The sequence below is a fragment of the Rattus norvegicus genome, chromosome X (genome assembly GCF_021556685.1).
Source record: "Rattus norvegicus strain SHRSP/BbbUtx chromosome X, alternate assembly SHRSP_T2T, whole genome shotgun sequence".
Classification (NCBI taxonomy): Eukaryota; Metazoa; Chordata; class Mammalia; order Rodentia; family Muridae; genus Rattus; species Rattus norvegicus.
The window spans coordinates 153,288,324-153,432,502 of record NC_141554.1 but is presented as its reverse complement, the minus strand read 5'-3'; positions in this window follow the sequence as shown (position 1 = coordinate 153,432,502).

Here is a 144,179-nt window from a genome sequence, read left to right as displayed (position 1 = left end):
AAAATAACTTAATAGTCATACGTAGACATACAAGAATTTATATCTTTCAATAAATTTAGGCATTTTAATTGTGATACATACTGTTAGGCAGTGACTTTGCTCTTTAGTTGTATCCCTAGCTTTGTAATGTGTACTGTTACATAGTTAATGAAACTGTTGACTCAAAGTAAAACCCTGATGTCACTGCCAGTTGTCCAAAGAAGTATGAAATTTGCTGTTTAGATTTTTACTAAAAGCTTGTATAAAGCCACTTGGAAAACTATGTCTCAAGTTATTATATCTTATTAGAAATCAAAATGTTTGCAAATTTCACTTTTATTTAAGTAATCTCAATGAACTTTTAGGTTTTAATTATAACCTATTTCCTGATCATACAATAAAACTTTTATTGGACCATAGAATATGTTGAGTTACTGTTTTATTTTATAAAAACATGAATGAATGATTCACAAGCTTCATAGAGATTTGAGGAGTAAAGTTTTCTGGTTTTATGAGCAGTAGCTTCCTCACAGAAGTAATTTATATTCTCCCATGTGCATTACTTAGCAGAGGGTGGTACTTTGTGGATGGATGTGTTCATCTGCACATAATAAAATCAATCATATTATTTTTGTCACACATTATATATCCATACAGAATTTGAATTTATTCAGACTTATTTTAAACTCAATAAGGCAATTCAGAATCTATTCACTGCCTCATAAATAATGCATAGGTAGTACAAATAGATTATTGTAGTATTAATTTGAACTATTACAATGTTTTTTGATTCTTTTTTTTGGAGCTGACAATTTTTTAAGAAATGTGTTTGTATAAAATGTGTGTGTGTGTATGTGTGTGTGTGTGAGAGAGAGAGAGAGAGAGAGAGAGAGAGAGAGAGAGAGAGAGAATGAGCACATGGAAACAACAGCCTTCATAATATCCTCAAATTATAAAATATTTTGGAGTAACAGTAACCAAGCAAATGAAAGACTTGTATGATTAAAAATCATTCAATCATTGAAGAAAAAAATCAAAGACAATTATCAGAAGATGGAATGACTTTTCATACTCATGGATTAGTATTAATATAGTGAAAGTGACATTCTTTCTGATAGAAATTAATAAATTCAATACAGTCCATGTAAAATTCCAAAACAAATTTTCACAGAACTTGAAAATACAATTTTCAATTTCATATGGAAACACAAAAAATTGGGAAAATATACAATAGTGAGTAGTAAAAGAATGGCTGGAGGCACCACCATCAAACATCTTAAATTCTACATTGATCAATGGAATAAAATCAAAGACCCAGATGTAAATCCAAACATGAATGAACCCCAGATTTTTTTATGAAGAAGCTAGAATTATACAATAGAGAAAAGAAAGCATATTTAACAAATTGTTCTGGTCTAACTGAATGTTTGCATGTAAAAGAATTCAAATAGCTTTGTGTTTATCACCCTTTAAAAACTAATCTCCAAAATGAAGTACTAGCTTCAATATAAAACCAGGTATACTAAACCTGATAGAAGAGAAGGTGGGAAATAACCTTGAACTCATCGACAGAGGAAAGTAGTTTCTGAACTATTAACACTGTTAGCATAAGCCCTAAGAGCATCAACTAATAAATGGTACGTCATGAAACTGAAAAAAAAAAAAAAAACTTCTGTATGGTAAAGGACAATGTCATTAGGATAAAGCACCAAGTTACAGAATGGGAATTTTTTAAACTATATATCAGACAGAGGGCTAATATTCAAAACCTATAAAGAACTCAAAATACTTTTATAAAGAAAAATCTAACCCAATTAAAGTGAGATAAATGTGGGGTGGTGGTGGGGACATCCTCTTGGAGACTGTGGGGGCTATATGGAACAGTCAGAGGGTAGACTAGGAGAGCAATAAAATCTGGGCTGTAAAAAAATGATTAAAGAATAAAAAATAAAGTGGGATAAAGTTCCAAACTGAAAATTTTCAGAAGAGGAAATTTAAATAATTCAGAAATGAAGAAATGTTCAGCACTCTTAGTCAACTAGAAAATGGAATTCAAAACCACATTTAGAGTTCATCTAATGTCCATCAGACTGTCTAAGATCATTAAGGCAAATGCCCACTCAATCTGAGGAGGATATGGAATGAGGGGAACACTACACCATTGCTGATGGGAGTGCATGTTTGTAGAGCCACTGTGGGCATCAATATAGTGTTTCCTCAGGAATATGGGAATCAACCTACCTCAATATTCACCTATACTGCTGTTGGGTATATGCCCGAAGGAAGCTTCATTTATCACAAGAACAGTTGCTCAACAATGTTCATTGATACTCTATTTATAATAACTAGAAATTGTAAACAACCAAGCAATTACTCAATGGGTAAATAGATAAAGAATAGGTGGCATATTTACACAATAAATAGTACTTCACTATTAAGAAAATGAAATGATGATATTGATGGAACAAGAAAAATACCTGAATTAGGTAAAGACAGAAAGACAGAGAGAGAGAGAGAGAGAGAGAGAGAGAGAGAGAGAGAGAGAGAGAGAGAGAGAGAAACAGAGAAACAGAGAAACTGAGAAACAGAGAAACAGAGAAACAGAGAAACAGAGAAACAGAGAAACAGAGAAACAGAGAAACAGAGAAACAGAGAGAGACAGATAGACATTGGAATTCTCAACCCTAAATAGACCATCTTTATAAAATTCTGCCCCCATCAGGGTTTAGGAAACCCTGTGGAAGGGGAGACAGAAAGAGTGTAAGAACCAGAGGGAATGGTAGTTTTCTCCAGTGGAGTTTCACTGGAGAAACAAAACCAGTCTTAACCAGAGGCTGTATGCTTTTCTCTAGATGGTCATCAGAAAACGAACATCAAGAAAACAATGTTGTTGAAAGAAAACAGGTCTGATGAATACATGATCTCATAGAAACTGAGGCAGTTAAGGTCTGCACTAGATTGGATTCTAGAGCTGAAGGAATTAATGGATGCACTGTCCTGACCCCATCCCTAATCCGGAAGCTCTCTCCAATTGATAATCACTCAAAGGTAGTTTTCTCCAATGAAGTCTCACTGGGGAAACAAAACCAATCTTTTTTTTTCAAAGATTTATTTATTCATTTATTATATATAAGTACACTGTAGCTATCTTCAGATACACCAGAAGAGGGAATCGGATCTGTTTACAGATGGTTGTGAGCCACCATGTGGTCGCTGGAAATTGAACTCAGGACCTCTGGAAGAGCAGTCGGGTGCTCTTAACCGCTGAGCCATCTCTCCAGCCCCACAAAACCAATCTTAACCATAGGCTGTATGCTTTTCTGTAGATGGTCATCAGAAAATAAACATATTTCAAGAATATTTTTGCCATATTGTTTCTTGTGCCATAATATCTTTTCAGAGCACCATGCTTTATTTTGTATTTTATTCTTTTACCTTACAGATACTTTTTGTATATATTATGACTTTCAGTTTTGTGTTTTTATGGGATTCCTGAGTGTTTGAACAAGTAGGTCTATATCCATATCTGTTGGTTGTGCCTTGTTTTTAGGCTTTTTTCTTCTGTTAGTTTGTTTGTAGATGTGTTTGTTTTATCTTATTTTATTACTATGCCTTAGATGCTTGCTTACTTTCTAATGATAAACAGAAAAGAGGTAGATGTAGATGTGGAGATAGGGCAGGAGGAGCTTGGAAAGGTAGAAGAAATGGAAATCAGGATATATTATATGAGAACACAATTATTTTTAATAAAAGGAAAAAATAAGTTCAAGGTAAAGGAGAGAGACAGAGAGAAGGACAGAGACAGAGAGACACTAGGGTTTCCACTAACATGAATACAATATAATAGATATTTTTGCAATATAATGGATATTTTTTGCTCAAGGGAATTTTAAAGTTGGCTGCAAATTCTATGTTTTATTTTAAAAATAAAATATAATTATTACTTCTATAGTTGAAGAATACACAGATGGTAAAGCAGGAAATATTAAGTTGCCACAAGTTCAATAAAGAAATTAAATGGTGATGAACATGCCTAACAAAATAGCCTTCTAAATTCTAAGTAGATTGAATTAAAAGCAGGGTGCTGGAAAACATGAGTCCTATTTTTTTTCCTGCAAGGCAGAAGAATCACATCAGAAAGGACAGAGAAAAATTTCACTAAGATAGTAAATTATTAAAGATATCTTAGATGAAATATCACCCAAACTCTTGCTTTGAATTTGATAGTAGATTTTAAAAACTGTTAGGAAGGCTGGCTCACGCATCCCCTTATATTCATCATTATAGTCTCTTCTTGCTGTCTTTTAAGTCACCTAAGGTTTCATCATTCTTCCTTGAGCATTAAAAGATTAGATGAATTAATATATGTAAAATGCTTAGTATAGTGTCTGGCACATCGTAACTCAACTGAGTGAAGATTCACTATGTGCATTACAGGAACATAAGAGATAAATAAAAGAAAATGTCCCAGTCTTTCAATTACCCAGAAGCAAGGGAAAAGACAGAATCATAAATATATGTATTGTGTGGCAGATTACAGCAAGTGAAATAATAAAGGCACAAATGAGGATGAGAAGAAAAGAAATGGTTTCCCTCTTTATAGTTGACTCATTCATTAATTCATTACTTCAGTGCCATAAATTTTAAATATCTTGTCAAGTAAGCTAAGTAAAATTTCCTTTTAGCATTCAAATGGTGATTTATAGTTTAGAACACTCTAGTTATCATAACCATTGCAGGAGCTTAATTATAGAGAAGGTTGCACTATTTATTTACATTTAATTTTATTTTTATTTTTGGCTTCATCTGGTAAATAACCTTACATATTTTTCCTTTTAATGTGAAATGTGATAGTTTAATCACATGTATAATATATATATATATATATATATGGTTTGTAACATTGTAAAATATCTCCATCCTTATGAGTGAGTATGTCTATATGAGTATGTGTGTGTGTGTGTGTTTGTGAGTGTGTGTGTGTGTAAGAGAGAGAGAGAGAGACAGACAGACAGACAGATAGAGAGAGAGAAGAGTGAGAGAGCTCTTTTTCCATTTTTTTTATTAACTTGAGTATTTCTTATATACATTTCGAGTGTTATTCCCTTTCCCGGTTTCCGGGCAAACATCCCCCTCCCCCCTCCCCTTCCTTATGGGTGTTCCTCTCCCCACCTTCCCCCCAGAAAATGATAGTAACATCAGTATTCTGAAGACTTCTGTATACTCTATGTTCTTGACCTTGTTATTCACAATAACCATGGAAAAGAAACAGTATTGTAAGTGTTCATATCATTTTCTGGTAATGTACAGAAGAGTGAACATGTAGCAACTCTTTTGTCTATATTTTCCTTAACGTCTCTAGTCATTTATTTTCTTCAGAAAAATGAGTTCCCCTTGGCATATTCTTACCTATTAGCACTTATACTTTGAATAAGTCATTCTTACTATAGTAAGACAAGATTTTAATGTGGTTTTCAAGTTTAATTTCTTTTTTTTTTATTAATAGTTTTTTTTTTATTAACTTGAGTATTTCTTATATACATTTCAAGTGTTATTCCCTTTCCCGGTTTCCGGGCAAAATCCCCCTCCCCCCTCCCCTTCCTTATGGGTGTTCCCCTCCCAACCCTCCCCCCATTGCCGCCCTCCCCCCATAGACTAGTTCACTGGGGGTTCAGTCTTAGCAGGACCCAGGGCTTCCCCTTCCACTGGTGCTCTTACTAGGATATTCATTGCTACCTATGGGGTCAGAGTCCAGGGTCAGTCCATGTATAGTCTTTAGGTAGTGGCTTAGTCCCTGGAAGCTCTGGTTGCTTGACATTGTTGTACTTTTGGGGTCTCGAGCCCCTTCAAGCTCTTCCAGTTCTTTCTCTGCTTCCTTCAACGGGGGACCTATTCTCAGTTCAGTGGTTTGCTGCTGGCATTCGCCTCTGTATTTGCTGTATTCTGGCTGTGTCTCTCAGGAGCGATCTACATCCGGCTCCTGTCGGTCTGCACTTCTTTGCTTCATCCATCTTGTCTAATTGGGTGGCTGTATATGTATGGGCCACATGTGGGGCAGGCTCTGAATGGGTGTTCCTTCAGTCTCTGTTTTAATCTTTGCCTCTCCCTTCCCTGCCAAGGGTATTCTTTTTCCTCATTTAAAGAAGGAGTGAAGCATTCACATTTTGATCATCCGTCTTGAGTTTCGTTTGTTCTAGGGATCTAGGGTAATTCAAGCATTTGGGCTAATAGCCACTTATCAATGAGTGCATACCATGTATGTCTTTCTGTGATTGGGTTAGCTCACTCAGGATGATATTTTCCAGTTCCAACCATTTGCCTACGAATTTCATAAACTCGTTGTTTTTGATAGCTGAGTAATATTCCATTGTGTAGATGTACCACATTTTCTGTATCCATTCCTCTGTTGAAGGGCATCTGGGTTCTTTCCATTTTCTGGCTATTATAAATAAGGCTGCGATGAACATAGTGGAGCACGTGTCTCTTTTATATGTTGAGGCATCTTTTGGGTATATGCCCAAGAGAGGTATAGCTGGATCCTCAGGCAGTTCAATGTCCAATTTTCTGAGGAACCTCCAGACTGATTTCCAGAATGGTTGTACCAGTCTGCAATCCCACCAACAATGGAGGAGTGTTCCTCTTTCTCCACATCCTCGCCAGCATCTGCTGTCACCTGAGTTTTTGATCTTAGCCATTCTCACTGGTGTGAGGTGAAATCTCAGGGTTGTTTTGATTTGCATTTCCCTTATGACTAAAGATGTTGAACATTTCTTTAGGTGTTTCTCAGCCATTCGGCATTCCTCAGCTGTGAATTCTTTGTTTAGCTCTGAACCCCATTTTTTAATAGGGTTATTTGTTTCCCTGCGGTCTAACTTCTTGAGTTCTTTGTATATTTTGGATATAAGGCCTCTATCTGTTGTAGGATTGGTAAAGATCTTTTCCCAATCTGTTGGTTGCCGTTTTGTCCTAACCACCGTGTCCTTTGCCTTACAGAAGCTTTGCAGTTTTATGAGATCCCATTTGTCGATTCTTGATCTTAGAGCATAAGCCATTGGTGTTTTGTTCAGGAAATTTTTTCCAGTGCCCATGTGTTCCAGATGCTTCCCTAGTTTTTCTTCTATTAGTTTGAGTGTGTCTGGTTTGATGTGGAGGTCCTTGATCCACTTGGACTTAAGCTTTGTACAGGGTGATAAGCATGGATCGATCTGCATTCTTCTACATGTTGCCCTCCAGTTGAACCAGCACCATTTGCTGAAAATGCTATCTTTTTTCCATTGGATGGTTTTGGCTCCTTTGTCAAAAATCAAGTGACCATAGGTGTGTGGGTTCATTTCTGGGTCTTCAATTCTATTCCATTGGTCTATCTGTCTGTCTCTGTACCAATACCATGCAGTTTTTATCACTATTGCTCTGTAATACTGCTTGAGTTCAGGGATAGTGATTCCCCCTGAAGTCCTTTTATTGTTGAGGATAGCTTTAGCTATGCTGGGTTTTTTGTTATTCCAGATGAATTTGCAAATTGTTCTGTCTACCTCTTTGAAGAATTGGATTGGTATTTTGATGGGGATTGCATTGAATCTGTAGATTGCTTTTGGTAAAATGGCCATTTTTACTAAATTAATCCTGCCAATCCATGAGCATGGGAGATCTTTCCATCTTCTGAGGTCTTCTTCAATTTCTTTCCTCAGTGTCTTGAAGTTCTTATTGTACAGATCTTTTACTTGCTTGGTTAAAGTCACACCGAGGTACTTTATATTATTTGGGTCTATTATGAAGGGTGTCGTTTCCCTAATTTCTTTCTCGGCTTGTTTCTCTTTTGTATAGAGGAAGGCAACTGATTTATTTGAGTTAATTTTATACCCAGCCACTTTGCTGAAGTTGTTTATCAGCTTTAGTAGTTCTCTGGTGGAACTTTTGGGATCACTTAAATATACTATCATGTCATCTGCAAATAGTGATATTTTGACTTCTTCTTTTCCGATCTGTATCCCCTTGATCTCCTTTTGTTGTCTGATTGCTCTGGCTAGAACTTCAAGAACTATATTGAATAAGTAGGGAGAGAGTGGGCAGCCTTGTCTAGTCCCTGATTTTAGTGGGATTGCTTCAAGTTTCTCTCCATTTAGTTTAATGTTAGCAACTGGTTTGCTGTATATGGCTTTTACTATGTTTAGGTATGGGCCTTGAATTCCTATTCTTTCCAGGACTTTTATCATGAAGGGGTGTTGAATTTTGTCAAATGCTTTCTCAGCATCTAATGAAATGATCATGTGGTTTTGTTCTTTCAGTTTGTTTATATGATGGATCACGTTGATGGTTTTCCGTATATTAAACCATCCCTGCATGCCTGGGATGAAGCCTACTTGATCATGGTGGATGATTGTTTTGATGTGCTCTTGAATTCGGTTTGCCAGAATTTTATTGAGTATTTTTGCGTCGATATTCATAAGGGAAATTGGTCTGAAGTTCTCTTTCTTTGTTGTGTCTTTGTGTGGTTTAGGTATAAGAGTAATTGTGGCTTCGTAGAAGGAATTCGGTAGTGCTCCATCTGTTTCAATTTTGTGGAATAGTTTGGATAATATTGGTATGAGGTCTTCTATGAAGGTTTGATAGAATTCTGCACTAAACCCGTCTGGACCTGGGCTCTTTTTGGTTGGGAGACCTTTAATGACTGCTTCTATTTCCTTAGGAGTTATGGGGTTGTTTAACTGGTTTATCTGTTCCTGATTTAACTTCGATACCTGGTATCTGTCTAGGAAATTGTCCATTTCCTGAAGATTTTCAAATTTTGTTGAATATAGGTTTTTATAGTAAGATCTGATGATTTTTTGAATTTCCTCTGAATCTGTAGTTATGTCTCCCTTTTCATTTCTGATTTTGTTAATTTGGACGCACTCTCTGTGTCCTCTCGTTAGTCTGGCTAAGGGTTTATCTATCTTGTTGATTTTCTCAAAGAACCAACTTTTGGTTCTGTTGATTCTTCCTATGGTCCTTTTTGTTTCTACTTGGTTGATTTCAGCTCTGAGTTTGATTATTTCCTGCCTTCTACTCCTCCTGGGTGTATTTGCTTCTTTTTGTTCTAGAGCTTTTAGGTGTGCTGTCAAGCTGCTGACATATGCTCTTTCCTGTTTCTTTCTGCAGGCACTCAGCGCTATGAGTTTTCCTCTTAGCACAGCTTTCATTGTGTCCCATAAGTTTGGGTATGTTGTATCTTCATTTTCATTAAATTCTAAAAAGTTTTTAATTTCTTTCTTTATTTCTTCCTTGACCAGGTTATCATTGAGTAGAGCATTGTTCAATTTCCACGTATATGTGGGCATTCTTCCCTTATTGTTATTGAAGACCAGTTTTAGGCCGTGGTGGTCCGATAGCACACATGGGATTATCTCTATCTTTCTGTACCTGTTGAGGCCCGTTTTTTGACCAATTATATGGTCAATTTTGGAGAAAGTACCATGAGGAGCTGAGAAGAAGGTATATCCTTTTGCTTTAGGATAGAATGTTCTATAAATATCCGTTAAGTCCATTTGGCTCATGACTTCTCTTAGTCTGTCGACATCACTGTTTAATTTCTGTTTCCATGATCTGTCCATTGATGAGAGTGGGGTGTTGAAGTCTCCCACTATTATTGTGTGAGGTGCAATGTGTGTTTTGAGCTTTAGTAAGGTTTCTTTTACGTATGTAGGTGCCCTTGTATTTGGGGCATAGATATTTAGGATTGAGAGTTCATCTTGGTGGATTTTTCCTTTGATGAATATGAAGTGTCCTTCCTTATCTTTTTTGATGACTTTTAGTTGGAAATTGATTTTATTTGATATTAGAATGGCTACTCCAGCTTGCTTCTTCTGACCATTTGCTTGGAAAGTTGTTTTCCAACCTTTCACTCTGAGGTAGTGTCTGTCTTTGTCTCTGAGGTGTGTTTCCTGTAGGCAGCAGAATGCAGGGTCCTCATTGCGTATCCAGTTTGTTAATCTATGTCTTTTTATTGGGGAGTTGAGGCCATTGATATTGAGAGATATTAAGGAATAGTGATTATTGCTTCCCTTTATATTCATATTTGGATGTGAGGTTATGTTTGTGTGCTTTCATTCTCTTTGTTTTGTTGCCAAGACGATTAGTTTCTTGCTTCTTCTAGGGTATAGCTTGCCTCCTTATGTTGGGCTTTACCATTTATTATCCTTTGTAGTGCTGGATTTGTAGAAAGATATTGTGTAAATTTGGTTTTGTCATGGAATATCTTGGTTTCTCCATCAATGTTAATTGAGAGTTTTGCTGGATACAGTAACCTGGGCTGGCATTTGTGTTCTCTTAGGGTCTGTATGACATCAGTCCAGGATCTTCTGGCCTTCATAGTTTCTGGTGAGAAGTCTGGTGTGATTCTGATAGGTCTCCCTTTATATGTTACTTGACCTTTTTCCCTTACTGCTTTTAATATTCTTTCTTTATTTTGTGCGTTTGGTGTTTTGACAATTATGTGACGGGAGGTGTTTCTTTTCTGGTCCAATCTATTTGGACTTCTGTAGGCTTCTTGTATGTGTATGGGTATCTCTTTTTTTAGGTTAGGGAAGTTTTCTTCTATGATTTTGTTGAAGATATTTACTGGTCCTTTGAGCTGGGAGTCTTCACTCTCTTCTATACCTATTGTCCTTAGGTTTGATCTTCTCATTGAGTCCTGGATTTCCTGTATGTTTTGGACCAGTAGCTTTTTCCACTTTACATTATCTTTGACAGTTGAGTCAATGATTTCTATGGAATCTTCTGCTCCTGAGATTCTCTCTTCCATCTCTTGAATTCTGTTGGTGAGGCTTGTATCTACAGCTCCTTGTCTCTTCTTTTGGTTTTCTATATCCAGGGTTGTTTCCATGTGTTCTTTCTTGATTGTTTTTATTTCCATTTTTAATTCCTTCAACTGTTTGATTGTGTTTTCCTGGAATTCTTTCAGGGATTTTTGCGATTCCTCTCTGTAGGCTTCTACTTGTTCTCTAAGGGAGTTCTTCATGTCTTTCTTGAAGTCCTCCAGCATCATGATCAAATATGATTTTGAAAATAGATCTTGCTTTTCTGGTGTGTTTGGATATTCCATGTTTGTTTTGATGGGAGAATTGGGCTCCAATGGTGCCATGTAGTCTTGGTTTCTGTTGCTTGGGTTCCTGCGCTTGCCTCTCGCCATCAGATTATCTCTAGTGTTACTTTGTTCTGCTATTTCTGACAGTGGCTAGACTGTCCTATAAGCCTGTGTGACAGGAGTGCTGTAGACCTGTTTTCCTCTCTTTCAGTCAGTTATGGGGACAGAGTGTTCTGCTTTCTGGCGTGTAGTTTTTCCTCTCTACAGGTCTTCAGCTGTTCCTGTGGGCCTGTGTCTTGAGTTCACCAGGCAGCTTTCTTGCAGCAGAAAATTTGGTCTTACCTGTGGTCCCGAGGCTCAGGTTCGCTCGTGGGATGCTGACCACGGGCTCTCTGCAGGGGCAGCAACCAGGAAGACCTGTGCTGCCCCTTCCGGGAACTTCAGTGCACCAGGGTTCCAGATGGTCTTTGGCTTTTTCCTCTGGCGTCCGAGATGTGTGTGCAGGGAGCAGTCACTTCTGGTTTCCCAGGCTTGTCTGCCTCTCTGAAGGTTTAGCTCTCCCTCCCACGGGATTTGGGTGCAGAGAACTGTTTATCCGGTCTGTTTCTTTCAGGTTCCGGAGGTGTCTCAGGCACAGGGGTCCTGCCGCTCCTGGGCCCTCCCCCACGGGAGCCCAGAGGCCTTATACAGTTTCCTCTTGGGCCAGGGATGTGGGCAGGGGTGAGCAGAGTTGGTGGTCTCTTCCGCTCTGCAGCCTCTGGAGTGCCCACCTGACCAGGCGGTCAAGTTTAATTTCTTTAAGGGTTAATATTATTGATGTTCCTGTACCTAACTGTGGATATTAAGATAGTATAATTTTTGAGAAATGTTAATTAATTCTTTAACATTTTTAATTGGGTTATTTGGGGTTTGGGGCTGATAACATTTTTTAAAAATATTCTTTATATATTATGGATGTTACATGTATACTTTGCACACGTAAAATCTGGCACCAAAAATTGGAAATCTGCTTTACAAAAGCTGAAAGTCCTTGTCTGCAATTGTTTTTTATTTGTTTATTTATTTACATTTGCATTTCAAATGCTGTCCACCTTCCTGGTCTCTCCTCTGCAACACAATTAGTTTGTGAGACAACTGAAAATAATGAGGCAATGGCCAATGGTTGGACAGACAGACTTAGGTCATACCTTCAGATTTGTGTGGATTAGGAAGTAGGAGAAAGGAAGATGGGAAAGCACCATTATTGTGGAAGATGATGGGACATACGAGTTGCAATAGAGAAAGCCAATGAGTGATATAAGAATTTGGGCAAGATCCTACTACAAAAACCTATATTCAAAAAATCTGGAGGAAATGGACAATTTCCTAGACAGATACCAGGTACCAAATTTAAATCAGGAACAGATAAACCATTCAAACAACTCTATAAATCCTAAAGAAATGGAAGCAGTCATTAAAAGTCTCCCAACCAAAAAGAGCCCAGGTCCAGATGGGTTCAGTGCAGAATTCTATCAGACCTTCGTAGAAGACCTCATACCAATACTATCCAAACTATTTCACAAAATTGAAACAGAGGGAGTGTTAGAAATTCCTTCTATGAAGCCACAATTATTCTTATACCTAAACCACACAAATACCCAACAAAGAAAGACAATTTCAGACCAATATCCCTTAAGAATATCGATGCAAAAATACTCAATAAAATTCTGGCAAACCGAATCCAAGAGCACATCAAATCAATCATCTATCATGATCAAGTAGGCTTCATCCCAGGCATGCAGGGATGGTGTAATATACGGAAAACCATCAACATAATCCACTATATAAATAAACTGGAAGATAAAAACCAAATGCTCATTTCATTAGATTCTGAGAAAGCATTTGACAAAATCTAATACCCCATCATGATAAAAGTCCTGGAAAGAACAGGAATTCAAGGTTCACACATAAACATAGTAAAAGCCATATACAGCAAACCAGTAGCTAACATTAAACTAAATGGAGAGAAATGTGAAGCAGTCCCACTAAAAAGAGGGACTAGACAAGTCTGCCCATTCTCTTCTTACTTATTCAATATAGTTCTCAAAGTCCTAGCCAGAGCAATCAGACAACAAAAGGAGATCAAAGGGATACAGATTGGAAAGGAAGATGTCAAAATATCACTATTTGCAGATGATAGGATTGTGGATTTAAGTGATCTCAAAAGTTTCATCAGAGAACTACTAAACCTGATAAACACATTCACCAAAGTGACTGGGTATAAAATTAATTCAAATAAATCAGTAGTCTTCCTCTACACAAAAGAGAAACAAGACGAGAAAGAAATTAGGGAAACGACACCCTTCATAATAGTCACAAATAATATAAAATACCTCAGTGTGACTTTAACCAAGCAAGTGAAAGATATGTATGATAAGAACTTCAGGGGTTGGGGATTTGGCTCAGTGGTAGAGCGCTTGCCTAGCAAGCACAAGGCCCTGGGTTTGGTCCCCAGCTCCAAAAAAAAAAAAAAAAAAAAAAAGAACTTCAAGCCTTTGAAGAAAGAAATTGAAGATCTCAGAAGATGGAAAGATCTCCCATGCTCATGGATTGGCAGGATTAATATAGTAAAAATGGCCATTTTTCCAAAAGCGATCTACAGATTCAATGCAATCCCCATCAAAATTCCAATCCAATTCTTCAGAGAGTTAGAACAATTTGCAAATTCATCTGGAATAAAAAAAAAGAACCTAGGATAACTAAAACTATTCTCAACAATAAAAGGACTTCCGGGGGAATCACTATTCCTGAATTCAAGCAGTATAACAGAGAAATAGTGGTTAAAAACTGTAGGGTATTGGTACAGTGACAGGCAGATACAGCACTGGAATAGAATTGAAGACTCAGACATGAACACACACACCTATGGTCACTTGAGTTTTTACAAAGGAGCCAAAACCATACAATGGAAAAAAGACTGCATTTTCAGCAAATGGTGCTGATTCAACTGGAGGTCAGCATGTAGAAGAATGCTGATCAATCCATTCTTATCACCCTGTACAAGCTTAAATCCAAGTGGATCAAATGCTTGAATTGCCCTACATGCATAGAACACATGAAACTCAAGATGGATGATCAAAATGCGAATGCTTCACTCCTTCTTTAAAAGGGGAACAAGAATACCCTTGGCAGTGAATAGGGAGGCAAATTTTAAACCATAGGCAGAAGGAACACCCATTCAGAGCCTGCCGCACATGTGACCCATACATATACAGTCACCCAGTTAGACAAGGTGGATGAAGAAAAGAAGTGCAGGCCGACAGGAACCGGATGTAAATCTCTCCTGAGAGACACAGCCAGAATTCAACAAATACATAGGCGAATGCCAGCAGCAAATCACTGAACTGAGAATGGGACCCCCATTGAAGGAATCAGAGAAAGACCTGGAAGGAAGAGCTTGAAGGGGCTCGAGACCCCATATGAACAACAATGCCAAGCAACCAGAGCTTCCAGGGACTAAGCCACTACCCAAAGACTATACATGGACTGACCCTGGGCTCCAACTTCATAGGTAGCAATAAATCACCTTGTAAGGGCACCAGTGGAAGGGTAAGCCCTTGGTCTTGCCATGGCTGGACCCCCAGTGAATGTGATTGTTGGGGGAGGGCGGTAATGGGGGGAGGATGGTGAGGGGAACACCCATATAGAAGGGAAGGGGGAGGGGTTAGGGGATGTTGGCCTGGAAAGAGGGAAAGGGAATAACAATCGAAATGTAATAAGAAATACTCAAGTTAATAAAGAAAAAAAACAAAAAGTGGTAATTCATTTGAGCATGTCATTCCATGTAATACTCTTGGCAGTAGCAGTGCTGTCTTGTATTTGTAGCTGTGCTTAAGGGTAACATTAACCTCTTTATCAATTACATTGGCGGTGAAGTGATTTTTAATTTTATTTTTCATGGATATTCTATGTATTAACTTTGCAAGTGTTTTCCACTTTCACTATTCTCCCATATCACCCTCTCCTCCCCACACTTCTGTGAGGATGCTCCCCCTCTTAAACACCCACTCCCACCCCAATGCCCTGACATTTCCCTACCTTCACAGGACCAAGAGTTTTTCCTCCTATTGATTCAAGACTATGCCACCCTAGGCTACATATGTGTCTGGAGCCATGGGTCCCTCCATGTGTACTTAATGGTTGGTGGCTTATTTCCTGAGAGTTCTGGTGGGTCTGGTTGGTTGATATTTTTGTTCTTCTTATGGACTTGCAACCCCCTCAGCTGCCTCAGTCTTTTCTATAACTGCTCCATTCGAGTTTCCTTGATCAGTCCAATGGTTAGCTGCAATCATCCTCATCTGTATGAGTAGGGCTCTAGCAGAGCATCTCAGGAGACACCCATGTCTGGTTCCTGTCAGCAGCCAATTCGTGGCATCAGGCATAGTGACTGGGTTTGGTGCCCTGCATGTTGAATGGATCCCCAGGCAGGGAAGGCTCTGAATGACCTCTTCTTCAGTTCCTGCTCTACTCTTTGTCCTTGTCTTTCTTCCTGCGAGTGTGAATATTTTGTTCTCACTTCTAAAAAGGACTGAGTCATACACAATTTGAACTTTTGTCTTCTCTAGCTTCATTTGGTAACGAAGATTTAGGGCTAATATCCACTTATGAGTGAGTGCATACCATGTGAGTTCTTTTGTGACTGAGTTTCCTCACTAATGATGATATTTTCTAGTTCCATACATTTGCATAAGATTTCATGAAGTCATTGTTTTCAATAACTGAGTAGTACACCATTGTGTAAATATACCACATTTTCTGTATCAATTCCTCTGCTGAAGAATATCTGGGTTCTTTCCAGCTTCTAGCTACTATAAATGAGGCTGCTATGAACATAATGGAGCATGTATATTTGTTATACTTTGGAGCATCTTTTGGGTGTATGCCCAGGACTGCTGTAGCTGTGTCCTCAGGTAGGGCAATTTTCTGAGTGACTGCCAGACTGCTTTCCAAAGTGGTTGTAACACCTTTCAATCCCACCAGCAATGGAAGAGTGTTCCTATTTTTCTACATCTTTGACAATGTCTGCTGTCACCTGAATTTTTGATCTTTGCCATTCTGACTGGTGTGAGGTAGAAGCTTAGGGTTGTTTTGATTTGCATTTTCCTGATGACTAAGGATGTTGATCATTTCTTTAGGTGTTTCTCAGCAATTCTGTAGTCCTCAGTTGAGAATTCTTTTTTTTAGCTCTGTATCACATTTTTATTAGGATTAGTTGATTCTCCGGTGTCTACCTTCTTAAGTTGCTTATATATATTGGATATTAGCCCTCTATCAGATGCAGGCATGGTAAAGATCTTTTCCAAATGTGTTGGTTGTCATTTTGTCCTCATGAAAGTGCCCTATGCCTTACAGAAGCTTTGCAATTTTTGGAGATCCAATTTGACGATTTTTGATCTTAGAGCATAAGCCATTCGTGTTCTGCTCAGGACATTTTCCCTTGTGCCTATGTGTTCCAGACATTTCCCAATTTTCTCTTCTATTAGTTTGAGTGTATTTTTTTATTTTGATGTCTTTGATTCACTTAGACTTGAGATTTGTACAAGAGATAAGAATGGGTCAATTTGCCTTCTTGTACATGCTGACCTCCATTTGAACCAGCACCATTTGTTGAAAAGGCTGTCTTTTTTTCCAATTGGATAGTTTTAGCTCCTTTGTCAATGATCAAGTGACCATAGGTTTGTGGATTAATTTCTGGGTCTTCAATTCTATTCCAATGATCTACCTGCCTGTCTCTGTACCAATACCATACAGTTTTTACCACTATTGCTCTGTAATAGAGCTTGAGGTCAGAGGTGGTGATTCTCTCAGAAATTCTTTCAGTTTTGAGAATAGTTTTTGCTGTCTTGGCTTTTATGTTATTCCAAATAAATTTGCAAATTGCTTTTTCTTACTCTATGAGGAATTGAGATGGAATTTTGATGGTTATTGCATTGAATCTGTAGATTGCCTTTGTCAAGATGGTCATTTTTACTATATAGTCCTGCCAGTCCATGAGCATGTAAGTTCTTTCCATCTTCTGAGAACTTCTTTGATGTTTTTCTAAAGAGACATGAAGTTCTTGTCATACAGATATTTCACTTGCTTGGTTAGAGCCACACCAAGTTATTTGTTATTTGTGGCTATTGTGATGTATGTCATTTCCATAATTTCTTTCTCAGCCTGTTTAACCTTTGAGTGGAGAAAGGCTACTGATTTGTTTGAGTTAATTTTATATTCAGCCACTTTGCAGAAGTTGTTTATCATCTATAGGAGTTCTGTGGTGGAATTTGGGGGTCATGTCAGTATACTATCATATCATCTGCAAATAGTGATATTTTGATTTCTACCTTTCCAATTTCTATCCCTTATACCTCTTTTTGTTTTCTAATTGCTCTAAGACTTCATTCATGTATTATAGGAAGGGAAAGAGTAGGCAACCTTGTCTAGTTTCTGATTTTAGTGGGATTACTTCAATTTTCTATGTCATAGGATATTGGCTACTGATTTGCTGTATATTGCTTTTATTATATTTATATATGGGCTTTGAATTTCTGATCTTTCCAAGACTTTTACCATGACCATGTGTTGAATTTTGTCAAATACTTTCTCAACATCTAGCAAGATAATCAGGTGGTTTTTAATCCTTTAGTTTCTTAATATAATGTGTTACATTGATAAATTTCTATATACTGAACCATCCCTGCATCCCTGGGATGAAGTCTACTTGATCATGGTGAATGATTGTTTTGATGAGTTCTTGGATTTTGAGGGAACTGTATTAAGTATTTTTCACTGTTATTCATGGGAGGAATTGGTCGAAAGCTCTCTTTCTTTATAGGGTCTTTGTGTATTTAGGTATATGTGTAATTGTGGCTTGAAGGTATGAATTGGGTAGTGTTCCTTCTGTTTCTATTTTGTGGAATAGTTTGAATAGTATTGTTATTAAGTCTTTTGTGAATGTCTGATAGAATTCTGCACTAAACCCATCTGGTCCTGGGCTTTGTTGTTGTTGTTGTTGTTGTTGTTGTTGGGATTTTAATGACTGTTTCTATTTCCTTAACAGTTCTGGGACTGTTTAGATGGCTTATCTGATCCTGATTTAACTTTGGTACCTAGTATCTGTCTGAAAAATTGTCCATTTCCTCCAGATTTTCCAGTGTTGTTGAGTATAGGCTTCTGTAGTAGGATCTGATAATTTTTTTAATTTCTTCATTTTCTGTTATGTTTCCCTCTTCATTTCTAATTTTGTTAATTTGGATACTATCTCTGTGTGCCCAGTGTAGTCGTGCTAAGGATTTATTTATCTTGTTGATTTTTTTGAGGAACCATCTCCTGGTTTTCTTGATTGTCTTTATAGTTCATTTTTTTCTACTTTGTTGATTCCAGCTCCAAATTTGATTATTTCCCATTGTCTACTCCTCTTGTTTGAATATGCTTCTTTCTGTTCTCGAGTTTTCAGGTGTGCTGTCAAACTGTTAGTGTATGCTTTCTCCATTTTCTTTTTGCAGGCACTCAGAGCTGTGAATTTTCATGTTAGCACTGCTTTCTTTGTATCCAATAAGTTTGTGTATGTCGTTCCTTCCTTTTCATTAAATTCTAAAAAGTCTTGAATTTCTTTCTTTATTTCTTCCTTGCCCAAGGTTTCATTGAGCAGATCGTTGTTCAGTTTCCATATGTATGTTGTGTTTCTTTCTTCTTCTTCTTCTTCTTCTTCTTCTTCTTCTTCTTCTTCTTCTTCTTCTTCTTCTTCTTCTTCTTCTTCTTCTTCTTTTTTTTTGTTATTGAAATCCAAATCTTAGTTCATGGTCATATGATAGGATGCATGGGATTATTTCAATTCCCTTGTAGCTATTGAGGCCTGTTTTGTGACCAAATTTATGGTCATATTTAAAAAATGTATCATGAGGTGCTGAGAAGGGATATTCTTTTGTTTTAGGATGAAATGTTCTATAGGTGTCTTTTAAATCTATTTGGAACATAACTTCCGTTAGTTTTACTGTTTCTCCATTTAATTCCTGCTTCCATGCCCTGACTCTTGATGAGTGTGTACTGTTGAAATATCCCACTATTATTGTGTGTAGTGCGATGTGTACTTTCATTTTTATTAAGTTTCTTTTATGAGTGTTTGTGCCCTTGCATTTGGAGCATAGATGTTCAGAACTGAGAGTTCATCTTGGTAGATTTTTCCTTTGATGATGTATGAAGTGTCCTTCCTTGTTATTTTTCGATAACTTTTGGTTGAAGATCGATTTTATTCGATATTAGAATGGCTACTCCAGATTGTGTTTTGAACCATTTGGTATGTTTCTTGTATGCAGCAAAATGTTGGGTCTGTTTATGTACTCAGTCTGTTAATCTATGTCTTTTTATTGGGGAATTGAGTGCATTGATGTTAAGAGATGTTAAGAAATAGTGATTGTTGTTTCCTGTTATTTTCATTGTTAGAGGTGTAATTATATTTGTGTGACTATCTTTTACTGGGTTTGTTGCAAGAAGATTCCTTTCTTGCTTTTTTATAGTGTAGTTTCCTTCTTTATGTTGGAGTTTTCCATCTATTATCCTTTCTAGAGCTGGGTTTGTGGAAAGATATTATTTAAATTTGATTTTGTCATGGAAAATCCATCTACGGTAATTGAGAATTTTCCTGGGTATAGTAGTCTAGGCTGGCTTTGGGAGGAGCTTGGGTCTGTATGACATCTGCCCAGGATCTTCTGGTCTTCATTGTCTCTGTTGAGAAGTTTGGTGTAATTCTGATAGGTCTGCCTTTATATGTTACTTGACCTTTTTCCCTTACTGCTTTTAATAGTCTTTCTTTGTTTTTTTTTTTTTGTCTTTGTGTATTTGTTGTTTTGACTATTATGTGATGGGAGGAATTTATTTTCTGGTTGAGTATGCTTCTGTATGCTTCTTGTATGTTCAGGAGAATCTATTTCTTTAGGTTAGGGAAGTTTATTTCTATAATTTTGTGAAGATATTGTTGGTCCTTTAAGTTGGGAAGCTTCATTATCTTCTATACCTATTATCTTTAGGTTTGATCTTCTCATTGTGTCCTGGAATCCCTAGATGTTTTGAGTTAGGAGCTTTTTACCCATTGCATTTTCTTTGACTTTTGTTATTGTTTTCTATGGTATCTTCTGCTCCTGAGATTTTCTCTTCTATCTTTTGTATTGTGTTGGTGATACTTTTGTCTATGACTCCTGATCTCTTTCCTAGGATTTCTATCTCCCAGGGTGCCTCTCTTTGTGATTTCTTTATTGTTTCTATTTTAATTTTTAAATCCTGGATTTTTTTTCAATTCCTTTACCTGTTTGGCTGTGCTTTTCTATAATTCTTTAGGGCATTTTTGTGTTCCTCTTAAAAGCTTCTACTTGTTTACCTGTGTTCTCCTGTATTTCATTAAGGAGCTTATTAATTTCCCTCTTAAAGTCCTCTATCATTATCATGAGATGTGATTTTAAATCCAAATCTTACTTTTCTTGTGTGTTGGGATATGCAGTATTTGCTGCGGTGGGAGAACTGGGTTCTGATGATCCCAAGTAGTCTTAGTTTCTGTTGCTTAGGTTCTTGTGCTTACCTTTTGTCATCTAGTTATCTCTGATGTTATTTGGTCTTGTTGTCTGTGACTGGATCTTTTACCCCTTGTGCACCTGTGAGCCTATGATTTTAGGAGTGAGAGCAGTCCTGGGAGATCACCTCTCTCAGGGCAGTTTTTGGGTCTGGAGAGCAGTAGGAAAGCCTTAGCTCTGGGCACAGATGCAAATTGGAAGTGTCTGGTTGCAGGCCGCCCTGGCCTTGTGACTCTTGTGCTCTTTGTGCTCCCAGCGAGTTTCTCTTTGGACAGTTAGTTGAGTGAAAGTGGAGTCCCACATGTGGGCTGTGATCTTAGGTGTGAGAATGCTCCTGGCATACCAGAGCTCTTTAGGCAGGTTTTGGATCTGAGATTGATGGGACAGCCCCAGGTCTGGGCACAGAAGTAGATTGGAAGGGGAAGTTTGTATTTTTTCAAATAGTCAAATAAATTAAGATTAAAGAAAAGATTACTGAGAATATAGAATATCTTAAAATTGTCTCTAATTTATGATATTCCATATCATTTGCGTTGTATATAAATTTGTGGATAAAAATAATGTTTTTAATAAAACTGGAGACTTAGTTTTTGAACTGAGGTGAATTCATATGAATTTGAAGTAGAGAGATGGGACTTATACCATTCTTCAAAATACATTTTGAGGGCCAGAAAAAAAATGAATTAGCAGTTAATCATACATACTGAGTTTACAGAAGGCATCAGTTCATTTCCCTCATGCTTCTCACAACTATCTGTCATTGTGGCATCTAATGATCCTTTTGGGGTCTGAGGGCAAAAGGTACACACATATTTCACATCCATGTATAAACACAAAATACTGATATATATAAAATAAAATTAAATATATTTTCAAGTCTGTAATTCAAATATAAAATTGAATAAAGGTTATATGTAAAAAACCCTCAGTGTAGGGGAATGTCATCGGGCAGTAGGGGGTGGTGGATGGAGAGGGGAACACCCTTATAGAAGAAGGGGAAGGGGATGGGATAGTGGGCTTATCTCCAGGAAACCTGGAAATGTAAATAAAAAAAATCCAATAAAATAAAAGACAAAGGCAAAAAATTTTATAAATTTTAAATCTATTTTTGTTTGTGTGTGTATGTGTTTACTGAATATGTCTGTGCAGCATTTATGTACTTGAAGCCTATGAAGACCAAATAGCATTGGATCTCTGAAATCAGAGTTACAGACAGTTATGGCCCACCATATAAATGCAGGGAATGGAAGAGAAGCCTGTGCTCTTAAACCCTGAACTATCTCTCCAGCCTCACAAAATAGTTATATTTTAAGATTTCCTTAAGAGAACTATATCTCTACTTAAAATTATTTATTCCCTTCCCAACATAACAAGAGCTTCCTTATAACTGAAATATGTTCCTCTACCTCACTACTTTTGGTCTTAAACCTGAGATTTTTGAAAACCATGGAATTAGTGTAGTGATTTTAGTATAATAATTCAAAATAAGGGCTGTGAGAGTCACATCTTTTTGGTCACCAGTCTCAATATAACAATATTCAAAAGGTGATTTAAAATGTCATCAAAAGGTGATTTAAAATATCATCAGAATCATATAGCTGAGGAGACAAAATAAGAGGGATCAAAGTAGCACTTTTTATATATAATTATCCTGGTGTCTCATAATTGTGTGTGAATACAATCTGCTGCTGAAGCACAAATATGTCAAATAAAATGGGGTTTTCATATATCTTTGTATATAAACACTATTTTTGCCATACAATTACTTTTAGGAAACATGCAAAGTAAATAAGATTAGAAAGTAGTGTGAACTTTGGTCCTTTGATCAATGTATTTCCCTGGTCATTTGTCAAATATATACCTCTCTTTTCTATCTCTACTTTGGTCTGTTTCTTTTTTATAATTCTAAAATAATAAGTTCAGAATTTTTACCACTGCTCATGGCTTCCATGTTTGCCTCAGATTATCCTTAAGGTAACTGAAGGAAATTTCTTAAATTATCTATGTTGGATAAAATTATTTCCGTGAAAAGTCAACTTGATGGTTTTCATTTATAAACTAGTTTGCCTTTGAATGTAGAATTTCTTTATGTTATATCAACTTTTATCCCCTAAATTATATCTACAGGGAGTTACCATTTTAAATAGTTTATCTGGGAATTACTTATTATTGAAAAATATGAATAGAGAACAAAAACTTGCACAGCTCTTGATATTGTTATGAGCTGTCTAAAACAATTGGGTGGAGTAGTTGCACAAAAACTATTTCATAAAAAAACTATTCTTGATATGGCAACTGTGACAAGAATAAGACATGATTTTGTCATTGTAATAGTGTCTGCCTCATCTGAAAAAACAATGATTCTATGATGAAAAGGCAGCAAGTAAAAGTGGGCATTTATTTACTTTACACTTTGCACATTTGCTAAATTCAGACAATGCTGAGCCCAACCTCGACCAGCAAGGAAGACACGACCAGCGAAGATCTTCTTCAAGCAGTTTTACTCAGGAACCTTGATACAATCTTCTGACCCCGGGGAGCCCCCGCACCACACTAAAATAGCTAGTGCTGGCCAATCCTAGCAAGCCACGTGGGTCATGCAGATAGGCTGTCACTATGCAGAAGCTAGCAGGCCAGGCAGGCATAGCCAAATAAGGACTTGTTTACTACAAGGAGTGCTCACCTTGGGAGGGTGGAAAGCAGAAACCAGCGCCATCTTTGAGGCGTGGCATGTCGCAGCTCCCTACAAGACAACTCACATCATCATCATGTAAGGATAGAGATTACAATTAAAAGTTGTGTTTGTAAGGACATGACAACACACACCATAATTCTACCTCTCTGTAGGCTGATGCAGGAAGTTTATGAGTTTGATTGCAGCCTAATCTATACTAGAAAGACCTTCACACAAAACAAAACAGAATAAAACAAAAAATTTAAATATGACACAAAAACATCACAAGCCTGTCCTGCTTCAACAGACTTTATTTTAATTATCTTTTTGACATGGTAAAATGGTATCTTTAAACATTTTATCATTATTACCAGCATTCATCTTTAAACTGGACACATTTAGGTTTTGATCCTATTTGTAACTATGAAATCTGAGACAACCAACTTAATTCTCTGCTCTACAATGATTAATTTTATCTTCTATTCTGAATTTGTATGAATAAGTATAATCAGCAATGCAATACTATTTGGAGGTTAGTCTTTGAAAGGAAGCTAGATGACAAGGAGTCAATTTCATGAATAGAAATTAACTCCCTTATAAAAACAATGCCAGATTTCTCCCTTACCCACTTTTATGCATGAGACCATAATCAGAGGAGAGCCACCTTTGAACCAAGACTAGTCATGTTCATATTTAAGATTTGTAAACAATAAATGTATGGTTTTGCTATTGTAGTTCAAACAGAATAAAATGCTTTCTAAGCATAACTTTTCATATATGTGAATCATGAATATTTTGTATTTTTTGAATCTGAGCAAATTCATGCTGCTATCTGTATTTCTATTTATTTGCAACATTTATTCTTATGCAATATGATATATAGTACATGATCTTCAATTCCAAATATTTATCAACAAACCATCATATCACTAGTCGACAACATGCTCATTGACCTTGAAAACTGTACAGCTTAGTTGGTTAGATAAAACATAAAATAAGAATGCCTGTAAGGAAATAGAAGGAAGATTTAGATTATTTTGATTTTTTGGCTAAGGATAGAGAAAAGATGATATATCAAAGCAACATGACCTCATTATCTTGGCACAAAACTAACTATAAAACTGAGAGATTTAAGCAATTATGAATTTACTGTCTTCATTATAGCAATTCTATATAACAGGGAAAATGCTCATTAAGGGCAAATAAATAGAAATGATGCCATGTAAAGAACAAATAATAAAAATATGTTTTCATTCAACACACATTATCTACTTCATTTTCCACTTATTTTAAAATCCAGACTTATTAAAAACAAGAAAATAAATACTTGTAATCATTACAATTATTACAATTACAATCACAAAATATTGGCAATGTTGAAAAGAGAAAGAAGTATGACACCACTACCCATGATGTTTTTTGTTTTTTGTTTTTTGGTTAGTTCTCATAAATCTACATGACTTGGTCACTCTATACTGGCTCTCTAGACGTGGTAGAAGGATAATATACTGTACATCATTGGGGGGTGGTGGTGGTAATTTTATCCATCCAAATCCTAAAACCTCACTTAAAGTGACACACACAGATTATTTCTCTCTCACATTTAGATTAATAACATTATTGTTATATTTTACATTGGGCTTCTTTAGGGCATAAAATGATAAATAAGACAAAGCAATTGCTCCTTAGCATAATAGAACATTTGTGAGCCTTTCTTTTACCATCCCCACATTATCCTCATGAAGCCCCCTCTGCCACCCACCTGAGAAGCTAATCTCTTTTCCCTTCTCACTGAGATTCAAGCACCTTTCCTTGTTACTTAGTTTCTTTGAGTCTATGGATTTTAACACAGTTATCCTGTACTTAGTAACATGTTTATGTGAGTGCCCCAGCCAGCAAGGCAGTTAACAGAGGTTGGAGACTACCTAGGAGAGAATGGGGGAAAAGAGATATGAAAAAGGATACCAAAACAAGAGTATGATCAAGGCAAAAATTTTATTTTTTCTCAAGGATGAATTTATAACATAGCATGGGTAACAGAGGGAGGGGGGATTTGGAAACATTTATGCAGGCCAAAGGACACAGTTCTCTTGAGGTCAGTTGATGTCAACAGGATGTTGGTTTCTCAGAAAAGTCACAAGTTTGTTATATCTTCAGGTAACCTGACCACCAGATGTATTTTTCTTAAAGGTCACAAGTTTGTCATATCACTAGTTATCTTTACCACCAGATTTGTATTAGTCTTCTGCAGCTAGCTGGGGATTTTCCATGAACCCAATCACAGTTAACTTTAACTATAATATTAACATCAATAATGGAGGGTTTCAAGGGCATTGCTCCCAACATCTTCCCCTTCCTTATAATCAAATGAAAGGATGACCAATGGTCATGCTGTCCTGGAATGAGCCCCTTGGGAAGTGTGTCTGTTTTAGGTTCGAGCAATATTTGTCACATGGCCAAGAGAATCTCATGGCCAGGGTCTGTCATGGGATAAGGCAGCAGCTAATGGCAGCCCTCCTGTCTTAGGTCCTTTATTCATGCATATATCGCTCTCTTACCCATCATTGACTGTCCAGCTCAGCACGCAGGAGTGACGATTCATTGATGTTTCAGCAAAGGCATCAGGACAGCAGGCAAGAAAAAGAATATTAGCCTCATTTGGCCCAAGGACAAAAGGTCCTTTCCTGGACTGGAAGGAGATGTGTAGGCGAGCTCGGCCCGCATCAAAGGCAACCTCCATAGCAAGCCTACGATAATATACCTGAATAGGTTTTGCTGCCATATTATCTACCTGATGTTTAACAAAGCTGATTAAATGATTAAATGCCCAAGGGCCAAAAGATATAAGCAAAAGAATGTCTAGTAGGGGGGCCCAATAGGGAGGGAAGCAGGGTGGACAACCAAGGAGACATGGAAAATATGTTTTTCTGTTTCTTTTTCTCTTTTCTCTCTTTTCAGCCTTTTCTCTTTCTCTTTTTCTCTTTTCTAAGCATTCTCTGACCTTTTCATGCTGTCTTTAATCCTATTCTAATACACAGGAAGTATCCAAGCACTGCCTTTCTCTCACAAACCGGAATTCATTGTGAGGGCTCAAAGTTAGGAAACTAAAGGTAAAAAGCCATTCAGGAGTAAGTACACTTATTAGCATGTATAGTTTATGTAAAAGGGGACAGACAATTGTGCCCCGACAGTGGGGACTCAGTTATTCGTGGGGGTTGAGGGGGACCCATACCTGCGGGAGAATGGGTGAGAAAGAGGAGTGAGACCAAGCAGTGTCCTTGTCAAGGTCTGTTTATTGAGAGGAGTATACAGCATTTAAAGCTCTGAAGCAGGAATTGAAGCAGGAACTGAAGCTTAGGGCAGGGGGAGTACTGGGAAGTGCCCAAGGACATAAAGTGAATCATTAAACTGCAAGATGTTCTCCTTAGACAATGAGGTAACAGTCTTCTGGGGACATGTTCTTTCTTTGAAAAGGTCAAGCCCTTCCCAGGAATCTGCTCAGGGCAGGGCTCTAGCTTTGCCTAGTCCTGCAGTGCAGTCCGGTCCCGACACAATTGTTCTTTCTAATTAACCTCTGACTCTTAAAGACAGTGTGGATCAAAATTAAAATAGTCAGATATACTTAAAATACTGCTCCATTTTGGATCGATGTGGAAGTTTAAAAATTGAATGAATTTATATGATTGTAAATGTTTACTGTGAAATATCACAGAAGGAATGCCACCAGGCAGGGAGTTACAATTTTAACTGACATTAAACATCTTAAATAATTTGGAGAAACCTCAGCATTGAATTATAACCATCAGAAAAAAATAAAGATATAAATAGGTATCCTGTGCATGTTATATAAGAATTCAATACAGTACAGTATCGATGACTGAAAGTTTAATATGTTCATACACAGAAGGAAAAGATAACATGGTGACTGCCATTGTTGAAACTCCCAAAATAATTCCAATAGACAATCCAATTTGGGTTCCTGCAACAGTCATATTTGTGTTTCCCCAAAATCCAAACCTTACGAAAATATCACATTGTGGAAAAATACATATCTCAGCTGTTCTAGAGTGGGTGGTAGAGCTTCCAATTTTTCTTTTGCAATAGCAATGGACTTGAAGTGGTGCAGTTTTTTGAGCAAGCAGCTCCTTTCAGTGGAATGTAGTCTGTAGATGAAGTTGTGTGTGCCCTGCGCTGTGTTCAGCACCTCCATGGGCTCCTTCTTGAAGTGAGTGTCCAGAAGATGGGGAGTAGGAATGCACAGGCTCTTTCAACAATTTTATGGTAAATATAATCCCTATATTGGCACCTGACTGAAACATACTAAGGCCCAGAGTATATCCGCGTGTCCAACTGGTTTCAACCCGCGGAGGTAAATTTAATATTTAGTGGGATGCACCATCCCCTTGTTTTAGAATTAGAACCTTCACAACGCGAATCTGGAACATGCATATTAGTAGGACAGGAGGTATTATAAGTCAAACAATGCATTGAATTATATTGTCAATAATTGAATTATATAAGTCAAACAATGCAGTATACTAGGTGATAAAATTCTTAAGAACAAGGGAAAGGAGCCAGGCAAGAAAGCTAGGGGGTGGCCTGATGAGAACTGGTGGAACAACCAGAACAGGTGACAAATAGTATTCAGTCACACAGCTAAACAAGGACGCTTTCTTGGGATGAAAAGGCCAGGCAAAAAACGAATGCAAGCTTTGTGCCTGTGAAACAGAAAAGCAACCAGAGGGGCAGCTGGAGTCTGTTACCAGCTGTTTCTCTGGACTTAGATTCCCCCTTAAGGAGCACCTCCCCTCAGGGTCAGCTCCGTGGCTCCTCTCAAGAGATCCTGCCTCTGAAGGACACTAGGCTTCCAGTAAGAACTAATAACAAAAGGATGGAGAGATGGTTAGGACCTGGGTGCTAGATGCTAAGTAGCTGACAAAAGAATTGTATGGTTCATCACCTCCCTGGAGCACCTTGATGAGCGTGGAAGAAAAACCAGCTTTAAGAGGCAGTCTCTTCCAGGCTAGCAGGCCTGCCTGATGGACCTGAGCCAAGAGACCAGGAGAAAATAGCATCTTAGCCTCTAGAGAATTGAAGGGAGTCTCACCCAGGGTGAGGGGGTGAGCTGATTGAAGCCTTGGGTATCAGAGAGTAAGTTATAGTCAGAGATAACTGGCTCACCTGGGACTATAAGGACTCTTTCGCCTGCCATTCCTGAGGCAGGAGTCACAGTTGAGCTGGGCTTCCTGCCTCCTACATCCAATGAAGAGATTACTGAAACTGGATTACTGACGTCTAATAGAACTGCAGTCCTCCCCATTTGCCATGGACCACTCAGACGGAGGACACCGTGGGAGAAGCAGTGCTCTGGTATTCAGGAAAGCACAGGTTCGGTGAAATTACAGACAGACACAACACACTCAGGGTGGTTTGACTCTGCTACAATTTTACTTAAATCTGCTTTGTGGTTATATACAATATTGAACAGAAGCTAATTTTTTGGCCCCTTGCTAGGGTACACTCAAACAATAACCAAGAAAATGTTTAACAGTTTACATGAAGTTCAGAACAGAAAGCAAGACAGAAAATAAATTTTCCTGAGAATCGGACTGGTGCCAGATAGTGATCATATACCTCATTTACCTCAATCTCTAAATATCATCTCTCGGATAACAACCGGACAGCCAGCTATAAGGAATCTTTAGTCTTTTACTCTCTGTTACCCAAAATTCATGTAATTGTCTTTTTAAAGATAGTCTAGTTCCTTTTGATAATAGGCAAGCATGGGGACGTGATCTGGCCAAGCATTCTATAAAATTTAAAGAATAATATAATACTCTCTTTCCATCAATATTAACTCACCTATCGCCTTCTTTATTATATGTCCCTATGTAGGGCAATGGCTCCACAGTGGTCCTGTATCTACTCATGCAGTTTTTACCTAAAGGAGGGGCCCACCACCTTCCTCTAATTAAATAATGTTTTCTTCCATGTAACTACTTGATAGGAATTCCTAAATGTTTGGATTTTTATAATTGACCGGACTTTCCCCTCTAACAGCTAGCACCTTAATTCTTATACTATCTAGGAGGTCTGGATTTTCCACAGTTAATTTTTCCTGTTATAAGTTATTAATCACAACTCTTAGAGTTTCATTCTGATTCTACTTATTTTTTTGTTAGTGCTTTCAAAAGAGGCATGGTCCATAAAGACCAAATCAGGTCTTGATGTTCCTGTTAGTAGAAAAAAGAAACAAAAGAACCAGTATGTAGCTCCCAATCTTACCTATTCTAATCAGCTAGGCAGAAAGTCTATTCCAGTCAGCTAGGCAGAAATTTGAGGAGGAAGTGGACAAGTGTCTGCAGGAGACCAAGTTCTGAGGAACACATATCTCTGGCCTGCTGACCACCATTGTTTCATGTCAGACAGGCTCCACTGGAGCTGGCACAGCACCCTTGCCTCTGAATTCCAGGACTCCAGTAGTAGTACCATCCCTTCACCAAGCTGTCTCACTGGGTTAGAGGCCCATGGAAAAGAAAACACTGATCCTGACCTTGGCCACAGCCTCCAGTTGGAGTAGGCTGAAAAGCCCATTCCAAGACTTCCTTCTGATATCATCCTAGGGTTAACATAGCCAAAACCAGTTCCAAATTCTGTCTGGCAAAACAAAGTTCCTTTCAGTCTGCTGCAGACTCTTTCTAGAACTACTTTAGGGGCTCCCCTGCCCCCCAACCTGGGGCATTTGACCACGAGGGCAGGAACTGGCTGCTGTGGGATAGTCCTAAGGTTAGCATTAATAAGAAACCAGTAACTGAAGGCAGTGACTGGAACTTTTACAGGACCAAAAGTCTCCTAATAGTCTTTAAAACAATCACTAACTCTGCCCTATCTTTTTGCATCAGTTGTTCCGTCATGGGGGAATCATGGACAAATATTTCTCACAAAGTCTAAGGATTTCTTTATATCTTTTTTTTAACCTTAAATACTCACATCTTGAGTTATTCCTTGAGTCCTGTCACAAAAGGTGACTGTAGAATGCTTGTCCCATCACTTAAACTTACCTTCAAGTCTTACCTTCTCTATAATCTTCCAGACTGTTTCACAGTGTGTACCATGGCATCATATCATGCTGAAGTCACACTCTGGTGCTTCTGTGATAAACAGATAGGCCTATCCTTCCGTGTTGAGTGGCGTTCTCTCCTTTGTGACCTCCAAAAGCCTCATATCTGGGTGCCAGTTTGCCCCGGTAGGGCAGTCAGTAGAGGATGGGGACCACCTAGGAGAGAATGGGGGACAAGAAAAATGAGAGGATGCCAAGACAAGAGTCTGATCAAGTCAAAAAATTTTATTTTTCCCAAGGATGAATTTATAACATAGCAGAAGTAACAGAGGGAGGGGGAAAGTGGGAAACATTTATACAGGCCAAGGACACAGTACTCTTATGGTCAGCTGATGTCAACAGGATGTTGGTTTCTCAGAAAGGTCACAAGTTTGTCATATCATTAGGCAACCTGCCCAACAGAAGTTTGTCATATCATCAGGCAACCTGACCACCAGAAGTATTTCTCTGAAAGGTCACACATTTGTCATATCAGTAGTCATACTGACCATCAGATTTGTATTAGTCTTCTGCAGGTGGTTGGGGATTTTCCATGAACCCAGTCAGACTTAACTCTAACTATACATATTAACATCAATAATGGAGGGTTTTAAGGGCATCGTTCCCAACAAGTGAGTACCTACCAAGTGTGTCCTTCTTGGTCTCTGTTACCTCACTCAGCATGATTCTTCTACTTTCATCCATTTTCCTGCAAATTTCATGATGTCAGTGTTTTTAATAGCTGAGTAGTATTCCATTATGTAAGTGTACCTCATTTTCTTGTGTAGCTTGCTGTGCATGTGTTACCCCTAACAGCAGGATGAGGGGCTTTCTCTGATTCTGTAGCATGCCTTTCCCCTACAAGGCCACCTAATCTAACATCAGTAAGAGCCGATGCATCTACTGTTACTGAAACTTGATATGCCAAGGCTAGTTTATATCCATGGGAAGCCTCCCCTTTTCTGAAGAGAAAGAGAGGAAGGTTGCATTGGAGGAAAGGGGAGGTGTGAGTGTATAGGGGTAGAAGAGTAGGAGAGGAAGGAGGGCAAAATGATATTAGGATGTAAATTAAAAATAAGCTAAAATTCCTTATTAGGCTAACCATAGTCATGAGCCCACCAATGGCATAACCAAGTCCTCTAGTATCTCCAACATCCCCAAAATTTCTTCTACAGCTTCTTCAGCTACCTCCTTCCTCTCTTCCTCCCTTTTCATAATGTCCTCTGTACTCTGTCCTCCCATCTGAACCTCCACAGGCACAGGCATCTCTCTCACCTGCAGTGCTTTGACCTGTCTAATCACCCCCCACCTCCCTCACCTACTGCCCACAACCTTCTCCACCTCTCCAAGTGGCATCATCTCTCATTCCCACAAGTGACTCCCACCAAGACTTACACTGATGGAATTCACCCCCTCTGCAGTGACAAGTTTTTAAGGACCTCTCTTTGTATTTGATTCTTTCTCTTTCTCTTTCACAATAGAGAAATGTCTGGGCTTTCTCAAACAACTCTCCTAATTTAAATAAGGAATTTAGATACTTTACCTTATCTGTTAGTATGCATGTAACCTTATCTGTTAGTATTCTCTCTCTCTCTCTCTCTCTCTCTCTCTCTCTCTCTCTCTCTCTCTCTTCTCTCTCATATGCATGTGCCACTTAGCTTAATATTCCTACAAAAATGGTTTCCAAGTCCTTTCTTACTATTCAGGACAATGGTAGTTTTGCTTTATTATTTTTGTTAGGATGTTTACTTATTTATTATTGTGTTTGAGTGTATTTTGTGCATCTTTGCATTCATATGTGTCTTTATATGTATGAGTGTGTATGTGCACATAGAGATCAAAAGACAATTTGTGGGAGTTGGTTCTCTCTTTCCAGCATGTGGACAGTAGAGATCGAACTCTGGTCTTGAGACTACAGCATTGTCAGAGCCTCTTGGATCCCCTGCAGTGTTTCACCCCCCTTGTCTACCCTTCTGGGTTCCTTGCAGGGTTTGACCCTTGCTGAGCCCTGCTGATGCATGTGGAAGCCTTTTGTTCCTAACAAAGGAGCACCTGGGCAATGGTCAATTCGTTCCTGTCTTTTGTCTACCCAGTCTTTTGTTTTTGATATTTAGGCTGGTCTTCCTGGATTTCTCCCTAGTAAATTCAGGGCACATATTCGGTCTTTTGTTACTGAAGCCTTGAGCTGGGGTTTCCCACTGTGCTTCCCAGATTTTTCCACCTGGTCAACTTGGGGTATATATTCAGTGAATAAAGCTACAGGAGCCCCCTTCCTTTTCTTGCTTAACACGAATAACCTGTGTGTGTGTGTGTGTGTGTGTGTGTGTGTGTGTGTGTGTGTGTGTGTGTGTGTTCTTTTAATCCCGCAGGTTTATGCCTGATTCTCGGTGCCTTGTAGGTGCGGGCATCGACAAAGCATGTGTTTTACCTGCTCAGTCATCTCACCAGCATGATGATGGCAAATGTGATAACTATGCGTTAGATATTTTATAGGCTATTCTTTAATTTAATTTTATTTGATACTTTCTCTCCTCCAATAAAGCAAAAGCCTTTAACAAGTACCCCATAAATAATATCAACCTGGGCCCAAATATTCACATGCCCAAGTTATGGGGGAATCTCATTCAAACTACAACACAATATGTCAGCAGCTATTCTGGAACTACTGATCTTCCCTTTCTACCTTAACTTTTTACTGTTAGGACATGACTACCATGTCAAATCATTCAAAAATGACTATGATCGCTTTGGTGTTTTAATAGCATGCTCACTACAAACTTACAAGTCATACAGATTTTGTTTTATTATTTCTTGATGTTTCAGTTTTTTCATATATTCTAATATTATAAAAATAAATTTTATATCTGGGAGTATATTTAGATAGCAAAATTCATTTATTCTAAGAATATTTGATTGAATTGTCTTTTGCCTTTTCCAAAGAACAGTTGATTGTGTTTATATACAGTTGTTTATGAGCAGTTCATTACTTTTAAAAGAATGCTCCAAGTAGAAGGTTTCACTTTAGGCCCATTATAAATTTTAAATTGAGTTCAGTCTAGGGTACAAGTTATGAATTGGTTTTTCTGATTCAGTTGTCCTAGATTTATTTAAAGTTTATTTTTTTAAGATTGAATAGATCATACTTCTTTTTTTAGATCATACTTCTACAAAAAAAGTCAATTTACTATATGTCTGGTCCTGGGCATTCAATTATGTATCATTTATTCTGAATGTTTCTCCTTTTCACAATACTAGATTTATCTCTCCATATAGTATTTAAATCAAGTAGTGTGATTATTCCAGTTTTGTTCCTTTCATTTATTATTAAGATATTCTAATTTCCTTAGTTTTGAAAAAATTAGACTAAGCTTATTGCTTTAAAAATGAAATTCTACTGGGATTTTGGATTTTTTGCTCAATCGAACTATCAGATTGGTGACAGTCTAGGAACTTGATATAATCACTTTTTAGTTTTAACTTTTTATAATTTTATTTTTCTTGGATATTTTATGTATTTACATTTCAAATGTTATCCCCTTTACTTCCTCTCCCATACAACTTCCCCCTTCTGTGGAATGCTCTCACTCTCACCCACCTACTCCAACCACAATGCCCTGTCGTATATTGGGGAAACAAACCCACACAGGACCAAGGGCTTTTCCTCCTTTTGATGCTGGACAAGGCCATCTTCTGCTATATATGTGGCTAGAGTGGTTTAGTTCCTGAGAGCTCTGGTGGGTACTGATTGGTTGATATTTTTGTTCTTCTTCCTATGGAATTGCAAACCCCTTCAGCTTCTTCAGTCTTTTCTCTAACTCCTCCATTGGAGTCCCCTTGTGCAATCCAATGTTTAGTTGCAAGCATCCTTATCTATACGAGTAGGGCTCTGGCAGAGCCTCTCAGGAGGCACCGATATCTTGCTCCTGTCAACAAGAAATTCTTGGTATCAACAATAGTGACTGGGTTTGATGGTTGCATATGAGATGAATCCCCTATTTGGGCAGTTTCTGGATGACCTTTTCTTCAGTCACTGCTTCATTCTTTGTCCCTGTATTTCCTCCCATGAGTATTTTGTTCTACCTTCTAAGAATGAATGAAGCATCCACATTCTGGTCTTCCTTCTTCTTGGGCTTCATATAATCTGTGATATTTTTCTTAGGTATTCCAAGATTTTAATTTAATATCTTTTTTTGTGATTGGGTCACCTCACTCAGGATTGATATATTCTAGTTCAAAATAATTTCTTGTAGTCATTGTTTTTGATAGCTGAGTAGTACTCACTTGTACAAATATATCACATTTTTGGTGTCCATTTCTTTGTTAAAGAACATCTGGGTTCTTTCCAACTTCTGGCTGTTATAAATAAGGCTGCTATGAACATAGTGGAGTATGTGTCCTTGTGATATACTAGGAGCATTTTTTGGGTGTATGCACAGGACTGGTATAGCTGGGTCCTGAGGTAATACTATATCCAATTTTCTAAAGATCTGCCAGACTGATTTCTAGGTTGGTTGTAATCAGCTTGCAATCCAACCAAAAAATGGAGGAGTGTTCCTCTTTCTCCACATCCTCCCCAGCATCTGTTTTCACCTGACTTTTTGAACACAGCCATTCTAACTGGTATGAGGTGGAATCTCAGGGTTGTTTTGATTTGCATTTTCCTGATGACTAAGGATGTTGAACATTTATTTATTTAGGTGCTTCTCAGCGATTCCGTATTTCTCAGTTGAGAATTCTTTGTTTAGCTCTATACCCCATTTTTTAATAGGATTATTTGATTCTCTGCAGTCTAACTTCTTGATCCCTTTGTATATTTTTGGCACTACCTCTGAGTGGCAAGGAATTGAGAGCTAAGTTATGGGATCATGTTAAGGAAGGCTACTATCCTGGGATATGGGAAATGACAACTCCAGCTTAGCTCATTGTGCAAGGTAGCAGAGGTTGTCTGGGGGTGCAGAGAGTCCTTCTACAGGAGACTTAAGTTGCAGCTTTGTAAGGTCTTTTCCAGGCTCCCCATGGCAGTTCTCGATGAAAGAGTCAGTATTTGTTTCCAAATTGTTTATTGATTGTTCATTGTAGAAGGTAGATGTGTACCAACCTCTCACAGTGAACCAGAGATTTGCTGGAAGGAATGTCTGGGAAGGGAAACTTATTGTCTAAACCCTCAAGGCCTTTTGGCACCTTATCAACATGGAGAACTCTGTTTTGTGTTACATGATCCACCTGGGGAGTGTGGCATGTGTTCCAGGCCAGGAATCTGTCAGAGAGCAGGGAGGCCCCTTCTCAGGTGTGAGTATCTGGGGTCTCACACCTGATCTACTTTACCACTGCCACACACATCTAATATCACTCTTTCATTGTCTCAGACTTTGATTTCGTTACTTGTAAATTAAAACATGATGCTATGTATTGAATTATAATCTCTATGGTCTCAATTTGCATTTACCTAAAGACAAAAGAGTTACAATTTTTTTCATGTTCTTATTTGCTCCCCCTCCATAATGTCTCTGCTCAGTTTATTTCAAGTGTCTGATTATTTTCCTAATTGTTCTTTTTACTTTATTTCTGAATTTAGATAGTCTTATTAGTTTTATACTTTACATTTATATATAATATATAATACATAATATACAATATACAATATATATATTGCACAGGTGGTTTGGACATTCAGAAAAATTTAGTTCAACTGCAGCACCCTAAATACATAGTTTTATGACTTATAGATATATTTAGGTTTCCATAAATAGTCCTATATAAATATATAAGCATGCATGTAAGTTACAATTATAATTTTGCATATAAAATAGTGTTTGGTTTGTTCTTTCTATAGCACACTGTCAATTATAACTGATTATATTCATATACTACAAGAAAACTGACTATTAATTTATGCACTACAGATGGTTTATTGGTTAAACAAACAATAGAAAATTCTGTCATTATTGGCATGGTTTTGTAGCTGAATCTATACAGTCCAAGATTTTGCTAATGTTTAATTATGAAATGCATAGGAACAATAAGATAACTGTTTTATATTACAAGGTTACAAGTGCATTTAGAAAATCACACAATATACTGATGATAAAGCTGTAATTGCATATTTTAGCAAACATCAAAAATACATGGCACCACTGTGTCAAAAATGTTTGGAGATAAGATTATGAAGAAAATTGATCTCATTCTTACTATTTGCCTACATAGAGCAAATTATGCAGTGTTTTGTGCATCTCTGTAATTAATCAATGACTGAAGTCTGTAGAAAAATAATATTGATGTCTATATTATATATTTCAAACTTAAAATCTGTCTTCCAGTTCAGTTATATTAGATCTTCAGAACTTAACAACATTTCCATGACAAAGTAGAATTAATAACTAGTTAAATGATTGAATGTTTTCCTTTACCTTGGCTAAAGTCAATTCCTGAACTCTAATGTAAGAATAAGACACAACAAATCCAGTATTTATAAAATGTTAAATCAGAATTTCAGGTTATATGACTGGGCATTTTAATGTGTTAACTTCAGTTCACTCACAAGATTCCTGGAAAAATATTGAAATATGATTGAGACATTAATGTTTTGTGCACGTTTATTTTTATTTTATTTATTTATTTATTTATTTATTTAATTTTCCTCCATCTTTATTAAATTGGGTATTTCTTATTTACATTACAATTGTTATTCCCTGTCCCCATTTCCAGGTCAACATCCCCCCAACCCCTCCCCCTCCCTTTCTATATGGGTGTTCCCCTCCCCATCCTCCCCCCATTACTGCCCTCCCCCCAGCAATCCCATTCACTGGGGGTTTAGTCTTGGCAGGACAAAATATGTTGTAAGTCTAGTTATTTCTTAACTATTATGCAATATATTCATGTTAAGAAAAATTCAATGTTCTTACCTATTCTTGTGTTGATAGTCATTTAACTGAATTGGGCAGGTAAGATGAGTTTGTTTAAAACTTCATTTCATAACAATATTCGAAAATATGCAAAAAATGTTATAGTGATTTTTATATTAATTCTTGTTAGCTTTTAACTTTTAGGAATTTCCCATTAGTACTTTTTGTATACCTTTTCATTCTAATTCTTAACAACATTTGTCATATATATACATATATATATGTATATATATACACATATATTATTGTTTGCTGATAATTTTGAGCATCTTTTATATATGTATACTTGGTAGCTTTTGCCAAATATACATATATAAAATTTCATGTTTCCTGGTTGTTTAACTACAATACTGCCTTCCTAGCTACACTTTTGTCATATGTACAAATACTACACGTCTAGATGTATATGTGTGTCTATGGACACATACTTCTTACACATTTATCAGATGCAGTGTGACATTTTGTTACTTGGACATGATATATAAGGATCAGATCAGGGTAACAGTGTATTTGTCATGTGAAAAACCTACTTGTTTTCGTTATGAACATTCAAAATTCACTCTGCTATTTGAAAATGTACATTCAATTATTGTTAGTTATAGTAATCCTACAGTATACCCAAATATTGTATCAGCACCAACTTGTATCTTGTTACATTCAATGACCCTTTTCTCTGTCACTTTTCCAGCTGTTGTAATTACTATTTCATCATCTACTCCATTTTTGCACCTCACATATATAAGAGAACATGTGACACCTCTTTCTCTAAGAGCTTAGACTTAGAGTGCTGTTTTCTTTTTCAACAAAAATGTTATTCAGATTTATATATTGCAAACTATATGGTGTGTGACTTATAACATCTGCTTCTATTGAATCTTTTAATACATGGCAAATGTGTCTGTGTATTTTATAGTTCATTTTGTAATGATCTCTTTTTCCAATACCTTGTCTCTAATCAGTGAGAAAATTCAATTGGTTTTAGTTTAAATATAATTCACAGTTTTATACAATTTTGACTTTGTATTTTTATCATTCTAGTCCACATCTCAATCTTCTCTAAGATGAATCACTGGGAGAATTTTTTATTTAGCTAATTTTTTCTATTGTCAATTTTATTCTGTTAAGCAAATAGCAAGTAGCTTTTCACTATTTAACTGAAATATTTCATATTTGTATTTTATCAATTTTTAGAATTCATTTGTCAATACTTGACTATAGATTATTTTAGTTAACCCATATCAATATCCCATAATCAATAGTCACAAAATTTTCAGTATTATAAAATGATTTAATTCCAATACAACATACAAATGATAATTGCATATAGAGGAAAAATTTCATCCGTAAATGTAAAGGTACAAAAATCACACATATCAATAATTTATCTTTTATAATATTAGAAAAATTGCTGATGGTTTATAGGAGTTAACAATGATCATTCTTCTGTTCTTCATCAAAGTAAACCAAGATACTGAATGGTAATGCCATAGAAGGACTTTTTTCTTTTTACAAATTAATATCTAATAATGTAGCATGGCTACCATTTTTTAATATAAATCTACATTGTTGTATATAATAATATGTTTTCCTTCTAATGTTACATTGTATGATATTACAATATTATATTTGTATTTTTTCACTATATTCATATTACTGTGTATGAGTCATTTATACATTTCAATGCTTATACATTCTTGAACAAAAGATACATATGTATCTTTTGTGTTACTGCACTTTTACTTTATATATGCACATATTGACTCAATTGTATTGTGTCAGATATCTGCATATTCTTCAAGGTAATGCCAGGGTTTGAGGTGGGACTGGGTAGGAGAAGAAGAGGGAGAATCTTCACAGAAGTGGGAGAGGGGATGGAAGAGGGAGGAAACAGGAAAGGGGATATCATGTGAAATATTAATACATAAAATATCCAATAAAAAGAAAGAAAGGAAGGAAGAAAGAAAAGAAAGAAAGAGAGAAAGAAGCTTAAAATGTAAATATTCTCAAACGGTGAATAAGAGAATAAAGCTCTTTATGGAGCTACAAGTGAAATCAAGGATCATGTTTGACAGTTTCATTCTGTGTTTAGTGCAGTAACTCCTAACAAAGACCATGGTTTACTATGCCACATTGATTCTGAATGTCTTACAAAGGAAATCATTATACAAACAAAATGGGAAAAACATGATAGTATTAAGTTTATCACAAACACATAAAGATAAGTTTTTGTTTAGTGACTGGTGCCTTATCTTTTTGCTGTCAACACTGAATTTAACCTTCTAGACTTGTTAATTTCTTTTCTTTTTACTTACTTCATTTAGCTTATGTGTTTTTATTTTAATTGTTTAAAATTTTATTTTTCTTGGATGCTTTATGTATTTACACTTCATATGTTATCCCCTTTCTCTCCTCTCTCAAACCACCTCTGCCATCCCCCTGCTTCTATGAGGATGCTGCCACTCCCACCCACCCACTCCAACCTCAATGTTATACATGTTGGCTTTATGAAAAGAATATGAATTAGAGGGAAGAGTCAATGAAACAAAGAATAGAGTTTTTAACTATAATATATTTTCTAAGGTCTTGGAATAGAAACAAAGTACTTCCAACAATTACCTTTCTGAATTTCATGTGAAGAGATACAAGGCTGTGCTTCCTAAATGACTGCCATTTTCCACTTTTAAACTAGAATATCTACAGATGTCTTATAGATATTTCAAAATTGGATGTGTTTAAGACAGATAATTTGTCTCTTTAATTTTTCAGTGTCATAAGAAAAAACTATGCCTTAATTAGTTTCTCCCAGTTTCTCCATACCTGTTACTCTCTCTGGCTCCATTATCTTTCTGTCTCTCACTAGAAAAGAAAAGGCTTGGTCTGGAGAGATGGCTTAGAAGTTAAGAATACTGACTGCTCCTCCAGAGGTCCTGAGTTCAATTCCCAGTAACCTCATGGTGGCTCACAACCATCTATAATGGGATCCGATGCTCTCTCCTTGTTTGAAGACAACAACAGTGTACTCATATACATAAAATGAAAAAAAATCTTAAAAAAGAAAAGAAGAGATGTATAAAAGATAAGGACTTAATAGCATACCTTGACAGCTCCAGAACAAAAAAAAAAAAAAAAAAAAAAAAAAAAAGCAAATATATCCATCCAATGGGAATAGATGACTGAAAACAATCAAATGCACATCTGAAATCTATCAATTAGAAACTAAGAGAATAATAAAAGAATCAATGAAACCATGACTTGGTTTTTTGAGAAACTCAACAAGATAGAGAAACCATTAGACAAACAACCCAAAAGGCAGAGAAACAGAAGGAACATTGCCAAATTCATTCTATGATGTTACTAGGCCACAGTCATTCTGATACTAAAACACATATAGATAACAACAATAGTGATAATAGTAAAGAAAGAGAATTTCAGATGAACTTTTCTTGTGAACATTGATACAAAAATAAATTACTTACAAACTAAATCCAAGAACACATCAAAAACATCATTCACCATAATCAACTGGGCTTCATCCTAGGATCACAGGCATGGTTCAACATATGAAAATCCATCAATATAGTCTACCCCAACAAACAGAAGACAAAATCCACATGATAATGTCATTATATGCTGACAAAATAATGCCAACCCTTTGATAAAATTCAGTATTTCTTACTGATAAAATTCTTGAAAAAAAAAAAAAACAGGAATACGAATTGCATACCTAAACACAATCAAGGCAATGTACAGAAGCCAATAGCCAACATCAAATTAAATGGAGGGAAACTCAAAGAAATTCCATTAAATCAGGGACTAGACAAGGCTGCTTACACTTTCCATATCTATTCAATATAGTACTTAAAGTTTTAGGTAGAGACGACTAAAAGGATAAAATTGGAAATGAAGGAGTCAAATTATCACTATTTGCAGATGGTATGCCAGTATAATTAACACAGTAGTTTTCCCATAGAACTGCTACAAATTATAATAAACACCTTCATGAAAATGGTGGATACAAAACTAATTCAAAAATATCAGTAAAAAAAAATCAGTAGCCCTCATTTATACAAACAATAAAGGGGATGAGAAAGGAATTAAGGAAACAATACCCTTCACAATAGCCACAAATAATATAAAATATCTCTGTATAACTCTGATCAAGTAAGTGGAAGACCTGTATGACAAGTATTTAAAGCCTTAAGAAATAAATTGAAGAAGATATCAGAAGATTGAAGAGTACACATGCTAATGAATAGGTAAGATAAATATAGTAAAAATGGCCATCTTACCAAAAGCAATCTACAGATTCAATAAAATACCTCTCAAAGTTCCAACTCCTTTCTTTACAGAACTTGAATGAACAATACCAAAGCTCATATAGTAAAACAAAAAACTCAGGATAATTAAAACAATCTTGTACAATAAAAGAACTTCTAGTGGTATTGCTATCCCAAATTTCAATCTGTGTTGCAGAATTAGGGTAATAAAAAATACACGGTATTGACATAAACACAGGCAGGTTGATCAATGGAATCCAATCAAAGGTCTAGAAGTAAACCCACACACTTGCAGACACTTGATGTTTGATGAAGACACCAAAACTATACAATATAAAAAGAAATATCGTCTTCAAATGGTGCTGGATGGATAGCTGGATGTCTGCATGTAGAAGAATACAATAGATCCATAGCTATCACCCTGCATAAAACTCAAGATCACGTGGATCAAAGCCCTCAACATAAAACCAGATACACTAAATCTTATAGAATAGAATGTGAGGAATAGCTTTGAACACATTTGCACAGGAGACAACTTCCTGAACATAACATCAACAGCTTGAGCGCCAAGATCAACAATTAATAAATGGGACTTCATAAAACTGAAAAGCTTCTATAAGACAAAGAAAACTATTAACGGGAAAAATGATAGCCTACAGAATGGGAAAAGATCTTTATCAACTCTACATCTGACAGTGAGCTAACATCTAAAATATATAAAGAGCTCAAGAAGTTAGACGACAACATCCCAAATAGAGAACACAACTAAACAGAGAATTCTTGAGTGAGGAATCTCTCATAGCTGAGAAGCACTTAAAGAAACATTAAACACAATGCAACACACAGACACACACACACACACACACACACACACACACACACACACACAGAGAGAGAGAGAGAGAGAGAGAGAGAGAGAGAGAGAGAGAGAGCGAGAGAGAGAAACATTAAACATTCTGAGTCATCAGGGAAATGCAGCTCAAAATGACCCTGAGATTCCATCTTTCACCAATCAGAATGGCTAAGATAAAAAAACTCAAGGGACAGCTCATGTTGATCAGGATGTGGAGTAAGGGAACACTCATCCAACTGCTTGTAAGAGTGTAAATTATATAGCCGTTTTGGAATCAATTTGTTGGTTTCCCAGAAAATTGGAAAGAGTTTGCTCTACCTCAAGATCCAGATTGTGGGCATACACCCAAAGCATACTCCTCCCTTTATAGCATCTTTACTCATAATAGCCATAAAATAGAAGCAATCAAGATGTTCCTCAACAAAAGAATGGATATAGAAAATGTGCATTTACACAATGGAATATTACTCAGCTACTAAAAATGATGACATTGTGAAGTTTGTAGGCCAATGGATGGAGATAGATTATATCATCCTGAATGAGATAACCTTTTGTAAGACTCTGCTATTAAGTAGCAGTCTACCAGGTCAGGATAACTCTCTGAGATCATTGCAAAATGGAAGAATCTCTTTCTCAGCATGGCTTCACTTTCTCCACTGACCTTATTTGAAAGTGTCTCTAAGCACAGGTACCTGACCTTATCTGGAGGTTGAACCTGCACAGAACTTTCTGCAAGTTGTGCATGATTCAGCATTAAGTCCAGGTCAGTACTTCCTGCTATATGATTAGGTACTGTGTTATGACCAGTCAACCCCCCCTTGTACCCTACTTTTGGAGCAATAAATCAGAGCTATCTCACTGAAACTGTCTTCCCAGAAGTCCTTTCATCAGACTGAAGGCTGTCTGAACCTCACTCTCCAATTCTGATCCTTCTGCTCTCCATTCCCCAGAAAAGGGAGACCCATATAGATCCAGAAAGACAAACACGTTATGTAGTTATTTTAGAAAACAGTCATCTCCTGTAACCATGCAAGACTTCCGATGGAGGAATGAGGGACTAGCCACAAAACCTTTGATCCACAATTTGTCCTGACTACAAGACATTCAAGGATAAAGATGAAGCATACATTGAAGAATGGCTAACCAGTGACTGGCTCAACTTGAGACCCATGCTATGAAAGAGATGCCTGACATTATTAATTATATTCTGCTGTACTTGCAGACAAGAGCCTAGCATAACTCCCATATGAGAGGCTTTACCCAGCAGCTGATAAATACAGATGCTGAGAACCGCAGCCAAATACAAGGATGAGCTTCAAGAATCCTGTGGAAGAGTGAGAGGAGACATTGAAAGACCCAGAAAATTCAAGGATACCACAAAATAAACTTTTAGAATCAACTAATCTACATCCATAAGTGCTCACAGAGACTGAAACAGAGAGCATCCATAGGACATACTTAGTTCCATACATATATGTAACAGACATGCAGCTTGGTCTTCATGTGGGATCCCAGCAGCAGAATCAGGTGCTACCTGCCTCTGAATCCCATTAACTCAACTAGGCTGCCTTGTCTAGCCACAATAGGAAAGATGCACTTGCCCCTAATGCAACTTGATATGCCAAGGTAGGAATATATACATGGGAGGCTCTCCTTCTCTGAGTAGAAAGGGAGGAGGGATGGGAGGAGCAGAGGTCAAAGGGTGGAACTGGGAGAAGCTATGATCAGGATATAAAATAAGTAAATCAATTAATGTAAACAAAACCAAAACCTCTAATTAAGATAAATGCAAACAAATTTCAGAAACCGTTTAAGAAGATAGTAAAAACAATTTTGGTTCAACATATGCAAATAAATAAGTGTATATAACCTGTAGATATAAGGACAGATATCATAGGAACATCACTAGGACAAATAAATAAATAAAGGAATAAATAAATAAATGGAATTTGGCTAACCATCATCCTTTCATGATTAAAGGCCAGGAATATAAGGAACATATAAATATAATAAAACTACCTACACATGATCACATTAAGAAAAAAAAAGATGCAGAGTAAATGTATAAATTTAGTAGCATTTCCACAAACCAATAATAAATTTACCAAGAAAGAAATCAGATAAAATATCTCATATGTAGTAACTTCCACAAGTAACTTGCCTACTAATCAATGTAACCAAGGAAATGGAAGGTCTTTCACAACGTGAAATTCCATAATGTTGGAGGAAGCATGACAGCAGGCTTCTAGAACAGGAAGATAAGAGACCATAGCCCTATACATGTACAGAAAACAGAGAGCAAGAACTGGAAGTGAATAAGCTATAAATTCTGTAAGCCTACCAAATAAGAATATATATATACTTCTCAGAAAAGCTCCTATCATAAAAGTTCTGTAACCTCCTCTAACAGCACCACAAACTGCAGATCAACTATTTGCTTGAGCCTGTGAGGGAGAAACCACATTCAAACAACTACATTTTACTTCCCAATTACCGTAGATTCATGTCCATCTTGTGACATAAAATGGAATTAAGCTAGCTTTAAATTTTCCATAGCCTTGAACAATTTTAAGACTGCTTAAAAGTTTGAATTATCTATTGAAACTCAAAGCAGTAACTGTGATGCCCTTGCAAAATAAAAATTATATTACATTTTGCTACTAAATAATAATCCATTTTTCTAATATACAATGGAAAAGAATATATATTATGTTCTACCTTAGTTTGCCTTTTTGCATTAAAAATGACCTAAAATTAGGGAAGTTAGAGAAGGAGATCAAGGGCAGAAACTGGGAGGCATGAAATGAAGTAGAGATCATGGAAAAGTGCTGCGTATTGACTAGTTTCCAGGTTTACAACAACTGATACACACCAAGGATGACCCTACCTTCAGTGGGCTGGACCATCCTATATCAATTAACAATCAATTAGTGAAAATTGCCTCACAGACATGCCAATAAGTCACTGGATTGAAGAACTTCTTCAATTTGCTTCCCTCCCTCTGGATATTTCTAGATCATGTCAAGTTAATAAGAAAACTAACCAGTATACATTATGATTTCAAATGAAGAAATGGCTGAATGGGAAAGAAAGAGTGCACAAAAGGAATACAAACGCAAAGTCCTTTAGCTCTAGTAATGTTATCTAGGACTTTAGTTTCAAAAGCCTTATATGTCTCAGCCCCTCCAGATTTACTACCTGCAACATACATCTTTCACTTGAGCTGGTTCCACTCCTGTATGCAGCTTTCCTTATCATATCTCTTATATTTATGGCATATACAACATCTTGGGACCTTTCCCTGCAACCCACACTTTCATAATTTCATGCAATTTCCTCTTATAGACTTTTCACTGTAACTGCCTTGAAACACATTTCTTGGTCTTTGCAACCATAGAGAAAGAATCCAGGAGCCCCTCAGGGATTCTAGGGGAGCCTAGGTCGAGTCCATGTATGGTTTTTGGTTGGTGGTTCAGTCTCTGTGAGTCCCCATGGGCCCAAGTTAGTTTATTCTGTAGGTCTTCTTGTGGTGACCTTGACCCTTCTGGCTTGCCCAATACATATCCCTTGAGTCTTCCACAAGATTCCCTGAGATTCACCTAATGTTTGGCTGTGGGTCTCTGCATCTGTTTCTATTACTGCTGGATAAAGTCTCTTAGATGACAGTTGTGCTAGGCTCCAGTCTGCAAGTATATCAGAGTATCATTAATAATGTCAGGGGTTTTGTCTCCCCTAATCTCAAGATGGTCTAGTTATTGGTTAGCCATTTTCAGTCTCTGCTTTATCTTTGTCCTTGTACATCTTGGAGAAAGGGCAATTTTGGGTTGAAGATTTTGTGGGTGGGTTGGTGCCCCCTTTCTCTACTGGAAATCCTTCCTGGGTACAGGAGGTGGCAACTTCAGGCTCCATATCCTCCACTGCTAGGAGTCTCAGCTAGGGTGGGCCCATATCCTCCCAGGAGCATCCCTTAACTAATCCCCTGCTTGCTGGGTCTGCTTGGGACACAGCAGAGGTGAGGTGCTAGCTGTCATCTCATCAGCTTCATCACCTTCCCTCCTGAGGATATCTGCCATGCCCCAGGAAAATTCAGGCTTCCAGGGCCTGAGGAACACACAGACTAGACCCTGCCTACCTGTCACCTTCCCTCTGGGTACACCCTGGGTCACAGCCACAGAGGTGAATGATGCTCTGTCCCTGAAGCTCCATCAGCAAGCCTAGAACTATGCGTCCCATTTCAAGGAGGCCTGCAGGACCCCAGGGACATTTAGTTTCACCCGTGGGCACATCCAGCTTTCTGTTCCCTGAGCTCCATTGTCAGGCCCAAGGTTTGCCTTGCCTCTCCTAGGAGTCCTATGGGTCTCAGGAATATCCAGACAACACAAGAGGTCAACCAGCTGATGTCTGGAAAACTTTGTTTTCATAAGACTGAACAGGATGAGGTAATGATGGGGATTATTTATATTTGTTTAGGGAATTGAATATTTATTAATAAGCTGGTCTGATACTAGACCTCCAAGAAATATCAGTCATAAACCCTTGATGAATTATATTAAAAGCATCATATTTAATTCCTCAAGGCTTTAACATTGGCAGTGAAATTTAGAGGCAGAAAGCAAGTAGTTGACATGGGATAGATTCCTTAGTATATATTTTAGCAAACATATACATTTCTCTAAGGCAAGTACAAATAATAAAACTAAAAAAAAATTAAAAAGATATAGTTTGTCTAGAGAAAAAAAATAGAGGAAGGAACCTGGGACAAGCAGAGTAAGAATACTTGAAAGTAACACCTACAGAGTTAACTAACCTGTATCCTTGGGGATCTCAATGTGTGAACCAAAGAACATAACCATTCTGGACATAAGCTTCCTCACACATATGTAGCAGGTATGCAACTTGGTCTGCATGTGGGTCCCAAACAACTGGAGCTAGGGTTATCCTGTATGTGAGATATGTTCTAGCTAGGCTGCCTTGTCTGGAAGAGAAGCATCTAGCGTCTCAGACATTTGAAGTGCCAAGGTGGGAGAACACCTGGCAGGGCACCTTTTCAGAGGAGAAGGTATAGGGGATGGGAGAAGGATTTTGGGAGTGGTGATGAAGAGGGAGGCATCAGAGTAGGATGCAAATTGAATAAGTGAAATATCATAAATAAATAAATTTGTAAAAAGGTATATGCTGAAATGATCATTTCAATCTATATAACAGTAGGCTTAAGTTTCCACAGTAATTATCAGAGTAAACACTGCATAATGGAGTGCAGTATTTTATGAATCAGGAGGAATTTACGTTAGACTATGTGCAAATACATATATAATCACTGGAGATATAAAATATGTTTCCTACTACCAATCAGGGTTATGGAAAGTAGAAACAGTACAGCTAGATAAACTCAAAGAAATATCATACCCCAAAATTCATGTTGCTCACCTGTTTCTGTGTAGAAAATAAAGCTCTTATAAGAAATATTTCTGAGTTCTGAATCTGGCTGGTGAGAAAACCCCTTGGGAAAACATACTTCCCCAAATCGATCAATACATATCTTATACTCACCTGTCCCCCCTTCTCTCCCTCCCTCCCTCCTTCTCTCCCTCTCCCTCTCCCTCTCCTCTCCTCTCTGCCTTCCTCCCTTTCTTTATCTTATTCTTATTCCTTCCTTTAAAAGGTTCTTGCTGTGTACTGTGTGCATTAATAGGCTTGTCTAATACTATGTAGCCAGGTCTGTTCTCCTGTCTCAATCTTCCCAGTAGCTTATCTGATTTTATTCAATTTGTATCTTATTTAACATCTAGCTCAAGAACTCAAACCTCTTTCTCTACAAGTGTTGCAATTTTGTGTATGTTCTGAGTCAGCAGAAAGTAGGTGATTTATCAGCGAACCGTTGAAGGACTCAACCAGTGAAATGAAGATCTAACTACCTCAAACCATTGTGGCAACCACATAATCAAAGCCCACCTGTTATTTCAGCATAGAAAACTCCCTGAAGGGGTGTCAGTATCTCCATTACATATATTTATACTTCCTGAAACTCAGTGGGGCCTGGATCAGATTTGACTCAGTTCTTCAGTGAAAGAACTTGGTCAGTTTCAGGAGGCAAAGTGATGATTCTGAGGGAGACATTTCCCAATTAAAAAAAAAAAGGAAGAACCTCTGATTAGTTTAAACCCTATTTCATCCCTGGGAGATATAGACAGGCACTTTGGGTATAGTGATTTAAAACATTTCCTTTGTAATATGCAGCAGCTGAGGTTGAATTTCAGTTAATCATATTCAAATTTGTAGGCTCATCCAGTAGGCACAGTAAGGACCTCTAACGCACAGACACATGCTTTTCATTTCCCTCCTGGGAAATTCCAGGCATAGTTGTCAAAGTACTCCCATCCTCAGGTATGCATGCCATTTCATGGAAATCATGGCTTTGGCTTTCAGGACATAAATGTGCAGTGCTGTCCTTCAAGCTTGATAAAAGTTACTATCTTGAAATCAGAGTAGTTGTGTTTACTAGCAAGACAACCCCCATCAGATAATGACTATTGACAGTCCCTTGTGGTTCAAGTAAGGGGTTGTCATTAAATTTGAAATTAAAACCTTAGTGTGTCATGTCTTTTATCTCAGATATTCATAATTATTACCTGTATTCATATAATCTCAGGAGGAACTATAGTATGTATAGGTGACAAAGGTAAACTGGCAGAGCTGGTGATGTCTCTGTCTATGATCCTTTCAGGAGTTTGTTACCCATGTGTGGTGTTTTTATAGGAATGGCTCCCAGATTTTCATGTGTGCTAATGGTTGATCCATAGGCAGTGGCACTATTTGTAGGTATGGCCTTGTTGTAGTAGGTGTGACCTTGTAAAAAGAAGTGTGTCACTGTGGGGACAGACTTGGAGTTCTCAAAAGCTAAAGCTAGGCTTTGTGTAGCATTCATATCTGTTGCCTTGATATCAAGATTTAGAACTCTCAGCTCCTTCTCTAGAACCATGTGTGCCTGCATGCCACCAGACTTCATGCTATGATAGTTGACTAAACCTCTGGAATGTAAACCAGCCCCAATTGTTTTCTTTTATAAGAGTTGGCATGGCTATGGTGTCTCTTTAAAGAAATAGAACATTGACTAAGACACCATTCTATCATGGCAGAAGTTTAGGGCACAGATAAAAATATATTGAGATTACTCATGCACACACACACATATACACACACACATACACACACACATGTACACACACACACATACACACATGCGTGCACATGCTCACACACGCACATGCACAGGCACATGCAGGCACACACGTTACAGGTAGTATAAGACTGGAACCTCCACACCATCAGGACTACCAGCAAGGATACATAGTATGGTGTTGAAATTGAGACATGCAAACTCTCTAGCCCACCATAATTAATTCTGAGAGTGCATCTATCCTTCTTACTAATCTATTATGGTCCAGGTATTTCTGTTCTGACTATTTTTCTAGGTCACAAGTACCAGAAATATCAGTAGATGTCATATGGATACAGATGCCTATAACACTAGAGTAGGATGCATAATGATGAAGATGTTGGATGTTATTAACATTCTTGTAAGTAACATCCTATCTACACCCATGCAAGTAAGCCCAGTAAACTTATTTAGGTCATAAAGATGGACTTAGATGGAATCATTATTTTATTTTTATAACTGCTTAGGCATTGCTAGGCTTAAACACACACACACACACACACACACACACACACACACACACACACCACCACCACCACCACCACCACCAACAACAACAACAACAACAATAACAAAAGAATCAACTAAGCAACTAAGAACTCAAAGCTGAAATAGGTAGCCTCTTGTCAGCTATGTAAAATCCATAAGCTATGCCCGGGAAAGAGTGTCCTATTACACTGTAATTTAACTCAGTATCCACTGAGCACACCAAAGGTTCATTATCTGTTTAATGAGGGCATTGGAGATTCTACATAGTGCAGAGACAGTGTAGAGTTGGAGTGAAGACATACATGGAGGATGCCCATGCTCTTCATGAATGAATGAGATCTATTTAAAAAACATATTTCAAGTGTTTTTATAATAGAAACATTAATTTCAAAGTCTAAGTTTTTAATGAGAAAGTATAATAAATGTGCCTCTTACTATATCTAAGTATAGGGATGTTGGAGTTCTTTCCTCCAACAACTACTGCAGGCCCTGGCTCAACTAAGTTGCTTATGTGTTCTCTTAAGACCCTTACCCTATAATATCATACCTATCCACTCTGGCCCACCAGAACCAGATGCATATGTGAGCTGTATTTTTATAATCTATAGGCCAATTTGACCTAAAACCCTCAACAAGCTCCTACTGACACTCCTTGACATGCCTCTAGAATCACATGGATAGGCACTGCTATGAGCTACTAGGGAAGAATGACTTAGTTTACTCTTCTCAATCTTTGCCCCAGGGCAAAACCCAGGCAGACACTGCACCTGTACAATTCTTACTCAGGATGATTATACTACTCTGTCTCTCCATTCCACTCCTTTAGGCCAAGATAGGAGCCACTTATTTGTGGTCTCTTGGCTCAAGTCCATGTGGAATGTGTGAACTCACTTGCTTTGTGTGGTACAGGCATTTCAACCTGTGATAAAAGCCAGGCTGGCACCTAAACTACAGCCATGTTTATATTTTTTTCAGATAATGTGACTATTCTATTATCATCTTCTAAATGTCCATGCCAAAAGTCATATGGAAGCTGCACCAGGGAACTTTTTCTTATTTTGCCCAAACAACTTCACACCACCCTTAAGAACTCTCCATCATACCAGTTAACCATATATTGGAACTTCCCTTGTCTTTCCAAACCAATAAGCAGCATTAAGTATCTAAAGGACTGATCTACTCACTCCTCATATCTGGACTAAAATTAGCAAAGTGGGAAGAACAGCAAAAATACAGCCAAATGTACACTGGACACAGACAATGTTAGATCTCAAATAATACACAAAAACAATGATGAAATGAATTTTTATGCCCAGGTTCTTCTGTAAAAACACAAACAACATTGAAGACCAAGATAATAGTCTGACCCTGAATGAGCACTAGCCTGATAGAAATGTTCTCTAGTGATGATTACATACATAACCACTAGACACAGTTTTTTTTTACAAAACAATTACACAATTAAAATATAGATAATTTAAATAGATTACGTAATAAGAATATTTACTGTCAAGTGCCATCTGGGCCCCCTGTATGTAGGGAACCAGGAGATGGAGGGGCAGGCCCTTCTGCTTGCTGCCCTCATGGAGAGCTGAAACATAGACCCGAGGAGTGACTTCAGGCCCGAGACCAGAGGTAAGACCAACTTTTCTGCTCCAAGTGACCTGCCTGGTGGACTCAGGACACACAAAGACAAAATTCCTCTGGGACCTCTAGACACGTCCAGTTTCTAGCTGGCGCCCGAACCTCACTGATCCCGGCCCACAACTCCCTCCTGCCTAACACCCTGGGAGAGAGAGAGAGCTCATCGCCCAGAAGTGTGGGCAATCCTGAGACTGCAGGGCAGGAGAGACTGCCATTTCTGCCCCCCTTTGCCCACATCCCTGGCCCAAGAGGAAACTGTATAGGGCCGCCGGGAACAGGAAGATAGGGGCAGACAAGCTGCAGGAGCCCTGCAGTCCAGACTGCCCCTGGATCTGAACAGACCCAGTCAAACAACTTCCTGTACCTAAATCCTGTGGGAGGGAGAGCTAGAACTTCAGAGGGACAGGCATGCCTGGGAAACCAGAAAAGATTACACTCTGCCTACATTTCTGACTTTAGAGGAAAACACCTAGTGCCACCAGGGCCACCTGCACACAGGAAGCCAGAAATAGGGGCAGACCCTTCTGGTTGCTGCACTCATGGAGAGCTAAAACTCAGCCCTGAGGAGCAACTTCAGGACCAAGGCCAGAGGTAAGACCAACTTTTCTGCTCCAAATAACGTGCCTGTTGTATTCAGGACACACGCCCACAGGAATAGCTGAAAGCCAGTGGACAGGAATTACTACACGCCTGAAAGCAGAACATTATGTCCCCATAACTGGCTGAAAGAAATCAGGAAAACAGGTCTATAGCACTTCTGACACACAGGCCTATAGGACGGTCAAGCCACAGTCAGAAACAGCAGAATGAGGTAACACCAGATACAGCCTGACGGCAAGAGGCAAGTACAGGAACCCAAGAAACAGAAACCAAGACTAGATGGCATTTTCAGAGCCCAATTCTCCCACCAAAGCAAACACTGAATATCCAAACACCCAGAAAATCAAAATCAAAATTTCAAATCACATTTGATCATGATGATGGAGGACTTCAAAAAAAACATAAAGAACTCCCTTAGAGAAATGCAGGAAAGCACAAAAAACAAGTAGAAGCCCTTAGAGAACAAATCCAAAAGTCCCTAAAAGAATTACAGGTAAATGCAATCAAACAGGTGAAGAAATTGAAAATGGAAAAAGAAGAAATAAAGAAAGCACAAAGGGAGAGGACCCTGGATATAGAAAACCAAAGGAAGAGCAAAGGAGCTGTAGATACAAGCATCACCAACAGAATACAACAGATAGAAGAGAGAATCTCAGAAGCAGAAGATTCCATAAAAATCATTGAAACAATGGTCAAAGATAAAGTAAAACAAAAAAAGCTACTGGACCTAAACATACAGGAAATCCAAGACAAAATGAGAAGATCAAATCTAAGGATAATAGGTAAAGAAGAGAGTGAAGACTCCCAACTCAAAGGACCAGTAAATATCTTCAAGAAAATCATAGAAGAAAACTTCTCTAACCTAAAGAAAAAGATTTCCATAAACATACAAAAAACCAACAGAACTCCAAATATATTGGACCAGAAAAGAAACTCCTTCCGTAACATAATAATCAAAACACCAAATGCACAAAACAGAGAAAGAATATTAAGAACAGTAAGGGAAAAAGTCAAGTAACATATAAAGGCAGAACTATCAGAATTATACCAGATTTCTCACCAGAGACTATGAACGTCAGAAGATCCTGGACAGATGTCATACAGACCCTAAGAGAACACAAATGCCTGCCCAGGTTACTATATACAGCAGAACTCTCAATTAACATAGATGGAGAAACCAAGATATTCCATGACAAAACCAAATTTACACAATATGTTTCTACAAATCCAGTCCTACAAAGGATAATAAATGGTAAAGCCCAACACATGGGGGCAAGCTACACCCTAGAAAAAGCAAGAAACTAATCGTTTTGCAACAAAAGAAAGAGAAGACAAGCACACAAACATAATCTCACCTCCAAATAGGAAGATAATAGGAAGCAACAACCACTAATCCTTAATATCTCTCAACATCAATGGACTCAATTCCCCCAACAAAAAGACTTATATTAACAAACTGGATAAGCAATGAGGACCCAGCATTTTACTGAGTATAGGAAACATGCCTCAGAGACAAAGACAGACTACCTCAGAGTAAAAGACTGGAAAACAACTTTCCAAGAAAATGGTCTGAAGAAGCAAGCTAGAGTAGCTCTCTCAATATCGAATAAAATTGATTTTCAACTAAAAGTCATCAAAAAAAGATAAGGAAGGACACTTCCTATTCTCATCAAAGGAAAAATCCACCAAGATGAACTCTCAATCCTAAATATCTATGCTCCAAATACAAGGGCACCTATATACATAATAGAAACCTTACTAAAGCTCAAAGAATACATTGCACCTCACACAATAAGAGTAGGAGATTTCAACACCCCACTCTCATCAATGGACAGATCATGGCACATGATATTAAAGAGAGACATAGAAAGACTAACAGAAATTATAAACCAAATGAACATAACAGATATTTATAGAACATTGTATCCTAAAACAAAAGGGTATATATACCTTCTTCTCACCACCTCATGTTACTTTCTCCAAAATTGACCATATACTTTGTCATAAAGCAGGCCTCAACAGATACAGAAAGATAGAAATAATCTCATGCTCCCTATCAGACTAGCACAGACTAAAACTGGTCTTCAATAACAATAAGGAAATAATGCACACATATACATGGAAGTTGAACAATGCTCTGCTCAATGATATCCTGGTAAAGGAAGAAATAAAGAAAGAAATAAAAGACTTCTTAGAATTTAATGAAACAAAGTTACAACACACCCACACTTATGGGACACAATGAAAGCTGTGCTGAGAGGAAAACTCATAGCTCTGAGGGCCTGCAGAAAAAAACAGGAGAGAGCCTATATCAGCAGCTTGACAGCACACCTAAAAGCTCTAGAACAAAAAGAAGCAAATACACCCAGGAGGAGTAGAAGGCAGGAAATAATCAAATTCAGGGATGAAATCAACCAAGTAGAAAGAAAAAGGACTACACAAAGAATCAGCAGAACCAAAAGTTGGTTCTTTGAGAAAATCAACAAGATTCGGAGGGCTACCAAATTACTTCTGTGAAGCCACAATTCCTCTTATACCTAAACCACACAAAGACCCAACAAAGAAAGAGAACATCAGACCAATTTCCCTTAATAAGATCGATGCAAAAATAATCAATAAAATTCTTGCAAACCAAATCCAAGAACACATAAAAACAATCATCCATCATGATCAAGTAGGCTTCATCCCAGGTATGCAGGATGGTTTAATATATGAAAAACCATCAACACAACCTACTGTATAACCAAACTGAATTTCAAAAAACACATGATTGTTTCATTAGATGCTGAGAAAGTATTTGACAAAATTCAACACCCCTTCATGATAAAATCCCGGAACAAACAGGAATTCAAGGCCCATACTTAAGCATAGTAAAAGCCATATACAGCAAACCAGTTGCTAACATTAAACTAAATGGAGAGAAACTTGAAGCAATCCCACTAAAATCAGGGACTAGACAAGGCTGCCCACTCTCTCCCTACTTATTCAATATAGTTCTTGAAGTCCTAGCCAGAGCAATGAGACAACAAAAGGAGATCAAAGGTATACAGATTGGAAAGGAAGAAGTCAAAGTATCACCATTTGCAGATGATGAGATAGTATATTTAAGTGATCCCAAAAGTTCCAACAGAGAACTACTAAACCTGATAAACCCCTTCAACAAAGTGGCTGAGTATAAAATTAACTCAAATAAATCAGTAACCTTCCTCTACACAAAAGAGAAACAAGCTGAGAAAGAAATTAGGGAAATGACTCCCTTCATAATAGTCCTAAATAATATAAAATACCTCAGTGTGACTTTAACCAAGAAGTGAAAGATCTGTATGATAAGAACTTCAAGCCTCTGAAGAAAGAAATTGAAGATCTCAGAAGATGGAAAGATCTCCCATGCTCATGGGTTGGTAGAATTATAATATTAAAAATGGCCATTTTACCAAAAGCGATCTAAAGATTCAGTGCAATCCCCATCAAAATTCCAATCCAATTCTTCATAGGGTTAGACAGAACAATTTGCAAATTAATCTGGAATAACAAAAAACCCAGGATAGCTAAAACTGTCCTCAAAAATAAAAGGACTTCTGGGGGGAATCACTATCCCTGGACTCAAGCAGTATTACAGAGCAATAGTGATTTAAACTGTATGGTATTGGCACAGAGACAGGCACTTAGACCAATGGAATAGAATGAAGATCCAGAAGTGAACCCACATACCTATATTCACTTGATTTTTGACAAAGGAGGCAAAACCATCCAATGGAAAAAAGATTACATTTTCAGCAAATGGTGCTGGTTCAAGTGGAGGTCAGCATGTAGAAGAATGCAGATCAATCCATTCTTATCACCCTGCACAAAGCTTAAGTCCAAGTTGATCAAGGACCTCTACATCAAACCAGATACACTCAAACTAATAGAAGAAAAAGTGGGAAAGAATCTTAAACACATGGGCACTGGAGAAAATTTCCTGAACAAAACACCAATGGCTTATGCTCTAACATCAGGAATTGACAAATGAGATCTCATAATATTACAATGCTTCTGTAAGGCAGAGGACACTGTTGTTAGGACAAAACAGCAACCAACAGATTGGGAAAAGATCTTTACCAATTGTACAACTGATAGAGGGCTTATATAGAAAATCTACAAAGAACTCACACAGTTAGACTGCAGGGAGACAAAGAACCCTATTTAAAATGTGGTTCAGAGCTGAACAAAGAATTCTCTGCTGAGGAATGCCAAATGGCCTAGAAGTACCTGAAGGAATGTTCAACATCTACCATCATAAGGGAAATGCAAATCAAAACAACCCTGAGATTCCACCTTATACCAGTCAGAATGGACAATATTAAAAACTTTGGGGACAGCAGATGCTGTAGAGGATGTAGAGAAAGAAGAACGCTCCTCCATTTTTGTTGGGATTGCCATCTGGTACAACCATTCTGGAAATAAGTCTGGAGGTTGCTAAGAAAATTGGACATTGCACTACCTGAGGACCCAGCTATACCTCACCTGGGCTTATACCCAAAATATGTTCCAACATATAAGAAAAACACAAGCTCCACTATTTTCATAGCAGCCTTATTTATAATAGCCAGAAACTGGAAAGAACCCAGATGCCCTTCAACAGAGGAATGGATACAGAAATTGTGGTACATCTATACAATGGAATACTACTCAGCTATCAAAAACAATGAGTTTTTGAAATTCATAGGCAAATGGATGGAACTGGAAAATATTCTGAGTGAAGTATCTCAATCACAGAAAAACACACATGGTATGCACTCATTGATAAGTGGATATTAGCCCAAATGCTCGAATTACCCTAGATGCACAGAACACATGAAACTCAAGAAGGATGACCAAAATGCAGATACTACACTCCTTCTTTAAAAGGAGGACAAGAATACCCTTGGGAGGGAATAGGGAGGCAAAGTTTAGAACAGAGACTGAAGCAAAGCCCATTCAGAGCCTGCCCCACATGTGGCCCATACATATACAGCCACCAAACTAGATAAGATAGATGAATCAAAGAAGTGCAGGTTGACAGGAACCTGATGTAGATCTCTCCTGAGACAAACAGCCAAAATACGGCAGATACATAGGGGAACACTGTTATGAAGGGGAGTGGGAGGGGTTGGGGGATGTTGGCCTGGAAACTGGGAAAGGGAATAACATTTGAAATGTAAATAAGTAATACCCAATTTAGTAAAGATGGAAAAAAAGAATATTTATTGTCTACAAGAGATATAACTTTTCTCCAAGAATAGGTATCACCCTTGAGTGAAAGGTTGAAAAATAGAACTGTTCTCAGCAAGTGGAAAAAAAGACACAAAGTGTTATTGAGGAACAAACATGTGATAAACTGAAAACCAAGGTTCATCAGAGATAAAGAAGTGTAGTTCATTCTTATCAAGAAAGTAATTACCCAAGATGATTTTAAAATCATAAACATATACATCAAATTCTTGTTCATCTAATTTCATAAAACTCATTATGAATTTCTATAATCAATAAAAATACAAATAGGAATGTTGTTACTTTGAAACAATATTGAAAAGGCTTTTGAGCAGTTTTGGCCATCTGGAAAAAACAAGATGAATTTTGAATAGTAATTTCATTGGAATATTGACAAACATTAACCAATAAAATAGAATAGTGGTTTTATTCTATAAATAAGATCATAGAATTATGAAGTATAGGGTGATAATGAGGATTGTGAAAAGACATCTAAAAAAGGGAAAAGTTACAAGAAAGCCTGCAGAGATGGAAGTCTAGATTTGAAGATTTGCAAAGGTGTGACTCTTCACATTATTTTTTTTCACTTTATTTTAAGTTGTGCTTCACAGTGGCTAGGACCAGACTCTTTCTAGATTTTATAGTTGTGAGAAAATCATAGCAGGGCAAATTGCTCTTAACAATTCTTTTTTGGTTAGGACCAAAGTAGAAAGGAATAATCAGCTTGAAAATTTGGGGACGGTATCCTGCTTTCTTTCACCACCTAGTGCAGTTAAATTCAGTGAAGAACTAAATGTTTTTGATAGACATCAGTAACAAAGAATAATACTGTGGCAGACAAGATGAGACTTGAAATGATGCTCAGAAATCCCTATGATAATACTTCTTTCTCTGGTCTTTAATAGCAACAGAGCACTCTATGAGTACATTATAATGTAGGTTGCATTGAGTGCAATTGGGCGGACCTTAAACAGGAACAAATGTTTTGATGGAGTGAAAGGAATTGAAATAGTGTTTCCATTGGAAGAGCAGCATAATAAGCAGGAAAAGCCCATCTTTGACTTGAATATATGAGTTTTGTCTTGACTCCACCAGAGGAAAAATATCCACAGTTTAGAAAAAGTATCCTTTTGCATAACAATTGAATTACTTTTACTTACAAAGCATCATTTTCTGCTCTGATTTGGTATTGTAGCACCATATATTTTCTGAGATGTCCTAGGTTACAAAACAAATTCTGTGAAGTGAGTAATATGTTACATGATTTAAATAACACTCAGAGCAGCTTATATTATTACAATCTGCATTCATCTGGAGCAAGAAGAGGTGCAGCAATCAAAAAAATTATTCAAGCCTTTCAAAAATGAGTGTCAAGTGTTTCAATAATGAAGTAGCAGCAAACCCCAACTCCAAGGATAGTAGAAATACTAATTTCCCACTCATTCCAATTCCCTGAATAAACAGTACACAGATGAAGAGTCAGAGACAGTAGCACAGAAGGCACATTTTTCCTCACTAAAGGAGACCAAAGAAAAGGTTGAACAAAAGCAGGGGTTTTCTTATGGATAGAGTGAGATATTAAAAATAACTGGAAAAGTTAGTGGAAATGCTCAGATAATGTATATAAAGACAGCCCCAGTCTCAGACAGATCCACTTAGGGTTTGTATACTGAGGTTAGGAATGAAAATACAAGAAGTGAAATGCCTGTTTGCTGTCCCTGAGTCTTGGACTACAACTCTCTCCAAAAGCTATAACTATGTTGGTTCTAACCCAATTCATCATGATGTCAGCTAAGTTCTGCCTTATGTAATGGCCTGGAAAATAATTTGTGGTGTTATCTAGTAGCCAGACCTTTCAATATTTACTAGGGATCCAGTGTAAGCTCAACACTGGATCACATGCTTGTTATATAGGACACAGATCCCTGTGGTTCTGCAGCAGAGATTGCCAGAGCTGCTACACTGATTAAGAACCTAAACTACAGAGCATTTGGCTATTTGCCTAAGATCACATAGCTATTACATGACAGAGCTGAACATAGATTACACTTTTGAACTCACTGAGAGTCCAGACATCACACACCCCCTAATTTCAGGCCAGTATTGTTATTAATTTCTATTGAGTAGTTCAAAATGTTTATTCCATAACAAACAGATGGATCATGCATCAGAATACTGAAAGGCCTAAAGAAGGGGGTTTATTATGTGAAGGATATATTTGGGGAAGATACAATGTGGACTTCCTGAATGTAAGTCCACTTATTTCAGTTCCAGTGCTCATTGAAAGCTGTATCTCCCCAGCAACTGGAAATTTTCTCCAGCCTTCCACTTTCCGGCATTGTAACAAGCATCTGTGTTTTTACTCCTTATATCTGGGAAACATGTTCAGAGGTATAGCTTGTCACTAAGGCCTTTTCTATAAACTGCTTTTTGGTCCTATAAGAACATCCCATAATTATTGGGAAAGGCATCTGAGCATGTCTCTTCCCTGAGGATGACTCTAGTAGCACCATGGTTCACCCTGAAGTTTCTTTAGTAGCAGAAAAACTGCTCAGTTAAAGTTCACTTTGGATACTAGCAGTGAGTTTTTTGTTTGTCCTACCTTGTTCTCCTTAATACATTCTCAGCGTGTACTAGATGGGATATTAATAGACTCTTGATCTGTACATAATCTTCTGCTATCTATGCTGGAGACTATAACCTTGAAGATAAAGAGAAAATTATTAAGTCACCTTCATGGTTTTAACATAATCTTAATATGATATCTGTTTGATAATGGGCTAGTGAATACATATACAGTCAAATGAGCATTTTTTTGCAGTTAACAAAACAAAACAAAACAAAAAACAATGCCTCCCCTAACAAACAAAACAAAACAAAACACCCTTTAAAAGTAAGTGGTAGTTAAGGAAAGACCATAGAACTCCTTATACAATCTACCTCTAAGCCTGAATTCCATAAAATCCTAGACTTCCTCTCAGAGATAAAAAATAGTTCTTTTATATAAAGTCTAGCTCTAATTCAGAAAGAAAAACACATTTAATCATTCCTCCATTGCATCTGCTCTACATGCACAACTAGAAAATTAGCATTTTATTTAATGGTACCTGCACAGTTGTTCACGCAAACTCAAACATGGAAAATGTAGCACATTTTCAATTTAAAACTGTAAACAAATATAAAAGGAAAGGGAAAATTATCAGCTCACGAGACTGTTCAGATTATTGCAAAGATTGGTGAACAAAAGTGGTCCATGTAAAAGGGAATGCATGATCTGCTAACACTTAATGGGAATCTTTGATAATTAGTGCACAGGTTATAGATGCTATTTGTTAGTTATTGGGAATAATGATGAAATTTTACTTCAAAACCCCTGTTATATCTTATATATAATTTGACCTTTAGAGGTCAAATTTCAAAGACAAGCTATCCATTTCTGAAAGTTTTATAAGAAATCAAAAATTTATTATAAAAATTATGCAACTTGCTTTATATTGAGCATCTACTATATGATAGCTTATGACAAAGACTATGGCCTTTTCTCCACAGCCTGAAACTCTCAGCTTCCTAGGTGGTACAGTTGAAACTATGAGTTTGCATTTCTTTCTTATGTTTGACCTCATATAACTCTGGAGACTCTACAGAGTAGAGTCATCCTGCATTCCCCAGTCTTCTGAAAGTTAAGTCTGTATCCATCAAAATGTATGTGCCGAAAACAACTTTTGGTCTGCTATCCAGTCAATTTCACATTTGCCTGCTAATCAGTTAGCTGTTACTTTAATTGAATAATACATAATTGCTTCTTCAGTTATAAAGGAATATTAAAATATTTTAATTGAAAATTCAGTAGTGCATTTATTCTTATTGCAAAATGCTCTAAAATATGAATAAATCATACAGCTCTTCCCTTTCTGAAGTTCTTCCAACATCTATCCCCCAACGTACATAAGTAACTATAACCACCAATTTGGTACATGTTGTTCTAGGACTTATTCTGTCCTTTCCAGAGACAGATGTAGCACAAAATACATTGGAATATACATGAGTAATTATGAACATATTGATCTACAACTTGCCTTTACCAAGTACTAAGATGGATGCTTGCCCTTTGTAGGCCAGCACATAATAGGCAAGCTTACTTTTGTAAGTACACACTAGAATTTTAACTGTGGATTTACTTTATCAATTAAATTAATCTCTTTGATAGTTATAACATTGTCTTCCATTTGCTGTTATGAGTAATAAAAATGAAGAAAATATAAGTAATTTAAGTCATAATTTTATCTATAAAAGGCATATTAATAAGAAAAGTGTCTCAAGTGGATATAATATACAAATATTAAGTTTATATATATTACTTAATTTTTATTTTTAAAACCTTGTATGAATTCATTGTTCCATAATAATAGCAAAATATTGGTGAATGTTTTATACTTTTACAATCATTTTATTAACCTTTTAAATTTTTTTCACAATACCTCCTCCCCTATCTTACCCACTCTTAACCTCTGAGAAGGGGAAGGTCACCCCTAAGTACCAACCCATCCTGGCACCTCAAGACGTTGCAGGACGAGGTATATCTTCTCTCACTGAGGCCAGTAAATACAATCCAGTTAGGAAAGCAGGATCCACAGGCAGGCAACAAAATCAGGACAAGTCACCTCATGAAGACTAAGCTTTATATCTGCTACATATGTACACGAGACCTAGGTTCAGCCCTTGTCTGTTCTTTGAATATTGGTTTAGTCTCTTGGAGCCACAAAGGATTCATGTTAGTTGCCTCTGTTGGTCTTCCTGTGAAATTCCTATCCCTTCTGGGTTCCTCAATCCCCCCATCAACTCTTCTATGAGATTCCAGAGCTCCATCTCATGTTTGGTTATGTCTCTGCATATGTTTCAGTCAGCTGCTAGGTGAAGCCTCTCAGAGGACACCTATCCTAGGCTCCAATTTGTGAATCTAGTCAGACAGATATACACATAGCCTGAGGCTACAAGGAAGTTGAATGAGGAAGGAAGGGCAACAATGCATTCATATAGATCTTCTGAAGACAGATTGTCACTTTCTCCTCCTCTCCCACTCAGTTTACTCCCTTCATCCACCTCCAAAGTCAAGTGAGGATGTTTGAGTACCATTTAAAAGGGGAAATAAGACAACTTTTAAATATTTAATCAAGATTATAGGTGAAAATTATTGTTTCTGTTGTTTTAATTAAGAATAAAATTAGCTTACTATTTCACTTATATTAGGCTGGATTTATGCAGCAGTATTATTCAGAGTGGGACTCGTAATAGCATGATTTAAATTCTGACACATGAGCATGACTCCACATATGTACTGAAAAGTAAGGATATAATCAATTGAGAAATGTGAGAATTATCCAGGGAAAGATGTTGTCCAGTATTCATGAAATAGTTTACAAGAGAAAAAACAAACAAAGCAAGCCAGAGATCCCCAGAGTGGCACACAAACCTTTGATTCTAGAACTCAGTGTAGCAGGAAGGAAGGAGAAGTTTAGATGGTAGAAATTCTGAGAGGTGATGGGATTGATAAGAGCAAATTACAAAAATGGGTTTAAGAAACCTTTGAATCATCATTACCAGGTGGCAGCTATATGATGTGTTGAGTGGGCATGGCTACTGAAATGAAGTGGTAGCTAGACATTCCACCTTCACTTAGAATTACTCTAACAGGGAAATAACAGGGTACCCATATCATTCTGATTGAGTTTTGTCTCTTGACTAATTTAGTAGTGCAGTATGACCTTGCCAGTGCCCCAGAAATGAAAGATGGCTTTACTTAGCATTTGCTCTCTTTTGCACAAAGGAAACCAACAATAGAGAATGGAGTTGTAAGAATGAAAAGGGTTGGTAAGCCAGGAGAGATCTGGTCTCCCAGGAGTGCTTTCACTCCTATGTCCACAGGTGAGTCTAACACTTTTGCTCCAACAATGGTCCAAAGAGGGTCCTGACAGGAGCATACACGGAACAGAAACTGTAGAGCAGCCTGAGACAGGATCATTCTGCTTTCAATCTGAACCTGAAGCTAAGGTTGTCCCATAACCCTTCATATACAAATCCCTCACAGAGAGAGCTGGTATTCCAGGAGTGCTCTCAATCCTAAACCCATAGGTGAGACCACCATTTTTACTCAATAAATGTCCAAAGAGGGTCTTGCCAGTAGTACAAGGGAACAGGAACTGCAGAGCAGCCAGGGACAAGATCCTTCCAGTCTCCATCTGTGCCCTAGAACTAAGGCTATCCCATGGACCTTCCATATATAAATCCTGCCCAGAGAGAGCTGGTCTCCCAGGAGTGCTTTCATTCTTAAGATCATAGGCTCACAGGACCACAGGAGGGACAAGCTCCAGTTAGAGATGGCAAGACCAACTAACAGCAGAGAGAAGGCAAGAGGCAAGCACAAGAAACCAAGACTACTTGGCATTATCAGAACCCAGTTCTCCCATAACAGTAAGCCCTGGATACATAAACACACCAAAAAAGCGAGATTCAGATTTAAAATCACATCTCATGATGATGACAGAGGACATTAAGATGGACATAAGTTACTCCCTTAAAGAAATAAAGAACACAGGTAAACAACTAGAAGCCCTTAAAGAGGAAGCACAAAAATCCCTTAAAGAATTACAGGAAAAAAAAACAACCAAACAGGTGAAGGAATTGAACAAAAACATCCAGGATCTAAAAATGAAAATAAAAACAATAAAGAAATCACAAAGGGAGAAAGCCTGGAGATAGAAACCATAGGAAAGAGATCAGGAGTCATAGATACAAGCATCACTAACAGAATAGAAGACATTGAAGAGAGAATCTCAGGGATAGATGATATCATAGAAAACATAGACACAATAGTCAATGAAAATGCCAAATGCAAAAAGCTCCTAACCCAAAGTATCCAGGAAATTTAGGACACAATTAGAAGACAGTATGTAAATTAACAAAATCAGAAAGGAAAAGGGAGACATAACAACAGAAACAGGAAATTCAAAGAATTATCAGATCCTACTTCAAAATCATATACTCAAAAAACTGGAAAATCTGGAGGAAATGGATAATTTTCTAGACAGATAATAGGTACCAAGGTTAAATCTGGATCAGATAAACCATCTAAACAATCCCATAACCCCTAAAGAAAGAAGTAGTCATAAAAGTCTCTCAACCAAAAAAAACCCCAGGACCAGATGGGTTTAGTGCAGAATTCTATTAGAACTTCAAAGACGTAATACCAATATTCTTCAAACTGTTCTACAAAATAGAAACATAAGAAACACTACCCAATTTGTTCTTTGAAGCCACAATTATGCTTACACCTAAAAAATACAAAGACCTTACAAAGAAATCGAAATTCCCACCAATTTCTCTGATGAATATCGATGCAAAAGTACTCAATAAAATTCTCCCAAACAGAATCCAAGAACCCTTCAAAACAATCATTTACCATGATCCAGGAAGCTTCATCCCAGGAATACAGTGATGGGGTGGTAAAATATATGGAAATACATCAATGTAAAACACTAAATAAACAAACTTGAAGGGAAAAAAACGATGATCATCACATGAGATGCTGAGTAATCATTTGAGAAAATTCAACAATCCTTCATGTTAAAAGACTTGGAAAGATCAGGAACTCGAGGCCCATAGAGAAACATAGTAAATACAATATACAGCAAACCTGTAGCCAATATCAAACTAAATGAAGAGAAACTTGAAGCAATCCCACTTAAATCAGGGATTGGTCCAGGCTGCCCACTCTCTCCCTAACTATTCAATACAGTACTTGAAGTCCTAACCAGAGCAATTAGACAACAAAAGGAGGTTAGAGGGATATAAATGGGAGAGGAAGAAGTCAAAATATCACTATTTGCAGATGATATATACTTAAGTAAACCCAAAAATTCCACCAGAGAACACATCCATCTGATAAACAACTTCAGCAAAATGGTAGGGTATAAAATTAACTAAACAAATCAGTAGCCTTCCTCTACTCGAAGAATAAACAGACTGAGAAAGAAATTAGGGAAATGACACCATTCATAATAGTCACAAATTATATGAAATATCTTGGTGTGAGGCTAACAAAGCAAGTGAAATATCTGTATGAGGAGAACTTCAAGTCCCTGAAGAAAGAAATCAAAGGAGATCCCAGAAGTTGGAAAAAAATCCCCATGTCCATGGATTGGCAGGATTAATATATTAAAAATGGCCATCTTGCTGAAAACAATCTATTCAGTGCAATCCCAGTCAAAAAACACCCCCAACTCTTCATAGAGTTTGAAAGAGCAATTTGCAAATTCATTTGGAATAACAAAATCCCAGGAGAGCAAAACCTATTTTCAACAATAAAAGAACTTCTGGGAGAATCACCATCCCTGCATCAAGATGTATTACAGAGCCAAAAGTGATAAAAACTGTCTGGTCTTAATACATTGACAGGCAGGTAGATAAATGGGATTGAATTCAAGACTCAGAAATGAACCCACACACGTATGGTCTCTTGATCTTTGACAAAGGTGCTAAAGCCATCCAGTGGAAAAAAGATAGCATTTTCAAATAATTGTGCTGGATCAACTGGCACTCAGTATGTAGAATATACATAGATATGTTCTTATCTCCACGTAGAAAGCTCAAGTCCAAGTAGATCAAAGACCTCCACTTCAAAGAAGATACACTAAAACTAATAGAAGACAAAGTGGGGAAGAGCCTCTAATACATGGGCAGAGGAGAAAATTCTCCTGAACTTAACACCAATGGCTTGTGCTCTAAGTTCACGAATCAACAAATGGGACCACATAAAATTGCAGTTTTTGTAAGACAAAAGACACTGCCAATATGACAAAACAGCAACCAACAGACTGTGAAAAGATCTTTACCAATCCTACTTCTAATAGAGGGCTACTATCTAATATATAAAAAGAAGTTAGATTCCAGAAAACCAAATAAACCTATTAAAAATGGGGTATAGGGTGTTTACCAGGAGTCCCACACCCGCGGATCCTGGCCCGCAGCAGCTCTCTGCTCCCAGACCCCGTGAGAGAGAGACCTCACCGCCTGGTCAGGTGGGCACTCCTGAGGCTGCAGAGCGGAGGAGACCACCAACACTGCCCACCCCTGCCCACATCCCTGGCCCAAGAGGAAGATGTATAAGGCCTCTGGGTTCCCGTGGGGGAGGGCCCAGGTGCGGCAGGACCCCTGCGCCTGAGACACCGCCAGAACCTGAAGGAACAGACTGGATAAACAGTTCTCTGCACCCAAATCCCGTGGGAGGGAGAGCTAAACCTTCAGAGAGGCAGACACGCCTGGGAAACAAGAAGAGACTACGCTCTGCATACATTACTGATTCCAGAGGAAAACACCAAACTCCATCTGGAACCCTGGTGCACTGAAGCTCCCGGAAACGGCGGCACAGATCTTCCTGGTTGCTGCCGCCACAGAGAGCTCGTGGGCAGCACCCCGCGAGCAAACTTGAGCCTTGGGACCACAGGTAAGACCAACTTTTCTGATGCAAGTGACCTGCCTGGTGAACTCAAGACACAGGCCCACAGGAACAGCTGAAGACCTGTAGAGAGGAAAAACTACATGCCCGAAAGCAGAACACTCTGTCCCCATAACAGGCTGAAAGAAAACAGGAAAACAGGTCTACAGCACTCCTGACACACAGGCTTATAGGACATTCTAGCCACAGTCAGAAATAGCAGAACAAAGTAACACTGGAGATAATCTGATGGCGAGAGGCAAGCGCAGGAACCCAAGCAACAGAAACCAAGACTACATGCCATCATCGGAGCCCAATTCTCCCACCAAAACAAACATGGAATATCCAAACACACCAGAAAAGCAAGATCTAGTTTCAAAATCATATTTGATCATGATGCTGGAGGACTTCAAGTAGGACGTGAAGAACTCCCTTAGAGAACAAGTAGAAGCCTACAGAGAGGAATCGCAAAAATCCCTGAAAGAATTCCAGGAAATCATAAATAAACAAGTAGAAGCCCATAGAGAGGAAACACAAAAATTCCTAAAAGAATTACAGGAAAACACAATCAAACAGTTGAAGGATTTAAAAATGGAAATAGAAGCAATCAAGAAAGCACAAAGGGAGACAACCTTGGACATAGAAAACCAAAGGAAGAGACAAGGAGCCTTAGATTCAAGCATCACCAACAAAATATAAGAGATAGAAGAGAGAAACTCAGGAGCAGAAGATTCCATAGAAATCATCGACACGACTGTCAAAGATAATGTAAAATGGAAAAAGGTACTGGTCCAAAACATACAGGAAATCCAGGACTCAATGAGAAGATCAAACCTAAGGATAATAGGTATAGAAGAGAGGGAAGACTCCCAGCTCAAAGGACCAGTAAATATCTTCAACAAAATCATAGAAGAAAACTTCCCTAACTTAAAGAAAGAGATGCCCATAAACATACAAGAAGCCAACAGAACTCGAAATAGATTGGACCAGAAGAGAAACTCCTCCCATCACATAATAGTCAAAACAACAAATGCACAAAACAAAGAATATTAAGAGCAGTAAGGGAAAAATGTCAAGTAACGTAAAAAGGCAGACCTATCAGAATCACACCAGACTTCTCACCACAGTCTGTGAAAGCCAGAATATCCTGGACAGAGGTCATACAGACCCTAAGAGAACACAAATACCAGCCCAGGTTACTGTATCCTGCAAAACTCTCAATTAACATAGATGGAGAAACCAAGACATTCCATGACAAAACCAAATTTTCACAATATCTTTCTACAAATCCAGTGCTACAAAGAATAATAAATGTAAAGCCCAACATAAGGAGGCAAGCTACACCCTAGAAAAAGCAAGAAACTAATCGTCTTGGCAACAAAACAAAGAGAAGAAAAGCATACAAACATAACCTCACATCCAAATATGAATGTACCAGGAAGCAATAATCTTAATATCTCTCAACATCAATGGACTCAACTACCCTATAAAAAGACATAGATTAACAAATTGGATACACAATAAGGACCCTGTATTCTGCTGCCTACAGGAAACACACCTCAGAGACAAAGACAGACACTACCTCAGAGTGAAAGGCTGGAAAACAACACGGCCCTTACATAAACAGAGTAAAAGCCATATACAGCAACCAATAGCTAACATTAAACTAAATGGAGAGAAACTTGAAGCAATCCCACTAAAATCAGGGACTACACAAGGCTGCCCACTCCCTACTTATTCAATATAGTTCTCAACGTCCTAGCCAGAGCAATCAGACAACAAAAGGAGACCAAAGGGATACAGATTGGAAAAGAAGAAGTCAAAATATCACTATTTGCAGATGATATGATAGTATATTTAAGTGATCCCAAAAGTTCCAACAGACAACTACTAAACACTTTCAGCAAAGTGGCTGGGTATAAAATTAGCTCAAATAAATGAGTAGCCTTCCTCTACACAAAAGAGAAACAAGCTGAGAAAGAAATTAGGGAAACGACACCCTTCATAATAGTCCCAAATAATATAAAACACCTCGCTGTGACTTTAACCAAGCAAGTGAAAGATCTGTATGATAAGAACTTCAAACCTCTGAAGAAAGAAATGGAAGAAGATCTCAGAAGATAGAAACATCTCCCGTGCTCATGGATTGGGAGGATTAATATAGTAAAAATGTCCATTATACCGAAAGTGATCTACAGATTCAATGCACTCCCCATCAAAATACCAATCCAGTTCTTCAGAGAGTTAGACAGAACAATTTTCAAATTCATCTGGAATAACAAAAAATCCAGGACAGCTAAAATTATCCTCAACAATAAAAGGACTTCTGGGGCAATCACTATCCTTGAACTCAAGCAGTATTACAGAGCAATAGTGATAAAACTGCATGGTGTTGGTATAGAGACAGACAGATATACCAGTTGAATAGAATTGAAGACTCAGAAATGAACCCACACACCTATGGGCACTTGATTTTTGGCAAAGTAGCCAAAACCATCCAATGGAAAAAAGATTGCATTTTCAGCAAATGGTGCTGGTTCAACTGTAGGTCAACATGTAGAAGAATGCAGATTGATCCATGCTTATCACCCTGTAGAAAGCTTAAGTCCAAGTGGATCAAGAACCTCCACATCTAACCAGATAAACTCAAACTAATAGAAGAAAAAGTGGGGAAGAATCTCGAACACATGCGTATCTCGAACATGTGAGTACTGGAGAACATTTCCTGAACAAAACACCAATGGCTTGTGCTCTAAGATGAGGAATAGACAAATGGGATAAAACTGCAGAGCTTAGGGCAAAGGACACTGTTGTTAGGAAAAAGAGGCAACCAACAGATTGGGAAAATATCTTTACCAATCCTATAACTGATAGAGGCCTTATATCCAAAATATACAAAGAAATCTAGAAGTTAGACTGCAGGGAGACAAATAACCCTATTAAAAAATGGGGTTCAGACCTAAACAACAATTCACAGCTGAGAAATGCCGAATGGCTGAGAAACACCTAAAGAAATGTTCAACATCTTTAGTCATAAGGGAAATGCAAATCAAGACAACCCTGAGATTTCACCTCTCACAAGTGAGAATGGCTAAGATAAAAAACTCAGGTGACAGGAGATGCTGGTGAGGATGTGGAGAAAGAGGAACACTCCTCCATTGGTGGTGGGATTGCAGACTGGGACTACCATTCTGGAAATCAGTCTGGAAGTTCCTCAGAAAATTGTACATCGAACTGTCTGAGGACCCAGCTATACCACTCTTGGGCATATACCCAAAAGATGCCCCAACATATAAAAAAGATACGTGCTCCACTATGTTCATCGCAGCCTTATTTATAATAGACAGAAGCTGGAAAGAACCCAGATGCCCTTCAACAGAGGAATGGATACAGAAAATGTGGAACATCTACACAATAGAATATTACTCAGCTATCAAAAACAATGACTATGAAATTCATAGGCAAATGGATGGAACTGGAAACTATCATCCTGAGTGAGGCAACCCAATCACAGAAAAACTCACATGGTATGCACTCATTGATAAGTGGCTATTAGCCCAAATGCTTGAATTACCCTAGATGCCTAGAACACATGAAACTCAAGACAGATGATCAAAATGTGAATGCTTCACTCCTTCTTTAAAAGGGGAACAAGAATACCCTTGGGAGGGAATAGGTAGGGAAAGTTTAGAACAGAGGCAAAAGGAACACCCATTCAGAGCCTGCCCCACATGTGGCCCATACATATACAGTCACCAAACTAGATAAGATGATGAAGCAAAGAAGTGCACGCTGCCAGTACCCAGACGTAGATGTCTCCTGAGAGCCACAGCCAGAATACAGCAAATACATAAGCGAATGCCAGCAGCAAACCACTGAACTGAGATCGGGACCTCCATTGATGGAATCTTAGAAAGGACTGAAAGAGCTTGAAGGAGCTTGAGACCCCATATGAACAACAATGCCAACCAACCAGAGCTTCCAGGGACTAAGTCACTACCCAAAAACTATACATGTACTGACCCTGGGCTCCAAACTCATAGTTAGCAATGAATAGCCTAGTAAGAGCACCAGTGGAAGGGGAAGCCCTTGGTCCTGCGAAGACTGAACCCCCAGTGTACGTGATTGTTTTGGGGAGGGCGGTAATGGGGGCAGGATGGGGAGGGGAACACCCCTAGAGAAAAGGAGGGGGAGAGGTTAGGGTGATGTTGACCTGGAAACCTGGAAAGGAATAACAATCGAAATGTAAATGAGAAATACCCTAGTTAGTAAAGATGAAAAAGAAATAAATGTATATAAATATTTATAAAAAATATATAGTTCCACATTTGAAATATTTGATTTTCTCGGGTCTTTTCATCCTTATATAGCCTGTCTTGATTTGTATTTTGACTAATTTTTTGGTAAGGAGTGAATAATGTTTCCACCCTTTTTATATGGCTTTCTTAAAAGGTATCTGCTTCAGAAAATTTTTTCAATTCCTTAAAGAAGTAATTTTAGTTTCATGGTTATCTACATTTATTTGAAAAATAAAAGAGTGATCTGAAAAGGACAGTGGTTTAGAGAAAGTGGAAGGACTGAAGAGGCAGAGATGTTTTATGTTTAATGCCAGAATCAAGTTACTCACATTTCAATATATATGGTAAATGGGGCTCATTTTCTGGACTTAGATATTGAATTCTTAAGTCTGCATTTCTAGATTTCATGGAATCAGTGGCATCTCAGCTACAACAGACTTTAGTTTTGCAGAGTTTTCTTGAACACTGACTAATTGCAGAGTAATTGATATACCTAAAATATTTTGTGATTATTAAAAGCACAAATACAGGAGAGAAATGTAAAAACTCAACAAAAGAACATAAATTTCAATATGAAAGAATTACAAATGGCCAAAGTTGGAATCAACTCATTCATAGAAGCTGATGATTTTGGATTAAAAGACAATAACTTCAAATTCTATCATTTATTTCATAGCAAGATACTAAACAATAAATATTAATATATAAGCTAATGAGAGTTAAATAAAAATTCTACGTTATAAAAGAATTCCAATGAAAAATTAAGAGGTAGTAAGGAAATGAATATTACTCTATTAGAATACACATTCCACAGTAAAAGTTAATTTAAAACAATTTATTTCAATAAACTAAAGCGTTTCCTCTTAAATGTTTATTCATACTATTTTTAAGAGTAGACTACAGAATAATCAAGGAAAAGTATGAATTAAGGTTTGTTCTATAACTATTTGAGCAGTGTTAGTTTACAGTTAAAAAAGACACACACACACACACACATGAAACTCAAAGAACAATTCAACCAACTTGTAAACAAAAGAAAAAAAAAGAGAAATCTTGGATTGGGTCCTATATCTAAAAGGAATAGTAATTGAAAAACTGGTGAACTCTAAATAGGTTCCTAGTTTACTCTATTTGCAATCTTGGTTTAGAGGTATACCCTTAGCTGATTTTACTACAGTTATTGTTTCAAGAATAGTAATTTTTGATTTATTTGTTTTATTTTATGAGTATGAGAAGTTTGACTCTATGCACATCTGTGTACCATGTGTCTGCCTGGTGCCCACAGAGGCCAAAAGAGGGGTTTGGCTTCCTTTAAACTAGAGTTATGAATAGTTGTAAGCTGTCATGTGGGTTCTGATAATAGAACTCCAGTCTCAGTGTTAACAATAACAACTCTTAACAGGTGAGCCATCATCTTTCCAGTTCCATGAAGAGTAATTATTGAATTTTTGTTGGTACATGAATTTACATGTCCAGCCTGTCTGTAGGTTCTTATCAAATATTTAACCAATTCAATTATGCAAGAAAAGGAAATAAAACAAACCAAATATCAGAACCTTGGATTTTGAGAAAATAATTTATGATTTGTGACTAAAGTAATTATGAAATTAAAAAGAGATATTTTGGGACCATGTGTATAATATAGATTATGAAATTCTATTAAAATTTAGTAATTGTTTATTTTAGAACAATTGTTAGCATTTTATACAATTAGGATTAGATAAACTTATGTTGTTCAACCAAATAATACCTAAAGTCATCTAGAATCTATTAAATATTTAATGGTTCTCTAGAATAATTGTTGCTACAATTGATAAAATGGAAATACATATTAATAGACTTCAATTGTAAACACATTTATAATATTTTGATTTATCAGGTTTATGTTGTTGATGCATTTTTGATCCTCCTGGTTGGAGATGTAACAAATTTCATATTTATATTCAATACATGCATGAAATCAGACATTTTGAGGATTTTAGAAATCATTGGGCAATGTCTTAAAATACATGAATGTTAAATGTTTATAAAAATTAACTGATGGTATATGCTAGACATTTTGAGTACCCCAACCCAGCTACAGGTAGTGGCATACTAAAGAAAATTAAAAATTATTATATGCAAAAAAGCAATAATGTGTGTAAGCATATAAACACTTAAAAAGTAAATTCTAAAACAAGTGATTAGTAATAATTTATGCCTTTTGACTTGTTAATCTTACTGAGTTTTGTGGATTGTATCCTGGGTATTTTGTACTTTTTTGGCTAATCTCCATTTACTAGTGGGTATATACCATGCATGTACTTTTGGGTCTGAGTTACCTCACTCAGGAAATTTTCTAGTTTCATTTATTTGCCTGCAAAACTCATGATATCCTCATTCTTAATAGCTGAGTAGTACTCCATTGTGTAAATGAACCACATTTTCTGTATCCATTCTTCTGTTGTGGGATATCTGGCTTGTTTCCAACTTGTAGGATGGAGAGTTAAGCAATCACAAGGACAGGAAGGGAGGGACCTTGGTGGGGTGGGGTCAGGGAGGTAAAAGTGGAACATGATTAGGCACTGGGTAGGTTGAACAAGGCTGAAGTCCCAAGGGCCAGAAGAAAGAAGGGAAACAGGCAACCTCTAGAGGTAGGAGGTAGGGGGACCCTCTAGAATGTACCAATTATTTGGGAGATGAGAGACTCTCAGGACTCAAAGGGAGGGATCTTAGATGAAATTCCCTACAGTGGGGAGAGGGAACTTGAGGAGTCCATCTACAGTAGAAAGACAGGGTGTCAAGTGGAGAGATGGGGTTGACATCACATGGTCAAAAACTCTGACCCATCATTGTGCCTATCTGAAAGAACTGCAGGGAAAAAATGGAAAAGAGCCCAAGGAAAAGGAGGTCCAGTGACAGGCAGATACAGATCAAGGAGAGGCCCTAAGGCCTGACATTATTACTGGTGTAGTTGTTGGTGTGCTTACAAAAAGGGGTCTATCATAACTGACCTCAATAAGGTCCAACAAACAGATGTGTGATATTTATACTCAACCAATGGACAGAAGCTGTTATGACCTATGGTTGAATTAGGGAAATGCTTGAAGAAACTGAGGAGGTGACCCTATAGGAAGACCAGCAATCTCAACTAACCTGGACCGTGAGATCTCTCAAACACTGAACCACCAAACAGGCAGCATACACCAGCTGATATGAGGCCCCTAACACATATACAGCAGAGGACTGACTGGTCTGGCCTCAGTGAAAGAAGATGTACCTAACCCTTGAGAGAGTTGAGGTCCCAGGGAGTGGGGAGGTCTGGTGGGGGTAAGAGGGGACATCCTCTTGGAGATGGACTTGTGGCGAGGAGGTATGGGATGTGGAACAGTTACAGTATGGACCAGGAAGGAGATAAAGTCTGAACTGTAAAAAAAGATAAAAGAATATATTTAAACATGAACAAATAAATTAATTTAAATTTATATTCGACTTAATTCATTTTTTAGTCTGAAAGTTTATTATTTCATTTTTAATTAACTTTATTTTTTTTTTTTACACTCCAGGCATTATCTCCCTCCTGGTCTATCCTCTAACAGTTCCGCATCCCATTCCTCCTCTCCTGTCTCCAAGAGGATAGCCTTATTTTTTTTTTTATTAACTTGAGTATTTCTTATTTACATTTCGAGTGTTATTCCCTTTCCCGGTCTCCAGGCAAACATCCCCCTAATCCCTCCCCCTCCCCTTCTTTATGGGTGTTCCCCTCCCCATCCTCCCCCCACTGCCGCCCTCCCCCCAACAATCTAGTTCACTGGGGGTTCAGTCTTAGCAGGACCCAGGGCTTCCCCTTCCACTGGTGCTCTTACTAGGATATTCATTGCTACCTATGAGGTCAGAGTCCAGGGTCAGTCCATGTATAGTCTTTAGGTAGTGGCTTAGTCCCTGGAAGCTCTGGTTGCTTGGCATTGTTGTTCATAAGGGGTCTCGAGCCCCTTCAAGCTCTTCCAGTTCTTTCTCTGATTCCTTCAACGGGGGTCCTATTCCCAGTTCAGTGGTTTGCTGCTGGCATTCACCTCTGTATTTGCTGTATTCTGGCTGTGTCTCTCAGGAGAGCTCTACATCCGGCTCCTGTCGGCCTGCACTTCTTTGCTTCATCCATCTTGTCTAATTGGATGGCTGTATATGTGTGGGCCACATGTGGGGCAGGCTCTGAATGGGTGTTCCTTCTGTGTCTGTTTTAATCTTTGCCTCTCTATTCCCTGCCAAGGGTATTCTTGTTCCCCTTTTAAAGAAGGAGTGAAGCATTCACATTTTGATCATCTGTCTTGAGTTTCATGTGTTCTATGCATCTAGGGTAATTCAAGCATTTGGGCTAATAGCCACTTATCAATGAGTGCATACCATGTGTGTTTTTCTGTGATTGGGTTACCTCACTCAGGATGATATTTTCCAGTTCCAACTATTTGCCTACAAATTTCATAAAGTCATTGTTTTTGATAGCTGAGTAATATTCCATTGTGTAGTGCCGTGCCCAACCTTGACTAGCAAGGAAGACATGACCACAGGAGATCTTCTTCAAGCAGTTTTATTCAGGAACCTTGATTCAATCTTCTGACCTCTCTCTCTTCTGGCTCTCTCTCCCCGGGGAATGCCCTGCACCACACTTAAATAGCTAGCACTGGCCAGTCCTAGCAAGCCATGTGGGTCATGTAGATAGGTTGTCACTATGCGGAAGCTAGCGGGCCAGGCAGACATAGCCAAATAAGGACTTGTTTACTGCAAGGAGCGCTCACCATTGGGAGGGTGGAAGGCGGAAACCAGCACCATCTTTGAGGCGCAGAACATCGCAGCTCTCTACAGTGTAGATGTACCACATTTTCTGTATCCATTCCTTTGTTGAAGGGCATCTGGGTCCTTTCATTGTCTGATTGCTCTGGCTAGAACTTCAAGAACTATATTGAATAAGTAGGGAGAGAGTGGGCAGCCTTGTCTAGTCCATGATTTTAGTGGGATTGCTTCAAGTTTGAGGATAGCCTTATCACACCTCACCCAGCCATGCCTCTACACTTCCTGGGGCCTCATGTGTTTCAACAATTAGGTTCGTTTTCTCATACTGCGGCAGTCCTTTGCTGTATATGCGTCAGTAAGCTTGTATCAGCTAGTGTAGAACTCTGGGGGTTACTTATATATACTATCATATCATCTGCAAATGGGGACAACTTTACTTCTTTTCCAATTTGCATCCCTTTGATTTCCTTTTATTGTCTTATTGTTCTAGATAGAACTATATGTATTATATTGAATAGATATGGAGAGAGTGGACAGCCTTGACTAGTCCCTGATTTTAGTGGGACTTTTTAAATAATTATTATTTTGTAATTGATCATTCCATTCATTTACAACTGAAATGATATCCAACTTTCCAGTTACCCCTCCACAAGACCGCCATCCCACAACCTCCCTCTCCTCCCTTCCCTTTGCCTCTATGAGGGTGCTCCCCCATCCACCCACTCTCTCCTGTCCCACCCCTCCAGCATCCCTCTATGCTGGGATATCAAACCTTCACGGGCCAAGGGCCTCCCTTCCCATTGATGTCAGACAAGGCCATTCTCTGCTCCCTATGTATCTGGGTCCATGGATCCTTCCTTGTACACTTATTAGTTGGTAGTCTAGTCCCTGGGAGCACTGGGTGGTTAATCCAGCTGATGTTCTTCCTATGGGGTTGCAATCCCCCTCAGCTCCTCCAGTCCTTCTCTGTGCTCACCAACAAGGGTCCCTGAGTTCAGTCTGATGGTTGGCTTCAAACATCCACATCTGTAGTGGTCAGTTGCTAGCTGAACCTCTGAAGGAGCAGTCATACCAATGGCCCTTCGTTCATTCTCTGTTCTATTATTTTGTTCCTGTTCTTCCTTTGGACAGGAACATTTCTGGGTTAAAAATTTTGATATGGGTGTGTGGCCCCATCCTGCCACACAGAGCCATGCCTATCTATTGGAGGTATGTAGGATGATGTCACAGGTGAGGCAGGCACAAGATAGAAGGAGGCCTGTCATTGGATGAGAAGGAAGGATGGGCGAGAGAGAAGTTTGAAGGAAGAGGAGGAGACTAGGACAGAAAGGTAGGACAGAGGAGAGGGTGAGAAGCCATGGCAGGTTACATTAAGATTCTGCTCTGTGTATTTACAGGTTGTTATTAATATTCTCAAGGGATAGATGGTACCGGGCTTTGTATGTTTAAGTGGGCAGTTATAACTTACCAAATGGGTCAAAGACTATTGTGTTGTGTGTTCTTTTATGTGAGGGTTTGAGTATAGGAAAGTGTGCGGTGGTTGGGGATACTGGGCTGCCGCAGCGAATTCTGGATGTATTTCTGACCAGATATCTAGCAGATATCTTGGGGCACCATGGTGCCAGACCTAGCGAGGTAAAAGACAACAATACTTATATTATTTTTATATTTTTACAACAGAGGTATTATCTACAGGTTCTATCTCACCTTCCCTGCTAAAGTCATCCCTGTTGGATCTTGGGAACCTCTTGTTTCCCTGGCATCTGGGACCCTCTAGTGGCTATCCCCAGTTCCTCATCCTCCCTGCTATTTATTTTTATTTTATTTCATGACCCTCTGTACCTCTCTCCTGTCCCCTTACAGTACCTGATACTGCTACCCCCATCATGCTTATTTCTCCTCTACCTCCTGTGATCATCCTGTCCCCTCCTCCCCGTCAATGCAGGAATGAAGCATCCCTACCCTGGTCTTCCTTCCTCTTAAGCACCATATGATCTGTGGGTTGTACCATGGGCATTGTGAGTTTTGAGGTTAATGTTCACTTATCAGTGAGTACATAGTATGTGTGTTCTTTGGTGTCTAGGTTACCTCACTCAGGATATTCTCTCATTCTATCCACTTGCCTGAAAATTTCATGAAGTCATTGTTTTTACTAGCTGATTAATAATCCATTGTATAAATATATCACATTTTCTGTATCCAATCTTCAGTTGAGGGACATCTGTGTTGTTTTTAGCTTTTAGCTATTAACAATGAGGCTGCTATAAACATGGAGGAGCATGTGTCTTTGTTATATGTTGGAGCAGCTTTTGAGTATAGGCCCACTGGGTCTTCAGATAAAAGTATTTTCCATTTTCTGAGAAACTACCAGATTGATTTCCAGCTTACAGTCCCACCAGCAATGGAAGAGTGCTCCTCTTTATCCACATCCTTACCAACATCTGCTGTTACCTGAGTTTTTGATCATAGCTATTCTGACTGGTGTGAGGTGGAATCTCAGGGTAGTTTCAATTTTCATTTTCTATGATGACTAAAGATGTTGAACATTTCTTTAAGTGATTCTCAGTCATGAGAGTTTCCTCAGTTGAGAATTCTGTTTAGCTCTGTAACCCAACACCTAGGACCACTAGATCTTTGACAAAGTAGCTAAAACCCTTCAGTGGAAAAAAAAGCATTTTCAACTAAATTTTCAACTAATGGTGCTGGGTCAACTCAACTGGCAGTCTGCTCAGAGAAGAATTAAAAATTAATTCATTCTTATCTTCTTGTACAAGCCTCAAGCCCAAGTGGATCAAGGACCTCCACAGAAAACCAGATACAGTGAATCTAGAAATGAAAGATGGGATGAGCCTTGAACAAATGAGCACAGGAGAAAATTTCCTTAACCAATGGCTTATCTCCTAAGATCAACAAATGGGACCTCATAAAATTGCAAAGCTTCTGTAAGGCAAAGGACACTGTCAATAGGAAAAAAATAGCAACCTACAGATAGGGAAAAGGTCTTTACCACCTCTATTTCCAGTAAGGGGCTAATATCCAAAATATACAATGAACTCAAAAAGTTAGATTCCAGGGAACCAAATAAACTTATTTTACTGGAATTCCTTCAAGTATCTCTCCATTTAATTTGATGTTGACTGCTGATTTGCTGAATATTGATTTTATTATGTTTAGATATAGGCATTGAACTCCTGATCGTCATTCCTGTTAAATTTTATCTGAAAAGAAATTATTACTGTGAAAAATACCCTCAAACTTGTGGTTGGTTGAAGACTTTTGTTCCCTTAAACTCTATACAGTGCAATGGATTTTTTCTAGTCTTTATCATAACAATAATTAGTATAAAATATTATTTAATGAATATGTTATACTCTACAGTAAATATTATAAAGCAACAGAGGTTGGGCCAGCAGAATGTCCCATATCACCAATAGCAACTGCTGCTAAATTAACAACTTTCACTCTTTGCTCTCTACACAGTGGAGAACAGAAGAACAAGCTCCATCAATTTTTCTTCTGACTTCCTCATGTATGCCATGGTACACATGCATAGGAAATAAACAAATGAATAAAAATAATGTTGTGAAGAGCAGGGATTGTGTTTGGTATGCATATTAGATGTTGATACAAAAAAGGAGTAAGTATAATTACGTTGATGCATTCTTTTCTTTCTATTGGCTCTTGTAGAAATCCTTCAAAAGGATTCATTTTATCATGTTTACTTTTGTTAATTGACTAACTTGATGCTATATTTTTATTTTGTAATATATTATTCAGGCTAATAGCATGATACATCAATTTGAGTTGATTTTCCCTAGAGTTTTTATTGATGTGGTTCTTGACCTTAATAACTTGCAATCTAACTGATAAGTATAAAATTCTGTATAAAAGAGGAGGCACTATAACAAGTGATGAGATATATAAGAATTTGGAAAGCTTATGAAATCAACTAAAATATTATAGCATCAAATTTTTCTGGGGTTTATATACAGAGTTTTAAAAATCATTGAATGGTTCTATCCATAATCATGATGAAAGAGTAAAATGCTGTACGGAGCACTTATTTTTACCTATGGTTGCTTTCTTTAAAATAATTTCTTACTAGCCTAATGCTTCCTTCCTCAGGAAACTGAAATGGTTCAGAAAGCGTATATTTTACTGGTTTTATTCTTGCATTACTTAAGCTCAAATTTCTACCTTGGCAGGAAGAAACTGGTTGTTTGCAAAAACAAAAGAGGAACTGGTGTTTTCTCAAACATAATATCAATTTAAAAATAGAAAGTGACTATTTTTTGTAGCTCACATCTACCTACCATTATTCTTATTTGCTAAGTCCTATTTGACCTCTTTTATGCAGTTGAGAACATTTCTAGGTGAGTGAAGACAAATCCATAAAGCTGTTAAACACTCCTACATCCCTCTTCAGCACTGTCAATTGGTCCACAGGAGACACAACAGTTTCTCAACAAATGCCAGCCCCAGGTAATGAAGACCCCCTCATGATGGGGGCTCAATTCTGATCCAAATTAGGCACAAATCACATGGAAACACCTGCTTTTATAGAGAAATCCTTTATTAAGTTGGGTTTAAAAGTTAAATTGGCTGCTTTCTGACCCAGGTAGAAAAACAGCAACCAATGACCTTGCAGACATAATTTTTAGGAAGAAAAAAAGGAAGTCTGTGTTAGAATGGGCTAGGATGCAGTAGTATATTTTGATTGAACCGGTTAATTAGGTGAAATAAAGGGAGCTTTAAATGCTGGATTTTGGTAGTTATCCTCAGGAGTGAAGAATGAATCTGGCATAAGAAAATGTCCAAATAAAGGAACAGATCTTAATGGCTAGCTTGAGGAATGTAATCTGTGGTTTACAAGGGAGAGCAAAGAGGGAAGGGCAAGACTGACAGTGTCATGTGTAAATGTATCTTTTATTCACTAGATGTGATCTAGGAGGCTTAATATTGAATAAGCTCACTCCTTCTAGTTATTTCTTAACTCTAACTAGAAGTATGAACTCAGCTATTCTGGTTCAAAACTCCTCTCTAAGCTAATTGATTCAATCTGGTTTCTCTCAGCTTTTCACTGAATTGCTCTGTTTGGCCTAATACAAACTCAGGCTATTTGTTCTCATCTTCTGGCTTCTTCTTATTTTATGACTTCAACTGCCTCTGCTGCACGAACTAACTGAATCGACATGAACCAAGCTAAACTGAACTGAACTAAAGTCAATTCAACTCACCTCAACTCAAGTCAACTCTGTGCTGACTGATGAATTGAATTCAACTGAGTGACCAGAAATGACTGTTTCTTCCTGCGCTTATCTTTAAAAAGCCTTCATTCCCTGCCTGTTCTCCTGAACGTTGTGCTTAATCTATCTCTGATACATTCTGTCAAATTTTTCTCTGATTGGTCATTTCTCTGCCCCTCAATTAGACATTTTCAAATATGGTTGCTTCCTTCTACAAACTAACCTTAACTATATTGTTTAGCACTAAGGATGCGTACTAAGTGCATGTCTGTACTCCAGCAGAGCAGCCTTGTTGCTGGTTTATAATTCCTCCAAAGCCATATTTGTAAAGCCCTGCTAGGGCCCTTCACCAGACCCTCGAGGATTCTCCCTTACCCTCAAAAGTCATTGTTATTGGTTGATAAAACCATTGAGTAGGTATTTATTCATCTTTTCAGTATTCCAAATAAACTCAGAGCAACTAAGTCCTGGTTGCCAACAATTTTAAAGTCTACAGTTGTTGAATGTTTTATTATACTTAACAGTATTCAATCTTTCTTTTGCTGCTGCTAGAGAACAAATACTTCATTATTATAATGTGAAATAAAATTTGCTCTGTTAAAAATGTCTGTCAACAGCATAGCATTTCAGCTTCACAAAAATCCTAGGAGTAAAATATGGCAATGGTATGGACTGATATTATGTATGATGATATGGAAGCCCAGGGAGTAGTTAGAGCCAACTTATATTTACCTTTTTTAGCAAAGAAAGTGTTTGACTATGCTTATTTTAACTTATCATAACTTGCCACTTATTCTTTCTACTGTTACTCTGAAAAACGTATTTTCTATAACAATAATTCCAGCCTTTGTGTTTGATTTTCAGTTTTATGGTGGTATATGACAAAATTCTTACCTGCAAAGCTGCAAAGAATCTCTTCTAACTGGATTGATTTGTCTGAGAGTATCTCTCCTCCATCTTTACTTTTTGTTGTCCTTGAAAATAAAGAAGCCTAGTGAATTTGATCAGTTTTAGGGAATTTCTGAAGCTATTTTTGTTTGTAGAGGCTGTCTTAAGAAGCTTCCCTGAAGGATGGAATTTTTCAGTGTTTGAGGAAACTGCTACACAACCTAACTTTCTCAGAATTGAGAAGATGTCTGTGACCAAACACAAATCATTTGTTTTGATGACTATGAAATTCTATTATTTTATATTATTCATTCTATTTACACCTGAGAAAGATCTAGTTCACATAAGTCTACAGGGTTGTTTTGAACAATTATCAATGTTAAATTGATGGTGATTCCTCCACACTAGTGATCACACATGCAAGGAGACCCTATAGTGTCTTTTCTTCAGAAATTCACTGTGGTGTTAGTGATGTTAAGAAAGGAATATTGTATTATCCAGATTCTTATATACAGGTAAATATATCTAGTAATTGAGGGCTTACTGAAGTATGCCATTAATATTTGACGGTGGTCAAAACTGCATTATATAATATATGTGACAATATCATGGTTATGCCAAAATTATATAGTTTTTATTTCAACCCATCCCAGGAAAGAAGGCTTAAAACCAGCAGTCAGGCTATTCAGCAACTACAAAGGAAAATCAGCACATTTTCTTCATTCTTCTTTAAAATATTTTTGTATAAATATGCTGTTTGAGTCACAATTGGAAGCATTTTAAGCTTTCCACATGAGAGATGATTTAATAAAGTATTTTGTGAATAAAATAATTAAAATAATTCCATGTTGGCATAATACTCATCAATGTAATAACTGCAATTTCTTCCCTCTTCAAAATCTACTATGTCAAAAAAGTAAGAATTAAAGACATACGATGGAGGTTCTATTTTCCATATTTCCATCTGGCTTATGGATCCCATTTCTACAGAAGAATAAAGAATTTACTAAGAGTCATCTTTGTATCCAGGACTGTAATTTGTGCTAAGCCTAAACAGTTAACAAAATTGACAGAAGTATTTGTCTTTCAAGAATTGATGTCTTAGACCAAGAAGGAAGTCAATAAATATAAGTGTATGAAATACATTTATTTAAATGTTAATATGCTTCATAAATAAGAATACACTAAAGAAATGAGCAGATCATGCTTAAAGGTTGTCATCTATGTTGCACAGAGTTGTACTGATAAATTCACAAAGAAGGCATATATTGTCCGAATTGCTTAGGGTGATGTGTGAAATTTTTTAAGCTATGCATTCTTGGGCAACTTACTTTTTTACTTTTTCTAGCCACAGTTTTTTGTTTCTGATTTTATAATAATTTTCATTGCTAGATCTCATTTTAGTATTAAATGATCTGGTGTTAGTGTCACATGTATTACTAAAAGATTGTTAATAAATCATAGCTTTATTGAGAATATATTATTTTTATTGACTTGTTTGTTTGTTTCTTAGAGTAGAATATGTGTACAGTATTTGCATGCAGGTTAGAGAAAAACCCACAGGACTCAGATCTTTCCTTCTACCATGTGGGTCTTGGAATAGAATTAAGACTACCATGTTTGTGTAGAAGAATGCAGATGGATCCATGCTTATAAGCTTAAGTCCAAGTGGATGAAGGACCTCCACATCAAACCAGATGCACTCAAACTAATAGAAGAAAATGTGGGGGAGAATCTCGAACACATGGGCACTGGAGAAAATTTCCTGAACAAAACACCAATGACTTATGCTCTAAGATCAAGAATCAACAAATGGGATCTCTTAAAACTGCAAAGCTTCTGTAAGGCAAAGGAAACTGTGGTTAGGACAAAACGGCAACCAACAGATTGGGAAAAGATCTTTACCAATCCTACAACTGATAGAGGGCTTATATCCAAAATATACAAAGAACTCAAGAAGTTAGACCGCAGGGAGACAAATAACCCTATTAAAAAATGGGGTTCAGAGCTAAACAAAGAATTCACAGCTGAGGAATGCCGGACGGCTGAGAAACACCTAAAAAAAAAATGTTCAACATCTTTAGTCATAAGGGAAATGCAAATCAAAACAACCCTGAGATTTCACCTCACACCAGTGAGAATGGCTAAGATCAAAACTCAGGTGACAGCAGATGCTGGCAAGGATGTGGAGAAAGAGTAACACTCCTCTATTGTGGGTGGGATTGCAGACTGGTACAACCATTCTGGAAATCAGTCTGGAAGTTCCTCAGAAATTGTACTTTGAACTAACTGAGGACCCAGCTATACCTCACTTGGGCATGTACCCAAAAGAAGCCCCAACATATAACAAAGACACATGCTCCACTATGTTCATAACAGCCTTATTTATGATAGCCAGAAGCTGAAAAGAACCCAGATGCCCTTCAACAGAGGAATGGATACAGAAAATGTGGTACGTCTACACAATGGAATATTATTCAGCTATCAAAAACAATGACTTTATGAAATTCATAGGCAAATGGATGGAACTGGAAACTATCATCCTGAGTGAGGTAACCCAATCACAGAAAAACACACATGGTATGCACTCAATGATAAGTGGCTATTAGCCCAAATGCTCGAATTACAGACCACATGAAACTCAAGACGGATGACCAAAATGCGAATGCCTCATTCCTTCTTTAAAAGGGGAACAAGAATACCCTTGGGAGGAAATAGGGAGGCAAAGTTTAGAACAGAGGCAGAAGGAACACCTATTCAGAGCCTGCCCCACATGTGGCCCATACATATACAGCCACCAAACTAGATAAGATGGATGAAGCAAAGAAGTGCAGGCCGACAGGAATGGGATGTAGATCTCTCCTGAGAGACACAGCCAGAATACAGCAGATACATAGGTGAATGCCAGCAGCAAACCACTGAACTGAGAATGGGACCCCCATTGAAGGAATTAGAGAAAGGACTGGAAGAGCCTGAAGGGGCTCAAGACCCCATATGAACAACAATTCCAACCAACCAGAGCTTCCAGGGACTAAGCCATTACCCAAAGACTATACATGGACTGACCCTGGGCTTCAACCCCTTAGGTAGCAATGAATAGCCTAGTAAGAGCAAAAGTGGAAGGGGAAGCCCTTGGCCCTGCCAAAACTGCACGCCCAGTGAACGTGATTGTTGGGAGGAGGGTGGTAATGGTGGGGAGGAACTAGGGAAGTAAGAACCCCCAGCAAGGGCCACTGGTTCCTTGTGGTTTTTACATGTGGTCAGAGCAGACAAAGAGCACTGGCTCTCTACCCACTCCTGGAGCATCCAGAGAAAGGTTGACTCCCAGAGCTCTGCTGCAACAGGATCTCAGAGTCACAGGATCACAGAACACAGCATCACATAGATAGCTAGACACCCAGGAAATCTGACACAACCAGGCTCACAGGAAGGACAGGCTATCAGATAGACACAGAAAGGATAGTTAATACTAGAGATAGCCAAATGGCAAGGGGCAAGTGCAAGACCATAACAAACAGAAACAAATGCTACTTGACATTAGAACCCAGTCCTCCCAACACTCCCAGCTGTGGATACCTCAACACACCTGAAAAGCACGATTCAGATCTAAAGTCCCATCTCATGAATATGATAGAGGGCTTTAAGAAGGACATAAATAACAACCTTAAAAAATCCAGGAGAATACCAGTAAACAATAAGAAGCCCTGAAAGAGGCAACACATAAAACTCTTAAAGAAATACAGGAAAACACAAACAGGTAAAGGAATTGAAAAAAAACATTGATGATCTATAAATGGAAATAGAAACATTAAAGAAACACAAAGGGAACAACCCTGGAGATGGAAAGCCTAGGAAAGAGAACAAGAAACGTAGATACAAGCATCACCTACACAGTACAAGAGATAGAAGATCTCAGCCATAGAAGATACTACAGAAGATATGGAACAACAGTCAAAGAAATTGCAAAAAGCAAAAAGCTCCTAACTCAAAATATTCAAGATATCCAGGATACAATGAAAAGATCAAACCTAAGAATAATAGGTATAGGAGAGAGTGAAGACTCTCAGCTGAAAAGGTCAGTAAACAATTTCAACAAAATTATAGAAGAAAATCTTCACTACCCTAAAGAAAGAGATGCCTATAAACATACAAGAAGCTTACAGAACACCGAACAGATTGGAACAGAAAATAAATTCTTCCTGTCATATAATAATCAAAACACCAAATACATAGAAAAAAGAAAGAATATTAAAATCAGTAAAGAAAAATAGTCAAGTAACATATAAAGGGAGACCAATCAGTATTACACCAGACTTCTCAACAGAGACTCTAAAAGCCAAAGGATTTTAGGCAGATGTCATAAAGACCCTAAGAGAACAAAAATGCCAGTCCAGATTACTATACTCACCAATACTTTCCATTACCAAATAGGGAGAAACTAAAATATTCCATGACAAAACCAAATTTACACAATATCTTCCCACCAATCTATCCCTAAAGAGGATAACAGAAGGAAAACTCCAACATAAGGATGGAAACCACACCCAAGAAAAAGCAAGATACTAATCTTCTCAAAACAACACCAAAAGCAGAGAACCACATAAACATCATTCCACCTCTAACAACAAAAATAATAGAGAGCAACAGTCATTGGTCCTTTAGTGTCTCAACATCAATGGACTCAATTCCACCATAAAATGACATAGATGAACAGGCTGAATATGTAAACAGGATCCAGCATCTTGCTGCATACAGGAAACACACCTCAGTGACAAAGACAGCCACTCCCTCAACATAAAAGGTTGGAAAAAATTATTCAAAGTAAATGGTGCCAAGCTACATTCTAGAGTAGAAATTCTAGTGTATAGTAAAATAGACTTTCAGCCAAAAGTTATCAAAACGATGGGGAAGGATATTACATTCTCACCAAAGGAGAACTCCACCAAACTCTTGATTCCAAACATCTATGACTGAAAATCAAGGGCAACCACATTTGTAAAAGAAACTTACTGACATGCAAAGTACACATTGAAGCTCACACAATAATATTAAGTGATGTCAAAACCAATGGACAGATCATAGAATCAGAAACAGAGACATGGTGAAACTAACAGAAGTTATGAACCAAATGGATTTAACAGATATCTATAGAACATTTCATCATAAAACACAATAATATATCTTCTTCACATCACCTCATGGTAGTTTCTTCAAAATTGTCCACATAATTGGGTACAAAACAAGCCTTCACCAATAAAATAGATTGAAATAATTCTATGCATTCTGTCAGATTACAATGGACAAAGATTGGTCTTTAACAAAAACAAGAGAAAGCCCACATACACATGGAAGCTGAACAACTCTTTACTGTATGGTCAGGAAAGAAATAACTAAAGAAATTAAAGACTTTTTAGAATTTAAGAAGAATGAAGGCACAGCATACCCAAACATATGGGACAAGGTGAAAGAGCGGTAAGAAGAAAATTCATAGCTCTGACTGCCTCCAAAAAGAAACTGGAGAGACCATACACTTGCAGCTTAACAGCACATCTGAAAGCTCTAGAACAAAAAGAAGCAAATACACCTAAGAAGAATAGACTGCAGGAAATAATCAAACTTGGGGCTGAAATCAACCAAGTAGAAACAGAGAACTATACAAATAATTAGCAAAACCAGGAGCTGGTTCTTTGGGAAAATAAACAAGATGGATAAACCTTTAAAGAGACTAACCAGAGGGCACAGAAACAGGATTCAAAGTAAGAAAATCAGAAATAAAAAGGGAGATATAAAAACTGAAACTGAAGAAATTAAAAGAATTATCAGATCTTACTGCAAAAGAATATACTCAGAAAACTGGAAAATCTAGATGAAATGCTTGATATTCTACACAGATATGAGGTACTCAATCAGGATCAGATAATAACAGTCCCATATCTCCTAAAAATTAGAATCAGCCATTAAAAGTTTCCCAACTAAAACATCCAACCAAAAACATCCACAGGACCAGATGGTTTTAGTACAGAATTCTATCAAACCTTTAAAGAAGACCTAATACCAATACTTCTCAAACTATTTTATAAAATAGAAAAAGAAGGACCACTACCCAACATATTCTATGAAGCCATAGTTATGCTGATACCAAAACCACACAAAGACACAACAAAAAAGAGAAATTCTGCCCAATTTCCCTTATTAATATTGATGTAAAAATAATCAATAAAATTTTTGTAAACTGATTAATGAACACATCAAAATGATCATTCAACATGGTCAAGTATGCTTCATCCTAGGATGCAGGTTTGGGTAAGTATATGGAAGTCCATCTACATAATCCACTATATAGACAAACTCAAAGAAAAAACTATATGGTCATCTCATTAGATGCTGAAAAAGACTTTGACAAAATACAATGCCCCTTCATGTTAAAAAGTATTGAAGAGATCAGGAATTCAAGGTCCATTCCTAATCATAATAAAAGCAACACACAGCAAACCAACAGCCAACATTAAACTAAATGTAGAGAAACTTGAAGGAATCCCAGTATAATCAGGGACAAGATAAGGCTTCCCACTCTCCACCATAAATTCAACATAGTCCTGAAAGTTCTAGTCAGAGCAATCAGACAACAAAAGGAAGTCAAAGAGATATAAATAGGAAAGGAGGAAGTCAAGATGTCACTATTTGTGGATGATGTGATAGTATACATAGTGACCCAAAAAGTCCATGAGAGTACTCCTACAACTAAAAAATAACTTCAGCTAAATGGATATATATAAAACAAATATATATATATATATATATATATATATATATAAACTAAAGCAATAAGTAGCCTTTCTCTACTCAGGATAAAAAATTAGTGAAAGAATCCCTTTCTCAATAGTCAGAAATAATACAAAATACCTTGTTGTGACTCTAACCAAGCGAGAGAAAGATCTGTATGACAAGAACATCAAGTCTCTGAAGAAAGAAATGGAAGATCTCACAAGATGGAATTATCTCCTATGCTCTTTGGATTGGCAAGATTACCATAGTAAAAATGGCCATTTTACCAAAAAGCAATCTACAGACTCCAAGCAACACCCATCAAAGTTCCAACTGAATTGTTCACAGAGATAGAAAGAGCAATTCTCAAATTTATCTGGAATAACTAAAACCCCAGAATAGCAAAAACATTCTGAATAATAAAAGAACTTCTGGTGGATTCACCAACCCTGACCTCAAGCTATAATTCAGAGCAATAGTGATAAAAAACTTCATGGTCTTAGTACAGAGACAGGCATGTAGTTCACTGGAATATAATTGAAGACCCAGAAACGAACCCACACACCCATGTTTACTTATCTTTGACAAAGAAGCCAAAACCATTCAGTGAAAAAATAATAGTCTTTTCAACAAATGGTGCTGGTTCACCTGGAAGTCAGCATGTAGAAGAATGCAAGTCAATCAACTTTTATTTCCTTGTACAAAGCTCAAGTCAAAGTGGATCAAGGTCCTTCAGATAAAACAAGATACATTGAATCTAATAGAAGATAAGGTAGGAAAGAACCCCTAAAACTTTGGCACAAGGGACAATTTCCTGAACAGAACAGCAATGTCTCATGCTCTAAAATCAATAATCAACAAATGGGACCCCATAAAATTGAAAAGCTCATTAGGAAAAGATGTTTATGAACCCTACATCCAATAGAGGGCTAACATCCAAAATATACAAAGAACTCAATAAGTTAGACTCCAGAGAATCAAATAACCCTATTAAAATGTGATACAAAGCTAAACAGAGAATTCTCAACTGAGTAATCTTGAATGGCTGTGAAGCACCTAGAGAAATGTTCAACATCCTTAGTTATCAGGGAAATACAAACAAAAACAATCCTGAGATTCCATCTCACACCAGTCAGAATGGCTAAGATCAAAGACTCAGGTAACAGCAGATGCTGGTGAGGATGTGGAGAATGAGGAACATTTTTCCTTTGCTGGTGGCATAGGAAGCTCATACAACCACTCTGGAAATTAGTCTGGAGGTTCCTCAGAAAATTGGAAATAGTTATACTTGAGGACCCAGCAATACTACTCCTGGACATATACCCCAAAGATGGTCCAACGTATAACAAAGATATGTGCTCTACTATGTTCATAACAGACGTATTTATAATAGCCAGAAGCTGGAAACAATGAAGATGTCCCTCAATTGAGGAATGGATATAGAAAATGTGGTACAGTCACACAATAGATATTATTTATATATTTAATAGCTGATTAGCTATTAAAAATAACGACTTCATGAAACTCTTAGGCAAATAGATAGAACTTAGCCAGAAGAAATTTTTCTACACTCCTGGATTGTTTGATTGAGTCCATTTTGCAGAAGCCACTGTGCTCCTAAATATGCTGATGAATTTCAAAGTATAGGAACTAGTACAAGGGAGCATGTTCGTAATAAGACAACAGATATGTGTCTTCATTGAAGGTAGTACTGGTAGATTACCTTCCACGATATGTCAATAACTCAGAAAAAGATGAAAACTATTAGTAATATATATTTTAACAACTTATACTAATTTACAATAATAGTCTTTATATATGTGGCTTCATGGATGTTGCCATATCTAGGGATCCATCCCACCTGCAGACACTAAACCCTGACACTATTGTCGATGCCAAGAAGTGCTTGCTGACAGAAGTCTGGTACAGCTGTACCCTGAGTGGTTTTGCCAGAACCTGACCAATACACATGCAGATACTCACAGTCAACCAATGGACTGAGCATAGGGACCCCAATGGATGAGTTAGGGGAAGGACTGAAGGAGATTAAACATCAACCAACCAGATCCCCGAGAACTCCCGGGGATTAAACCACCAACAAAGAGTACACATCGAGGGACCCATGGTTCTAACTGCATATCCAACAAATAATTGGCTTATCTGGCATGAATGGGAGGGGAAACTTGGTCCTGAGAAAGCTTGATACCCCAGCTATTTCACTAGCATCAGAGGAAGCAGTTGCACAAGGGCAGAGTGAAGGCAGCCTGATAACACAGAGAGCAGTAACAAAGGAACAGATTCAGGAGAACATCAAGTACATGGTTTAGGAAACCATACTTCAAATGATCCTCCCACTTTCTCCAGTTCAGCACTTGCTTCAGGTTGTGATAAGTTGTCCCAATAATTTGGCTTGTTAATCTGGAAATGCATTCACCTTCTGCTTTTTAGTCTTGTATAGGGCCCTACATGTTGTTAGTGACTTTAACAATAGCAGTCCCCAGTCCTTATGCTGCAAATAGCAAAGGTGGGCAAACACATGGAGATGTTATCTTTTCTGCATTTTAAACTTCTAAAGAAGGATGAAAGCATATAAGAAATACTACTTTATAAGATGCAGTAGATGAGAACAAAGCCTTTTGAAAAAAAAGTCTACATTTATTCCTCTTTCTCATTTTAAAATAAAAACAAAATTAAACGAACTTGAGCCTCGGGACCACAGGTAAGACCAACTTTTCTGCTGCAAGAGACCTGCCTGGTGAACTCGGGACACACAGAGGCAGAATTCCTCTAGGACCAGGCACCTCCTGTGTTTACCGGGAGTCCCACACCTGCGGATCCCGGCCCGCAGCAGCTCTCTGCTCCCAGACCCCATGGGAGAGAGACCCCACCGCCTGGTCAGGTGGGCACTCCTGAGGCTGCAGAGCGGAAGAGACCACCAACACCGCCCACCCCTGCCCACATGCCTGGCCCAAGAGGAAACTGTATAAGGCCTCTGGGTTCCCGTGGGGGAGGGCCCAGGAGCAGCAGGACCACTGCGTCTGAGACACTGCCGGAACCTGAAGGAAACAGACCGGATAAACAGCTCTCTGTTAAAAGCACACAAACATAACCTCACATCAAATGTGAATATAACAGGAAGCAATAATCACTATTCCTTAATATCTCTCAACATCAATGGCCTCAACTCCCCAATAAAAAGACATAGATTAACAAACTGGATACGCAACGAGGACCCTGCATTCTGGTGCTTAAAGAAACACACCTCAGAGACAAAGACAGACACTACCTCAGAGTGAAAGGCTGGAAAACAACTTTCCAAGCAAATGGTCAGAAGAAGCAAGCTGGAGTAGCCATTCTAATATCAGATAAAATCAATTTTCAACTAAAAGTCATCAAAAACGATAAGGAAGGACACTTCATATTCATCAAAGGAAAAATCCACCAAGATGAACTCTCAATCCTAAATATCTATGCCCCAAATACAAGGGCACCTACATACGTAAAAGAAACCTTACTAAAGCTCAAAACACACATTGCACCTCACACAATAATAGTAGGAGATTGCAACACCCCACTCTCATCAATGGACAGATCATGGAAACAGAAATTAAACAGAGACGTAGACAGACTAAGAGAAGTCATGAGCCAAATGGACTTAACAGATATTTATAGAACATTCTATCCTAAAGCAAAAGGATATAATTTCTTCTCAGCTCCTCATGGTACTTTCTCCAAAATTGACCATATAATTAGTCAAAAAACGGGCCTCAACAGGTACAGAAAGTTAGAAATAATCCAATGCGTGCTATCGGACCACCACGGCCTAAAACTGGTCTTCAATAACAATAAGGGAAGAATGCCCACATATACGTGGAAATTGAACAATGTTCTACTCAATGATAACCTGGTCAAGGAAGAAATAAAGAAAGAAATTAAAGACTTTTTAGAATTTAATGAAAATGAAGGTACAACATACCCAAACTTATGGGACACAATGAAAGCTGTGCTAAGAGGAAAACTCATAGCGCTGAGTGCCTGCAGAAAGAAACAGGAAAGAGCATATGTCAGCAGCTTGACAGCACACCTAAAAGCTCTAGAACAAAAAGAAGCAAATACACCCAGGAGGAGTAGAAGGCAGGAAATAATCAAACTCAGAGCTGAAATGAACCAAGTAGAAACAAAAAGGACCATAGAAAGAATTAACAGAACCAAAAGTGGGTTCTTTGAGAAAATCAAGATAGATAAACCCTTAGCCAGACTAACGAGAGGACACAGAGAGTGCGTCCAAATTAACAAAATCAGAAATGAAAAGGGAGACATAACTACAGATTCAGAGGAAATTCAAAAAATCATCAGATCTTACTATAAAAACCTATATTCAACAAAACTTGAAAATCTACAGGAAATGGACAATTTCCTAGACAGATATCAGGTACAGAAGTTAAATCAGGAACAGATAAACCAGTTAAACAACCCCACAACTCCTAAGGAAATAGAAGCAGTCATTAAAGGTCTCCCAACCAAAAAGAGCCCAGGTCCAGACGGGTTTAGTGCAGAATTCTATCAGACCTTCATAGAAGACCTCATACCAATATTATCCAAACTTTTCCACAAAATTGAAACAGATGGATCAATACCGGATTCCTTCTATGAAGCCACAATTACTCTTATACCTAAACCACACAAAGACCCAACAAAGAAAGAGAACTTCAGACCAATTTCCCTTATGAATATCGACGCAAAAATACTCAATAAAATTCTGGCAAACCGAATCCAAGAGCACATCAAAACAATCATCCACCATGATCAAGTAGGCTGTTATGTTGTTATTAGTAATTGGATGTTTCCAATAAAATTTTGATTTTAATTGTCTTGAAAATATATGTGGGATTTTTAGGGGAATTGATAAAGATTTTTCAGAGCCACATATATTATAAATAACATATTTTTATGAAAAAGTTATATTCTCACCTATTAATCTCTACTGACATTTCATAAAGTTAATTTTAAATCTATTGGAAGAAGAAACCCTGTTGGTTTCTACTTGTTAGCTCCTTTTAAACATATTTTAGTCAATGGTACAAAGATTTTCCTTATTCTGTATTAGAGAACTCCATTTTCACCTCAGTTTTGTCAGCAGTAGTGGAGGATCAAGAATTACATATTCTTTTTGACATATGCTCTTTTTGTTAGAGCAATCCTTGCTGTTTTTCATTCTGATGCCTACTGTAAAAAGACTCCAATTTTAACCAGTGGAAAATTATATGTTTTTATTTCCAAAAATTTAGGCTTAGCCATCACTACATGGAATGCTTGTCATTGTAGGCACTTAAATTCTTTTAATTTTTTTTCTTCTTTTTTTTTTTTATTAACTTGAGTATTTCTTATATACATTTCGAGTGTTATTCCCTTTCCGGGTTTCCGGGCAAACATCCCCCTCCCCCCTCCCCTTCCTTATGGGTGTTCCCCTCCCAACCCTCCCCCCATTGCCGCCCTCCCCCCATAGACTAGTTCACTGGAGGTTCAGTCTTAGCAGGACCCAGGGCTTCCCCTTCCACTGGTGCTCTTACTAGGATATTCATTGCTACCTATGGGGTCAGAGTCCAGGGTCAGTCCATGTATAGTCTTTAGGTAGTGACTTAGTCCCTGGAAGCTCTGGTTGCTTGGCATTGTTGTACTTTTGGGGTCTCGAGCCCCTTCAAGCTCTTCCAGTTCTTTCTCTGATTCCTTCAATAGGGGACCTATTCTCATTTCAGTGGTTTGCTGCTGGCATTCGCCTCTATATTTGCTGTATTCTGGCTGTGTCTCTCAGGAGCGATCTACATCCGGCTCCTGTCGGTCTGCACTTCTTTGCTTCATCCATCTTGTCTAATTGGGTGGCTGTATATGTATGGGCCACATGTGGGGCAGGCTCTGAATGGGTGTTCCTTCAGTCTCTGTTTTAATCTTTGCCTCTCACTTCCCTGCCAAGGGTATTCTTTTTCCTCATTTAAAGAAGGAGTGAAGCATTCACATTTTGATCATCCGTCTTGAGTTTCGTTTGTTCTAGGGATCTAGGGTAATTCAAGCATTTGGGCTAATAGACACTTATCAATGAGTGCATACCATGTATGTCTTTCTGTGATTGGGTTAGCTCACTCAGGATGATATTTTCCAGTTCCAACCATTTGCCTACGAATTTCATAAACTCGTTGTTTTTGATAGCTGAGTAATATTCCATTGTGTAGATGTACCACATTTTCTGTTTCCATTCCTCTGTTGAAGGGCATCTGGGTTCTTTCCATTTTCTGGCTATTATAAATAAGGCTGCGATGAACATAGTGGAGCACGTGTCTCTTTTATATGTTGAGGCATCTTTTGGGTATATGCCCAAGAGAGGTATAGCTGGATCCTCAGGCAGTTCAATGTCCAATTTTCTGAGGAACCTCCAGACTGATTTCCAGAATGGTTGTACCAGTCTGCAATCCCACCAACAATGGAGGAGTGTTCCTCTTTCTCCACATCCTCGCCAGCATCTGCTGTCACCTGAGTTTTTGATCTTAGCCAATCGCACTGGTGTGAGGTGAAATCTCAGGGTTGTTTTGATTTGCATTTCCCTTATGACTAAAGATGTTGAACATTTCTTTAGGTGTTTCTCAGCCATTCGGCATTCCTCAGCTGTGAATTCTTTGTTTAGCTCTGAACCCCATTTATTAATAGGGTTATTTGTTTCCCTGCGGTCTAACTTCTTGAGTTCTTTGTATATTTTGGATATAAGGCCTCTATCTGTTGTAGGATTGGTAAAGATCTTTTCCCAATCTGTTGGTTGCCGTTTTGTCCTAACCACAGTGTCCTTTGCCTTACAGAAGCTTTGCAGTTTTATGAGATCCCATTTGTCGATTCTTGATCTTAGAGCATAAGCCATTGGTGTTTTGTTCAGGAAATTTTTTCCAGTGCCCATGTGTTCCAGATGCTTCCCTAGTTTTTCTTCTATTACTTTGAGTGTGTCTGGTTTGATGTGGAGGTCCTTGATCCACTTGGACTTAAGCTTTGTACAGGGTGATAAGCATGGATCGATCTGCATTCTTCTACATATTGCCCTCCAGTTGAACCAGCACCATTTGCTGAAAATGCTATCTTTTTTCCATTGGATGGTTTTGGCTCCTTTGTCAAAAATCAAGTGACCATAGGTGTGTGGGTTCATTTCTGGGTCTTCAATTCTATTCCATTGGTCTATCTGTCTGTCTCTGTACCAATACCATGCAGTTTTTATCACTATTGCTCTGTAATACTGCTTGAGTTCAGGGATAGTGATTCCCCCTGAAGTCCTTTTATTGTTGAGGATAGCTTTAGCTATCCTGGGTTTTTTGTTATTCCAGATGAATTTGCAAATTGTTCTGTCTAACTCTTTGAAGAATTGGATTGGTATTTTGATGGGGATTGCATTGAATCTGTAGATTGCTTTTGGTAAAATGGCCATTTTTACTATATTAATCCTGCCAATCCATGAGCATGGGAGATCTTTCCATCTTCTGAGGTCTTCTTCAATTTCTTTCCTCAGTGTCTTGAAGTTCTCATTGTACAGATCTTTTACTTGCTTGGTTAAAGTCACACCGAGGTACTTTATATTATTTGGGTCTATTATGAAGGGTGTTGTTTCCCTAATTTCTTTCTCGGCTTGTTTCTCTTTTGTATAGAGGAAGGCAAATGATTTATTTGAGTTAATTTTATACCCAGCCACTTTGCTGAAGTTGTTTATCAGCTTTAGTAGTTCTCTGGTGGAACTTTAGGGATCACTTAAATATACTATCATGTCATCTGCAAATAGTGATATTTTGACCTCTTCCGATCTGTATCCCTTTGATCTCCTTTTGTTGTCTGATTGCTCTGGCTAGAACTTCAAGAACTACATTGAATAAGTAGGGAGAGAGTGGGCAGCCTTGTCTAATCCCTGATTTTAGTGGGATTGTTTCAAGTTTCTCTCCATTTAGTTTAATGTTAGCAACTGGTTTGCTGTATATGGCTTTTACTATGTTTAGGTATGGGCCTTGAATTCCTATTCTTTCCAGGACTTTTATCATGAAGGGGTGTTGAATTTTGTCAAGTGCTTTCTCAGCATCTAATGAAATGATCATGTGGTTCTGTTCTTTCAGTTTGTTTATATAATGGATCACGTTGATGGTTTTCCGTATATTAAACCATCCCTGCATGCCTGGGATGAAGCCTACTTGATCATGGTGGATGATTGTTTTGATGTGCTCTTGAATTCGGTTTGCCAGAATTTTATTGAGTATTTTTGCGTCGATATTCATAAGGGAAATTGGTCTGAAGTTCTCTTTCTTTGTTGTGTCTTTGTGTGGTTTAGGTATAAGAGTAATTGTGGCTTCGTAGAAGGAATTCGGTAGGGCTCCATCTGTTTCAATTTTGTGGAATAGTTTAGATAATATTGGTATGAGGTCTTCTATGAAGGTTTGATAGAATTCTGCACTAAACCCATCTGGACCTGGGCTCTTTTTGGTTGGGAGACCTTTAATGACTGCTTCTATTTCCTTAGGAGTTATGGGGTTGTTTAACTGGTTTATCTGTTCCTGATTTAACTTCGATACCTGGTATCTGTCTAGGAAATTGTCCATTTCCTGAAGATTATCAAGTTTTGTTGAATATAGGTTTTTATAGTAAGATCTGATGATTTTTTGAATTTCCTCCGAATCTGTAGTTATGTCTCCCTTTTCATTTCTGATTTTGTTAATTTGGACACACTCTCTGTGTCCTCTTGTTAGTCTGGCTAAGGGTTTATCTATCTTGTTGATTTTCTCAAAGAACCAACTTTTGGTTCTGTTGATTCTTTCTATGGTCCTTTTTGTTTCTACTTGGTTGATTTCAGCTCTGAGTTTGATTATTTCCTGCCTTCTACTCCTCCTGGGTGTATTTGCTTCTTTTTGTTCTAGAGCTTTTAGGTGTGCTGTCAAGCTGCTGACATATGCTCTTTCCTGTTTCTTTCTGCAGGCACTCAGCGCTATGAGTTTTCCTCTTAGCACAGCTTTCATTGTGTCCCATAAGTTTGAGTATGTTGTATCTTCATTTTCGTTAAATTCTAAAAAGTTTTTAATTTCTTTCTTTATTTCTTCCTTGACCAGGTTATCATTGAGTAGAGCATTGTTCAATTTCCACGTATATGTGGGCATTCTTCCCTTATTGTTATTGAAGACCAGTTTTAGGCCGTGGTGGTCCGATAGCACGCATGGGATTATTTCTATCTTTCTGTACCTGTTGAGGCCCGTTTTTTGACCAATTATATGGTCAATTTTGGAGAAAGTACCATGAGGAGCTGAGAAGAAGGTATATCCTTTTGCTTTAGGATAGAATGTTCTATAAATATCCGTTAAGTCCATTTGGCTCATGACTTCTCTTAGTCTGTCGACATCACTGTTTAATTTCTGTTTCCATGATCTGTCCATTGATGAGAGTGGGGTGTTGAAATCTCCCACTATTATTGTGTGAGGTGCAATGTGTGTTTTGAGCTTTAGTAAGGTTTCTTTTACATATGTAGGTGCCCTTGTATTTGGGGCATAGATATTTAGGATTGAGAGTTCATCTTGGTTGTTTTTTCCTTTGATGAATATGAAGTGTCCTTCCTTATCGTTTTTGATGACTTTTAATTGAAAATTGATTTTATTTGATATTAGAATGGCTACTCCAGCTTGCTTCTTCTGACCATTTGCTTGGAAAGTTGTTTTCCAGCCTTTCACTCTGAGGTAGTGTCTGTCTTTGTCTCTGAGGTGTGTTTCCTGTAGGCAGCAGCATGCAGGGTCCTCGTTACGTATCCAGTTTGTTAATCTATGTCTTTTTATTGGGGAGTTGAGGCCATTGATATTGAGAGATATTAAGGAATAGTGATTATTGCTTCCCGTTATATTCATATTTGGATGTGAGGTTATGTTTGTGTGCTTTCATTCTCTTTTTTTTGTTGCCAAGACGAGTAGTTTCTTGCTTCTTCTAGGGTATAACTTGCCTCCTTATGTTGGGCTTTACCATTTATTATCCTTTGTAGTGCTGGATTTGTAGAAAGATATTGTGTAAATTTGGTTTTGTCATGGAATATCTTGGTTTCTCCATCAATGTTAATTGAGAGTTTTGCTGGATACAGTAACCTGGGCTGGCATTTGTGTTCTCTTAGGGTCTGTATGACATCAGTCCACGATCTTCTGGCCTTCATAGTTTCTGGCGAGAAGTCTGGTGTGATTCTGATAGGTCTCCCTTTATATGTTACTTGACCTTTTTCCCTTACTGCTTTTAATATTCTTTCTTTATTTTGTGCGTTTGGTGTTTTGACAATTATGTGACGGGAGGTGTTTCTTTTCTGGTCCAATCTATTTGGAGTTCGGTAGGCTTCTTGTATGTCTATGGGTATCTCTTTTTTTAGGTTAGGGAAGTTTTCTTCTATGATTTTGTTGAAGATATTTACTGGTCCTTTGAGCTGGGAGTCTTCACTCTCTTCTGTACCTATTATCCTTAGGTTTGATCTTCTCATTGAGTCCTGGATTTCCTGTATGTTTTGGACCAATAGCTTTTTCCGCTTTACATTATCTTTGACAGTTGAGTCAATGATTTCTATGGAATCTTCTGCTCCTGAGATTCTCTCTTCCATCTCTTGTATTCTGTTGGTGAAGCTTGTATCTACAGCTCCTTGTCTCTTCTTTTGGTTTTCTATATCCAGGGTTGTTTCCATGTGTTCTTTCGTGATTGTTTCTATTTCCATTTTTAATTCCTTCAACTGTTTGATTGTGTTTTCCTGGAATTCTTTCAGGGATTTTTGCGATTCCTCTCTGTAGGCTTTTACTTGTTTATTAATGTTTTCCTGTGCTTCCCTAAGTGTGTTCATGTCTTTCTTGAAGTCCTCCAGCATCATGATCAAATATGATTTTGAAACTAGATCTTGCTTTTCTGGTGTGTTTGGATATTCCATGTTTGTTTTGGTGGGAGAATTGGGCTCCGATGATGGCATGTAGTCTTGGTTTCTGTTGCTTGGGTTCCTGCGCTTGCCTCTCGCCATCAGATTATCTCTAGTGTTACTTTGTTCTGCTATTTCTGACAGTGGCTAGACTGTCCTATAAGCCTGTGTGTCAGGAGTGCTGTAGACCTGTTTTCCTCTCTTTCAGTCAGTTATGGGGACAGAGTGTTCTGCTTTCGGGCGTGTAGTTTTTCCTCTCTACAGGTCTTCAGCTGTTCCTGTGGGCCTGTGTCTTGAGTTCACCAGGCAGCTTTCTTGCAGCAGAAAATTTGATCTTACCTGTGGTCCCGAGGCTCAGGTTTGCTCGTGGGGTGCTGCCCAGGGGCTCTCTGCAGCGGCAGCAACCAGGAAGACCTGTGCCACCCCTTCCGGGAGCTTCAGTGCACCAGGGTTCCAGATGGTCTTTGGCTTTTTCCTCTGGCGTCCGAGATGTGTGTGCAGGGAGCAGTCTCTTCTGGTTTCCCAGGCTTGTCTGCCTCTCTGAAGGTTTAGCTCTCCCTCCCACGGGATTTGGGTGCAGAGAACTGTTTATCCGGTCTGTTTCCTTCAGGGTCCGGTGGTGTCTCTGGCAGGGGTCCTGCAGCTCCCCCACGGGAGCCCAGAGGCCTTATACAGTTTCCTCTTGGGCCAGGGATGTGGGCAGGGGTGAGCAGTGTTGGTGGTCTCTCCCGCTCTGCAGCCTCAGGAGTGCCCACCTGACCAGGCGGTTGGGTCTCTCTCTCACTGGGTCTGGGAGCAGAGAGCTGCTGCGGGCCGGGATCCGCGGGTGTGGGACTTCCGGTAAACACAGAACGTGCCCGGTCCTAGAGAAATTCTGCTTTCGTGTGTCCCAAGCTCACCAGGCAGCTTTCTTGCAGCAGAAAATTTGGTCTTACCTGTGGTCCCGAGGCTCAGGTTCGCTCGTGGGGTGCTGCCCAGGGGCTCTCTGCAGCAGCAGCAACCAGGAAGACCTGTGCCGCCCCTTCCGGGAGCTTCAGTGCACCAGGGTTCCAGATGGTCTTTGGCTTTTTCCTCTGGCGTCCGAGATGTGTGTGCAGGGAGCAGTCTCTTCTGGTTTCCCAGGCTTGTCTGCCTCTCTGAAGGTTTAGCTCTCCCTCCCACGGGATTTGGGTGCAGAGAACTGTTTATCCGGTCTGTTTCCTTCAGGGTCCGGCGGTGACTCTGGCAGGGGTCCTGCCGCTCCTGGGCCCTCCCCCACGGGAGCCCAGAGGCCTTATACAGTTTCCTCTTGGGCCAGGGATGTGGGCAGGGGTGAGCAGTGTTGGTGGTCTCTTCCGCTCTGCATCCTCAGGAGTGCCCACCTGACCAGGCGGTTGGGTCTCTCTCTCACCGGGTCTGGGAGCAGAGAGCTGCTGCGGGCCGGGATCCGCGGGTGTGGGACTTCCCTTAATTTTTAATTTAGTGGAAAAGTAGAAAATAAATCTGATTTCTTGTTGTATGTTATTATAAACTAAACAAAAGTAGAACCAGCAAGATAACCAGCAAGTAAAATTAATTCCCATTAAATCTGATTGTGGGACTTTGTGTCTGCTTCAACACCAGGGTGCCCTGAGCATGCTTCTCAATACAGGCACAATACAGTCTGTAATAGGAATCCTCAGTTCATGTTTTCCTGGAGAGAGTATAAGCACAGTTTGACTCTAATATTGTGTTCCTAGTCTTCTGTGTACCCAGGCACAGCTGGTGAACTTCTGGGAATTAGGAAAGCAGGTCATTGGTCCAAACTTTCCCTCAGAGTGCCCATGTACCAGACAAGAAGGGGAAGACAGGACAGGGGATTGAACCTGGTTTGGTTCCCAGTAAATGTTGAGAGTAAGGAGTGGTTAGAAGAGAGAAGGTCTTCTCTGGAAGATTTAGGCATGGCTCTTTATGACAATGCCTCTCATCCTAAGGCAATCCTTGATGAAGAGATGGTCCTTGCTAGTTCAAACTGCTTTATTTGAGAGTAGATGTGAATGCATATACTTTACTCAGGGTGAGCCAGGGATTAAATACCTTTTGCAAGAAGAATTGTCTAGGAAGAGAAGCTCATTGACTTAACTCTCAGGACCTATCATTAATATGGAGAACTCTAGGATTTTTTGCTATGTGTCTGATTGTCTTGGTTCTCTCAGAGAGGTGTTGTGGTTACGTGATACAGAGCAGGTATAGTTAGGCAAGGAGTTGGACACATTCTTACTGTTCTCAATTCTGAGATTGTTTGGGTCTGAGCTCACTCAACCTTACCAGGTCTTCTGTTTGGGGGCACGGTCCAATTATCCTACATCTGAATCCAGGGATTAGTATGAAGTGAGAGATGTGATGCCTGCATGCTCTCTTCTTACTTCCACCTATGTGGTGCAATATATACATCTACTCCCACACACCTCCACACAAATAAATAAATGTAATATTTTAATATTTTTAATTAAACAAAAATAGTTTAACCGTGTGTTTATTTCTCCTAAACTTCTGTCGATTAATAGAAAAGATAAAGAGCAAGTTAACTGTGAAGTAGATTTAAGAGAACTAATATCCTATAATTAATTATGTAAGGTAAAAATATAATATATGTAAATTTATGCTGTTTAAATCAGTAATGTATAGCAATGATACATAATAAGATATCCAATATTCATAAAATGGTAGACATTTAAATATAGTTCTTAATAATTATAACTACAAATATTCATTATTGATATGGTAACAAATAAAAATAGAATATTCATTAAACATTGAAAAGGTAAAATATCTACTTATCTTTTCATGAATTCAACCAATTAAGTGTGCTTGTAAATTAATGTTTATTGTTTTGCACTTTGTTTTCCATTTGTCTGACCTTTGTTGTTGAAAACAAATGTACCATGCATTTTCTTCTCATTATAAAACCTCACCAGCAGTAAAAGTACAAATAAATTTATGGCAGGGATAAGTAGGTCAGTATTTGAGAAATTGTAATGATATTTAAAGTTAACCTAATTCTTCTAATATATAGAACAAAATATGTTCATTTTACATATAGCTAAATACCTTTTCCAAAAATCATTCTTCTAAGTAATCTCACTTCTTTCTCAATACACAATCTTTCAAATAATTTTATACATATATATGCTAAAACATAGAGTATGTGGTTTTTTACAAAGTTATTATTTTGTTTCTACTTATATACCTTTTCATTGTGTTTTTCCACCACATAGTAAATTTCAAATAACAGCATGGTTGTTAACTTTCTCTTCAGTATGAGCTCATCCTCAAAGAAACAATTTTTGATACAATTGCCTAACAGTTAATATGTGATTAAAATTAAAGTTAGCTTTGTTAGTCAGTTTTCTTGTTTGAAAACAAAGGCCTGTGATAATCAACTTATAAAGCAAAATAAAACAGGACCATATTTTCAAAGATTTCAGTCCATTCTCAATTGGCCCAATTTTTTAGATGCGTAGCAAAGTAGGCCGTCATCACAGGGAAAGCATATGTAGATCAAAGTAGTGCCTGTCATGAGTACAATGTGATATATTAAGAAGGAGAATATCTCCTTCAAAGTTGCATTGGTAATGAGCCAAGGAGCTCCTCAAACATGAATTATCTTTTTTATGGTGAAAACTTTCAAAATAATTTATTATAGCTTCATGATAAGTAGAGTACATTATCATTATCTATAATCACTCTCCTGTGCAATAGCACAGCAGAGTTTCTTGCTCCTATTATGTTCTATTTGTCTGTGTGTCTGATTTTATGCTGTTAAATGCTATATTTATTAGCTTATGCTATTTGAAGAAAATAATGGGCTTCATTTACTTCCATGTCTATACTGAATGTCATGCTGGCTATGCAGCAATACAAGGCAAAAAAAATATGTCTATTCTATTGAAGTAATGCTATCTGCCTGGTGCTAGAGAAGGTCTAGGGTCCTAATATTAGCACTGGTCTGACAATAACACAATAACTGTGCTGTTTAGATGGATAGATTATGACAATAGCCCCTTGAACACAAAAGCTACTGACAAATTGACCACATCTGACTTCCCCAGTTATAATCGTCTTCTCCAAAAGATAGATATACCTGAATGTATTCTAAGGGTAGAGTTGATAGGGCTAAAATTCAGTCCTGCCCCAAATGTACACTCAATATTAACATTTTCTAAAGGTCTGCCCGAGGGAACTTCCATTTCTACTAGGGTACTTGGTTTCACCCAGAAAGGCCTGTGATTATTCTATGATCCAAGAAGATAGAGTCCTATAAACTTCATTGCCAGGGTTAGAATAAGGGATGTTAGAGGTAATAACCTTGTTGTCATTTATTAAGTATGCAAAATCTAGTATACATAGTTTCAGTCAATGAATTTTGAGTAGGGGTCATGAAAGAATAAAAAATGCAGCTAAGAAGTCAGAAGTTTAAAAAAGCCCCAAATACCTCAAATTCCAGACCCTGCCCTCTACCTGTACTAGCTGAACATAAAGTTAGATTAAAATCTTAGAGAATAATCGTGAGAAACAGGAAGCTCCTCCCAGGAACTGATGGACCATAAAGTTTAACAATCTTGAGAAACATAAAGCTCTTCCTTGTGATTTTTCATTAGTATTCTCGACACTTTCCAATGACACCATCCCTGCCCCCTTTAAATACCCTTTCTCCCAGCCTTTCGGGGTCGAACTCCACTGCCCCTGCGTGGGATATGAGTCTCGACCCCAGTGCACTGGTTCCTATCAATAAACCTCATGTTTATTACAGCAAGGACAGTCGGTCTCACGTGAATTCATCCCAAGACTTGAGTGAGGGTCTCCCCACTCCGGGGGTCTTTCAGTCACAGTGGTTTGTCTAGCACTGGATTTCTTTGTAGGTGATCTGATACTGTGATTTTAAGTGTAGGTCTTGAACTTAATTTTTTTTTCTTAACCAGTAATCATCTGTGTGCTGAGTTTTAGGGAGTTTGAAAACTTTGTTAGGATTATATTATTCTGACAGAGTACTTATGACAATCAATTTAAAGGCAAAAAGATTTACTTTTGCTTGTAGTTATGGAGCTGTCAGTTATTAAGCTTGTTCTATTGCTTTTAGGCTTGTGGCAAGTAAGAAACATCAGGATAGAAACAACTGGAAAAGATAAGTTTCTCATTTTATGGCAGCCAACAAACAGAAGAGGAAATAAGAAGGGTCTACAACACAGAGGGAAAGGATCTGATGATGAGATTGATCTCCATTGTACATGTCTTCAGGGACGTGTTTTCTCTAACCATGCTTCAACTAATAACTCATTTCAATGTGAATTAATCCATGGCTTAAAGATTAATGCTTTCATGACCTCTCACTGAGCATCTAACTAAGGATAAGTCTTTTTAAATTTTAGTATATTTCAAAATTACAACAGGGAAGAAAGTGCATTGGGAACTCCTTTTCTTTCACCTTGTTCAATGATCCTTTTAAAAACAAGTAGTATCATCTTTTACTTGACCTTTATATGCTGACAAATTTGTATGTAGATGGCCACTTTTGACATGTCCCTGGTAAGAAATTGTCCATTCTGATTCCTCTTCGTTTTTCATAATCTGTTCATATTCTTCATTTGATTTTTATTCAAAACTATTTTTCTTTCTTAATATTGAATTGTAATATTTATTTCTTTTGAACACTTAACTCCTAGTGATATTTAGATTGGAAATATTTTCTGCCACTGTATACACAATGTCTTCATTCTACTGTTTGTTGTTCATGGTTGTCTAAAATTTTCTAGTTTGATATGTATTCCAGTTCTCAGTTTTAGCTTACATTTCCTGTGCTATGGGGGTCAAATCTAAATTTCTTTGCAAAGTCAAATTAAAGCATTTTATATTTCTCCTAATTATTTTTAGAATATTGGATCATAATTTTAAGTAGTACATTTTATATTCATTCTGACATATGAAGCAATTTGTGTTTCATTTCATTCTTTTATATTTTGTATACACAATCTTCTAACATTGCTTACTGAAGAGATATTTATTTATTTATTTATTTATTTATTTATTTATTTATTTATTTATTTATATGTTGTACCATTGGTATCTTTGTTGACTGTAAGTGGCTGAGTGTATTGATTAATTCTGTATTCTACTTCTGATCTATGAATGGATTTTCATGCTACGCTGATTTGGTTTGGTTTATACAGTTTGTAATCAGCATAATGCCATGTCTGTTTTGTTTTCAAGATTGCTTTTGTTTTGGGCATTTCTTGTGGTTCTGCTTACACTTTAGTACTTTTTTTTTTACTTCTGTAAAACACCAATTAAAATTTTAATAGGGATTATATTGAACTTTTAGACTGTTCTTGGTAATATAGGCATCTCAGCAATATGATTTCCAATGTAAAAACATTGGCAAATTTTGATATATGCTTTCAATTATATTGTGTTTTATACTTTTTTTAAACATTTTTTAAAGATTTATTTATTTATTATATATAAGTACACTGTAGCTGTCTTCAGACACACCAGAAGAGGGCATCGGATCTCTTTACAGATGGTTGTGAGCCACCATGTGGTTGCTGGGATTGAACTCATGACCTCTGGAAGAGCAGTTGGGTGCTCTTAACCGCTGAGCCATCTCTCCAGCCCGTGTTTTATACTTTTATTTATAAAATTTTACTACTTTGATTAGATACATCATATCTATTTTCATCTTTTTATGCTATAAAAAGTTATATTGTTTAATTTCTTTTTCTATTTAAACAATTGCTATTTGGCATCTTTCTGACAGAAGAATAATGAAATTTGAGAACAATTGGAAAAATTGATGCTATAATAAGTGTTTGTCCTTGCAAAATCTATGGATAGAGCTATTATTAATTAAAATGAAAATGTCTATTGAAAAAGTATGTTTATGGGAAAAGAAGCAATCTTATTTCCATATTAATAAGTATTCAAGTGAAATTATTAAATAGGGCATTAGATAAATGTATGTCAAGAGTTCAATTGAGTTATTAAGGCTGAGGATAATTGACATTACAGCTATTGCAATATCTGACAAAATAGAAATCAAACCAATATTGATCTAAAGAGATATGGAGGCCACAACATACCCATCAAAGAAAAAAATCCTTCAAGAGAATATCGCAATTGTAAATATTTAAGCATCAAAGATAAGTGCACCCATGTTCACAAAAGGTAAAGATTTTACCTTAAATCATATATTCAACTCTCTTACACACTGATAGTGGGACACTTCAATTCCACACTTTCACCAATAGACAAGTCATCCAGACAAAACCTAGATATACAAATGCTAGAGCTAACTCATGTTATAAAACAAATGGACTTCATAAATATTTACAGAATATTTTGTCAAACAGAAGAGAATACAACTTTGCACCACATAGAACTCTCTTTTGTTATCTTTCTTTGGTAGTAAGCCTATAAATACAGAAACATATAATATAGCTATAAGGATATGCATATTTTACAGCCTAAAATACAACATATGTAGAAATAGAAATTTAAGAAATAAGTTTATTTAACTTTGGTATGTGGTATCTGTAGAAAATCATCCATTTCATCTAGATTTTCCAGGTCTGTTTTGTATAGGCTTTTGCAGTAGTATCTGATGATTTTTTGAATTTCCTCAATTTCTGTTGTTATGTCTCTCTTTTGTAAGACTCGAGAAAAGCCCACTGAGTCCTGAGTCTGGGATGTCCCACTCAGAGAGACACAGAAACAGAGAACGATGTAATAAACAAGAGGTTTTACTAATCCAGTGCACTAGGGTCATTCTGCAATCGGGAGAGAGGTGACCCCCAGGAAAAAAGGCACACAATTTTTATACCGTTTTGGGTGTACAAATTACATCAGCAAGGTTACAGTTTAAACTTATTAGCTAAGCATATTGTCCTTTAAATCTATTGGCTAGTAAGCATGATATACATTCAAGCTCTGGCAGGGAGATATCTTTGTCCCTGTAGAGGACTCCTATTGCAGTTGTGACACTTCTAGAATGGGATGTTTACTCAGCAAATTCTTGTGGAGTTCTCTGGCAGCAAGTTTTTGAAACATGATGTTTTCTAAGATAGCTTTTGTCTGCTTGATCCCCACATTTCACATTTTCATTTCTGATTTTGTTGATTTAGATATTGTTTCTGTGCCCTTTAGTTAGTTTGGCTAGGGGGTTATTTGTCTTCTTGATTTTCTCAAAGAACTAGCTATTGGTTTTGTTGAAATTTTGTATCATTCTCTTCATTTCTATTTGGTTGATTTCCATCCTGAGTTTGACTATTTCCAGCCATCTACTTCTCCTGCATGTGTGACCAAGCCAGCTCAGTCAGTCAATGAAGAAGTAAGTTTCATAGATGCAAGAAACAAAGCTATAAGAACGAAGTTCTGGGAATACAGGAGAAAGGTCTTGGTGGTCAGAGTGACCAGGCTTAATGAAAACTAGCCAAAAGATAAACAACTGTTCCCCCTACCCCTCCCTGTGGTAAATTCCAGGAACAACCATAGGGTGTCATCCTGACACTGCCCAACTACCCAGTTAACCCCCCTCTAACAGACGTGCCAACTTAGCCCTTTCCCAGTGATTCTCCAAGGACATGTGCCAGGCTGGATGAGGAAAGTATCTAACTGAGCCAAGAACAGCCTCTTGAGCCAGCCAGCCAATACCTGACCAGATCCTTTGTCCTGTGTATCACCAATGAGAATAGGCCAGCTAGCCCAGTTGCTGAAGTCTGCCCTCTGTAATGAATAAAAGTTGTGTGCTTTTTTGGGTTTGAGGTTGCCTCTTCCTGCGTGGATTAAAAAACCTCTTGCCATTGTAGCAGTCACCTAGTCAATCTGTGCTCTGTGGGTGGTGCTCCTGATGTAGGGCAATTTTGAGGGTCTTACAACATCAACAGGTTCTACAGGGCAGGAGTGAGGATTGAAAAGAAAAAAGATAATTAGACAACATTTAACATGACTCCAGTCAGTTCTTACGCTGAAGCAGATGTTTTATTTTTCCAATCTGCTTTTATACAACTTTAATTATATGCAGAATGATAAGATCTGTTCTGAGTCAAAGAATAAGCCAAGCTGATAAAAAAAAAAAAACAACCCTGTAAACACCTTTCTGGGGGCTAATCAGGATGACCAAGACAAAAGGACTGCCCCATGTGTTTCCAGTGGCCTTGCTCTGAGCTTTGCATTAACTCAAATGTAAATGTTCTTAATCAGGGCCCATTTCCTGATCCCAAGCCCAAAGCCAGATTCCTGCCATGGGCTTATTTCTTTTATCTTGATAGGTCAGATTCCAGGAAAGTGTCTAGAAGCAAAGCAAGTGCCCCCAAAAGGCTCTCTACAAGTGTGTTTGCTTCTTTTTGTTCAGGATCTCTCCAATTTCTTTATGAGGGCACTTAGTGCTGTAAATTTTCCTTTTAGCACTACTTTCATTGTGTCTCATAAGTTTGGGTATGCTGTAGCATCATTTTCATTGAATTCCAGAAAGTCTTTATTTCTTCCCTGACCAAGTTATTATTGAGTAGAGTTGTTCAGTTTTCTGGATATGTGGATTTTTGGTTGTTTTTATTGTTATTGAATGTTAAATCAAGAGCGGCTAAGTTATCTAAACAGACTCATATCCCCTAAGGGAATAGAAGTCATTAAAAATCTTCCAACCATAAAAAGCCCATGATCAGATTGCTTTAGTTGCATAATTCTACCAGATCTTCAAAGAAAACCTAATACCAACACTCTTCAAACTATTCCATAAAAGAGAAACAGAAGGAGCACTACCTAATTCATTCTATGAAACCACGATTACTCTGATACCTAAACCATAACTAATGAAGAAAGAGAACCTCAGACCAATTTCCCTTATGAATATTGATACAAAAATACCCAATAAAATTTTCACAAAATGAATCCAAGAACAAAATCAAAACCATTATTCATCAAGATCAAGTAGGCCTCATCCCAGGGATGAAAGATTGGTTCTATGTATGAAAATCCATTAAGGAAATCCACTATATTAACAAATTCAGAAAAAAAAATCACATGATCAGCTCATTAGATACTGAAAAAGCATTTGAAAAAATACAACTGTTGGGGTTTAAATCTTGGCTCGAACCCAGGCAGAACACACCAAAACAATGTGGTTCCATGTGGAGAGGTTTGATGAAAGAAGTGTAGAAGAAGGGAGAAGAAAAGGCCGGCCATGAGCATGTGGAGGGAAGGGGGATGGGGAGAGAAGGGACAAAGAGGAAGAGCAGAGAAGAGAAGAGAGCAAAAAGCAAGAGTAAGAGAAAAAGAGAGAGCAAGGAGGGGCCAAGCAGCCCCTTATATAGTGTCAGGCAGCTTATATGTTGCCAGGTAGCTGTGGGGATGGAGCTTAGACAGAATACTAACATTCCCCCATTTTGGTTTAATTTAAAAAGAAAAATTAGAGGCGATGGTGGAATAGGGTCATCATGATCTCTGACTATTTTCTGCTTGTTTTAGGATGTCATGTCTCTAGGGAGCCTAGAAAAGTGTGTTTGGGATGTTTGTCTGAAACACCCCTGAAGCGGGGAGACCCTCACGCAAATCTCGGGATGACGAAACCCCCCAAGAACTCACGAGAGACCTTCCTTGCTGTAATCACACGAGGATTGTTGATAGGAACCAGTGTACTGGGGTCGAGACTAGTATCCCACGCAGGGGTAGAGGAGTTCAACCCTGAGTAACTGGGAGAAGGGGTATTTAAAAGAAGAAACCACAACCTAAGGGGGTAGTGATAGTCTTAGTGGAAAATGTGAAAAATCACAAGGAGAAGTTTCCTGTTTCTCAAGATTGTTTTTAAGATTGTAATTTAACTTTTATGGTCAGTCAGTTCCTGGAGCAGAGTTGCTGAACCAGCCAGTGTAATCATCAGTTCTATAGTCAGTCAAGTTCCTGGAAGAGAGTCACTGAACTGGCTAACCTACATTTTTGGCTCTACTCTTTTTGCTTGGGGGTCTGAATTTTTTTTGGTCCTTCAGTCCAGTCTTAGAGTTGGCTGTTTCCTTGTTGTCCTGGGTCTGTGGAACCATCTGAGGATAGATCTGAAGGAACAGGTCCAAAAGACGTGTCTGTGTCTGTGAGAGGAGATTGAATATCTGAAGGTGGCTTCTCTGGAGCTCTCTAGGTACTGCCTCAGATCCAATTGGGTTTACTTTTCTGCATCTATTCTTGTTTATTCCCAAACTTGCTGGCATTCTTCAGGAAGTAAATTATTAGTAAGGATCATACGTCAAGACAGGGTAGGAATGAAAAATCTGCAGAGGATGGGAGAGGGGCGAGCACATGTGCACTCACATGTGCAGTTCAGGCACTGGCATGCGGATGGCGGTATGAGCACACTGGAAAGGACAGTGTGTAAGCTGTTTTTCTCGAGGCTGTCACAGGCTGAGTACAGGAGCAAAGATCCAAACAGAAAGAGAGCTTGCTTGCACAATGGTCTTGGCAAGCAGAATCCCTGGCAGTGAGCAAAGGACAGGGCCAGGCAGAGATACTGTTTTACACTTAGTGTAAATTAGACCAAAACATCCCAGGAAATAGGGACAGATGGTGAAGACCAATAGACCTGTGGGTGAGACTAGGGATTATTAATTGCCCCTACCAGTGCTGGGGCTACATTTACCAGTGCTCCTGAGCCAGAGAACAGCTTATCCAGGCATGGCCTTGCATTAAACTGTCTCAGAAAAAGGGGGGGCAGGGGGAGGAAAAATCTCACCCAAGGGTAAAGGTCCTAGAACGAGGGTCAGTGAAAGGATCCATCCCCAGGGGCTGCATAGCAGTACCTTCAAGCTCAAGAATGCTCCCCTGAGACCATATGTACATCATGGAAAGCCAAACTATGAGGTAAAGAAAGCCCACAGAGTTCGTGTAGGTCACCGCTCACCAGCATGTGCTTGAAGAGGACGGGCTCCTTGGCAGGCAGCTACAAACAGGGCATCATAGTGATGGGGAGGCCTGCTGGACTGACCAGACAGTACCTGGGACACAGGTTACCTTAGTGGGATGCCACAGGAAGTGAAACACAAAGAGGGGTTAGAGTGAAGGTAGATGAATGTTTGGGCATAAAGAACCTCCTTCTATTTACCACACAGGTTACCTCAATGGGATGTCACAGGAAGCAAAACACAAGAGAGTGGTTAGAGCAAAGGTATATGAATATTTGGACATAAAGAACCTCCTTCCAGGGCTGGAGAGATGGCTCAGCGGTTAAGAGCACTGACTGCTCTTCCAGAGGTCCTGAGTTCAATTCCCAGCAACCACATGGTGGCTCACAACCATCTGTAATGGAATCTGATGCCCTCTTCTGGTGTCTGAAGACAGCTACAGTGTACTCATATAAATAAAATAAATCTTAAAAACAAAAACAAACAAACAAAAAACCCTCCTTCCATTTACCAGACTGTCCACAGTAATTGTGAAGATCCCATAAAATTGAGGAATTTCTGGTAGCAGGAGAAGAGGGACCATGTGGTTGATGAGGGCCTGTCTAAGTGACCCATGTGGCAAGAACTGGCATCTTCTGGTGAACCATGGTGGGCAGCGGTTCACTCAGAATTCTGTATGTGCCAACTGCAGTAGCAACTCACTTAGTGAAGTCCTTAGTCCCAGAGCATCCAGCAGGAGGCAACGTCTAATGGCGGCAATCTAATTCTGGTGGTGTGCAAACTGTATTGTCAGCAGACACAATGGTTGGATGTGCAGCAGCGATCAGATGGTGTTTAGAGGTAGCAGTGTGCATCTGCATCCATCCTCACCACAGGCCCATGACAGCACACCACAGTCCACGGTGAGTGACGGTGACTGCGACCATGCCCCGAGGTCCCAGAGCAGGCTGTGTGGGCTGTTGAGGCGGAAGGTGGGAGGGGGTGCAGATCACACGGTGGGAAGGGCCTATTCTCTGCCTCAAGGACCTCCTTGCAGCTGTTGCATAGTGGCAGGGTGGTGGGGCGCCAGGTCATTCAGTCACAGGGAGATCAAATACTGCATACTGGTCACCAAGGTCGGGGTTTAAATCTTGGTTCGAGTCCAGACAGAACACACAAAACCAATATGGTTCCACGTGGAGAGGTTTAATGAGAGAAAAAGAGTAGAGGGCAGGAACAGAGGCTGGCCATGAGCACGTGGTGGGAAGGGGGGTTAGGGAGAGAAGGGACAAAGGGAAAGAGCAGGGAAGAGAGGAAAGAACAAGAGGAAGAGGAAGAGAGAGCGAAGAGGGGCCAGGCAGCCCCTTATATGTCAGGCACAGTTGGCTGTGCCAGATAGCTGTGGGAGTGGAGCTTAGACAGAATACCAACAAGAACACCCCTTCATGCTAAAAATATTGATGAGATGAGGAATTCAAGGCCCATATCTAAACATAATAAAATCAATATACAGAAAATCAACAGCCAGTATTAAATTAAATGGAGAGATACTTGAAGCAATCCCACTAAAATCTGGGACAAGACAAGGACGTCCACTCTCCCCATATCTATTCAATATAGTACTCAAAGTTTTAGCTAGCGATATAAGACAACAAAAGGAGGTCAAGGGATACAAATTGCCAAAGAAGAATTAAAGGTAACACTATTTTCAGATGATATGATAGTATGCACAAGTGACCACAAAAATTCTACCAGAGAACTTCTACAACTGAAGATCAACTTCAGCAAAGTGGCTGGATATAAAATTAACTCAACTTAAAAAGTATTTATTGGCATTCCCGGCCCGCAGCAGCTCTCTGCCCCCAGACCCTGTGAGAGAGAGACCCAACCGCCAGGTCAGGTGGGCACTCCTGAGGCTGCAGAGCGGAAGAGACCACCAACACTGCTCACCCCTGCCCACATCCCTGGCCCAAGAGGAAACTGTATAAGGCCTCTGGGCTCCCGTGGGGGAAGGCCCAGGAGCGGCAGGACCCCTGCCTGAGACACCGCCGGAACCTGAGGGAAACAGACCTGATAAACAGTTCTCTGCACCCAAATCCCGTGGGAGGGAGAGCTGAACCTTCAGAGAGGCAGACAAGCCTGGGAAACCAGAAGAGACTGCTCTCTGCACACACATCTCGGACGCCAGAGGAAAAAGCCAAAGACCATCTGGAACCCTGGTGCACTGAAGCTCCCGGAAGGGGCGGCACAGGTCTTCCTGGTTGCTGCCACTGCAGAGAGCCCGTGGGCAGCACCCCACGAGTGAACTTGAGCCCCGGGACCACAGGGAAGACCAACTTTTCTGCTGCAAGAAAGCTGCCTGGTGAACTCAAGACACAGGCCCACAGGAACAGCTGAAGACCTGTAGAGAGGAAAAACTACACACCCGAAAGCAGAACACTCTGTCCCCATAACTGACTGAAAGACAGGAAAACAGGTCTACAGCACTCCTGACACACAGGCTTATAGGACAGTCTAGCCACTGTCAGAAATAGCAGAACAAAATAACACTAGAGATAATCTGATGGCGAGAGGCAAGCGCAGGAACCCAAGCAACAGAAACCAAGACTACATGCCATCATCGGAGCCCAATTCTCCCACCAAAACAAACATGGAATATCCAAACACACCAGAAAAGCAAGATCTAGTTTCAAAATCATATCTGATCATGATGCTGGAGGACTTCAAGAAAGACATGAAGAACTCCCTTAGAGAACAAGTAGAAGCCTACAGAGAGGAATCGCAAAAATGCCTGAAAGAATCGCAAAAATCCCTGAAAGAATTCCAGGAAAACATAAATAAACAAGTAGAAGCTCAGAGAGAGGAGACACAAAATTCCCTGAAAGAATTCCAGGAAAACATAAATAAACAAGTAGAAGCCCATAGAGAGGAGACACAAAAATCCCTGAAAGAATTCCAGGAAAACACAATCAAACAGTTGAAGGAATTAAAAATAGAAATAGAAGCAATCAAGAAAGAACACATGGAAACAACCCTGGATATAGAAAAACAAAAGAAGAGACAAGGAGCTGTAGATACAAGCTTCACCAACAGAATACAAGAGATGGAAGAGAGAATCTCAGGAGCAGAAGATTCCATAGAAATCATTGACTCAACTGTCAAAGATAATGTAAAGTGGAAAAAGCTACTGGTCCAAAACATACAGGAAATCCAGGACTCAATGAGAAGATCAAACCTAAGGATAATAGGTATAGAAGAGAGTGAAGACTCCCAGCTCAAAGGACCAGTAAATATCTTCAACAAAATCATAGAAGAAAACTTCCCTAACCTAAAAAAAGAGATACCCATAGACATACAAGAAGCCTACAGAACTCCAAATAGATTGGACCAGAAAAGAAACACCTCCCGTCACATAATTGTCAAAACACCAAACGCACAAAATAAAGAAAGAATATTAAAAGCAGTAAGGGAAAAAGGTCAAGTAACATATAAAGGGAGACCTATCAGAATCACGCCAGACTTCTCGTCAGAAATTATGAAGGCCAGAAGATCCTGGACTGATGTCATACAGACCCTAAGAGAACACAAATGCCAGCCCAGGTTACTGTATCCTGCAAAACTCTCAATTAACATTGATGGAGAGACCAAGATATTCCATGACAAAACCAAATTTACACAATATGTTTCTACAAATCCAGCACTACAAAGGATAATAAATGGTAAAGCCCAACATAAGGAGGCAAGCTATACCCTAGAAGAAGCAAGAAACTAATCGTCTTGGCAACAAAACAAAGAGAATGAAAGCACACAAACATAACCTCACATCCAAATATGAATATAACGGGAAGCAATAATCACTATTCCTTAATATCTCTCAATATCAATGGCCTCAACTCCCCAATAAAAAGACATAGATTAACAAACTGGATACGCAACGAGGACCCTGCATTCTGCTGCCTACAGGAAACACACCTCAGAGACAAAGACAGACACTACCTCAGAGTGAAAGGCTGGAAAACAACTTTCCAAGCAAATGGTCAGAAGAAGCAAGCTGGAGTAGCCATTCTAATATCCAATAAAATCAATTTCCAACTAAAAGTCATCAAAAAAGATAAGGAAGGACACTTCATATTCATCAAAGGAAAAATCCACCAAGATGAACTCTCAATCCTAAATATCTATGCCCCAAATACAAGGGCACCTACATACGTAAAAGAAACCTTACTAAAGCTCAAAACACACATTGGACCTCATACAATAATAGTGCGAGATTTCAACACCCCACTCTCATCAATGGACAGATCATGGAAACAGAAATTAAACAGTGATGTTGACAGACTAAGAGAAGTCATGAGCCAAATGGACTTAACGGATATTTATAGAACATTCTATCCTAAAGCAAAAGGATATACCTTCTTCTCAGCTCCTCATGGTACTTTCTCCAAAATTGACCATATAATTGGTCAAAAAACGGGCCTCAACAGGTACAGAAAGATAGAAATAATCCCATGCGCGCTATCGGACCACCACGGCCTAAAACTGGTCTTCAATAACAATCAAGGAAGAATGTCCACATATACTTGGAAATTGAACAATGCTCTACTCAATGATAACCTGGTCAAGGAAGAAATAAAGAAAGAAATTAAAAACTTTTTAGAATTTAATGAAAATGAGGGTACAACATACCCAAACTTATGGGACACAATGAAAGCTGTGCTAAGAGGAAAACTCATAGCGCTGAGTGCCTGCAGAAAGAAACAGAAAAGAGCATATGTCAGCAGCTTGACACCACACCTAAAAGCTCTAGAACAAAAAGAAGCAAATACACCCAGGAGGAGTAGAAGGCAGGAAATAATCAAACTCAGAGCTGAAATCAACCAAGTAGAAACAAAAAGGACCATAGAAAGAATCAACAGAACCAAAAGTTGGTTCTTTGAGAAAATCAACAAGATAGATAAACCCTTAGCCAGACTAACGAGAGGACACAGAGAGTGCGTCCAAATTAACAAAATCAGAAATGAAAAGGGAGACATAACAACAGATTCAGAGGAAATTCAAAAAATCATCAGATCTTACTACAAAAACCTATATTCAACAAAACTTGAAAATCTTCAGGAAATGGACAATTTCCTAGAGAGATACCAGGTACGGAAGTTAAATCAGGAACAGATAAACCAGTTAAACAACCCCATAACTCCTAAGGAAATAGAAGCAGTCATTAAAGGTCTCCCAACCAAAAAGAGCCCAGGTCCAGACGGGTTTAGTGCAGAATTCTATCAAACATTCATAGAAGACCTCATACCAATATTATCCAAACTATTCCACAAAATTGAAACAGATGGAGCCCTACCGAATTCCTTCTACGAAGCTACAATTACTCTTATACCTAAACCACACAAAGACACAACAAAGAAAGAGAACTTCAGACCAATTTCCCTTATGAATATCGACGCAAAAATACTCAATAAAATTCTGGCAAACCGAATTCAAGAGCACATCAAAACAATCATCCACCATGATCAAGTAGGTTTCATCCCAGGCATGCAGGGATGGTTTAATATACGGAAAACCATCAACGTGATCCATTATATAAACAAACTGAAAGAACAGAAACACATGATTATTTCATTAGATGCTGAGAAAGCACTTGACAAAATTCAACACCCCTTCATGATAAAAGTCCTGGAAAGAATAGGAATTCAAGGCCCATACCTAAACATAGTAAAAGCCATATACAGCAAACCAGTTGCTAACATTAAACTAAATGGAGAGAAACTTGAAGCAATCCCACTAAAATCAGGGACTAGACAAGGCTGCCCACTCTCTCCCTACTTATTCAATACAGTTCTTGAAGTTCTAGCCAGAGCAATCAGACAACAAAAGGAGGTCAAGGGGATACAGATCAGAAAAGAAGAGGTCAAAATATCACTATTTGCAGATGACATGATAGTATATTTAAGTGATTCCCAAAGTTCCACCAGTGAACTACTGAAGCTGATAAACAACTTCAGCAAAGTGGCTGGGTATAAAATTAACTCAAATAAATCAGTTGCCTTCCTCTATACAAAAGAGAAACAAGCCGAGAGAGAAATTAGGGAAACGACACCCTTCATAATAGACCCAAATAATATAAAGTACCTCGGTGTGACTTTAACCAAGCAAGTAAAACATCTGTACAATAAGAACTTCAAGACACTGAGGAAAGAAATTGAAGAAGACCTCAGAAGATGGAAAGATCTCCCATGCTCATGGATTGGCAGGATTAATTTAGTAAAAATGGCCATTTTACCAAAAGCAATCTACAGATTCAATGCAATCCCCATCAAAATACCAATCCAATTCTTCAAAGAGTTAGACAGAACAATTTGCAAATTCATCTGGAATAACAAAAAACCCAGGATAGCTAAAGCTATCCTCAACAATAAAAGGACTTCAGGGGGAATCACTATCCCTGAACTCAAGCAGTATTACAGAGCAATAGTGATAAAATAGTGCATGGTATTGGTACAGAGACAGACAGATAGACCAATGGAATAGAATTGAAGACCCAGAAATGAACCCACACACATATGGTCACTTGATTTTTGACAAAGGAGCCAAAACCATCCAATGGAGAAAAGATAGCATTTTCAGCAAATGGTGCTGGTTCAACTGGAGGTCAACATGTAGAAGAATGCAGATCGATCCATGCTTATCACCCTGTACAAAGCTTAAGTCCAAGTGGATCAAGGACCTCCACATCAAAGCAGACACACTCAAACTAATACAAGAAAACCTTGGGAAGCATCTGGAACACATGGGCACTGGAAAAAATTTCCTGAACAAAACACCAATGGCTTATGCTCTAAGATCAAGAATCGACAAATGGGATCTCATAAAACTGCAAAGCTTCTGTAAGGCAAAGGATACTGTGGTTAGGACAAAACGGCAACCAATAGATTGGGAAAAGATCTTTACCAATCCTACAACAGATAGAGGCCTTATATCCAAAATATACAAAGAACTCAAGAAGTTAGATCGCAGGGAAACAAATAACCCTATTAATAAATGGGGTTCAGAGCTAAACAAAGAATTCACAGCTGAGGAATGCCGAATGGCTGAGAAACACCTAAAGAAATGTTTAACATCTTTTGTCATAAGGGTAATGCAAATCAAAACAACCCTGAGATTTCACCTCACACCAGTGAGAATGGCTAAGATCAAAAACTCAGGTGACAGCAGATGCTGGCGAGGATGTGGAGAAAGAGGAACACTCCTCCATTGTTGGTGGGATTGCAAACTGGTACAACCATTCTGGAAATCAGTCTGGAGGATCCTCAGAAAATCGGACATTGAACTGCCTGAGGATCCAGCTATACCTCTCTTGGGCATGTACCCAAAAGATGCCCCAACATATAAAAAAGAGACGTGTTCCACTATGTTCATTGCAGCCTTATTTATAATAGCCAGAAGCTGGAAAGATCCCAGATGCCCTTCAACAGAGGAATGGATACAGAAAATGTGGTACATCTACACAATGGAATATTACTCAGGTATCAAAAACAACGACTTTATGAAATTCGTAGGCAAATGGCTGGAACTGGAAAATATCATCCTGAGTGAGCTAACCCAAACACAGAAAGACATACATGGTATGCACTCACTGATAAGTGGCTATTAGCCCAAATGCTTGAATTACCTTAAATGCCTAAAACAAATGAAACTCAAGACAGATGATCAAAATGTGAATGATTCACTCCTTCTTTAAAAGGGGAACAAGAATACCCTTGGCAGGGAAGAGAGAGGCAAAGATTAAAACAGAGACTGAAGGAACACCCATTCAGAGTCTGCCCCACATGTGGCCCATGCATATACAGCCATCCAAGTAGACAAGATGGATGAAGCAAAGAAGTGCAGATCGACAGGAGCCGGATGTAGATCGCTCCTGAGAGACACAGCCAGAATACAGCAAATACAGAGGCGAATACCAGCAGCAAAACACTGAACTGAGAATAGGTCCCCTATTGAAGGAATCAGAGAAAGAACTGGAAGAGCTTGAAGGGGCTCGAGACCCCATATGTACAACAATGCCAAGCATCCAGAGCTTCTAGGGACTAAGCCACTACCTAAAGACTATACATGGACTGACCCTGGACTCTGACCTCATAGGTAGCAATGAATATCCTAGTAAGAGCACCAGTGGAAGGGGAAGCCCTGGGTCCTGCTAAGACTGAACCCCCAGTGAACTAGACTGTTGGGGGGAGGGGGACAATGGGGGGAGGGTGGGGAGGGGAACACCGATAAGAAAGGGGAGGGGGGAGGGGGATGTTTGCCCGGAAACTGGGAAAGGGAATAACACTCGAAATGTATATAAGAAATACTCAAGTAATAATAATAATAAAAAAAAAACAAAAACAAAAAAAAAACGAGTTTATGAAATTCGTAGGCAAATGGTTGGAACTGGAAAATATCATACTGAGTGAGCTAACCCAATCACAGAAAGACATACATGGTATGCACTCATTGATAAGTGGCTATTAGCCCAAATGCTTGAATTACCCTAGATCCCTAGAACAAACGAAACTCAAGACGGATGATCAAAATGTGAATGCTTCACTCCTTCTTTAAATGAGGAAAAAGAATACCCTTGGCAGGGAAGGGTGAGGCAAAGATTAAAACAGAGACTGAAGGAACACCCATTCAGAGCCTGCCCCACATGTGGCCCATACATATACAGCCACCCAATTAGACATGATGGATGAAGCAAAGAAGTGCAGGCTGACAGGAGCCGGATGTGGATCGCTCCTGAGAGACACAGCCAGAATACAGCAAATATAGAGGCGAATGCCAGCAGCAAAACACTGAACTGAGAATAGGTCCCCTATTGAAGGAATCAGAGAAAGAACTGGAAGAGCTTGAAGGGGCTTGAGACCCCAAAAGTACAACAATGCCAAGCAACCAGAGCTTCCAGGGACTAAGCCACTACCTAAAGACTATACATGGACTGACCCTGGAATCTGACCCCATAGGTAGCAATGAATATCCTAGTAAGAGCACCAGTGGAAGGGGAAGTCCTGGGTCCTGCTAAGACTGAACCCCCAGTGAACTAGACTATGGGGGGAGGGCGGCAATGGGGGGAGGGTTGGGTTGGGAACACCCATAAGGAAGGGGAGAGGGGAGGGTGATGTTTGCCCGGAAACCAGGAAAGGGAAGAACACTTGAAATGTATATAAGAAATACTCAAGTTAATAAAAAAAAAGTATTTATTTATTTTATGTATGTGAGTACACTGTCACTGTCTTCAGACACACCAGAAAAGGGCTTTGTAGCCCATTCGAGACGATTGTGAGCTACCATGTGCTTGCTAGAAATTGAAATCAGGACCTCTGGAAGATCAGCCTATGCTCTTAACCACTGAGCCAGCTCCCAGGACCCAATGGGGATGACTTTAGCAAAATATACAGTAAAAGTGAGATAGAACCTATAGGGGTCACCTTTAGTAGATAGGCATGACATCCAGTTGAGGGATGGGATGACCTACCCATCTCAGAATTGCTAACACTGTCCAAAGGAAAGACAGGGACAAAAAAAAAATGGAAAAAAGACTGTAGGAAAAGCTATCCAGAGACTGTCCCACCTAGGGATCTATCTTTTTCACAGACACCAACCCCTGACACCATTGCTGATGCCAAGAAGTGCTTGCTGATAGGAGTCTGGTATATCTGTTCGTTTAGAAGTTCTACAAGGACCTGACCAAAACAGATGCACATATTCACTGCCAACCATTGAAATGAGTCTGGGGACTCCAATAGAAGAGCTAGGCAAAGAATTAAAGGAGCTGAAGAGGATTGCAACCCCACAGGAAGAATAATATCAACTAACCAAATCACCCAAGGGTCCCAGATAATTAACTACAAAGCAAAAAATATACATGGAGGGATCCATGGCTCCAGATACATAGGTAGAAGAGGATGGCATTATCTTACATCCATGGGAGGAAAGCCAGTGGTTCTGTAGAGGCTTGATGCCTCAGGATAGGGACACGCTAGAATGGTGAGGTGGGAGGTAGGAAGTGGGTAGAGGAGCACCCTCACAGAGGCAAAAGGGAGAGGGGAGAGGGGAATGGGATTAGGGTTTATGGAGGGGTAACCTGGAAGGGAGATACCATTTAAAATGTAAACAAATAAAATGATTAATTAAAAAAATGAAAAAATAATTCAAACAAATGAGTAGCTCTCCTTTATACAAATGATAAACAGGCTGAGAAATAAAATAAGGAAACAAACCCTTCAAAATAGTCACAAATAATATAAAATGGGTTGCGGTAACTCTAACCAAACAAATAAATCTCTGTAGAAGAACTTCAAGTATCTCAAGAAATGGAGGAAAACCTCAGAAAATGGATAGATCTCCCATGCTCATTGATCTATAGGATTAACATAGTAAAAATGGCCATCCTACCAAAAGCAATGCACAGATTCAGTGCAATCCCTATCAAAACCCCAACACAATTCTTTAAAGACATGGAAAGAGCAACTCTCAAATATATGTGGAAAAACAAAAAACTCAGGATAGCCAAAACAATTCTTAACAATAAAAGAGCTGGGGGAATCACCATCCCTCACCTCAAGCTCTACTACAGAGCAATAGTGATTTAAAAAAGTGCATGGTATTAGTGCAGAGACAGATAGGTTGATCAATGGAACAGAATTGAAGAGCCAGAAATAAAACCACATACTTAAGGATGCTTCATCTTGCAATCAAGCCAAATTTATGCGATGGAGAAAAAATAACTTCAATAAATGGTGCTGGTCAAACTTGTAGTCAGTATGTAGAAAAATGAAAATAGACCCATATTTTTCATCTTGCAAAAAGCTCAAGTCCAAGTGTATCCACGACCTCAACATAAAACTATATATAATAAACCTAATAGAAGAGAAAGTGGGAATAAGGCTTGAACTCATTGGTACCATGAGAAATTTCATGAACTGAACTGCAATGGCTCAGGCTTTAAGATCAGGAATTGATAAATGGGACCTAATGAAACTGAAGAGCTTCTATAAGGCAAAGGACATAGTTAATAGGACAAATCAGTAATCTACAGACTGGGAAAAAACTTCACTAACTCCACATCTGACAGCTGGCTTACATCCAAGGTATGTATGAAGAACTCCAGAAGCTACCATCCAAAAAAACCAAACTACCCAATCAAAAATGGAATATAGAGATAAAAAGAAAATTCAAAACAGAGAAATCTAGAATGGCAGAGAAACACTTACAAAAATGTTCAAAGCTCTTAGCTATCAGAGAAATGCAAATCAAAATGACCATGAAATTTGACCTTACACCAATCAGAATGGCCTAGATAAAAAAAATCAACTGACAGCACATGTTGGGAAAGATATGGAAAAAGTGGAGCACTCCCTTGTTGCTGGTTGTATTGCAAACTGGTACAACCACTCTGGAAATCAGCCTGGAGGTACCTCAGAAAATTGGAAATAGTACTACCTGAACACCCAGCTATATAACTCTTGCACATATGCCCAAGAGGTGTCCCACCATGCCATAGGGGCACATGCTGCACTGTGTTCATAGCAGCCAGAAGCTGGAAACAATACAGATGTCCCACAACTGAAGAATGGATTCAGAAAATGTGGTTCATTTACACAATGGAATACTATTCCGCTATTAAAAATGAGGACATCTTGAGTTTTGCAGACAAATGAATGGAACTAGAAAATATCTTTTTGTGTGAGGTAACTCAGACCCAAAAAGACCTGCATAGTATACACTCATTATTAAGTTTATACCAGCCAAAAATGTACAGAATACCCAGGATACAATCCACAGACCTCAATAAGGTTAACATTCAGAAAAGCCTAAGTGAGGATGCTTCAGTCCCACTTGGGAAGGTGACCTGGGTGGGAGAATGGAGGGGTAGAGGAAAATGGGAACATTATGAGAAGTTGGGAGGTGAGGAGACTAGAGTGAAGTCTTGAGGACGAGCAGAATGAATGAAAATATCCAACATGGGGGTCGGGGGAGGTGGGTTGAGATGTTTGGGGACTGTCTAGAGAGTATCAGAGACAGGGGAGGTAAGAGACTCATTACTCAAAGGGAGAGACCTTAGATGAAATGCCAAAATGTTGGCAGGGAGAACTCATAGAATCTACCTACAGTACAGATACAGGGCATCAAATGGAGGGATAGGGTTGCCAACCTACAGTCACAGTCAAAACTTCTGACCCAGAATTCTTTCTTCCTATAAGAACTAGGGGGACAAAAATGGAGATGAGACTGAGGGAAAGGCCATCCATTGTCTGATCCAACTGGGTATCCATCTCATGAGGACGCTCTGGGGCCTGACACTATTCCTTATGCTATGGTGTGCTTACAGACAGGAGCCTAGTGTGGCTGTCCTCCGAGAGGCCAAACCACCAGTTTACTGAGAAAGATGCAGATATTACACCCGACCATTGGACTGAAGCCAGGTATGGTTAAATTAGGGAAAGGCTGGAAGAAGTTGAGGAGGAGGGTGATTCCATAGGAAGACCAGCATTCTCAACTAAGCTGGAACCCTGAGATCTCTCAGACACTAAGCCTCCCACAAGGCATACATGAGCTGGTCTGAGGGCCCATATACGTATACAACAGAGGACTGCTTGGTCTGGCCTCTGTGGAAGAAGATGTGCCTAACCCTCTAGAAACTTGAGGCCCCAGGGAGCGAGGAGGGCTGGTGTTGTGGGAAACATCTTCTTGAAGACAGGGGTAAGGAGTAATGGGATGAGAAATTGTGGGAGGCTGGACTGGGAGAGGGGGCAATGGCTGGATTATTAATAAATAAGTAAATAAATAAATAATGCTAATTGTATCAATATACAGAGTAAATCAAGTAGATTATGCTCCTAACATGTAATGTGGTTATAAATAGAATCTTTTATACTTTAAAACTTGGCCACTGATACATATGTATATTAATAAATACAATTATATGCTTCATATCTCAATACTTTTAATGATAAATGCTTTAATGTAATAATAGTGTGATTTAGGGCATCTGAATGAAAGATCAAAATTATTTTGGGACCATGAGGAGAGACAGTTTTGGTAAACATTGTAGATAACAGTATCTTATTCTATGGTGAAAACATGAGACTAATTTGTACTTCCAATTTAGAAATAGGAAAAAATTTAACTCTAATAAAGCTACCTCAAGGTAAATGCATAAGTGAGTGAACAGATAAAAATGTGGTCACAAATGAATGATGAAAAACATATCCCATGAGATATGTAATAAAATTTTAAGGTAAATGCTAATTGTTACAGGTAGTAGGAGAAATTAAAATGTGAGCTACTAATAGTGTATTCATTAAAAACTTTATCATACTATACACATTCATTCAGGGTCCAGTCATAACCTTTTTTATTTCCTTTTCCTGCTAATCAATTTTGTTCTAACATAATTTTTCTAACACAATTGTTTTGAAAAAAGATCTGTGAATATTAATAGGTACAACCATATCTATCCAAGAGAATGACATTTTTAAATATACACCAACAATGATTGTCACAGCAAAGTTTTGAAAAGACAATATTATTACATTGATAAAACTAAATATATGCTTACATATCTATGATTTTGTGTGAATACTTACTAGCGCCTTAGAAAATTTAAAGACAAGTCTAAATCCTGTCTTACTACTAATTTCTTTAACATTATAGTCTTTGTGAGAGTTGAATTCAAACCTAGGTAAGCATCTGTGTCTAATCTTCATATCCAGAAGAATGAGTAGATAGATGAGTAAGAAGGAATAAAAAACAAGGAATGGCGTAGAGATACAAAGATAACATACGGTTTTGAAAACAGGATTTCTTGGTTATTAAAGAAAGTAATGTGAAAGATTTTTTTTCTAAACATAACGTTAAGTGGAAATTTAGTTGGAAGAAAAAATGAGTCTGAAGGGAGTCACAAGCAATATGTTCACAGATCTTAATAGTAATGAGTTAGAGTATATGAGAGGATTTTAGGTAAAACTTGAAAAGTACACGTCTGAGAAGTTGCTTGTTTGATAAAGATAGGAGAGCTGAATACCCAGTTATGCACACCTGAGCAGATAATTAGTCTTTGCGACTGTTAACATTGACTCAATCAAGACCATTATGTCAGTTATGGCTATAGAATATAGAGTCATATGTCTAGATTATAGACCTCAAACAAGGTTTTCAAACTCTTTTGTTATCAGATTGATTATAAAATGGAGGACTGAAATAGTGCCTCTAACCTAAGTTAGTTTGATTAGTCTTCATTTTGCTATGCAACACACACAAAGAGCAGTGCCTATAGAACTCAAATTATGAAATAAATATTAGTTGCTATTAATTTTAAACATATTAGTTGTGATGGTAAGAACAAAGTGTTACATTATTATTCAATTAGTACTAATTTAAAGAAATATTTGTAAATTTTTACAAACTTGACTCACATAGGAGAAAAGGGTTCCATGTCCAGAGAAAATGCTGCAGCATAGTGTTTTAGAAACTGGTGACAGGCAAGATTCATTTTTGTGTGCTACTTAAAGCACTAAGGACCCATAGACTAGAAAGGGAGATAAAAATATAAATCAAATAAATAGGTTATATCATAGTTTAGAAGAAAGAAATTTCTCCTCCGTAGCTTATTTAGAAAATGTTTTATTCCATCCATTAGTTGTCAGACTGTAACAGACATAAAAGACCTTTTTTAAAAAAAAGTCATCTCACCTTCTCCAGCACATTATTTTCTGATTGATAATACTGATTCCAAAAATGAGTGCTCACTATTCATGTATACATGCAGAAGTGCTTTGATTCTTATATAAGGAAGAGGAACTGAATCTTCCCTCATCTGAGGTTTTAATCATGCTAAGAAACCTGAAGCATAAGATAAAATGATGTGCTTAAAAAGTCACCAGATATTTGTTTGTTCATGCTATTTTGTGACAAATGTATTATAAGAGTATTTTAAATATAAAATTGTAAAATCTTGATACCACAATCCTATACACTGTTTTATATCAGTCATCAAGTTTCTTATTCTTCCATCAAAAAACTTTAGCATGTGATAAATATATCAACCTGCTGATTTTTACATATTTGTTTAAAACTTCAAACTTTTATTCTTTACTATGTATTTGATTTGATATAAGTTTTTATTCGACTGAGAACCACTGAGTAGTTTCTTGACTCTTGCTAAAGCTGAAATGTGTCCCTGTATTTTAACAAAAGTTTGAGCATGCAAAAACTACTCTTTAAGTGTATATACAAATGAACTGATGAATGAACTTCATTTCAGTCACTAAGCAAGGAAAATGAGCATCAGTAGAAATTTTATGCATCAAGCATTAGAACCCTTGCATTATATACTACACTCAGATTTAAATATTGCCTCAGAAACATGGGGCATTTTAACATATTTTTACAGCATCTATTGTTTTGTGTATTCAATATTAAAATGTTGGGAGACTGTTCTATACAACAGGGGAATAAGAAGTTGTATTAATTGTTGACAATCTTGAGATAAGAAAGATCATTTTAGAACCACATTATTGAGTTATTGTTCTTGATATTGATGATTTCTGACAATTTCTGATCATTACACTTAGCCATTAAGACCAATTCTGTTATATTAATATTAAAATATATACAGTATCAATTAAAAACTTAGTATGAGGTACTCATGTATTAAATGATTTAAGTTTTTAATAATTTGGCCCCATGATAATCTATGAAATAACCTATATTTCTAGCATTACAAAATTCCCAAAATGAAAACCAATTAAACAGTAAATGTTTCAGCTGTTAAGTACTATGATAAAATTATAACTCCCGGTAAAAAACTGTGTCAATTGAAAGAATAAATAGGATAAACAGCTTGGGGACCTCTCTGGAGTCCGTAGTAACTGCTTAAACTTAGGATAACTTAGTTCACACTGGAAAGTTAAGATTAAAGGATAAAATCAAGTGAGACAAGATTCAGAAGACCAGTCTTCTCAAACATAGAAACCCATATGTTCTTAGAAGTTTGCAAGAAGTAAACAATTAATTGATATTTTAGAGCTTCAAATGCAAAGAAGAGAATATATTACTGACTACTGTTTCCTTTAAGTGGCTAAAGAATTTAGGAAAGGTCATCCAGAGTCTGTTTAACCTGGGAATCCACCTCATATGCAGCCACCAAGCCCAAATACTTGGTGATGCCAAGAAGTGTTTGCTGACAGGAACCTGATATGGATGTCTCCTGAGAGACTCTGTCAAAGCCTTACCAATACAGATGTGGATGCTTGCAGTCAACAAGACTAAGCACGGGAACCCCAATGGATGAGTTAGGGGAAGGACTGAAGGACCATAAGGGGTTTGCAACCCCATAGAAAGAATAACATTATCAAACCACTAGCCTCCCTCAAAGCTCCCAGGGACTAAACCACCAACCAAAGAGTACACATGGAGAAATCCATGGTTCCAGCTTTATATGAAGGAGAGAATGGCCTTATCTGGAATTACTGGGAGATAAAGCCCTCGGTTCTGTGAAGGCTTGATGCCCCAGTGGTGGGTTGGGAAGGGGTGGGTGGGTGGAGGAGCACCTTGTAGAGGCAGGGGGAAGGAGATGAGATAGGGGTTTTTCACACTGGAAACAAGGAAGGGGGATATTTGGAATGTAAATAAACAAAATAACCAATATTTTTTTTAAAAAGCCAAAAAGCAAATAATGTGATGAGCTGAACACAAACATTTATCAAGGCAAGGATAAAATATAATCAAAAGAAGCATCCAGAAAGTGGAGAGGAATGTGTGAAGGAAGGTTGAAAAACTCCAAAGAAACTTCAACTCAGAAGACAAAAGGCAACTTTTAATTGGTGAAAGATATAGTACATATGTGACCCATCAAAGAACATATAGCAGATAACATGTTTTTACTTCTATTTCATTTCATTCACAGTACTCTAACACTTGTAGGACCAGAATTAGTGGTCAAGAAGGGGCTAAAAGAACAGAAGCTATATCTGGGAAAAAGTCATTTAAAAAGCTGTTATTCAAGCCAGGTATGATGGGCCAGTTATCCTAGATCATGGATGGTATAGGCATGAAGACCAGGGGTTCATAGGCATTGGAACATTTAGCCAGAAAAACCCATCACAACTCTCATAGCATTTATAGGAAACAAGGTGTCATATAATATCCTGATTAGAGAATAATTACAGGGTTCCAATTGTATAGGTAGCAATAAATAGGCTAGTAAGGGCACCAGTGGAAGGGGAAGCCCTTGGTCCTACCAAGGCTGGAGCCCAGTGAAAGGGATTCTTGTAGGGAGGATGGTAATGTGGGGAGGAAGGGGAGGGGAACACCCATATAGAATGGGAGGGGGAGGAGTTAGGGGGATGTTGGCATGGAAACTGGGAAAGGGAATAACATTTGAAATGTAAATAAGAAATACCCAATTTAAGAAGGATGGGGAAAAAAAGAAAAAATGTTATAACAAACCAAAAAAAAAAAAAGAATAATTTCAGGAATGATGTTAGTTGACGGAGTTAGAGATTCTAAATTATTGAGTGTTGCATTTTAGATGATAAGATAGTCATTAATTATCCACATCTATATTTTGCATTATGATTGCATGATGTTTCTTTCTTGTAACTGGGCTTTCTATGCATGTGGTAAAGTACGTAATGGCATGAATATATTATTTTGGTATATTACTAAGTTGCATAACTTTCCTAAAAATTACCTATGTTATCTCTATTCATTTTTCCCCTTCCACAGTCATTTATCACTTTATTCCATCTGTGGTTCTCTTTTCTAAAATGCAAGAGAGCATATATTTCAGATTGTCTTCTTTCACTATGTAAGAATACATATTTGAGGTTTATCATTTTACATCAATTCCTTTACTTCTTGACACAGGTTAATTAGTACTCTGTTATTACCATGTTTCATATTTTATTCATAATCATTTCTTTTAAAATGTTTCAAGTATTGTGTTGCAGAAGCTTTCCAGTTTCATGTGGTCCCATTAATCAATTCTTGAACTTAGAGCATGAGCCATTGGAGTTCTGTTTGGGAAATTTCCTCCTGTGCCAATGAGTTCAAGTTTCCTCCCACTATTTCTCCTATTAGTTTGAGTGTATCTGGTTTTATGTTGAAGTACTTGATCCACTTGGACTTGAGCTTTGTGCATGGTGACAAAAATATGGGTCTATTTTCATTTTTCTAAATACAGTCAATAGACCAGCACCATTTATTGAAGATGCTTTCTTTTCTCTATTGTATGTTTTCGGCTTTTTTGTCAAAGATATAGTATGCATAAGTGTGGGGTTTTATTTCTGGGTCTTCACTTCTATTCCATTGATCAACATGTCTGTCTCTGTACTAATACCATGCAGCCTATATCACTATTTCTTTGTAGTATATATTGATGTCAGAGATGGTGATTCCTACAGCTGTTCTTTTATTTTTAAGAATTATTTTCACCTGTGTTTCTTCTGCTTCTTTTATTTTTTTGCCTTTACAGAATAATTTGAAAATTGCTCTTTCCATGTCTTTGAAGAATTATGTTGGCATTTTGATGGGGATTGCATTGAATCTGTAGATTGCCTTTTTTACTAAATTAATTCTGCCAATCCATGAGCATGGGAGATCTCTCAATTATGTTGAGAGTTTTATAAAGTGAATTTTGATCATATTTACCTCTATTAATTTTCTATCTCAACCCAGATATGTCTCCACCTCTCTAAACCCCAAACTTCAAGCTTTTTTGGGCCCAATCGATGCTGTCCATATACTTCAGTGTGTGAAGTCATCCCCTTAGCATGATCAACCTACTGCGAGTCACTTTCTTCTTTCCCCATAAGCAGCCATCAATTTTCAGATAGCTCCTTAGTTAGCATTGGAGTCCTGAATCCTTCCACCCTTTATGCTTGATTATAGACTGGCTTAATCTTGTGAAGTTTTTGTGCAGGCAGTCACATTTTCTGTGAATTTATGAAAGCAGCAGGCTTAGACCATTTTCACCTGCCCCTCACCTCAGTTGCCCTTGAACCTTGGAGAAGAGGAATAATATAGAAGTAGTCCATGTGGCTGAGCATTTTCATTTAATTTTTTTCCTAGTATGTTGACCAGTTGTGAAGTTTTGTGTTATCATCATGCACTGCTGTAGAAACAATCTCCGTGCACTATGTGGAAGCAACCTCTCAATAAAAATCTGATGGCCAATGAGATTAGGCAGGATTAGAAGATGGGACATCCATCAGAAAGAGAAAAATTTTGAGAATGAGTCAAGAGTAGATTTCTCCAAGGACTCAGAGGAAACAGATAAATGACACTGAGGAGAGGTAACTAACCATGTGATAGACAGAGTCTAGAATAAGCAGATTATAAAAGTTATTAGCTATTTGGGGAACAAGTCAAAGCTTATGAATTAGAAATTTAATCATAAATAATTAAGTCTCAGAGTCATTCAGGGAATAAAGAGGCCAGGTAGAAAAGCTTGTGGCTACATACTCCACAGTGAAATTTCTCTATTGAGCTACAGAACTGCACTAATCTATAGACAGAGAAATAAGAATTTAGAAGAAATTTTGGTACCATGTATATTTAGCTAAATAATACCAATAACTTTGTCCATTATACCTGGCATTAGCTTTAATTTATCTATTCACTCACTGGAACATAGATTTTGCTGGTTTAAACTTAAATAATTATTGCATAAAGGATGCTATAAGTATTTGTGTTTAAGCTTCTATGTGAACATAAAGTTCTATCTTCCTTGATAGCATTAAAACTGAAATGTGTGTTTAGGATGTTTTGATTTATAAGAAAATATGCAACTTTCCTGTAAAATAGATGCATTATTTTGTATTTATAAAATTACTAAATGAGAGATACTGTTCCATATACTTGAATGTACATGGGGGTATCAGGTTTATTGGTTTTGGACACTATACTGATAATCTACTATCATGTTAATTTCCATTTCCTGATTGATGCTTAACAAGCAGAGAACCATTTTTTTCTTATACCAATTATTTGTTTATTGAAAAAAAATTCACTCAGAGGTCTTATTCATTATATCCTTACTGTTGTTTCCCTCTTAAGCATTCTCACTTGGCATTCTTTATTTTTTAACTTCCTAGGATCTGTTGGGTGCATCATGGGTATCATGTACTTTTGGCTAGTGTCCACATAGCAGTAAGTACATACCATTTGTGTCCCTTTGGGTCCATGTTACCTCAGTCAGGATGATATTTTCTAATTCCATCCATTTGCCTGCAAAATTCAGGATGCCCTTGTTCTTAATATCTGCATAGTATTCCAATGTGTAAGTGTCAGATTTTATTTAATCAGTGAAAGTAAAAGAGGCAGAACAGGTTGTTTTTATATGATTTTTCTGTTTTGAGTAAAGTGGGAGTCTAGATTGATTTATGAAAGTGTTTTCTTCAGATTATACAATAAAAACTTTAGTATATTATAGAAAATATTATTAAATTTGAACTGTTTTTATACATTTTAGAAATTTTTATTTTCAACTTAACTTATTTTTGCTGGTAAGAAATATTGCTATGCATGGGGACTTATTATAATTTATTTTAAGAAAATACTGCCTCTGTGAAAACATTCATTACAATATTTCCCCTGTTAAAAGATTTTGCCCTAATTTCTACTGTATAAAATTTAGCAGGTTACTTAATATAAACATCTATTATAGTTTCTTAATCTAATAATTCCACATTAGCATTATGTTTAAGGTACTGTATAGAAAGCAACTGCCCGGGAATAAAATGCTGTCAACACATCACACTAAATGAAATACTCAGATGTTATCCTTTTAACCACAGTCCTGGTAATATATCTGTCTTGTGGAACCAACTTATCCAGTTTATAAATCAGTCATTAAAATCACTCTAAGATTTCGATATTATTTTTATTGGTGGAAAGCATGAAAAGAAAATTTATTTTATGTGAACACACTGGAAAACAAAAGGACAAAGTGATCCAGTGAACCTGTTTCCATCTGCAGGGTACTCAGTTGAGATTAAATTTTGTTGGGAGCAATGCCATTAAAACCCTCCATTTTTGATGTTAATATTATAGTTAGAGTCAAGTATGACTTGGTTCATGGAAAATCCCCAGCCAGCTGCAGAAGACTAATACAAATCTGGTGGTCAGGGTGACTAATGATATGACAAACTTGTGACCTTTCTGAGAAATACATCTAATGGTCAGGATGCCTAATGATATGACAAACTTGTGTCCTTTCTGAGAAACCAACATCCTGTTGACTAATGATATGACAAACTTGTGGCCTTTCTGACATCCTGTTGATATCAGCTGATTGCCTGACCACAGGGGCCAGTGTCCTTGGCCTGAGTAAATGTTTCCCAGTGCCCCCTCCCTCTGTTACCCCTGCTCTGGTAGAAATTCATCCTTGGGAAAAAAATAAGTTTGTCACCTTGATCAAACTCCTGTCTTGGAGTCCTTCTTCAAGTCTCTTGTCCCCATTCTCTGGACCCTAGTTGACTGTCCAGCAGGACAGGACAAACGGAGCCCAATGTGGGGCAGTTTGGGGTTTTCCTGGTGGAGAATGTTGTCCCCTAAGAACAGACACACCTGTCTTCCTTCTTCCTCCGAGCTTTTGCTCCCCATTTGGAGTCTTTGTTCTTCCCCAAACCCAGCTACTGTGAACTACCTGACCTCGGTTCAGCTGCTTAGTGTGTTTATCCCTGGACGATGAAGATCTCAGTGGTGACTGATGGTAAAAGCTTTCTAAAGTCACCTTTTGTGACAGAACTCAAATGACTCACTCAAGATTCGAGGAATAGGGTTAAGACACAAAAGAAATCTAAAGAAATTCTTAGACTTTGTAGGAAATATTTGTCCGTGATTCCCCTAGGAGGGAACAATTGATGAAAAAAGATAGCATAGAGGTAGTGATTATTTTTAAAGACTATTATGAGACTTTTGGCCCTGAGAAACTTCCGGTCACTGCCTTCAGTTATTGGTCTCTTATTAATGATATCCTTAGGACTATCCCCACTGTAGCAAGTTCCTGCCCCTGTGGTCAAAATACCCCAGGTTAGGGTGCAGGGGAGTCCCTAAAGTAGTTCTAGAAAGAGTCTGCAGCAAACTGAGAGGAACTTTTGTTTTGCCAGACAGAATTCGGAATAGGCTTTGGCTGTGTTTACCCTAGGATGATATCAGGAGGAAGTCTTGGAATGGGCTCTTCAGCCTACACCAACTGGAGGCTGTGGTCAAGGTCAGGATCAGTGTTTTATTTTCCATGGGCCTTTAACCCAGTGAGACAGCTTGGTGAAGGGCTGGGGACTGCTACTGGAGTCCTGGAATTCAGAGGCACAGGGAAGGCTGTAGTTCTATTAAAGGTCAGTACTTCAGTGTTAGCAATCTCTTTATTAGATGTAGGAGGCAGGAAGCCCAGCTCAACTGTGACTCCTGCCTCAGGAATGGCAGTGGAAAGAGTCCTTATAGCCCCAAGTGAACCAGTTATCTCTGACTATAACTTACTCTCTGATACCTGAGGCTTCAATTGGATCACACAACCCCAGGGCAAGCCTCCCTTCAATACTCCAGAGGGTCAGATGCTATTTTCTCCTGGTCTCTTGGCTCAAGACTGTCAGGCATGTGTAGCAGCCTGGAAGAGACTTCCTCCTAAATCTGTTTTTTTCTTCTGCGCTCACCAAGGTGCTACAGGGAGCTGATGAACCATACAATTCTTTTGTCAGCCACTTGGCATCTAGCACTCAGGTCCTAAACATATCTCCACAATTTTGTTAACAGTTCTTACTGAAAACCTAGTGTTGTTTAGAGACTGGGTCTCTTAAGAGGCAGAGCCACCGAGCTGACACTGAAGGGGGAATCTAAGTCCAGAGAGACAGCCTGTAACAGACTCCAGCTGTGCCTCTGCCTGTTTCACAGGCACAAAGCTTGCCCTTGTTTTTTGCACTGGTCTTTTTGTCCCAAGAAAGCTTCCTCATTTAGCTGTGACTGAATGCTATTTCTCATCTGATCTGGTTGTTCCATCAGCTTTCACTGGGCCACCCCCTAACTTTCTTGCCTGGCCCCTTTCCCCTGTTCTTGAGAATTATATCACCTAATACACAGCGTTGTTCGACTGATAATACCTCCCATTATACTAATATGCATGTTCCAGATTCCTGTTTTAAAGGTTCTAATTCTAAAACAAGGGGATGGTGTATCCCCCTAAATATTAAATTTATCTCCACGTGTTGAAACCAGGATTGGACACGTGGATATACTTGAGGCCTTAGAATGTTTCAATCAGGTGCAAAGCACACCCGACTTCATCTACAGCCTGCACTCCACCAAGGGGAGCTGCTTGTGCAAAGAACTGTACTGCTTCAATTCCATTGCCATCACACAAGAAAAATTGGAAGCTCTACCACCCACTTCAAGACTGTTGAGATATGTATTCTTCCACAGTCCGACAACTTTCGTAGGGTTTGGCTTTTTGGATAACGTAATTATGATTGTTGCAGGAACCCAAATTGAATTGTCTATTGGAATTATTTTGGGTATTTCAACAATGGAAGTCAATATGTTATCTTTTGCTTCTATGTATCAACGTATTATTTAACTTTCAGTCATTAAAACTGTACTGTACTGATTTGGGCTTTGCTTATTTCTTATATAACATGCACGGGGTACCTATTTATGTCTATTTTTTCTTTCTCCTGGTGGTTATAATTCAATGCTGAGGTTTCTCCAAATTATTTAAGATGTTTAATATCAGTTAAAATTGCAATTCCCTGCTTGGTGGCATTCCTTCTGTGATATCACATGGTAAACATTTGCAATCATATACATTCATTCAATTTTTAAATTTCCACATCTATGCAAAATGGAGCAGTGTTTTAAATATATCTGACTATTTTAATTTTGACCCACACTGTCTTTAAGAGTCAGAGGTTAATCAAAAAGAACAACTGTCTGCCTCCCCCACCTTTGACATAAACCTTATATGCTTACAAGTGTACTTATTTTTGATTGGCTGTTTACCTTTAATTTCCCATCTTTGAGCAATCACAGCGAATTATGGTTTTTGAGAGAAAGGCAGTGATTGGATACTTCCTGTTTTTAGAATATCATTAAAGATAGCATGAAAAAGGTCAGAGAAGGCTTGGAAAAGAGAAAACTAGAAAGCGAAAAAGCTGAGAGTTGGTATCAAAATTGGTTTTCCACCTCTCCTTGGTTGTCCACCCTGCTTCCCTCCCTGTTGGGCCCCCTGGTAGGCTTTCTTTTGCTTATATCTTTTGCCCCTTGTGCATTTAATCATTTAACTAGCTTTATTAAACACCAGGTAGATAATAAGGCAGCAAAACCTATTCAGGTATAATATCATAGGCTAGCTATCGAGGATGACTTTGATGAGGGCTGAGCTCGCCTACACATATCCTCCCAGCCCAGACAAGGACCTTTTTATTCTTGAGCCAAATGAAGCCAGTATTCTTTTCTTGCTTGCTGTCCTGATGCCTTTTCTGAAACATCAACAAGTCATCACCCCTGCATGCTAAGCTGGACTTTCAATGATGGGTGAGAGAGTGATATACTCATGAATGAAGGGCCTAAGACAGGAGGGCTGCCATTAGCTGCTGCCTTATCCCATGATGGACCCTGGCCATGAGATTCTCTTGGCCATGTGACAAATACTGCTCCAACCTAAGACACAGTTCCCAGAGGGCTTATTCCAGGACAGCATGGCCATTGGTCACCTTTCCATTTGATTATAAGGAAGGGAGTGATGTTGGAAGCCATCCCCTTAAAACCTTCCATTATTGATGTTAATATTATAGAGTTAAGTATGACTGAGTCCATGGAAAATCCCCAGCCAACTGCAGAAGACAAATACAAATCTGGTGGTCAGGGTGACTAATGATATGGCAAACTTTTGACCTTTCTGAGAAATACATCTAGTGGTCAGGTTGCCTAATTATAGGACAAACTGTGTCCTTTCTGAGAAACCAATATCCTGTTGACTAATAATATGATAAACTTTTGACCTTTCTGACATCCTGCTGACATCAGTTGATTGCCTGACCATATGAGCCAGTGTCCTTGGCCTGTGTAAATGTTTCCCAGTCCCCACTCCCCCTGTTACCCCTGCTATGGTAGAAATTCAGTCTTGGGAAAAATACATTTGTTGCCTTGATAAGACTATTATCTTGGTGTCCTTCTTTGCATCTCTCATTTCCCATTCTTTTCAGGGTACCCTCTGGACCCTAGTTGACTGTCCTGAAGGATGGGACAAAATTTTAATAGATAACCTAGGATAGGATACATGAACATCTAAGCAGTCTCCCTCTCTATGTTGTCCAGCCGACTATCAACTCAGTTTTGTTTGAGTTTTAATCTCATCCTGTAAAGCCTACCTGGTAAGATTTCAAAACTTGTCAGACCACCTCTAGCTGGAGCATTTTCCTTCTCTCAGTATTAAATTCCTGAGTAAATTTCCATTTCATTGAGATTTATTATTTCAGTAATCTCTGAATCAGATTAAGAGACTCAGATGTGTAAATTTAATTTTTTCAAACCTTATTTTTGATGTTGGTTCTTAAATACTTTAACGTGCCTTTTAGCCCACCACCAACCAAAGGTAATAGGAAAGAAAGTATAAAGAAGAAGTGGACCTGTTAAGAAAGGTTTTTTTGGAGCAACAGCCATCTAGGTTGTCTGGAAATTGGCAGTTTATTTCACAGGTTAGTAGGCAGCAGAAATTTGATCCACTTGTAAACAGTTCATGGATATACCAGAAGCATGTGACACACATGCCTGCATACATTGCATACATATATTTATATTGTGTCAAACCATGAAAATTTATTCAGTCATTACCATCACTAGGCTTCAGATTTTTTTCACTATCCCAAAACAAAATCATGGTACAGCATTGAGATTTCAAGTGTTTTTTTAATGTTGTTGCATTATGTTGTACCGAATGGTATTTCAGTTCAATATGATGATTTTTATTTTATTTTTTAAAATTATCAGTACACTTGTATGTGCATGCACTTGCATATGCTTTCAGACTGCTGGTATTAATATTTACTATCAGAACAAGCTTTGCAAGATCTATGTAAGCAGTGTGAAGAATGTACATATTGTTTTCTCTTTTGAATGTGCTCATTGCATTCTTTAATTTATTATAATGCTTTCAAGGTTCGTTTGAACTATAGCATACCTTAGAAATTATCATCCCTATATTTTATAGCTGAATAATATTCTACTATAAAAATGGCCATTTTGCCAAAAGCAATCTGCTGATTCAATGCAATCCATATCAAAATTCCAACTCAATTCTACATAGAGTTAGAAAGAGCAATTTGGAAATTCATTTGGAATAACAAAAGAAATCAGGATAGCTAAAACTATCCTCAACAATAAAGAAACTTCTGGAGGAATCACCATCCCTTATTTCAAGCTGTATTACAGAGCAATAGTGATAAAAACTGTATGGTACTTGTATAGAGCATGGCAGGTAGATGAATGGGATAGAATTGAAGACCCAGAAATGAACCACACACCTATGGTCACTTGATCTTTGAAGAGGAGTTAAAACCATCCAGTGGAAAAAAGGATAGCATTTTCAACAAATGGTGCTGGTTCAACTGGTAGTCAGCATGTAGAAGAGTGCAAATTGACCCATTCTTATTGCTCTGTACAAAGCTTAAGTCCAACTGGATCAGGGACCTGCATTTTAAACCAGATACACTCAAACTAATAGAAGAAAAAGTGGGGAAGATCCTCGAACACATGAGCACTGGGGAAAATTTCCTGAACAAAACACCAATGTCTTATGCTCTAAGATCAAGAATCGACAAATGGAATCTCATAAAACTGCAAAGCATCTGTGAGGCAAAGGACACTGCCATTAGAATAAAATGACAACCAGCAGATTGGGAAAAGATCCTTACCAATCTAATAGAGGGCTAATATTGAATATATACAAAGAACTCAAGAAGTTAGACCCAAGGAGTCAAATAACCCTATTTAAAAATAGGGTACAGAACTAAACAAAGAATTCTCAGCTGAGGACTATCAAATGGCTGAGAAGTACCTAAAGAAATGCTCAACACTCTTAGTCATCAGGGAAGTGCAAATCAAAACAACCCTGAGATTCCACCTCACACCAGTCAGAATAGCTGAGAACGAAAACTCAGATAACAGCAGATGCTGGCAAGGATATGGAGAAAGAGGAAAACTCCTCCATTGTTGGTGGGATTGCAGACTGGTACAACCATTCTGGAAATCAGTCTGGAGGTTCCTCAGAAAATTGGACATTGCAGTCCCTGAGGACCCAGCTATACCTCTCTTGAGCATATACCCAAAAGATGCTCCAACGTATAGCAAAGACACATGCTCGACTATGTTCATAGCAGCCTTGTTTATAATAGCCAGAAGGTGGAAAGACCACAGATGCCATTCAACAGAGGAATGGATCCAGAAATTGTGGTACATCTACACAGTGGAGTACTACTCAGCTATCAAAAATAATGACTTCATGAAATTCATAGGCAAATGGATTGAATTAGAAAATATCATCCTGAGTGAGGTAAGCCAATCACAGAAAAACACATATCATATGCACTCACTGATAAGTGGATATTATCCCAAAAGCTCGAATTACCCAAGATGCAACCCACAGACGACATGGATCTCAAAAAGAAGGATGACCAAAGTGGGGATTCTTCAGTCCTTCTTATAAGGGAGAACAACAATATTTATAGGAGGAGATATGGAGACAAAGTTTGAGACAGAGACTGAAATAATGGCCATTCAGAGCCTGCCCCACCTGATGATATATATATATATATATATATATATATATATATATATATACATACATACATACATACATGAAAGTAGACAATGTTGACAAAGCCAAAAAGTGCATTCTGACAGGAGCCTGATATATCTGTCTCCTGAGGGGCTCAGCTAAAGCATGACAAATACAGAAATGAATGCTAGCACAAACCATTGAACTGAGAAAGGGTTCCCTGTTGGAGGACTTAGTGAAAGGAGTCTTGCAAGGAGACGAAGGGGATTGCCACCCCATGAGAACAACAATACCAACCAACCAAAGCTCCCAGGGACTCAACCACTAAGCAAAGAGTACACATGGACAGACCCATGTCTTCAGCTGTATATGTATCAGAGGACGGCCTTGTTGGGCACCAATGGAAGGAGAAGCCCTGGGCCAAAGCTGAACCTCCCAGTGTAGGGGAATGTCAGGGTAGGGTGATGCGAAGGGTGGATATTTGGTGGGCGGAAACACCCTTATAGAAGAAGGAGTAGAGGAATGATATTGGAGGCTTATGGCTGGGAAACCAGGAAAGGGAATAACATTTGAAATGTAAATAGCATAATCCAATAAAACAATATTCTGACTTTGTGCATAGTTCTAATTACATTGGGCACGGCAGGACCATTGCACACAGGAACTCACAGTGTCAGCTACTAGAGACACACAAGATCTTTATTGAATCAGTAGATACAAAACCCCAGCTGAGATTAGGAAGAAGTTAGGAAGTCCTATGAGAAGCATTTAATAGTTTCTTAGAGAGGAACAATCAATTTTCTTCGGGCTATGGCTCCTCAGATCCTATGCGAGGCACTTTGCCTATTCAAATACTATCCAAAAAATCTGTACTCTGCAGGAGAATGAGAAGGAGTAGAATGATGGGAAGAGGAGAAGGAGAAGAAAAGAAGGAAGAGAAGGAAGAGGATAAAGAGGAAGAAAAAGAGGATGGCAAGCAGCAGTAGCAACAATGGCAGCAGCAGCAGCAACAATGGCAACAGCAGCAGAAGGACAATGAGAAGGAGGAGAAGGCAAAGAAAAGAAAAACAGAAGCAATGAACAAAAAGAATTAGTAGGGACTAGTGGTGGTAGAGAGAGGGAAATGTATGAGGTTTGGGGATTGTTCCAATTAAATTATATTTATGTTTATAATTCTACTTAATGTATTTGCATGTGAAAGTCTTAATAAAAATAAAAACCTAAAAGAACAAATTTATTCTCTTCTCAATGAATACACTTCTTATGCTTATCAAATATAAAGCTTGAATAAGTTAAGATACTATATAGCTGAAACCTTAGAACTCAGGAAAGTGAGACAGGAGGATCACGAAATTAAAACCAGCCTGACATATATAGAAAGATTCTAACCTAAAATATAAATGCACACACACAAAAAAACAAAAACAAAACTTAAATTGAATTCCCATGTTCATCCAACTGACTTATACATAAACTTTTATGCATGTGTTTCTGCCTATAAAGCTTGGCATTCTATTGAAATATGAAGTACATGTCTTCCAAATATGTATACATGGTAGTGTTTCTTCCTCCCATTTGGCAACTCTTCTACTGACATGTGAATTTAAGATTCAGTTTTTATTTCTTATTGGCTATTTTCTTTATTTACATTTCTAATGTTATCCCTGTTCCAGGTCTCTTCTGCAGCAAACTCCTCCCTCATCCTCCTCCCTCTGCTTCTATGAGGGGGCTCCCGACCCCACCTATCCACTCACCTACTCTCACCTCCCTGCCTTGGCATTCTCCTACACTGGAGCATCGATTCCTCACAGGACCAAGGGCCTCTCCTCCAACTGATGTCTGACAAAGCCATCTTCTGCTACATATGTGTCTGGAGCCATGGGTCACTCCATGTGTACTCTTTTGTTGGTGATTTAATCCCTGGGAGCTCCGTGGTGTCTGGATGGTGGATATTGTTCTTCCTATGGGATTGCAAACCCCTATAGGTCCTTCAGTCTTTTCTCTTAATTCCTCCACTGGGGACCAATCCAATTGTTGGTTGCAAATACCTGCCTCTGTATTTGTTAGGCTCTGGCAGAACCTTTTAGGTGACAACTATATCAGGCTCCTATCAGCATTCAAGTCTTGGCATCGACAATAGTATCTGGGTTTTGTGATTGTATATGAGATGGATACCCAGGTGGGGCAGTCTCTGAATGGACTTTCCTTTAGTCTTCTCAACATTTTGTATCTTGGTTGTCTCCTATGAGTATTTTGTTCCCCCTTCTAAGAAGGACTGAAGCATTCACACTTTGGTCTTCCTTCTTCTTGAGCTTCAGGTGGTCTGTAAATTATATCTTGAGTATTCCAAGCTTTTGGGCTCAAATCAATTTATCAGTGAGTACATACTATGTGTGTTCTTTTGTGACTTGTTTACCTCATTCCGCATGGTATTTTCTAGTTCCATCCATTTGCCTATGAATTTCATGAAGTCATTGTTTTGAATAGCTGAGTAGTACTCCATTTTGCAGATGTACCATATTTTCTGTATCCATTCCTCTGTTGGAGGGCATCTGGGCTCTTTCCAGCTTCTGGTTATTATAAATAAGGCTGCTATGAACGTAATGGAGCACGTGTCCTTATTATGTTGGAGCACCTTTTGGTTATATGCCCAGGAGTGGTATAACTGGGACCTAAGGTCCAGTTTTCACCATGATGCAGTAAAAATAAAAAGGCACACAATTCAACTGGTACCTGGGCATACTGCTCCATGCTCTCTCAAGGGCTCCCTCAGACACCGGTGGTCTGAGAGGCATTCACTCACAGTTCCCTTGGTGGATTGATACAATGCCAGGCCTACACATCCCAATTCTGTGGCAGGCTTGGTGTATCCTGACACCACACATTCTCTTGAAATCAATTAAGTCCTCACATGAAAGAACATACCACACAATAACCTCTGATCCAATTGTTCAGTGCTGTAGCCCATTTTTTTAATACTGGAGTTTAACTTCTTGAGTTCTTTTTATATATTGAATACTAGCCCTCTCTCAGATGTAGGGTTAGTAAAGATCACTTCCAAATCTGTTGGTTGCCAGTTTGTCCTAATGACAGTGTCCTTTGCCTTATGGAAGCTTTGCAATTATATGAGGTCTCATTTGTCAATTCTTGATCTTATAGCATAAGCCATTGGACCTTTGTTCAGGAAAATTTCCCCTGAACAAAGTGTTCAAGGCTCTTTCCACTTATTCTTCTATTAGTTTCAGTGTGTCTTGTTTTATGTGGAGGTCCTTGATCCAGTTGGACTTCAGCTTTGTATGGGGTGATAAGAATGGATCAATTTGCATTCTACTACATGCTGACTGCCAGTTGAACCAGCAACATTTGGGGAAAATGCTGTCTTTTTTCCACTGGATGGTTTTAGCCTCTTTGTAAAAGATCAACTGACCATAGGTGTGTGGGTTCATTTTTTTTTTATTCTAAAAGGGACTTTATTTCTCTCCACAATTAATTTCATTCAGGATGTTTTTAGGATATTTGTATATATTCATCTAAAATTCTATCTTAATAAGAACCACTTTTCAATGAGCAGGTATACACCACCATGCTCATATGAATATGTTTCTCATCACTCCCCTTTTCAAGATGATGTCTAACTATTATGAAACTTCTTGTGCCCCTATTCCTCAGTATTCAATAAATTTGTATCCAGTGGTCGTTCGCTTGCTCTTTGGCTATAAATCAATTCCCAACATCCAGTGCTGTTCTCCAAAATGTCTCAGACAGACGACTATGTTGAACTCTCTTAGATTACCACAACTAAGAGCTTTAGTGACAGTCTAAAAGTATTAATGAATATTAAAAAAAACAAAAATAATTGATAACAAACATTCAAACAGAAGATAAATGTCGTAATAACTGAAGATGTATTATGTGGCACTAAAGTAAATATATATTATTGAAATTTGTCTCTCATATTTTGTTCTAGAGTCATTTTGGAAGAAATATTAAAGCAATGTAGGGGTCAAATATCCTGTATTAAACATTCACATTGTATTAGAAGAATCAGATAGCAATTAACGCTTTAGAAAAGTTTACAAAGCTTTTAAAATTTCCATGGAAAAACTTCATTTTAAACTTGTGCCAACTGACTCATAATTTCTTTTTTTTTCTTTTTTTCTTTTGGAGCTGGGGACGGAACCCAGGGCCTTGCTCTTGCTAGCTAAGCGCTCTAGTGTGGGTTCATTTCTGTATCTTTAATTCTATTCCATTGATCTACTTGCCTCTCTCTGTACCAATACCATGCAGTTTTTTTATCACTATTGCTCTCTAATACAGCTTGAAGTCAGGGATAGTGATTCCCCCAGAAGTTCTTTTACTGTTGAGCATAGTTTGATACACAAAGGCAATTTCATCCTGATTGTGCAAGGAATGTAAAAATTGATCACCAGGAATGGCTAAGATCAATAATACAAGTAACAGCTCATGCTGGTGTACATGTGGAACAGGAAC